General features: G+C 45.2%; 2 protein-coding genes across 3 annotated transcripts; one reads left to right on the top strand and one right to left on the bottom strand.

Moving 5' to 3' along the window:
* The first annotated feature begins 53,868 nt into the window (after positions 1–53,868).
* Positions 53,869–81,475, top strand: ARL11 (ADP ribosylation factor like GTPase 11). 2 transcript variants are annotated; one of them, XM_068265065.1, is made up of 3 exons: positions 53,869–53,892; positions 71,127–71,496; positions 79,459–81,475. In XM_068265065.1, exon 3 carries the CDS (start codon positions 79,468–79,470, stop codon positions 80,008–80,010), a length of 543 nt encoding a protein of 180 aa, XP_068121166.1. In that variant the 5' UTR covers positions 53,869–53,892; positions 71,127–71,496; positions 79,459–79,467; the 3' UTR covers positions 80,011–81,475. The 2 variants fall into 2 exon arrangements, with proteins under 2 accessions (XP_068121166.1, XP_068121167.1); XM_068265066.1 differs by lacking the exon at positions 53,869–53,892 and having other exon boundaries at positions 71,107–71,496.
* Positions 81,476–114,415: 32,940 nt separating this feature from the next.
* On the bottom strand, positions 114,416–129,734 carry EBPL (EBP like). The gene is made up of 4 exons (XM_068265064.1): positions 129,477–129,734; positions 121,882–121,951; positions 115,899–116,037; positions 114,416–114,772 (listed from the first exon to the last, which is right to left on the bottom strand). Exons 1-4 carry the CDS (start codon positions 129,657–129,659, stop codon positions 114,532–114,534), a joined length of 633 nt encoding a protein of 210 aa, XP_068121165.1. The 5' UTR covers positions 129,660–129,734; the 3' UTR covers positions 114,416–114,531.
* Between the last annotated feature and the right edge of the window lie 2,095 nt (positions 129,735–131,829).

Here is a 131,829-nt window from a genome sequence, read left to right as displayed (position 1 = left end):
TTAAGATTGCAATTCATTATAACATATAAAGTTAGTGTCCCTGACTCCAACTTTAACTTACTCTGGAGGTCCGCTTTAAACACCCTCTGACCCAGTGGGGTGCCCAGTAATAAGTGGCAAGGGGTTTGCTGCAATGTGATCGCTATAAAGTCGAAGCAAGCACCATCAGGTATTGCCGCTAATGTTTTAGAATGCCCCCTGAAGACCCCCTCCGGTCAAATTTTAATAAACATTTTGGCCCGCAGCAAAGACTGTTTGAGCATTTGGCCCTTTATGTGATTGAGTTTGGTATTGCACTGCACGTTTTGCACTTCAGAAACTCTTCAGCTTTCGTAAATCATCCCCTGTATTGCTGAGTTGCTGCATCCATGTATTTAGAGTCACAAATGTACTTGTTACTAGAAGGTATCGAGAGAAAGCTTTTAAACATAATTTTATGATTTACCATGGTACAGGCATACTTTACTGTACTGGGTGTCAATAACTAGCCATTACTTTCATATATAGATAATGGAATAGATTTAGCATTGAGTAATATGTATTCTAAGTTTATTTGCATCGTATGAGAAGAGAATGATTTAAAGAATACTAAAGGGAGTCATTTCTATGTCTAGGAAACTTTTAAAAAACCTATCAAAATGAAAGCATGTTGACTTCAGTAGTTTCATTCATCATTATGTACTAAATGTAAGGTAATACAGTAGATATGCAAGCAAGCAACGTATGTTCCTGACACCTACAGGATACTCCCAGAACTCAGGGTATAAACATTCTACTGAATGCAATGCATGTATCTCCACAGCCAAAAAGTGATCTACAGTGTATAGTGCTACTACTACACAAAACATTTTGTAATTCAAAGTTATCAAAAATTACCATTTCATTTCCATGTATAGCCAGTTATAATTTTACTACATTGGTATGGAATTCAATTTTCATTTTATTTATATATTGTTTATTTACATTTTTTGCCACCATGCTCAATGTATCACGTTTGGTGCATATAATACCCTGTTATACTCATCTTTCAGAATCTTTTAGGGCTTTTTCCCACGAGCAGTTGATAGGCAGTGAATAGACTCTTGAACTCTCACAATTGCTTGCTGCTGCCTGGCAACTGCTTGCTGCTGCCTGGTAACTACTCACTGTTGTTTGGTAACTGCTCACTGAGCACGCAGTTCATCTGCCCGTGAGAAAGGGCCCTTATGGTCTGTGCAGAGCAGAAAATAAACGTTTAGCTTTACCGTAATGAGAACATGTTATCAGTTTATGTATGTTTTCTTTCTCTATAAAGGTAGGTTTTATATACAATACTTACTAACATTCCGACTGGTTTATCTGGTGGGTTGCTGCACACAGAGGCTGTGGATTCTGCACACAGAGGCTGTGGATTCTGCACACAGAGGCGGTGGATTCTGCACACAGAGGCTGTGGATTCTGCACACAGAGGCGGTGGATTCTGCACACAGAGGCTGTGGATCCTGCGCACAGAGGCAGTGGATTCTGCACACAGAGGCGGTGGATTCTGCACACAGAGGCTGTGTATTCTGCACAGAGGCGGTGGATTCTGCACGCAGAGGCTGTGGATTCTGCACACAGAGGCTGTGGATTCTGCACACAGAGGCGGTGGATTCTGCACTCAGAGGCTGTAGATTCTGCACACAAAGGCTGTGGATTCTGCACACAGAGGCTGTGGATTCTGTACACAGAGGTGGTGGATTCTGCACACAGAGGCTGTGGATTCTGCACACAGAGGCGGTGGATTCTGCACACAGAGGCGGTGGATTCTGCACAGAGGCTGTGGATTCTGCACACAGAGGCGGTGGATTCTGCACACAGAGGCTGTGGATTCTACACACAGAAGCTGTGGATTCTGCACAGAGGCTGTGGATTCTGCACACAGAGGCTGTGGATTCTGCACAGAGGCTGTGGATTCTGCATGCAGAGGCTGTGGATTCTGCACAGAGGCGGTGGATTCTGCACACAGAGGCAGTGGATTCTGCACACAGAGGTTGTGGATTCTTCACACAGAGGAGGTGGATTCTGCACACAGAGGCGGTGGATTCTGTGATTGTCAGTGAGAGCTATCCAGCTACTTGCAGCAAGCAAGGACTCTTCTACCTGAACAGGCACTGAGGTGTACTCACACACATATTGCTCTATCTTTCTGGGCACCAGCCAATCAAAAAACAAGCATGCACTTTAAAAAGGCATGCAGGAAAAGCAATTATCTATAATGGAAATCAGCACTTGTATGTGTGGCATTCTCAGCACTCTATGTGGATACAATGAAGTTACAGATAGTGTTGGGCGAACATCTAGATGTTCGGGTTCGGGCCGAACAGGCCGAACATGGCCGCGATGTTCGGGTGTTCGACCCGAACTCCGAACATAATGGAAGTCAATGGGGACCCGAACTTTTGTGGTTTGTAAAGCCTCCTTGCATGCTACATACCCCAAATTTACAGGGTATGTGCACCTTGGGAGTGGGTACAAGAGGAAAAAAAAATTAGCAAAAAGAGCTTATAGTTTTTGAGAAAATCGATTTTAAAGTTTCAAAGGGAAAACTGTCTTTTAAATGCGGGAAATGTCTGTTTTCTTTGCACAGGTAACATGTTTTTTGTCGGCATGCAGTCATAAATGTAATAAAGATAAGTGGTTCAATAAACAGGGACCACGCGGCAACGCTAACCCAGCAGCAGCAGACGTGATGGAACAGGAGCAGGCGCAGGAGGAGAAGGCCACGCTTTGTGAGACACAACAACCCAGGCCTTGCATGAGGGCAAGAAGCGTGCGGATAGCATGCTTTGTACCGCCATGCAGTCATAAATGTAATAAAGATAAGTGGTTCAATAAACAGGGACCACGCGGCAACGCTAACCCAGCAGCAGCAGACGTGATGGAACAGGAGGAGGCGCAGGAGGAGAAGGCCACGCTTTGTGAGACACAACAACCCAGGCCTTGCATGAGGGCAAGAAGCGTGCGGATAGCATGCTTTGTACCGCCATGCAGTCATAAATGTAATAAAGATAAGTGGTTCAATAAACAGGGACCACGCGGCAACGCTAACCCAGCAGCAGCAGACGTGATGGAACAGGAGGAGGCGCAGGAGGAGAAGGCCACGCTTTGTGAGACACAACAACCCAGGCCTTGCATGAGGGCAAGAAGCGTGCGGATAGCATGCTTTGTACCGCCATGCAGTCATAAATGTAATAAAGATAAGTGGTTCAATAAACAGGGACCACGCGGCAACGCTAACCCAGCAGCAGCAGACGTGATGGAACAGGAGCAGGCGCAGGAGGAGAAGGCCACGCTTTGTGAGACACAACAACCCAGGCCTTGCATGAGGGCAAGAAACATGCGGATAGCATGCTTTGTACCGCCATGCAGTCATAAATGTAATAAAGATAAGTGGTTCAATAAACAGGGACCACGCGGCAACGCTAACCCAGCAGCAGCAGACGTGATGGAACAGGAGGAGGCGCAGGAGGAGAAGGCCACGCTTTGTGAGACACAACAACCCAGGCCTTGCATGAGGGCAAGAAGCGTGCGGATAGCATGCTTTGTACCGCCATGCAGTCATAAATGTAATAAAGATAAGTGGTTCAATAAACAGGGACCACGCGGCAACGCTAACCCAGCAGCAGCAGACGTGATGGAACAGGAGGAGGCGCAGGAGGAGAAGGCCACGCTTTGTGAGACACAACAACCCAGGCCTTGCATGAGGGCAAGAAGCGTGCGGATAGCATGCTTTGTACCGCCATGCAGTCATAAATGTAATAAAGATAAGTGGTTCAATAAACAGGGACCACGCGGCAACGCTAACCCAGCAGCAGCAGACGTGATGGAACAGGAGCAGGCGCAGGAGGAGAAGGCCACGCTTTGTGAGACACAACAACCCAGGCCTTGCATGAGGGCAAGAAGCGTGCGGATAGCATGCTTTGTACCGCCATGCAGTCATAAATGTAATAAAGATAAGTGGTTCAATAAACAGGGACCACGCGGCAACGCTAACCCAGCAGCAGCAGACGTGATGGAACAGGAGCAGGCGCAGGAGGAGAAGGCCACGCTTTGTGAGACACAACAACCCAGGCCTTGCATGTGGACAAAAAGCGTGCGGATATAGCAGCAATGCTTTTTGCCGCCATGCAGTCATAAATGTAATACAGATGAGAGGTTCAATAAACAGGGCCCGGAAACGCAACACCATCCCAGATGTTCATTGGTCATGTTACTTGGTTGGGGTCCTGGAGTGTTGCGTAGTCATTTCCAATCCAGGATTGATTCATTTTAATTTGAGTCAGACGGTCTGCATTTTCTGTAGAGAGGCGGATACGCCGATCTGTGACGATGCCTCCGGCAGCACTGAAACAGCGTTCCGACATAACGCTGGCTGCCGGGCAAGCCAGCACCTCTATTGCGTACATTGCCAGTTCGTGCCAGGTGTCTAGCTTCGATACCCAATAGTTGAAGGGTGCAGATGGATGGTTCGACACAGCTACGCCATCTGACATGTAGTCCTTGACCATCTTCTCCAGGCGATCGGTGTTGGAGGTGGATCTGCACGCTTGCTGTTCAGTGGGCTGCGGCTGCATGGGTGTCAGAAAATTTTCCCACTCCAAGGACACTGCCGATACCATTCCCTTTTGGGTACTAGCTGCGGCTTGCGTTGTTTGCTGCCCTCCTGGTCGTCCTGGGTTTGCGGAAGTCAGTCTGTCTGCGTACAACTGGCTAGAGGAGGGGGAGGATGTCAATCTCCTCTCTAAAGTCTCCACAAGGGCCTGCTGGTATTCTTCCATTTTGACCTGTCTGACTCTTTCTTCAAGCAGTTTTGGAACATTGTGTTTGTACCGTGGATCCAGAAGGGTATAAACCCAGTAATTGGTGTTGTCCAGAATGCGCACAATGCGTGGGTCACGTTCAATGCAGTCTAGCATGAATTGAGCCATGTGTGCCAGAGTCCTACCAGAATCCTCATCATCCTCTTGTGAGCGTTGTGATAGTTGTTGTGATGCATCATAGTCGTCACCTTCCTCCTGGTCTGCTTCTGCTGACCATTCGCGTTGAATTGTGGAAGTCCAACGTGCACCGCTCTGGCCCTCGTCAGTGGTGGCATGAAATTCCTGCTCCAACTCCAGCTGTTCCTCCTCCTCTTCTTCGTCATAGCTGCTGGGGCCAGCGTTCCCTGAGGCGGATGGCCTGATGTTGGTACCATCACGCTGATCGTTTTCTCCTTCAGATTCCCCCAGTTGCATCATGACAGCTGTTTCCTTGATTTTTAACATCGACCTCTTCAGTAAACACAGCAGTGGTATGGTAATGCTGACTGAAGAGTTGTCACTGCTCACAAGCAACGTGGATTGCTCAAAATTTTGGAGGACTTGGCAGAGGTCCAACATGTTGGCCCAATCGGATCCACAGAAGCTTGGCAGCTGGCCGGATGCGCCTCGGTACTGCGCCGTCATGTACTGGACCACTGCACTCTTCTGCTCGCAAAAGCGGGCTAGCATGTGCAGCGTAGAATTCCAGCGCGTAGGGACATCACACAGCAAGCGATGGTGGGGGAGATTGAAGCGCTCCTGCATCTTGGCGAGTGCCCCCGAAGCAGTACTGGAATTTCTACAATGTTTGGACACTCGACGCACCTTCAACAGCAGATCGGGCACGCCTGGGTATGTCCTCAGGAACCGCTGAACTACTAGGTTCATCACGTGCGCCAGGCAAGGGATGTGTGTCAGCTTAGCCAACCTTAAAGCGCGAATGAGATTACTCCCATTATCACACACAACCATGCCCGGTTTCAGGTCCAGCGGTGCCAGCCACAAATCCGTCTGTTCCTTTATTCCCCTCCAAATTTCCTCCCCTGTGTGCTGCTTATCCCCAAGGCAGATTAGCTTCAGCAACGCTTGCTGACGCATGCCAACAGCTGTGCTGCACTGCTTCCACGATCCTACTGCTGCTGGGTTAGCGTTTCCGGATGAGGTACAGCTTTGAGATGCGTTGGAGGAGAAGGAGTCAGAGAGGTAGGTGCTGCTGTTATCCAGTGGGAGGGACGGCGGTGCAGCTGTTTGTGGCGTGGGCAACACCCGTGCCGTAGCAGGTGAGGAATCGCTGCCAGGCTCCACAAGGTTCACCCAGTGCGCGGTAAGGGAGATGTATCGACCCTGGCCGAACGCACTCGTCCAGGTGTCAGTGGTGAGGTGAACCTTGCAGGCAACGGCATTCTTCAAGCTTCGGGTTATTTTGCTGACCACGTGCTCATGCAACTCAGGCACTGCAGAGCGTGCAAAGTGGTAGCGGCTGGGAACCACGTAACGTGGGATGGCCACTGACATCATGCCCTTGAAGCTGTTTGTCTCCACCAATCGATATGGCAGCATTTCGCAGGCCAGAAGCTTGGCTATGCTGGCTGTTACTGCCACGGCCCGGGGGTCATTTGCTGGCAATTTCCTCTTGCGCTCAAACATCTCCGACACAGACAACTGAACCGTAGCGCTGCACACGGAAGGGCTGTTGGTTGTTGTGTTTGATGAACACTGGGAGACCTCAAGAGCACTACTCCGGAAAGTGACAGTGTCAGCGTCGTCTGATGTTTGTGAATGTTGTGAACCACGCAATGGCTGGGCTACTGCTGCTGCTGAGGCGGGTCTGGTGGTGAGTCTGGTGAACCCAAGGGAGGCAGTGTTGTTTCTGGTACCCTGTCCTGACGCGTTTGCCCAAAGAGTGGGATGTTTGGATAGCATGTGACGGCTCATGCTGGTGGTGGAGAGGTTGTTAATATTTTTCCCCCTGCTCAGGCGGGTCTTGCACACCTTGCAAATCGCCATGGTAACATCCTCAGTGCAGTCTTCAAAGAAAGCCCAGACTTTGGAGCACCTGCCTCCTTGCTGGCGATTTCTGTTTGCTCCTCTTTTGCCTCTCACTTGAACTTCCACGCTTGTGGTGCCTGAAATTGCGCGCCGCCTACCTTGTGGCACAAGGCGAACTCGTGCAGCAGTGTGTTCTTCAACAGACTCATCTGTGCTGCTGCTACGACGGCGATGTTCTCGTTCACAAACAAAATCTGGGTCTCTGTCCACATTGTCCATACCCTCCTCTTCCATCTCCTCAAACTCGTCATATGTCATTGTGGGCCACCGCCGTGGAGTAGAGCTCCCCACAACAACCTCTGCGCAGCACACTCCAACGTCGTCTTCCAGATCTTGTCGGCCGACCTCCTGCAATTGCAACCCCTCCTGCCCAAATTGCTCTGGGATTTGGGTTTCCGAGTCCTCTTCGGACTCGCCTTGTATTTCAGTGCGCGGTGCATTTCCCACAGTTAACGGTTGTGAATCCAGGCACAACATTTCTGGCTGTTCCTCCATTGACCTTTGAAAGGTGGAAGTTTGTTGGGCTGGGAATAGCTCCTGCGAATACCCCATTGTGTCCTGAGGTAATTCATCGGACTGGTTATCTGGCAGTTGTGTGCGTGGTGTCGCTGCCGGTTGTGTCAGCTTTGTGCCCACTGGCTCCTTGTAACTGGCTGAGGACTCGGACCTCGTGCGTGATGTGCTGGTGCTGCTTAACCCACTGCTGGACGCTTGAGAGGTCATCCAAGTAATTATCTGGTCCTGTTCTTTTGGATTTGTGAGGGTTGTTGTCCTGGACAACATGGGCGGTATTGAGTGGGTTTTCTTGGGTGCTCCCCTGTGGCCTGTACGTGAACCGTCAGGGGAAACACCTCTTCCCTTGCCCCTCCCTCTTTCACCGGATTTCTTCCTCATTTCACTTATCCTTACAGTACACGCTGACTGGCAGCAGTACAGTGGCAGTACAGAAATGCTATACAGTACCACTATTCCCAGCAGCGACACAGAGCACAATGCTATACAGTGACGGGTGAGCGGTGTACCACTATTCCCAGCAGCGACACAGAGCACAATGCTATACAGTGACGGGTGAGCGGTGTACCACTATTCCCAGCAGCGACACAGAGCACAATGCTATACAGTGGCGAACGAGCGGTGTACCACTATTCCCAGCAGACACAGAACAGTACACAGAATGCTATATAGTGTGGCTGAACGAGCGGTGTACCACTATTCCCAGCAGACACAGAACAGTACACAGAATGCTATATAGTGTGGCTGAACGAGCGGTGTACTACTGTTCCCAGCAGACACAGAACAGTACACAGAATGCTATATAGTGTGGCTGAACGAGCGGTGTACTACTGTTCCCAGCAGACACAGAACAGTACACAGAATGCTATATAGTGTGGCTGAACGAGCGGTGTACTACTGTTCCCAGCAGACACAGAACAGTACACAGAATGCTATATAGTGTGGCTGAACGAGCGGTGTACCACTGTTCCCAGCAGACACAGAACAGTACACAGAATGCTATATAGTGTGGCTGAACGAGCGGTGTACCACTGTTCCCAGCAGACACAGAACAGTACACAGAATGCTATATAGTGTGGCTGAACGAGCGGTGTACCACTATTCCCAGCAGACACAGAACAGTACACAGAATGCTATATAGTGTGGCTGAACGAGCGGTGTACTACTGTTCCCAGCAGACACAGAACAGTACACAGAATGCTATATAGTGTGGCTGAACGAGCGGTGTACTACTGTTCCCAGCAGACACAGAACAGTACACAGAATGCTATATAGTGTGGCTGAACGAGCGGTGTACCACTATTCCCAGCAGACACAGAACAGTACACAGAATGCTATATAGTGTGGCTGAACGAGCGGTGTACTACTGTTCCCAGCAGACACAGAACAGTACACAGAATGCTATATAGTGTGGCTGAACGAGCGGTGTACTACTGTTCCCAGCAGACACAGAACAGTACACAGAATGCTATATAGTGTGGCTGAACGAGCGGTGTACTACTGTTCCCAGCAGACACAGAACAGTACACAGAATGCTATATAGTGTGGCTGAACGAGCGGTGTACTACTGTTCCCAGCAGACACAGAACAGTACACAGAATGCTATATAGTGTGGCTGAACGAGCGGTGTACCACTATTCCCAGCAGACACAGAACAGTACACAGAATGCTATATAGTGTGGCTGAACGAGCGGTGTACTACTGTTCCCAGCAGACACAGAACAGTACACAGAATGCTATATAGTGTGGCTGAACGAGCGGTGTACTACTGTTCCCAGCAGACACAGAACAGTACACAGAATGCTATATAGTGTGGCTGAACGAGCGGTGTACTACTGTTCCCAGCAGACACAGAACAGTACACAGAATGCTATATAGTGTGGCTGAACGAGCGGTGTACCACTGTTCCCAGCAGACACAGAACAGTACACAGAATGCTATATAGTGTGGCTGAACGAGCGGTGTACCACTGTTCCCAGCAGACACAGAACAGTACACAGAATGCTATATAGTGTGGCTGAACGAGCGGTGTACTACTGTTCCCAGCAGTGACACACAATGACTGGGGGGGACCCTGGCTAGCGTGGCTGGAGCGCGAACTACCCTGCCTGCCTACCCAAAGCTAAACCCACAGACAAATGGCGGAGATATGACGTGGTTCGGGTATTTATTTACCCGAACCACGTGACAGTTCGGCCAATCAGAGCGCGTTCGGGTCCGAACCACGTGACCCGTTCGGCCAATCACAGCGCTAGCCGAACGTTCGGGGAACGTTCGGCCATGCGCTCTTAGTTCGGCCATATGGCCGAACGGTTTGGCCGAGCACCGTCAGGTGTTCGGCCGAACTCGAACATCACCCGAACAGGGTGATGTTCTGCAGAACCCGAACAGTGGCGAACACTGTTCGCCCAACACTAGTTACAGATACTCTGTTGTTTTTCACTGTATTGCAGTGCAACCAGTTTTTCTCTGCTTTCATTTTAGGCTAAAGGTACTTATAGAGTGACTTTTTCATCTTTAGGTAGTGAAAAAAAAACACATTGTGAATTATGCCAATGGTGGGCTAGATTACTTACTGCTGACTTTGTTCAGGCTGCTTGTGGTGTTCAATGTCCCTCCCATTTTTTGTCCTTTTATATTCGGCTGGCTTGTCAGTTGAATAATCCAGGAGAAGTGCGCAAATCTGAACTAGGCATGCGCAAGTTCTGAACCAGTAAAAGGAAGCATTCATGCACGAAAGTAAATGTACATGAGCCCTTTTTCTTCACTGGGCATGCCCAGAATTGCTTGTTTACTGATATGTGACCATCTGGGAGGCTGTGGAGGGAAGCAGGGCTGAATGATCCACAAGGCAACCTTAGGCAGCTGCCTAGGACCTGGAGAAAGTCTAGGGGCTTAGTGGATGCTACCCTCACCTAATCTTACTAAAAAAAAAGCTAGCTGACCATCAACGGTGGACAAAAACTGCTATCTTGCCTGGGGTCCCTTTTTATCTTAATCCTTTTCAGGAGGAAAGAGGTCCTGAAATGGGGAATGGGAGGGACCCTGAAAATAACAAGCAGCATGAGGGGTGTACAGGGTAAGTGCGCACCACTATTCTTAATTTAAACTTTCAGCTCACGTCAGGCGTACATTACAGAGGACTTGTGGAGACCACGCCTGGATGGTCCCGAGTTGTTTTGTTAGTCTCAGGGGGCACACATAGTTTTAGGCAAGTAGTTTTAATGTTTTGGCTGAAGCTTTCAATAGTGATTCCCTTCATCAGATTCTAAACAAGTAGTCATAAAAAATATTGGATAGTGATTTAAAAAGATAAGATCACAAATGTGTACAGGTGTCCCATGACGTCATTTAGGGATCAAGCACACTCTCTAAACAACAAACGAGGACACTGAATATCAGTGGAATAGCTAAGGAGCTGTAGGCCCCGATGCAAGGTTTACAATGGGGCCCCCCAAGCACTCTATACATAATAATTGATATGGCGGTGCACCAAAACCTGCCAATGGCAGCTACAGTGTCACAGGTGCAAGAAGGGATGAGGAACAGTTTGTTAATGATTACCACTATTCAAAGCATCTATAGAAGTGATTATTATTAGCACAGGACCAATAGAGAGCTAATACTGTAGTTGAGAGAGAGCCCTTCAGGGCCCCCGTGGCCCAAGGCCCCTGATGCAGCCGCAACCTCTGCAACTCCTATTGCAATGCCCCTGATGAATATCCTGTCCACTGCAAGATGCTTGCTCATGCTCCGCCCCTTTGTCCCTCCTCTCTTGCATTGAACAATACATGCTTGTGGGCTGTAGCTAAGAAGTGTGTCTGTACAACATCCTTGCACAGCAGTGTCATCCTAACAATCGGGCGCTGATTGTTTAGGGCAACACACAATGAACGTGTGTTTGAACCTGTACTTCTTGAAGGATTGCTTCTTTGGAGTATTTGAAGTATACCCTCGTGAAAATCGATTTACCACTATTGATATTACAGTACTATTGATCTTATATCCTTTCACTGTACCGATTACTGTTTCAATTTTTTTGATTTATGAATTCCCATAAGTACTTTTATTTCCATTAGCTTTTGGCTATGAACTACCCCCCCCCCCCCCCCCCCCCCATGTTTTATTCCTAGACATTAATACTGTCCCAAGGAAGTGGGTTGTAACCCGAGAAATGCGTTGTCCAATATGTTTTTTCCAATAAAGTAATTTTCCTGTTATTTTGTGTCTTTAGTGAGGTAAGTGCTGCTTACCTTTTTAAAATGGTTTTAAATTGTTTTATTATTTTGGGGTGCCTCCTCCCATCCTTACAGCCGCTGCTGCATTTTCCGTAGGATGTTTATCATGTTATCCAATGCAGCAACACAACCAGAGGGTGTATGGAGGGGAGGACAGCGCCCAGTGCTGTAAGTTGCTCTGCTGCCTGGGGAGGGGGCTTTCTAAAAGCAATTGCCAAGTACAGTTATCAGACAGTCCACACCTGCGCCAGTCCGGATGACGGGGTTGATGTGGCTCTGTTAAATTTAAAACAATAGGCTTGCTATATACCAGCAGTTCTGGATGCTAGCCTGGCTTTCAGGGGCATAAAGAGACAATTTGCATATTCAGTAGCAGTGCATTGTGGGTATCCACAGATGGTCACTTAAATCTATATTATTGTAAATTCCTTCTGTTTTAAAGGACAACTGAGGTGACATGTGACATGATGAGATAGACATGTGTATGTACTGTGCCAAGCACACAAATAAGTATGTTGTGATCTTTTCTTTTCTTTCTCTGACTGAAAGAGTTAAACATCAGGTATGCAAGTGACAGTTTCTGTCCGGGTCGGGACCGGGTCGGACTGGGTCAGACTATAGCATAACCCTCACTTATAAGTAATTACAGCCATAAAACACTTTTCTGTCAGTAAATGGCTTCTGAGAGCAGAAAAGAGATAAAAAGGGTCAATAATTCATAGATTTGAGCTCTGGCATACTTCAGTGAAGGTGTCATTGGGCAAAGACAATGAAACAGTAAAAACTTAAAAACTAGATTTAAATATAAAATAAAACTGTGGGATATAAAAAAAAGTCATTTTTTAGGAGAAGGAGGATAGATACAATTTTTTATCTCATCAGCTTATTTTCACCTCGGATGTCCTTTAAAGCGGTATTGTCACCATAAAAATCAAATTTCAACAGCAACTGGTCTGAGTCTTTTGTGCAATATAGATCCTTATGCTGTATTCAAAATTTAAAAAAAATATGTCTGTAGGTATTGTTTGGGGTATTGCAGCACTGGACATTTAATTCGCCATCGCCGGACTTTTGCTTGCCGGCGCTCTCCTATCTATAATATATTCACCCATTTCCCCTCCTTCTGACCCACCTACCCCTTCTTTGCTTCCCCACCCACATCTGTCCTCTTCCCTGGTTGGCTGACACCGCATGTGACGTCTATACTAGCCGCCACAGGTGTCAGTCACAGCCACCATGGGAAGAGGAGCTGCAGGAAGCCTGCCGCTGCCCAGAGCCCACATCACCGCCGCTGCCCGGAGCCCACATCACCGCCGCTGCCCACATCACCGCCGCTGCCCGGAGCCCACATCACCGCCGCTGCCCACATCACCGCCGCTGCCCACATCACCGCCGCTGCCCGGAGCCCACATCACCGCCGCTGCCCACATCACCGCCGATGCCCACATCACCGCCGATGCCCACATCACCGCCGCTGCCCGGAGCCCACATCACCGCCGATGCCCGGAGCCCACATCACCGCCGCTGCCCACATCACCGCCGCTGCCCACATCACCGCCGATGCCCACATCACCGCCGTTGCCCGGAGCCCACATCACCGCCGCTGCCCGGAGCCCACATCACCGCCGCTGCCCACATCACCGCCGCTGCCCACATCACCGCCGCTGCCCACATCACCGCCGCTGCCCACATCACCGCCGCTGCCCGGAGCCCACATCACCGCCGCTGCCCAGGGCCCAAATCACCGCCGCTGCACACATCACCGCCGCTGCCCGGAGCCCACATCACCGCCGCTGCCCGGAGCCCACATCACCGCCGCTGCCCGGAGCCTGTGCAGCCACCAGGGGAGAAGAAGTGGAGCCCCATCGCCGCTGGAGGAAGAGGACAGGACACGTACCTGCCGCCACCGCCTGCAGGCCGAGGAGCAGAGGAGCCGGTGTTCCAACATGCTCAGTAGCATTTGTCGGGTATGCTAAAGTGTTGGAACAGCGGTATAGCCGCCACCAGCCGCAGGGAGAAGTGGAGCTCTGGAGGGGGAAGATCCCTTGGACACCGCTCTCACACTCTGACTCTCACTCTCACACACACTCTCTCTCACACTTACACTCACTCTCACACTCTGACTCTCACTCACTCTCACTATCTCATGCGCACTCACACTCACTCTCTCTCACACTCACTCTCACACTCTGACTCACTTCCTCACACACTCTCACATCCTTGCACTCTCTCACACTTACACTCACTCTCACACTGACTCACTCCCTCACTCTCTCACTCACTCTCACTATCTCATGCACACTCACTCACACTCTCACACTTACACTCACTCTCACATTCTGACTCTCACTCCCTCACACTCTCTCACATTCTCTCACTCACTCTCACTATCTCACACACACTCACTCCCTCACACTCTCTCTCTCACGCACACTCTGACTCTCACTCCCTCACTCTCTCTCTCAAATTCTCTTACTCTCACCATCTCACGCACACTCACTTACACTCACTCTCACATTCTGACTCTCACTCCCTCACTCTCACATCCTCACACTCTCTCTCTCTCACACTTACACTCACACTCTGACTCACTTCCTCACACTCTCTCTCACACTATCTCACAACTCTCACTCACTGCAGAGAGAAGAGTAGCCGTCGGAGGGAAGCCTGCGGGGAGCAGAGGAGCCGTCGGAGGGAAGCCTGCGGGGAGCAGAGGAGCCGTCGGAGGGAAGCCTGCGGGGAGCAGAGGAGCCGTCGGAGGGAAGCCTGCGGGGAGCAGAGGAGCCGCCGGAGGGAAGCCTGCGGGGATAGAAGAGGAGCCGCTGGAGGGAAGCCTGCGGGGATAGAAGAGGAGCCGCCGGAGGGAAGCCTGCGGGGATAGAAGAGGAGCTGCTGGAGGGAAGCCTGCGGGGATAGAAGAGGAGCCGCCGGAGGGAAGCCTGCGGGGAGCATAGGAGCCGCTGGAGGGAAGCCTGCGGGGAGAAGAGGAGCCGCCGGAGGGAAGCCTGAAGCCTGCGGGGAGAAGAGGAGCCGCCGGAGCTGTAAGATAAAGCTCACACACACTCACACTCAATCTCTTACTCTCTCACACTGACTCTCCCTCCCTCATACTCTCTCCCTCACACTCTCTCACTCGCACTGTCGCACACTCACTCACACTGAAACTCACTCTCACATTTACTTTCACTCTCACTGCAGGGAGCAGAGGAGCCTGCGGGGAGCAGAGGAGCCGCCGGTGGGAAGCCTGAGGGGAGAAGAGGAGCCGCCAGAGGGAAGCCTGCAGGGAGAAGAGGAGCTGTAAGGTAAGGGTCACACACGCACGCTCGCTCGCTCTCACTCCCTCACACTCTCTCTTTCACACACACACACACACACTCTCATACACTCACACTCACTCACACTCTCACTCCCTCTCTCACACTCACTCACTCCCTCTCTCACACACACTCACTCACTCCCTCTCTCTCACACACTCACTCACTCCCTCTCTCTCACACACTCACTCACTCCCTCTCTCTCACACACTCACTCACTCCCTCTCTCACACTCACTCACTCCCTCTCACACACACACTCTCACACACACACTCTCACTTCCTCACACTCTCTCTTTCACACACTCTCAAACTCACACACTCACTCACACTCACTTACACACCCTCTCACACACACACACACTCTGACTCACACACAATCAAACTCACACTTACTTTCACTCACTCACACTCTCACACTCTCTCTCACATCCTCACACTCTCTCTCACATCCTCACACTCTCTCACATCCTCACACTCTCTCTCACATCCTCACACTCTCTCTCTCTCACTCTCACACTCTCTCTCACTCACTCTCACACTCACTCTCACTCACTCTCACACTCACTCTCACTCACTCTCACACTCTCTCACACTCACACTCTCTCTCACACTCACGGTCACTCTTTCTCTCACACTCACTCTCTCTCACTCTCTTACGCGCGCACACTCTCTTACGCGTGCACACTCTCTTACGCGCGCACACTTACACTCACTCTCACATTCTGACTCTCACTCCCTCACACTCTCTCACATTCTCTCACTCCCTCTCACTATCTCACACACACTCACTCCCTCACACTCTCTCTCTCACGCACACTCTGACTCTCACTCCCTCTCTCTCTCTCTCTCAAATTCTCTCACTCTCACCATCTCCAGCTAACTATACTGAAGGTCCCTGCACCTAACTACACTATACCTGGCTAACTATACTGAAGGTTCCTGCACCTAACTACACTATACCTGGCTAACTATACTGAAGGTTCCTGCACCTAACTACACTATACCTGGCTAACTATACTGAAGGTCCCTGCACCTAACTACACTATACCTGGCTAACTATACTGAAGGTTCCTGCACCTAACTACACTATACCTGGCTAACTATACTGCAGGTCCCTGCACCTAACTACACTATACCTGGCTAACTATACTGAAGGCACCCACACTTAACTACACTATACCTGGCTAACTATACTGAAGGTTCCTGCACCTAACTACACTATACCTGGCTAACTATACTGAAGGTCCCTGCACCTAACTACACTATACCTGGCAAACTATACTGAAGGTCCCTGCACCTAACTACACTATACCTGGCTAACTATACTGAAGGTTCCTGCACCTAACTACACTATACCTGGCTAACTATACTGCAGGTCCCTGCACCTAACTACACTATACCTGGCTAACTATACTGAAGGCCCCTATACCTATTTACCTATACTGAAGACACGTATACCTGCTACCTAAATGTTGGTAGATCTCCTGGACTCTGCAAATTTTAAAGTAGCTCGCGAGCCGAAAAAGTGTGGGCACCACTGGGCTACACCTTTCCCTGTCTACCTATGCTGCGACCACCTATTACTAGCTACACCTATCCCTGTCTACCTATGCTGCGACCACCTATTACTAGCTACACCTATCCCTGTCTACCTATGCTGCAGCCACCTACTACTGGCTACACCTATCCCTGGCTACCTATGCTGCGGCCTCCTACTGGCTACACCAGGGGTGCCCAATAGGTTGATTTGGTAGATCGCGTCATGTAACATTTTGCGGCTGTCAGAATCTACCTACACTATACCTCGCTAACTATACTGAAGGCACCCCACCTAACTACACTATACCTGGCTAACTATACTGAATGTCCCTGCACCTAACTACACTATACCTGGCTAACTATACTGAAGGTTCCTGCACCTAACTACACTATACCTGGCTAACTATACTGAAGGTCCCTGCACCTAACTACACTATACCTAGCTAACTATACTGAAGGCACCACACCTAACTACACTATACCTGGCTAACTATACTGAAGGCACCCACACCTAACTACACTATACCTGGCTAACTATACTGAAGGCACCCATACCTAACTACACTATACCTGGCTAACTATACTGAAGGTCCCTGCACCTAACTACACTATACCTGACTAACTATACTGAAGGCACCACACCTAACTACACTATACCTGGCAAACTATACTGAAGGTCCCTGCACTTAACTACACTATACCTGGCTAACTATACTGAAGGTTCCTGCACCTAACTACACTATACCTGGCTAACTATACTGCAGGTCCCTGCACCTAACTACACTATACCTGGCTAACTATACTGAAGGCCCCTATACCTATTTACCTATACTGAAGACACGTATACCTGCTACCTAAATGTTGGTAGATCTCCTGGACTCTGCAAATTTTAAAGTAGCTCGCGAGCCGAAAAAGTGTGGGCACCACTGGGCTACACCTTTCCCTGTCTACCTATGCTGCGACCACCTATTACTAGCTACACCTATCCCTGTCTACCTATGCTGTGGCCACCTATTACTGGCTACACCTATCCCTAGCTACCTATGCTGTGGCCACCTACTACTGGCTACACCTATCCCTGACTACCTATGCTGTGGCCACCTAATACTGGCTACACCTATCCCTGGCTATACCTAGCGCATGCTGTGCTATGGAAAGGGGAGGGAGAAGCATAAGTGCATGCTGTGCTATGCAGAGGGGAGGGAGAAGCAGCAGTGGGAGCTGTGCTGTGGAGAGGGGAGGGAGAAGCAGGTGTGCGTGCTGTGCTATGCAGAGGGGAGGGAGAAGCAGGAGCGCGTGCTGTGCTATGCAGAGGGGAGGGAGAAGCAGCAGTGGGAGCTGTGCTGTGGAGAGGGGAGGGAGAAGCAGCAGTGGGTGCTATGCTATGCAGAGGGGAGGGAGAAGCAGCAGCGCATGCTGTGCAATGGAGAGGGGAGGGAGAAGCAGCAGCGCGTGCTGTGCTATGGAGAGGGGAGAGAGAAGCAGCAGTGGGTGCTGTGCTATGGAGAGGGGAGGGAGAAGCAGGAGCGCGTTCTGTGCTATGGAGAGGGGAGGGAGAAGCAGGAGCCTGTGCTGTGCTATGGAGAGGGGAGGGAGACGTAGCAGCCTGTGCTGTGCTATGGAGAGGGTAGGGAGAAGCAGGAGCGCGTGCTGTGCTATGGAGAGGGGAGGGAGAAGCAGCAGGGCGTGCTGTGCTATGGAGAGGGGAGGGAGAAGCAGCAGCGCGTGCTGTGCTATGGAGAGGGGAGGGAGAAGCAGCAGTGGGTGCTGTGCTATGGAGAGGGGAGGGAGAAGCAGGAGCGCGTGCTGTGCTATGGAGAGGGGAGGGAGAATCAGGAGCGCGAGCTGTGCTATGGAGAGGGGAGGGAGAAGCAGGAGTGCGTGCTGTGCTATGGAGAGGGGAGGGAGAAGCAGGAGTGCGTGCTGTGCTATGGAGAGGGGAGGGAGAAGCAGGAGTGCGTGCTGTGCTATGGAGAGGGGAGGGAGAAGCAGGAGCGCGTGCTGTGCTATGGAGAGGGGAGGGAGAATCAGGAGTGCGTGCTGTGCTATGGAGAGGGGAGGGAGAAGCAGCAGTGGGTGCTGTGCTATGGAGAGGGGAGGGAGAAGCAGGAGTGCGTGCTGTGCTATGGAGAGGGGAGGGAGAATCAGGAGCGCGTGCTGTGCTATGGAGAGGGGAGGGAGAATCAGGAGCGCGAGCTGTGCTATAGAGAGGGGAGGGAGAAGCAGCAGTGGGTGCTGTGCTATGGAGAGGGGAGGGAGAAGCAGCAGCCTGTGCTGTGTTATCGAGAGGGTAGGGAGACGCAGCAGCCTGTGCTGTGCTATGGAGAGGGGAGGGAGAAGCAGGAGCGCGTGCTGTGCTATGGAGAGGGGAGGGAGAAGCAGCAGGGCGTGCTGTGCTATGGAGAGGGGAGGGAGAAGCAGCAGCGCGTGCTGTGCTATGGAGAGGGGAGGGAGAAACAGCAGGGCGTGCTGTGCTATGGAGAGGGGAGGGAGAAGCAGGAGTGTGCTGTGCTATGGAGAGGGGAGGGAGAAGCACTGACACACTCTCACTCACTCGCTCTCACTCACACACACTCTCACTCTCTCTCACACGCCCACTTTCTCTTACACACTAAGCCGAGTTAGACTGTTTGCACATGCGCAGTAATGTTGGAAGAGGAGGTCTCCCCTTTGATGGGTTAATCACGAAAACAATGTACAATACCACTGAGCTTGTATTATGTGTGGCGTGAACAAAGATTCAATAAGATTTCTTAGTTCTGTTCTCAAAACGCCATCAAGATTACCATTCTTTCATTAGCATTGTTTCCAGGAGTACAGAGCACACACACTTCCTGAAGGGGCAGCTGAAATCCGATCTCTGAAGTGTGCTCTGAAATCACCCTGCTTTTGTGATGTAAACACAGCTGTACTGAGTCGCACAATGATGACATAAGACAGTGCACTTCCTAGTATACACCTCAGTGGGAGTGTCTGAAGACTCTGGGAGGAGGGCAGGTAATGAATATACAATGAGCAAGAGAAGGGAGGGGGGAAAACAAGAGTCAGGGAGGATATGATGTCATCTTCAGCTTGTCAAAATGGCCACTACCTGGAATAGGATTTTCTGCTTCTCATTTATAAAATTCTCAGGAATCATAACGTGGACAGTGCAATACATCTGATATATACGTTAAACTAGTATTTATCTACTTAAATATGTGTTTTTTATTTTTAGGTTAGCATGGGTGTCGCTTCCTCTTTAAGAAGGCAAACCAACCTAAGCATTGCTTTTTAGTAGGAGGGCTTGTTGGTCTCTTTTAGTCCCCTACACTCTCCTTGTGTTTTTGGGTACCCCGAGCTGCTTAGTTACAGTGTAGGGTGTTTACTGTGCATACAGAAGGGGAATTAGCAATGAAGGACATGAACACCGGAGAAGTGTTCTTTCACATTTCCTTGTTTTTGCTATTACCTTTTCACAGGTTCATTTTACTATGTTGAAAGCACACATGTTTATTAGCCTGTAAGACACATTTCTCACTTGTGAGCAATAAAAATGCCTGTTAAATGTATAGTAACATTTATATATGTATAAATCATTTTCTGAAGTTATAAAATGAAATCAGTGAAACTTTGAAATCAAGCTTATCGCATGCAAAAATTGGGGGTTGCTTTGTACTATATCCCCACAAATTGTGTGTAAATAAAACCTATTATTATTATTATTATTATTGATATATAAAGTGCCAACATATTCCATGGCACTCTACAAAGTAAGAAACAAACATCGGGTACATAATAATAATACAGAAAATGGTGTACACCAAATATACAAAATAAAGAGTTGGTACAAAATACAAAATCGGTACAAAATACAGAATTGATAATGACAGTGACAAAAAAATATATAAGTAATTTGAGGTGCATGATAGCAGCATGTAGTACGTGACACATGGTTTATACCATGGGATATGGGATGTGCTCTATAGTGTCTTTGATCTTTTTTTTTTTGGGGGGGGGGGGGGACGGTGACACAGGATTTCTTGCATGGGGTGACAAAAAGGCTAGAAATGGCCCTGAGAACCCTCACACTTTTACCACACTTTTCCTCTGAAGAATAGGAAAATGTCAGCAGTACTAAAGAAGAAGGGTGCTTTTTAATATTTTTACTCACAAAGCTTTTTTGTTCCATATTAGTCAAGAGAAATATACAAGTAGAAAAAGCAATCGCCAGTGATGTGTTATCTAACCTCATGTGACCCTGGTTCACAACCACACATGAAAGTGCTGCTGTCCAAGAGTAATTTCCGAATGGAATGTTTAAAGCCTGTGTTCTAATTAAACTAGCTTCTCCGTTGGCCACATAAATGGATTGTAAATGATTAAAAAATAATGCTGAATTCCTTTATTTTGAAGGAAGGGTGTCGAATGGGTGTCACATGGCCACTGATGCTTCTTGTCCCTCAGTTATGGACAGGCTCTTGTTTGCAGGATATGAGAGCCTACTATTATTTATTATGGTGTATGTACAGTATAGCACTGACATCTCTCGCAATGCTATACAGAGTATATAGTCACTAAGTGCCCCTCAGAGGAGCTCACATTGTAATCCTTACCATAGACATAGGGCCTGATTCACAAAGCGGTGATAACTCAGTTATCACGCCTAAAAGAGTTTAGGCGTGATAACCTTTGCACTAGCAGAGTTATCACCGCTTTGTGCTGCTGATCGCGCAAAGCTCCCGCGCGCAAACTCTTGCGCGCGCAAACGCGCAGGCGCGCACGCAAAGTCTCATAGGGCTTAATGGGCGCTGTGCAAAGTTTTGCGCGCGGGAGCTTCGCGCGAGTTGCTTCAGATCACGCCTAAACTAAGTTTAGGCGTGATAAAGGGCTTTTCACAGGCGTGCAAAGTGTTTGCACCGCTTTGTGAATCAGGAGCATAGTCTTGTGTCCCTTTAGTAGGGAGCCAATAAAGTTATGTACTGTAAATGTTTTTGTAATGTGGGGGAAAACTAAAGTAGAGATGGCCCGAACGGTTCGCCGGCGAACGGTTTTAGGCGAACTTTGGGTGGTTCGCATTCGCATGCGATCGCAAACTTTCCCGGAAGTTCGGTTCGCCCACATTGTGCTCCATTAGGGTCAACTTTGATCCTCAACATCACAGTCAGCAGGCACATTGTAGCCAATCAGGCTACACCCACTCCTGGAGCCACTCCCCCATTATATAAGGCAGGCAGCGCTGGCCAGTACAATCACTCGTGTGCCTGCTATAGTGAGAGAAGGGCAAGCTGCTGCAGACTGTTTCTCCTAGGGAAAGATTAGTTAGGCTCTTGGCTAGTTAGCTTGCTCCTGGCTGATTCTTATTGCTATAATCGCACCCCACAACAGCTCTTTTGAGAGCTAATCTTGTTCTTGTGATCTATTTTTTTTTCTGTGTGTCCCACTGACACTTGTGTTGCATAGACAGCTTTTGTAATTCATACTGTGTGTGTGCCACTGCCAGGCCCAGCACATTCAGTGACTACCTGTGTGTGTGATAGGCAGCTGCACATTGTAATACCCATTACTGCATATACCAAGCTGTTGTGTTGAGTGAACCCACCTCATCACTGCATATACCTAGCTTTTGTGTTAAGTGAACCCACCTCATCACAGCATATACCTAGCTGTTGTGTTCAGTGAACCCACCTCATCACTGCATATACCTAACTGTTGTGCTGAGTGAACCCACCTCATCACTGCATATACCTACTTTTTGTGTTGAGTGAACCCACCTCATCACTGCATATACCTAGCTGTTGTGTTCAGTGAACCCACCTCATCACTGCATATACTTACCTAGCTGTTTTGTTCAGTGAACCCACCTCATCACTGCATATACTTACCTACCTTTTGTGTTCAGTAAACCCACCTCATCACTGCATATACCTAGCTGTTGTGGCAAGTGGTGTCATCATTGTCCGCCATAACAGAATCTCGTTAAAGGATTTAAAGTTAATTTATTTCAAATACAGCAGGGCCTCGAAAGTCCTCCTCCTGTATTGTTATTTTTGGTCACTACCTTTTGTGTTGAGTGAACCCACCTCATCACTTCATATACCTAGCTGTTTTGTTCAGTGAACCCACCTCATCACTGCATATACTTACCTAGCTGTTGTGTTCAGTGAACCCACTTCATCACTGCATATACTTACCTACCTTTTGTGTTGAGTGAACCCACCTCATCACTGCATATACCTAGCTGCTGTGGCAAGTGATGTCATCATTGTCCGCCATAACAGATTCTTGTTAAAGAATGTAAAGTTCATTTATTTCAAATACAGCCAGCCCTCGAAAGTCCTCCTGTATTGTTATTTTTGGTCACTACCTCGGGACGTGCATGCCATGCCTGCTGCCTTCCTTGGATGTGTGGTGGTAGCCGTTCCTGCTCCTTTGCCCACAGCGTGCCTGCTGCCTTCCTTGGATGTGTGGTGGTGGTAGCCGTTTCTTAGGCTCACACTCCAGACCGGAATCGAACCAGGATTACCCGGCCATTACCCCTGGTCAGTCACCATGGTACTGAGAAAGTACCATCAAAAGTTTCACACAGTTGAATGAATGGCACACTTGCCCTCCATAACACATTCTTGGCAAATGCGTTTAAATTGGTTTGTCTTCCGCTGGGTCAAGGGTCCTGTCACAGACGGTTGCGGGGCCGCAGACGCGTCCTGGAACCGCCCGTGAAGAAAAAGCGATCGCACTCGATTCTCTGCATCGATTGCGCTTCAGATCGATAGGATCTGGATGGATTGTGTAGGAGCAGCTGAGTCTTTTCTCAGCAGGGAGATAGCATCAGCTTAACTGCAGAGAGTCCCTGGCTTCAAGCTGTGCTGATGGCCCATCCATCAGGTATAGGTGACAAGCACCATGACAGAAGCAATCTAGAGTGGGAAAACTCAGACACTCTGGCTCCTTCCCCCAGCAGGGGAGCCGACATGTGGCTTGCTGCTGCCAGCTTCAAAAAGAACCTCACCTAGGGATGACCTGCTGTCAATCCCAGATGTAGATCATATTCCATAAACTGCTATATGTGTCATATTTTCTGTGTTGCCAGGCTGGCAGACCCTCCAAACTAACAGAGCATGTAGGGCCCTGTCTGGTGCTGGTTCTGAGAACATTTCAGAACATTCTGAGGTAAAGACTGTCAGTTAGGCAGTTCGAAAGTGCCCTGATGATACCACAGGGGTCCCACCCCTCATGTTTGGTATCAGGCTGCTGGGTAAATCGAGGCAGACCTGAAAATATTAGTAAATCTGCCCTGACCTGTACGGTTCTGTGAGATAGAGCCCATATGTGGTTAAGACATGATTTCTGGTCCCCAGGACAAGGGGAGGACTCATCTCATGTTCTAAGTGGGTGTGTGGCCCTGCCCTCACTCCCTCCTACTGGATCAGGGGCATAAGAATGGCAGAGGAGACAAACTCAGTGTCCTCCACCCTGAAACATCTTGAACTCATCTGTGCCAGCTTGAGGATATGCTGGCATCCACCTGGTCTGAACTCTGAACTTTTATTGAAACCAAGAACTTTACAAGTTTTCCCACTAAAGGACATCTTTCCAGGAACTAAGTATTTTTTCTCCATTCTTTTATTTTTGCATACTGGCTATTACTGTTTTAATAATTGTTGATATTAATAATTGTCTGTATATATTAATTATTTATATTGCTTTCAATAAACCGACGCTATCGTCAGTTGTTGTTCTAGCTACCCTACTATTCAGCACGCACAGAACTGATCCCGGGTCTCTGAAGAGACACTACTATTGGTTGTTGTTGGCTAGACAGAATAGAGTGTGTTTAACCATTTTTATTCGCAGGACTAGTCAGTCAGCGGGCTCCTCGGGCCCATGGTAACCGAGGTGGTGGCAGTTACACCCTGAATTAGTGTGTATTTTGTAATTACCGTATCTCACAGGCTCCCTTCTGGTTTGTCTGCGGCTAATTCCCAACGGTTCCTGCGCATTGACTGCGACCAGAGTTCGCACGATCCGTGCGCTGGCACCGTTTGGAAGGCCATTTGAGGTCTGACCACTAGGGCCTCCTGTGACAGGTCCATCTGACCACAGATGCCTGGTCTGCAAAGCACAGTCAGGGCAGGTAAATTACTTATACAGCATGGGTCTCAGGCTCCCACTTTGGACCGGAATCGAACCCTGATTCCCCGGCCATTACCCACTGGTCACAATGGCAGACTTGCCCTCCAGAACAGATTCTCGTGAAAGGCAAGTGGTGTCATCATTGTCCGCCATAACATATTCTCGTTAAAGGATTTTTAATTAATTTCAAATACAGTAGGGCCTCGAAAGTCCTCCTCCAAGTCCTGTATTGTTATTTTTGGTCACTACCTCGGGACGTGCATGCCATGCCTGCTGCCTTCCTTGGATGTGTGTGGTGGTAGCCGTTTCTTAGGCTCCAACTCCGGACCGGAATAGAACCAGGATTCCCCGGCCATTACCTGTGGTCACTCACAATGGCAGACTTGCCCTCCATAAAATATTCTCACCTCCTTGAGGAGGAGACCAACCTGGTGAATTGCAGTGAAGGCACCATCAGACTTGCCCTCCATAACAGATTCTCATTAAAGGATTTAAAGTTAATTCATGTCAAATACAGCAGGGCTTCGAAAGTCCTCCTCCGAGTCCTGTATTGTTATTTTTGGTCACTACCTCGGGACGTGCATGCCATGCCTGGTGCCTTCCTTGGATGTGTGTGGTGGTAGCCGTTTCTTAGGCTCCAACTCCGGACCGGAATAGAACCAGGATTCCCCGGCCATTACCCGTGGTCACAATGGCAGACTTGCCCTCCATAATAGATTCTCGTTGCAGGTACTGAACCGTAAGCAGAAAATGTAATGTAAAAAAATATAGATGTAAGCTTTAACAATGGTAGAGAAAGAACCATGGAAAGTTGATAAGGCAGTCAGACATTACCTAACCTGACATCACTGAGGCTAGATTCACAGTGGGACGTTACGTTTTGATTCGACGTTAAAGTCGCACCGCAAACTTGCAACTGGCTGGCATCTGTAATGGAGTTGACACCGGCTGGGAGTGAAGCTGCGGCAAGCGACAGGTAGGCCGCCAGGGGCTGGAGGCAGCCCCAGGTAAGTAGATATTGTTGTTTTTTTAAATTGCTTAGATGTTTCCTGCTATTCTGTCATAACAACAGCAGATGGCACTGTTTTGCCAGTATTGACTTGCACAACACACAAACAATACTTATTTCCTTTCTGAAGTATAATATTTTTTTAATGGCTGTGGAAGCAGTTTTGGAATGGTTCATGAAATGATTCTCCCTTGACTCACTATACATTTCCTTGTGCCGCATTCTATTCCTGTAATTTAGAGTCTGACAATGTTTCTTGTTCATACAACAATGTACAATATTTTATATCTTCATCCTAGAGCATGAGTAGGGAACCTATGGCTCAGGAGCCATATGTGGCTCTTTTGATGGCTACATCTGGCTCACAGTTAGGTGTTTATTTACTAAGCTACACTGCTCAAGCAGCGCCACTTAGTATGACAGCACAAGTAACATTATCAAAGTAGGCACCCAACTGCTGTAACATGCACTACTAACTTAATCGCGCTCCCCCAAAACTAACAGCTGCTCCAATTGTCCCACTCTGGATCCTGTCAGGTCCAGTGACTTTGTAGGACAAGATCCCTACACTTTGATTGCAACAGTGACGTGAGCCCTCTGCTGCACATGTGCATTGTTCCAGTTTGAAACATATTGTATGGCTCTCACAGAATTACATTTTAAAATATGTGGCATTTATGGCTCTCAGCCAAAAAGGTTCCTGACCCCTGTCCTAGAGGATTGTTTATAAAAATTGGTAAAAGGGATTTTTTCCCATGATTTTTTTTATCCAAAACCTATTATTTTAATCAGATTGCAATAGACAGAACTGAAAAGTGTGGGGGAAAGCCCCATACATGCTCACCTTAAGTGACAGGAAGGAGCTATACTGAACTGCATTCAAGTTTAAAAAGAAAAAAAAGTACCGTAGTTAAAACATTGGGCCCTATTCTGTAGCTACCATTGCCTTATCCAATTACTCTTTGCACTCAGCAGGGTGGTAAAAAACTTCCTTAGGTAATTTTATCACCCAGTAAGTTCTTTTCCCTCTATCTTATAACCCCCAGATATCTGTTAAATTCCAAGTTAATAAATATTTTATAGTACTTTCTATATTATTAAGTATTTTATAGTATTTATATTTTAATTAGTATTGGCAAAAAGTCTCACTTTTGACCCTCTACCCATGGGCATGGCAATAGGTGGTGCAGAAGTTGTGACCGCATCGGGGTTCCTGGGCCAGGGGGGCCCAGAGGGGCCCTCCCTCAATTGCAGTATTAGCTCTCTATTGGTCTTGTGCTGGTAATAATCACTTCTATAGATACTTTGAATAGTGATAATCATTAACAAACTGTTCCCACTTCTTGCACCCATCCACTTCTTGCATGTAAATCTTACATTGGGGCCCACAGCTCCTTAGCTACGCCACTGCCTCTACCTCTACATGGTAAAGTGAAAAAAAGTACTTTATTAATTAAATTTTTTCTGTCATATGAATTATTTTTTTCTTGTGTTGTTATCTTCTTCTGTACACTCCTTTCTTCTGTGCACGTCTGTCTTCCTCCTTCTTTGTTCATCTTTCTTGAAGATCCTTCCCCTGGCACCCCGACACTCTCCTGATGTCCACCACTTGCCACACCTACAGCAGCAGGCTTCCTAGCATTCACTTGATGTCGGCTGCTACATTCTAGGCTCCACTGGCACAGTCATTTCCTACCAGATCTTCACAGACCAACCAAGACTAGCGCTGTGCTACACTGCTCCCTATTAGTCCACTCCTGGTGGAAGCTTTGAAGATTTTTTTTTCAGGGGCTCCATTTTTCAGTATAACAGTAAAAAGCAGTAGAGGTTGGTTGACGCAGTTGTGATGGGAATCGATTTTGCCGGGTTAGTGACGGAAAGCCTGGAGGTGGTGAGCGGTGGATGTTGGGAGAATGCTGGTTGTCCAATGTCCAGTAACTGCAGGCAGAGAGCTACTTATCACCTAGAATAGGATATGGTCCATAGTGTGCAACTGTGACATCTTATTTCACACTCTATAATTGTTTACCATCCTCCATTATTCACACACAACCAGGGTTGGGTGTGTTTGCAAATTGTCCTCTCTCTTCACTCTTATGCAAGGCTCAATTTAGACTAACTTTGTATTGTGCTCTACCCCCATGTTTATGATTTCTTCTACACTTCACAATTTTTTTCACTGTCAAAGGAGTAAAGTTGGGTCCAAATTGGTCCTGTACCCTATAGCAGCTGCTATGGCTTATATGGCTCTTGTTCCGCTCTTAGATATTCATATCCTGGAAACATAAGATACTAAGTGAAGTCATGGCTGGTGCAGGTTCCCTAAAATATAGGAGGACATATAAGCTCAGCCAAGGACTTTTGTATTTCCCAGGCAAAGGAAGCAGTAAATCATGTTTTTTTTCAAATAAGTGCCAGTTGGACTTTTATGCTTATCATCTGTGTAACAATCAATGCCACTAATGAATACCTTGGAATAGTACATGTATGTTTTAAGTACAACAGTCCACCCTCCCTTGGCTGCAGACAGAATGGTGATGATTGGGTCTCCACTGAGCGAAGAGTTTGATAGAACTTTCCTTTCCAATTGTGAGGAAACGCGGAAAAGCCGCCGCTAGTACTCAAAGTAAGGCGGCTGATTCCGCGTTCAACATGGCAGCTAGCGCACAGTCGGAGCGCAGAGAAACCGCCGCATGCCCAGACAACAGGGCGGCGGATTCCGCGTCCGACGCGGCAGGTAGCACGCATAGGCCTACTCTTGTCAGTGATGCTGTATGCGGAGAAAACGCCGCACGCACGGACAGCGGTGCGGCGGATTCCGCATTCAACACAGCAGGAACATTACAACACATGTCTGGTGTGGCTGGGACTGATAGTCCACACTGGTTTAGGAGGACGCGCGCGCGCGCAGAGAGGCAGGACCTTTATGACAGTCAGAGGGGAGTCAGCTGACCAAGCCGGTCAGCTGACAATTTCAGTAACTTCCATTGGTCCAGCACTTAGGGGAGGCGCTAGAGAGCACTGGTGTATATATACTGGGTGCTGGTCATTTCTCTGGTGTCTGGCGTTGCGATCACTACGTGGTAGCACTCAGACCTTGTCAGTATCTGTGTTTATTAGACAGTTTCGTAGATGTTGATGATCACGGAGCTCACACCTTAGCCCAGGAATTGTATTATTATCTGTGTTATTATCTAGACCAGTTTCCAAGGTGTTGATGGCCAAGGAACTCACACCTTAGTCTAGGAATTCTGTACCATCTGTATCATTATTATTATCTAGTCTAGTTCCAGGAGTGTTGAGAATCTAGGAGCTCACACTCAAGCCTAGGCATTGTTGATTATCTGTTATGACCTTCTGCTTTCCTGACCATTCTTCTGATCTCTGATTCTGTACCTTTGTTATATCTGATACTCTGTTACTGAACTCTGCTTGTCTAAGGATTCCGCATCTGTCACCTGTCTCTGTCCCTGATCTGTCTGTCTGTTGCCGACCCGGCTTGTCCGACCTCGAGAGCTATCTCCTCAGTCTAGAGATAGCTCACAGACCTGGGAGTGACATCCTTCCTTGGTGTCACTCACACTCTGTCCTTCCTCCTCTTAGTCTGACCCCTCCCTCGGGAGAGGCTCAAGCTTGCGGAAGGAACGTGTTTCTGTACAGTACTCCTTACTGTTGGGCACCTGCTCCTCAGGTGCATTACTCAAAGTATTCCTGTTACACCAAACACTCTCATTACTCAGGTGTCCAGAGGTTAGAGATATATCTGATTATCGGTGATACTGCAGATCATCAATAATCGGGTATATATCTGTATTCTCGGTGATACTGCAGATCACTGGTAATCAGATCCTCTCTGTGTTACACCGATCGTTACAGAACGCCAGACCAAAAATGCAAATGGACGCACACACTGACCGTCTGGGCGCACTTACCACTTCGGTGGACTCCATCAATCAAGTGCTGGGTAACTACAAAGCTATGATTGACGCTTTGTCCGGTTCTTTACGTACCCTCCAGACGGAAGTGGACGAGGTGCGATCCCCTCCTAGCACAGACATACGTATGCCTGTACCTGAAAAATTTTCTGGTCACAGATCTGACTTTCGAAATTTTAGGAGTAGAGTGTTGTCATATTTTGAGTTGAGATCTGGATCTTCAGGAACCATGACCCAAAGGGTCACGTTTATTAAGACTTTGTTATCGGGCGACTCCCAGACCTGGGCATACAGTTTACCCGCTGGAGATTTAGCCTTAACCTCCGTAGACAAATTTTTTAAGGCTATGGCAGTAATTTACGACGATCCAGACATTGCCTCGACTTCTGAGCGGAAGCTCAAGTTGTTGCGTCAAGGCAAGAGTCCAGTCGAGGAGTATGCTGCCGAATTTAGGAGGTGGTCAGTTTCAGCCAGGTGGGACACCTATGCCCTTTTAGACTGTTTCTTATCAGGATTATCAGATGAGGTCTCTGATCTTATGTTAAGTCAGCCTGAACCTAAAACCGTCGATGAGGCCATTTCATCGGCAATTAGGATTGATCGCAGATTACGTTTTCAAAAGCAGACCCGGGGTAGAAACAATGTTAAAATGGTGTCCTACGCTGCGCCTCCGGTGACTCCACCTCCTCCAGTTTCACCTCCTCCAGAGCCAATGCAGATTGGTCGGTCAAAACTGTCCCAAGTGGAGCGGAGATGCAGGATTTCTGAGCAGTTGTGTCTTTATTGTGCAGAGGAGGGTCATAGAGTACGAAATTGCCCTAAGAAGTCGGGAAACGCCACTGCCTAGGAGTAGTTGGGGGTAATACCCTAAGCGTAGAGCTCTTACTCCTAGAGGATAAGCGATTACTTCTCCCTTGTATGATTACATGGGAAGATAAATCTGAAGTCTCTGAGGCCTTCATTGATTCAGGCTCAGCGGCTAATTTTATGGACTATGAATTTGCTTTGAAATTAGGTGTTCCGCTCACTCCGGTTAAACCACCCCTACAGGTCACGGCAGTGGATGATTCCCCCCTACAGCGTAACCATCCGCTGTCCCAGACACCAGAGGTGGAAGTCACTATAGGGGTGCTGCATAGAGAGAAGTTGCAGTTTTTTGTATTGCGCATGACAACCTCCACAATCATCCTTGGTATGCCGTGGTTACACCTTCACTCCCCTCAGATAAATTGGGCTACCAGTCAGCTAACGGGCTGGTCAGCCCACTGTTTTCGTCATTGCTTAGTGAAGGTGACCTTAGGCCAGACCAGGATTCATGTGGAGGGTGTCCCGGAACAATATGTTGAGTTTTCGGATGTATTTTGTCCCAAGGCTGCCGATAAACTACCTCCACATCGCCCGTTCGATTGCCCGATTGATCTCTGATCAGGTTGTATGCCCCCTAGAGGCCATCTCTACAATTTGTCTGGGCCAGAAAAGGTGGCCATGCAAGAATACATCCGTGAGAACTTGGCTAAGGGATTTATTCGTCCGTCCCGGTCACCTGCCGGAGCAGGTTTCTTTTTTGTAAAAAAAAAGGACGGAGGCCTTCGGCCATGCATTGATTACCAGGGACTGAATAAAATCACAGTTAAAAATCGCTATCCATTACCCTTGATAGACGATTTATTCACTCAGGTCACCAATGCCAAGATCTTTTCGAAATTGGATTTGCGGGGTGCATACAATCTGGTGCGGATCAGAGAGGGCAATGAATGGAAGACGGCCTTTAACACACCAGACGGGCATTACGAGTACCTGGTGATGCCCTTCGGGTTGTGTAACGCCCCGGCCTTCTTCCAGGAACTCATTAATGAAGTTTTCAGAGAGGTGTTGGGTAAATTTGTCCTAATATACCTGGACGATATACTGATCTTCTCAGACAACCTCTCTGAGCACAGGGCTCATGTCAAATTCGTGCTGCACAAGCTTAGACAAAACAGGCTTTATGCTAAATTGGAGAAATGCATTTTTGAGGTGACATCTGTCGCTTTTCTGGGATACATAATTTCCACATCGGGCCTTTCTATGGATCCCGCCAAAGTCTCTGCTGTCCTGGAATGGCCCCAACCAGTAGGACTCAAATCTCTTCAGAGATTTTTAGTGTTTGCGAATTACTATAGAAGGTTCATAAAGGGGTACTCCACAGTCATAGCACCCCTCACCAGTCTCACAAAGAAAGGGGCAGATACCAACCACTGGTCCTCCGAAGCTCTGGTTGCTTTCTCCACTTTGAAAGAATTGTTTTGCTCTGCACCCATATTGAGACACGTAGACACCTCTTATCCATTCATTGTAGAGGTTGACGCCTCAGAAGTTGGGGTAGGGGCTGTGCTGTCTCAACGCTCTGGGCTGCAGGGAAGATTACACTCGTGTGCCTATTTCTCTCTGAGGTTTTCCCCAGCAGAGAAAAACTACGATATAGGTAACATGGAGCTTCTAGCCATTAAGTTGGCCTTTGAAGAATGGCGTCATTGGCTAGAAGGAGCAGAACATACTATTACAGTTTACACTGATCACAAAAAATTGGGATACATTGAGGGGGCTAAAAGATTGAGTCCCCGTCAGGCTCGGTGGTCACTGTTTTTCTCGAGATTTAGATTTGTAATTATGTACACTCCGGGTAGTAAAAACATTAAGGCGGATGCCTTGTCCAGGTGTTTTATGCCGGAGACAGCACAGCCCTCAGACCCAGAGACCATTGTTCCACAGAGAGTAGTGCTGGGAGCCACAGAGACTTGGAAAGACTGGACGGAGACTTTAAGTCCCTTCCAGCAGGATATCCCTGAGGGAAAGCCTGAAGGGGTTATGTTTGTGCCACTACCATTTCGTCTTCAGATTTTGCAGATGTTCCACTCACACAAATATGCCGGGCACCCAGGGGCCTCCAGAACGCAAGACTTGGTTGCTGAGTGTGCAGTGTGTGCAAAAAGCAAGCCCTCCTGTCTGGCACCCGTGGGAACGTTGCAGCCTTTGCCCACCCCAAGTGAACCATGGACCCATTTGTCCATGGATTTTGTGGGCGAGCTTCCTAGGTCTGAAGGCATGTCGGTCATTTGGGTGGTAGTCGACCGTTTCCGTAAAATGGCCCATTTTGTGCCTTTGAAAGGACTCCCCTCGGCCCAGGAGCTGGCCGATCTTTTCATCATCCACGTTTCCCGACTTCATGGCATTCCGGAAAACATAGTGTCAGATCGGGGAGTCCAATTTGTTTCTAGATTTTGGAGGGCACTTTGCCATCAAATGGGCATGGAACTGTCATTTTCGTCGGGCTACCACCCACAGACCAATGGTCAGACGGTAAGGGTTAATCAATCATTGGAACAGTTCTTGAGGTGTTATGTTGCAGAAGCACAAAGTGATTGGGTCAAGTTCTTGCCGTATGCAGAATTTGCACACAATAATTTGAAAAGCTCTTCCTCTGGGTTCTCTCCGTTTCAGGTGGTAACTGGAAAGTTGCCCAAGTTTTCCCCATTGCCAGTAGCCTCCACTCCGTTTCCGGCTCTGGAGGCTTGGCAAAAGTTGTTCAAAGCCATTTGGGGAATCGTGAAAAGTAATTTGGAAAAGGCTTTTCAAAGTCAGAAAGTTCAAGCTGACAAGAAACGATCCTTAGAGTGGAAGTTCCGACCAGGAGACCTGGTCTGGGTGTCCACACGCCATTTAACCCTGAAACAACCCTCGCCCAAGCTAGGTCCCAGGTTTGTGGGCCCTTTTTCTGTGACCAGGAAGATCAACAATGTTACTTATGCCATTGATCTTCCTGCCAGTATGCGTGGTGTAAGATCTTTTCATGTGTACCTGCTTAAGCCAGCAGTCCATGTGGGTGCCACTCCTCCTCCTCCTGTGATGGTAGACGACCAACCTGAGTATGAAGTAGAAAAGATTTTAGACTCACGGGTAGTGCAGAACTCACTACAGTATCTAGTGCACTGGAAGGGGTATGGTTTGGAGGAGAGAACATGGGTACCTGAGTGTCGCATGCAAGCGGACAAATTAAGAAGGGAATGCCACACTCGATATCCTGAGAAACCGGGTAGGAGTTGTCCGGAGTCCACTCCTCAGGTGGGGGGTACTGTGAGGAAACGCGGAAAAGCCGCCGCTAGTACTCAAAGTAAGGCGGCTGATTCCGCGTTCAACATGGAAGCTAGCGCGCAGTCGGAGCGCGGAGAAACCGCCGCATGCCCAGACAACAGGGCGGCGGATTCCGCGGCCGATGCGGCAGGTAGCACGCATAGGCCTACTCCTGTCAGTGATGCTGTATGCGGAGAAAACGCCGCACGCACGGACAGCGGTGCGGCGGATTCCGCATTCAACACAGCAGGAACATTACAACACATGTCTGGTGTGGCTGGGACTGATAGTCCACACTGGTTCAGGAGGACGCGCGCGCGTCCATAGTGTGCAACTGTGACATCTTATTTCACACTCTATAATTGTTTTCCATCCTCCATTATTCACACACAACCAGGGTTGGGTGTGTTTGCAAATTGTCCTCTCTCTTCACTCTTATGCAAGGCTCAATTTAGACTAACTTTGTATTGTGCTCTACCCCCATGTTTATGATTTCTTCTACACTTCACAATTTTTTTCACTGTCAAAGGAGTAAAGTTGGGTCCAAATTGGTCCTGTACCCTATAGCAGCTGCTATGGCTTATATGGCTCTTGCTCCGCTCTTAGATATTCATATCCTGGAAACATAAGATACTAAGTGAAGTCATGGCTGGTGCAGGTTCCCTAAAATATAGGAGGAGATATAAGCTCAGCCAAGGACTTTTGTATTTCCCAGGCAAAGGAAGCAGTAAATCATGTTTTTTTCAAATAAGTGCCAGTTGGACTTTTATGCTTATCATCTGTGTAACAATCAATGCCACTAATGAATACCTTGGAATGGTACATGTATGTTTTAAGTACAACAGTCCACCTTCCCTTGGCTGCAGACAGAATGGTGATGATTGGGTCTCCACTGAGCGAAGAGTTTGATAGAACTTTCCTTTCCAATTGTGAGGAAACGCGGAAAAGCCACCGCTAGTACTCAAAGTAAGGCGGCTGATTCCGCGTTCAACATGGCAGCTAGCGCGCAGTCGGAGTGCAGAGAAACCGCCGCATGCCCAGACAACAGGGCGGCGGATTCCGCGTCCGACGCGGCAGGTAGCACGCATAGGCCTACTCTTGTCAGTGATGCTGTATGCGGAGAAAACGCCGCACGCACGGACAGCGGTGCGGCGGATTCCGCATTCAACACAGCAGGAACATTACAACACATGTCTGGTGTGGCTGGTTCAGGAGGACGCGCGCTCGCGCAGAGAGGCAGGACCTTTATGACAGTCAGAGGGGAGTCAGTTGGCCAAGCCGGTCAGCTGACAATTTCAGTAACTTCCATTGGTCCAGCACTTAGGGGAGGCGCTAGAGAGCGCTGGTGTATATATACTGGGTGCTGGTAATTTCTCTGGTGTCTGGCGTTGCGATCACTACGTGGTAGCACTCAGACCTTGTCAGTATCTGTGTTTATTAGACAGTTTCGTAGGTGTTGATGATCACGGAGCTCACACCTTAGCCCAGGAATTGTATTATTATCTGTGTTATTATCTAGACCAGTTTCCAAGGTGTTGATGGCCAAGGAACTCACACCTTAGTCTAGGAATTCTGTACCATCTGTATTATTATTATTATCTAGTCTAGTTCCAGGAGTGTTGAGAATCTAGGAGCTCACACTCAAGCCTAGGCATTGTTGATTATCTGTTATGACCTGCTTTCCGGACCATTCTTCTGATCTCTGATTCTGTACCTTTGTTATATCTGATACTCTGTTACTGAACTCTGCTTGTCTTAGGATTCCGCATCTGTCTCCTGTCTCTGTCCCTGATATGTCTGTCTGTTGCCGACCCGGCTTGTCCGACCTCGAGAGCTATCTCCTCAGTCTAGAGATAGCTCACAGACCTGGGAGTGACAACCTTCCTTGGTGTCACTCACACTCTGTCCTTCCTCCTCTTAGTCTGACCCCTCCCTCGGGAGAGGCTCAAGCTTGCGGAAGGAACGTGTTTCTGTACAGTACTCCTTACTGTTGGGCACCTGCTCCTCAGGTGCATTACTCAAAGTATTCCTGTTACACAAAACACTCTCATTACTCAGGTGTCCAGAGGTTAGAGATATATCTGATTATCAGTGATACTGCAGATCATCAATAATCGGGTATATATCTGTATTCTCGGTGATACTGCAGATCACCGGTAATCAGATCCTCTCTGTGTTACACCGATCGTTACACCAATATGTTTAGGAAGTACTTTAGATTTAGCCAGGAAAAATTATCCTTTTAGAAAGACTTGTTTGACCTTATCCCCTGGTACTGCACAGTTGCAGAACGATCTTGGGCCACTCATGTGCAGAAGAGCATGACTGGCCACAATTGGCCAAATTACCTGTTCAATAACGAGAGAACCTGGCGGCCACGCTCCGAAGTCCACGCACCTCATGGGGCAGGAGGACACCCCAGGTAAGTATAAATACACCTCTATTCAACATCTCGGGTACACTTTAAAGCAAACTTGTAGAAAAAACATTAGATACTTACCTCGGTAGAGGGAAGCTCTGGTCTGGATCCTCTAGAGGTTTCACACATTTCCCTCCCCCTCGCTGCTCTAGCACTGGGACCTATTAGATTCACTACCGCGCTCCTATAAGAGAATGAGAATGGCCACACTGTGCAGGCATGGGACGACTTGCACCTGTGCAGTAGCAACTAGCAAGGAGCAGCTCAAGCCGACTCCGTTTGGCTCCAAGCTAGTGCACAGGCGCAAACTGTCTGCGCCTGCGGTGCGGCTGTGCTCCATCGACAAGCGCTTGTTGATGGGCTCCAGAGGGTCTCAGTGCTGAAACGTAAGTATCCATTTGGGGCACATTTCCTTCTACAGGTACACTTTAAAGAGAACCCGAGGTGAGAGGGATATGGAGGCCGACATGTTTATTTCCTTTTAAATAATGCACATTGCCTGGTTGTCCTGCTGATCCTCTCTAATAGTTTAAGCCATAGACCCTGAACAAACATGCAGATGAGAGGTCTATGACAAATCTGCCAAGATTGATGATGATGTCATCGATATAGTCGTGTCCGACTCTTGGCGATTCTATGGGTTAGCTCTCTCTGCCCAGATTAGCTGCATGCTTGTTTCAGGTGTGTGATAGAGACCCCACTGACCAGAAAGATCAGCAAGATAGCCAGGAAACTGGTATTGTTTAAAAGCAAATAAATATGGCAGCTTTCATAGGTCTCACACATTGGCTTCCTTTTAAATTAATGTGGGAGAGGCCAGTATGAAGAATATAACCAATCCACCCTGAAGGGGTGTTCACAAATCCTTCCATCACGGCCTGGCAGTGAATCTTTCTCAGTCAGCAGGATGTGAAGAAAGGAAAATCATATCATGTGACTTGTTTATTATGTCATAACAAAAGAGTAAAGTCATTCTATCAAAAAAAATGGAAAACAAACACCAGATTAGATAAAAAGGTCAGAAACGAGTATCTCCTTACAGTCAAAACAATATTCATTACAACGAAAGCAAGGAAAATTGCGATAACATAGATGGTTAGAAAGTTAAAGAATTGCCCATAAAATCCATAGGGGCTACATGTCCTCAAAATATATACATATTGTTGGAATTAAAATGTATAATAAATGAGAGTCACCCAGTTAGGCAGCTGTGTTTACCTGCAGAGTTAGCGAGATTGGGACATGTGATTATGGCCTGTTTATTGACAGACTAAGTGACTCAAGCCTACTGTATGCTGAGTTCTCTGCATGTACTCACACTGCAGGCCTCCTATGACTCTTGATGTAACTTGGGAGTGGACTCTACAGTTATCAAGCAGGCCAATCACAGGAAGATACAGTTGTGCTGCAAGCCTGTTAGGATAAAGGTCAACACTCATGAGACACGACTGTTATTAAAAAAATGTAGCTGCCACCCTTTTTACAAATATAACTGCAGTGTGCATATATGATAAGCCTGTTGTATCAGTTCTTATGGAGCCCAGGCCAAGAGGAAAAAAATAATACTAGTTCTGAATAGCAAGAAAGGGAGCAGCAAGGCTCTCTAATGCGGTTTTCCTCCCTTCTGTATTCCCACTGAGGAGATGTGTCTGTCTTTGTTTCTACTAAACAGACATGGGGTATTTACCATGCGCATGTGAAGATTAGCGGATCAGCCAATAATGCATGTTGCACTTTGTGTAACGCCTGCTAATTTTTACGTTCGCTGTAAGTGCACAGTCAGGGACGGATTTCTAAAAATGGCTGCCAAGGTCCAGGCCTTGGCCGGCTGCAGCCCAATGGGGCACCTGGACATGAAATAGGGGTTGCTGCATATGAAAGAAAAGGCTGAAAATGGGGAGCAGCACATGGAAAGGGAAGCCGATGTCCAAGAGAGCTGTGCATGAAAGAGAGGGTCTGCAGTACAGGGATGATACACATGGAAGAGGGGGCTGCACATAGAATGGGAACAGCGCTGCTGCACTTGCATGGGGAGCCCCAATATACTTGGACTAAGGGTGAAAAAAAGTAGGTTAACTGGCATTGCTATTTTGTTAGTCACACCCCTTTTAGCACCTCCTTAATAACTTATTTAAATGTCCCAATGTAAAGCGCTGTGAGTGGATCTATGTGTGTTTTCTTTTTTATAAGGCTGGACAAAGTATAAGTGAGTGTGTGTACCTCTTCTCTCCCTTATACTAAGTGCAAGTACCTCTTCCCTCCATTATACTGAGTGTGTGTACCTCTTCTCTCCCTTATACTGAGTGTGAGTACCTCTTCCCTCCCTTATACTGAGTGTGTGTACCTCTTCTCTCCCCTATACTGAGTGTGAGTACCTCTTCTCTCCCTTATACTGAGTGTGAGTACCTCTTCCCTCCCTTATACTGAGTGTGAGTACCTCTTCCCGTCCTTATACGCAGTGTGAGTACCTCCTCCATCCCTTATACTGAGTGTGAGCACCTCTTCCCTCCTTTATACTGAGTGTGAGCACCTCTTCCCTCCCTTATACTGAGTGTGAGTACCTCTTTCCTCCCTTCTATTGAGTGTGAGTACCTCTTCCCTCCCTTATACTGAGTGTAAGTACCTCTTCCCTCACTTATACTGAGTGTGTGTACCTCTTCTCTCCCTTATACTGAGTGTAAGTACCTCTTCGCTCCCTTATACTGAGTGTGTGTACCTCTTTCCTCCCTTATACTGGGTGTAAGTACCTCTTCCCTCCCTTATACTGAGTGTGAGTACCTCTTTCCTCCCTTCTACTAAGTGTGAGCACCTCTTCCCTCCCTTATACTGAGTGTGAGTACCTCTTCCCTCCCTTATACTGAGTGTGAGCACCTCTTCCCTCCCTTATACTGAGTGTGAGCATCTGTTCCCTCCCTTATACTGAGTGTGAGTACTTCTTCCCTCCCTTATACTGAGTGTGAGCACCTCTTCCCTCCCTTATACTGAGTGTAAGCACCTCTTCCCTCCCTTATACTGAGTGTGAGTATCTCTTCTCTCCCTTATACTGAGTGTGAGCACCTCTTTCCTCCCTTATACTGAGTGTGAGTACCTCTTACCTCCATTATACTGAGTGTGAGTACCTCTTCCCTCCCTTATACTGAGTGTGGGTGCCTCTTTCCTCCCTTATACTGAGTGTGAGTACCTCTTCCCTCCCTTATACTGAGTGTGAGTACCTCTTCTCTCCCTTATACTGAGTGTGAGTACCTCTTCTCTCCCTTATACTGAGTGTGAGTACCTCTTCCCTCCCTTATACTGAGTGTAAGCACCTCTTCTCTCCCTTATACTGAGTGTGAGTACCTCTTCCCTCGTATTGAGTGTGAGCACCTCTTCTCTCCCTTATACTGAGTGTGAGCACCTCTTCCCTCCCTTATACTGAGTTTAAGCACCTCTTCTCTCCCTCATACTGAGTGTGAGTACCTCTTCTCTCCCTTATACTGAGTGTGAGTACCTCTTCTCTCCCTTATACTGAGTGTGAGTACCTCTTCCCTCATACTGAGTGTGAGCACCTCTTCTCTCCCTTATACTGAGTGTAAGTACCTCTTCTCTCCCTTATACTGAGCGTGAGTACCTCTTTCCTCCCTTATACTCAGTGTAAGTACCTCTTCCCTCCCTTATACTGAGTGTGAGTACCTCTTCCCTCCCTTATACTCAGTGTAATTACCTCCTTCCTCCCTTATACTGAGTGTGAGCACCTCTTCCCTCCTTTATACTGAGTGTGAGCACCTCTTCCCTTCCTTATACTGAGTGTGAGCACCTCTTCCCTCCCTTCTACTGAGTGTGAGTACCTCTTCTCTCCCTTATACTGAGTGTGAGTACCTCTTTCCTCCCTTCTACTGAGTGTGAGTACCTCTTCCCTCCCTTATACTGAGTGTAAGTACCTCTTCCTTCACTTATACTGAGTGTGTGTACCTCTTCTCTCCCTTATAATGAGTGTAAGTACCTCTTCTCTCCCTTATACTGAGTGTGTGTACCTCTTTCCTCCCTTATACTGGGTGTAAGTACCTCTTCCCTCCCTTATACTGAGTGTGAGTACCTCTTTCCTCCCTTATACTGAGTGTTAGCACCTCTTCCCTCCCTTATACTGAGTGTGAGTACCTCTTCCCTCCCTTATACTGAGTGTGAGCACCTCTTCCCTCCCTTATACTGAGTGTGAGCACCTCTTCCCTCCCTTATACTGAGTGTGAGTACTTCTTCCCTCCCTTATACTGAGTGTGAGCATCTCTTCCCTCCCTTATACTGAGTGTAAGCACCTCTTCCCTCCCTTATACTGAGTGTGAGTACCTCTTCCCTTCCTTATACTGAGTGTGAGTATCTCTTCTCTCCCTTATACTGAGTGTGAGCACCTCTTTCCTCCCTTATACTGAGTGTGAGTACCTCTTCCCTCCATTATACTGAGTGTGAGTACCTCTTCCCTCCCTTATACTGAGTGTGGGTGCTTCTTTCCTCCCTTATACTGAGTGTGAGTACCTCTTCCTTCCCTTATACTGAGTGTGAGTACCTCTTCTCTCCCTTATACTGAGTGTGAGCACCTCTTTCCTCCCTTATACTGAGTGTGAGTACCTCTTCCCTCCCTTATACTGAGTGTAAGCACCTCTTCTCTCCCTTATACCGAGTGTGAGTACCTCTTCTCTCCCTTATACCAAGTGTGAGTACCTCTTCTCTCCCTTATACTGAGTGTGAGTACCTCTTCCCTCCCTTATACTGAGTGTAAGCACCTCCTTTCTCCCTTATACTGAGTGTGAGTCCCTCTTCCCTCATACTGAGTGTGAGCACCTCTTCTCTCCCTTATACTGAGTGTGAGTACCTCTTCCCTCCCTTGACTGCTCTAACTACAGAGCTATTCAAATCTATCCTCACCAGGCCCGTTTCTAGGGCCGTGCAGCCTGTGCCGTCGCCCGGGGCGCTGTTGGGAGCTGGTGGGCGCTGTAATGGAGGGGGGAGCCGGAGCCGCGGGAAGGGCAGCCTGACCTCTCTCTCCCTCTCCTGAGCCGCCCTCCGTGCTCCCCCCTCAGATGCAGAGCGAGCAGCCAGGGAGGAAGCGCTGTATACAACATACCTCTCTGCGTTCCAAGCGCTGCTCTCTCGCCGCCGGTCTCTTCCTCTCTGCCTATACGATGATACACACGCTGCTTCCCTTGCCAATCGGAATCAGAGAGGGATTGATTCCTACGACACCCAGCACATCAATATTCAGTAGATTTCAGAAGAAAATTTATTGAAAATTGATGAAACATCAGCATCGCACTGTTTGGTGTAATGCAACGCCCACTGGCAATTAGGTGACCATTACATAGTCGATGCGGGTCAGGTGACACAGAGGACACAGGTAAGCTGCTGGGAGCTGCAGGATGCGTAGCGTCCAGAGGATGAACTGGGTGAACATGGGCTTTGAATAACCTATCAGTACAGATTTGACAACCTTCTTATCAGGCCCGGATTTACATTACAGGAGCCTATAAGCACAGATGTCCTGGCACCCTAGACAACACCCTACATGAACCGATAAACACCCACCGAACCGCACCTCTAGTGTGCTGGCTGGCCCAGTTGTCACGTCTCTCTTAGTTCCCTTCGATCATAAGTCGCTACAGGAGCCCCTTAGTATTAGGTAGCCAGAGCTATCCTTGGCATTAAGTAGCTAGAGGTGCCCAAAGTATTGGGTATCTCGAGGTACTCCTGACTGAAAGGAGACCTGGTCAGTGGAATGCTGAGACCCGGGTGAATAACCTCTCATTTACACTCTGCTTGGGACTCTGCATAGGGAAGGAGAGAGGGAGGCACTCGGGAGGGGAATATGCCGCCTTTTGCGTCATCAGGTGCCTGTAGGCATGTGCCTACAATGTCTTATGGTAAATCCAGACATGCTTCTAATTATGATTTCACCTGCTTAAAACAAATGGTAAATGCTGCTGCATTCTTACACTGTGAATACCTGTAACAGAAACACATTCCAAGAATGTTATGTTCCTGTGGGTTACTGACTGCACCTCCAACACAGGATGTAATCTTATGCTTTTCTACAAACAAGCCATTTCACTGGTGAAGGTAAATATGATTTCAGTTATAACAATCCTGAAGCTGTATCCATAGCAACTTTTCATAGACCGGCTGTAGTCAATAAACTGACGTGAATAGCATTGTGATGTGGCTATGGTAAAGTAGGAAGGCTAATATACACAACATTACATACATACTTTAGGCCGGTTTCAGACTGGCAACTGGTGTTGGGGGAGCGATGCAGTGCGACGATCGCATCGTACCGCAAAGCTAAAAATAGCCTTAGGGGATTACCGGGGCAATGCGCGGTAATCTCCCTTCTGGCTGCAAGCTAAGCATTAAGTGAGGCTCTCTAGCTCCCACTTCCTGTGGCTGAAAATTGAATTGCACAGAAGTGTATTGAAAAAAATATGCATACGCAAACGCGGAAACATTTTTAAAAGCTGCATTGCCAGATGCATAGATTTTTGCGGTAACTTGTAATAATTATTTAGCAATGCATTGGTGTCTGTCTTGCTTCATGACCCACTGGGCCGATCCAATTCACTTTTTCTCCTAAGTTTTCTCCTAGGAACAGGGCCAGATTTACCGTAAAGCACTGTAGGCACGTGCCTACCGGTGCCTGTTGATGGAAAGGCTGCTCAATCCCTTCTCCAGTGCCTCCCATCTTCCCTATGCAGAGCCCTGATAAGAGTGGAAATGAGAGATTACTGAGATTACTCACCCAGCTCTCTGCATTCCACTGACGAGATCTCCCTTCAGTCAGGGGCACCTTTAGCTACTTAATACTGAGGTTCCCCTAGCTACCTAATACTTGGGGGCACCTCTAGCTACTTAATATTGAGGGTAATTCTGGCTACCTAATACTAAGGGGCACCTGTAGCTAGCCATGAAAGCAAGGGAGAAGTGACAGCTGAGACAGCCAGCACACTTGCGGTGCGGTCCGGTGGGTTTGTAGATTCATGGAGGGAAAAGTCTAAGGTCCCAGGACATCTGTGCCAATAGGCTCCTGCTATGTACATTTTGGGCCTGCCTAGGAATTAATTTTTCATCTACTGTTTAAAATAACTTTTGTACTCTTCAATTGGAAAATTACCACAAAGTAGGTAAAAAGTAGTGGCAAAAAATATTGTCCTTTGGTTACTTAATACCTCACTACAAAGCAGCAGATTACCGTATGTTTTCATGTCAGAGATTACGCTCCTAGGTTCTCCTGCCCTTCACGTTGTTGGGAATTCCTCTTCACTTACTGAAGCTGTTGATCAAATCTATTTTTTATCCAGATGGGGCAGTGCTTATTTCATGATGCCTCGCAACTGGTATTGTTTAAAGTGAACCTTAACTGAAAAGAAGAACAAGAGTTTCCTCTTGTACGCTTTCACTTTGGCAAGTGCGTTCTGCGCAGGCGCAGTAAGAGAGAACTACGTGAATTTACCTACGTGAACGCATATGAGGATGCTTGCAGCTAGGGCCGCGCAGGTGCACTGGTCAACCAATTGATCAGTCGGCCGAAACGAAACTAAGCCACGGCGGGGGAACGGAGGATCATTACGGCACGCTGCGGGCACACAATGGTGCAGGGGACTGGTTGAAGCCCCAGGTTGGTATTCTTTTTTTCAGTTAAGGTTCACTTTACATTAAATAAATATAGCAGCCTCCATTTCCCTTTCAGTTCAGAAGTGCTTTCACAACAGCAAGACTTTTTCATTGGCTTCGACACTGACAAAACTGAGAAACCCTCAGAAAGAAATTTACACAGTATGATTTACGTGTGAAAAAATTGGTCTGACCCCAGCTTTGCTCTGTAAAGGTGGTCACTAACGATCCAATTTCTAGCTACAAATCGTTCAAACGATCAGATTATTCTGATCGGAAGAAAAATCATTCACTACACCATCAATGAACTAATCTTTTCTTCCTATGTATCACAACCAACAAAAAAATCCAAATTTTGGTTTGACGAAAATCCAATCGGTCGATATTTTTATACTTGTTCATAATCGATTGTCTCCATCAATGGAGATTATTTACAACCAATCAGATTATTTACAATCAGAATTTCAGATCGCTCGAATGATTTTTTGCTAGAAATTAGACTATTAGTGGCCACCTTAACTGTCCAATTTCTAGCGAAAAATCATTAGAGCGATTAGAAATTCTGATCGGATTGGTTGTAAATAATCTCAGTTGATGGGCCCAATCTATTAAAGAGAGTCTGAAGCGAGAATAAATCCCGCTTCAGACCTCATAGATAGCAGGGGCATGTGTGCCCCTGCTAAAACGCCGATATCCCACGGCTTAACGGGGGTCCCTTCACCCCCAAATTCCCTCCGTACAGCGGGGGAGCGCTTCCGCATTGGGGCAGGGCTAACCGCCGCAGCCCTGCCCCACGCGCGTCTGTCAGACGCGTATCTCCGCCTCTCCCCCGCCCCTCTCAGCCTTCCTTCACTGAGAGGGGCGGGGGAGAGGCGGCGATGCACGTCTGATAGACGCGACTAGAGGCAGGGCTGCAGCCGTTAGCCCTGCCTCCAGGAAATGAAAATTTCACGACCAAGTTTGCGACCAAGGTTTGCGGGGGTGGGTTCGGGGGTGAAGGGACCCCCGTTTAGCCGCGGGACAGCGGCGTTTTAGCAGGGGCACACATGCCCCTGCTAACTATGAGCTCTGAAGCGAGATTTATTCTCGCTTCAGAGTCTCTTTAAGAACGATTATTAAAATAGTCGTCCGATTGGATTTTCGTGAAACCAAAATTTTAATTTTCTTGTTGGTTGTGATAGATAGGAAGCAAAGATTGGTTTGTTGATGGTGTAGTGAACGATTTTTCTTCCGATCAGAATTATCTGAGCGCTCGACTGATTTTTCACTAGAAATTGGACCGTTAGTGGCCACCTTTAGGCTTTGCTTGCTGGCAAACTAGTTTCAGTACTCAACTTGAGCTTGTGTATTACTAAGCGCGAGGGTCATTCATTTTTATGGAGTATTCACCTTTTACATGGTTAATGTGCTGTATTTTTATGATGCATTTTATAGGCAGATTACAAAGTGCTCCTTAGGTAAATACGTTATGTAAGAAATCCCTTTAAAGTCCAAGTCCAGAAATAAACACCTAGTTTTGGATATGGAAAATGGGTTAAGACCTATTTTGAATCCCCAAATTTTTGTGATGAGTCAGAATTTGAAGATCCGAATACTACCCCTTCATTTCTGCAATTTGGGTGGAGACACTATATAGACAAGACATTTATATTGCGCTTTTCTCCTGGTCGAGGCAGTAGCAGTGTTAGGAAGTCTTGCCCAAGGACTCCTTGCTGAATAGGTGTTGGCTTACTGAAAGTGTACCCGAGGAGATACAGTGGGTTGCAAAAGTATTCGGCCCCCTTGAAGTTTTCCACATTTTGTCATAATACTGCCACAAACATGAATCAATTTTATTGGAATTCCACATGAAAGACCAATACAAAGTGGTGTACACATGAGAAGTGGAACGAAAATCATACATGATTCCAAACATTTTTTTTACAAATAAATAACTGCAAAGTGGTGTGTGCATAATTATTCGGCCCCCTTTGATCTGAGTGCAGTCAGTTGCCTATAGACATTGCCTGATGAGTGCTAATGCCTAAATGGAGTGCACCTGTGTGTAATCTAATGTCAGTACAACACAGCTGCTCTGTAAGGGCCTCAGAGGTTGTCTAAGAGAATATTGGGAGAAACAACGCCGTGAAGTCCAAAGAACACACAAGACAGGTCAGGGATCAAGTTATTGAGAAATTTAGAAGCAGGCTTAGGCTACAAAAAGATTTCCAAAGCCTTGAACATCCCACGGAGCACTGTTCAAGCGATCATTCAGAAATGGAAGGAGTATGGCACAACTGTACACCTACCAAGACAAGGCCATCCACCTAAACTCACAGGCCGAACAAGGAGAGCGCTGATCAGAAATGCAGTCAAGAGGCCCATGGTGACACTGGACAAGCTGCAGAGATCTACAGCTCAGGTTGGAGACTCTGTCCATAGGACAACTATTAGTCATGCACTGTACAACGTTGGCCTTTATGGAAGAGTGGCAAGAAGAAAGGCATTGTTAACAGAAAGCATAAGAAGTCCCGTTTGCAGTTTGCCACAAGCCATGTGAGGGACACAGCAACCATGTGGAAGAAGGTGCTCTGGTCAGATGAGACCAAAATGGAACTTTTTGGCCAAAATGCAAAACGCTTTGTGTGGCAGAAAACTAACACTGCACATCACTCTGAACACACCATCCCCACTGTCAAATATGGTGGTGGCAGCAACATGCTCGGGGGGTGCATCTCTTCAGCAGAGACAGGGAAGCTGGTCAGAGTTGATGGGAAGACGGATGGAGCCAAATACAGGGCAAACTTGGAAGAAAACCTCTTGGAGACTGCAAAAGACTTGAGACTGGGGCGGAGCCAGGTTCACCTTCCAGCAGGCCAATGACCCTAAACATAAACATAAAGCCAGGGCAACAATGGAATGGTTTAAAACAAAACATATCTATGTGTTAGAATCGCCCAGTCAAAGTCCAGATCTAAATCCAATCGAGAATCTGTGGCAAGATCTGAAAACTCCTGTTCACAAACGCTGTCCATCTAATCTGACTGAGCTGGAGCTGTTTTGCAAAGAAGAATGGGCAAGGATTTTCAGTCTCTAGATGTGCAAAGCTGGTAGAGACATACCCTAAAAGACTGGCAGCTGTAATTGCAGCAAAAGGTGGTTCTACAAAGTATTGACGCAGGGGGCCGAATAATTACGCACACCCCACTTTGCAGTTATTTATGAGTAAAAACTGTTTGGAATGATGTATGATTTTTGATCCACTTCTCACATGTACACCACTTTGTATTGGTCTTTCACGTGGAATTCCAATAAAATTGATGCATATTTGTGGCAGTAAAGTGACAAAATGTGGAAAACTTCAAGGGGGCCGAATACTTTTGCAACCCACTGTATGTGACATGATGAGATAAACATGTGTATGTAGAGTACAAAACATATTAATAGCCACAATGAGGGTAAAAAAGCGCCCAGGGGTTTATAAAGTTAAAGTATACCAGAGATGGAGAAAACAAAAGTTTTATACATACCTGGGGTTTCCTCCAGCCCCATGAGCACAGATCGCTCCCACGCCACCATCCTCCGCTGCCTGCAGCTCCGGTACCGTGTCCCGTAACTTCCTCCAGTCGAGTCCAGTCTGTGCAAGAGGAAGTGAGCTCTTTACGTATTTGTCCGGCGGGTGCACTTCTCTGGTTTCCTTTAAAAACAACAGTAAAAATTATAAATGAGGTGGCTTATCTCAATAAGGCCATTCTCATGGGAAAAAGGAAAATTTTATTTTTGCACAGGCAGTGCGTTTCACAGGTCTAAGCCCACTTCCTCAGGCCAATGAGAGTGCAAGAATATGTAGAAGTGCTCCATGCATACTAGCTCTACATATTCTTGCACTCTTATTGGCCTGAGGAAGCAGGCTTAGACCCATGAAATGCGTTGCCTGTGCAAAAATTATCTTTTTTCCTATGAGAATGTCCTTATTGAGGTAAGCCACCTCACTTATCGTTTATACTGTTGCTTTTACACAATAAGAGTAACCTTGGCGCTTCTTTACTCTTATTGTGCTTAGTCACACCCCCCCCCCCCCCCCTCCAACACACACACATTTGCTGTAGGCGGGATTCGATCAGAACGGCCAACGATTGAAGCAGTTATTGTCCATTCAAGAAGAAACGTCCGCCACCAGTCCCAGTTTGGTATACTCTGAATGGAGACGGGTTGATTGTCTCCACCTGCTTCCTGTGGACGGCCCCTAGCAACCCCCCTTTGTGAGTAGCCCTTTTATTATCATATTGTTTTCAGTGTTACAGACATACTACACCATTTGGGCTCCTGATTTTTGTTTTGTCTCTTCTTTCAAGGGTGTCCTGACACCCCATCCACTGCATATTAATAACCAGGCTGTTTCACTTGTTTTATTTTGCTGTCTGAAAGAGTTAATTTCTAGGCGTGGAAGTGACAGCTTCTGTCTTGTCGGTACCTTGTCTGGAATATAGTAAACATCCCTGATAAGCAAATTACAGCCATAAAAGTTGACCTGGCAGAATACAACTTCTGAGGGCAGGGAGAGATAAAATACATGAACTATTGACCTTTTTCTAATTTAGGGACACTTAATAGGCTGCCAATGATTAGAAAGGTTTCTACCACAGTTTGAGAGGTTCAGATTTAGAATTTGAATCCGAATTCGGATTCAAGAAAATGTGGTATTCAGCCAATATTCCTATGATTGTCAGATCTGACCAAGGAGGCATCATCTCTTATTATTATCCATGTATAATTAGTGTGTACGCTCAGATTTCATGGCCGGTTCCAGTAACGCATGTGTAATAGCCTTTCAGTGCAAGCATATAATAATAACAACCGTGTGGGTTTGCCCCTAGCATGACCATGAGTCACATGGATGGAAGGAGTCATTAACAGCACTTTTTAGCCTCACCTTTTCTAACGAGGAGAAGGGAGACCATAATTCAACTTTAATCTCTCTTTTAGGAGTCACAGAAACATGGAAAAACAGGAATTGCAGGTTTAGAAGAACTACAGTATATACATGAATAATTTATCATCGAGATAACGATCAGAGCCTAAAGTACATGACCAAGAAAAAGAAAAACATTCCTGAAAAATACCTTGCCAGAAATACAATACAATAACATTTGTAAAGCGCTTTTCTCGCTTTTCTCCCATAGGACTCAAAGCGCATAGTTATGTCTCAGAATGAAGACAAGGTTGCAGGCTGGGCTGTGTTACAGAGGGAATAGGCAGGTGTTCATAAATACCAGACTAAACAGGTGGCTTTTCCGTTTGTACTTAATTGCTTCCTGATTGGGTGTTTTCAGGGGGTTCCAAAGTGTAGGGGCAGCATGACAGAAGGCTCTGTCTCCAAAGGTTTTGAGGTGGACTCTGGGGGTGACCAAGGTATTACATTCTTTTGATCTAAGATTGTGGGGGTGTGATGCAGTTGCAACAAGTCATTCCGGTATCCAGGGCCCAGATTGTGCAAGGATTTGAATGTCAATAAACCAGTCTTAAACAGAATTCTCCATTGTATCGGTAGCTGGTGGAGGTAATGGTGGGGTTGGTTTGTTAATAACCTTGCAGCGGTATTCTGTACTAGTTGCAGGCAGTGCAGATCTTTGTTTGGAAGGCCTGTATAGAGAACATTGCTGTAGTCCAGCCGCAATGTGATGAAGGCATGAACTAAGGTTGGAAGAACTGTTGGAGTTATGAAGTGTTTAATCCTTGCAATATTCCTTTTGTGAAAGAAGTGCCAGACTTTCATTGCTTTTTGATTTTTTTGCATAGACTTTGCCTTTCATAGTCTTGAGCACATAGTTTTGATTGGGTGACTGCATTGATTGTTGCATCTGTTCTGCGTCTCTGACTTTATGCAGCACATCAACCCAAGTGCCTGCCTATCCTTTGTTGCTCTATCTATAGCTGCGTGTCATCAGCATATATAGCTGTATCCAAACAGTTTCCATAGCATTGTATATTTCACTACTTGCCCTCCCCGAGGACGAGTATCTACATCCCTGCAAAATCCCTCTTCGCCTCACAGGGACATAGTTACTGCGTCCCTTGCCGCCATGCACTCCCGCTCGCTCCAGTGCTCGTTCTTGCTGTCGATCGTTAGATAGGAGATCAATATATGGGAACACAGTTCCCATTCATTGATCTAAGTCCCCATGTGAATGATCGCTGGCATCACCTGGCATCAATGAGATGCCGAGTCATTTACAAAAGCCAATACTTACACATCCACGCATTACTTCCTGTTTGCGTACTAAAAGTTATGCGCGGACATCTTGTGGCCAAATAGTAAAATTACACCTACACACACTGTTTTTTAAAAAATAAACAGACCTATATTTACATTTAAAATTAACCCCTTAACCCCCACACTCCCCAATAGCTAGCTAAATAAAATTTGGGTAAAAAGAAAAAAATATATCTTAGGGACTGAATTTTTTAATGTATGTCAAGATGGTATATTACTGTTACTTTTTAAATTATGGGCTTGTAATTAGTTATGGATACAAAATGGAAAAAAATACACCTTTATTTCCAAATAAAATATTGGCGCCATACATTGTACTAGGGAAATATTTTAAATGTTGCAGTAACCGGGACAAATGGGCAAATAAAATGTGTGGCTTTTATCCGCAGTAGACTTTTTCATATTAAAACTATAATGGCTGAAAACGTAGAAATAATGAATTTTTCAATTTTTTTCTTATTATTCCCATTAAAATGCATTTAGAATAAAATAATTCTTACCAAAAAGTACCACCCAAAGAAAGCCTAATTGGTGTAGAAAACACAATGTATAGATCATTTCAGTGTGATAAGTACTGATAAAGTTATTGGCAGATGAATGGACGGAGTGCTGAAAGGTGAAAATTGCTTTGGTTTTTAAGGGGAGGTGAAGTGATTAAAGGAAACCTCAAGTGAGAGAGAGATGGAGGCTGCCATATTTAATTCCTCTTAAACTGATTCTCTGCCTCTAATCAGTTAATCCACAGACCAGCATGCAGAGATCAGATAATTCTGACTGAAGTCCAACTGGATTCGCTGCATGCTTGTTTCAGGTGCGTGATACAGACACTATTTCAGCCAAAACGATTAGCAGGACTGTCAGGCAACTGGTATTGTTTAAAAGGAAATAATATTTATTTCCTTTTTAACAATACCGTGAGCTACACCGCTGACATGCGTTTGTGCATGCCAGTCCAGCGACGTCATCCAAGGGGATCAGGTCCTGATCCCTGACAAGGGACATCCTTCAAAGGTGTGTGCACACCTTTAGAGACAGAGGATTAGCAGTACTGCCATGTAACTGGTATTGTTAAAAAGGAAATAAATATTATTTCCTTTTTAACAATACCAGTTACATGGCAGTACTGCTAATCCTCTGTCTCTAAAGGTGTGCAAACACCTTTGAAGGATGTCCCTTGTCAGGGATCAGGACCTGATCCCCTTGGATGACGTCGCTGGACTGAGATGCACAAACGCATGTCAGCGGTGTAGCTCACGGCGCGCTGTGTTGCTATGTGGGGGGGGGTTGACCATGAGATGCTGAGCAGTGCGTGGGTGATGTCACCTGGCGGGCAGGGTAGTGGCGTGAACAATGGGATCGGCGTTGTTGGGGGTGAGTAGATCTGCCCGGCGGATCACTCGCAGGTTGGGGGTCGCCGGCTTCCGTCCACGCGCCTGATTTTCAGTTGAGGCAGTCATTATCTTAAGTCTGGCGTGTGTACAAACCTTAATACTTTTAGCCATAGACCCTGAAGAAGCATGCAGTTCAGATGTTTCTGTCAAAAATCGGACAAGATTAGCTGCATGCTTATTTCAGGTGTGTAATTCAGACAATACTGATGCAGGACTGCCTGGCAACCAGAGGCGTCTGAGTCACTAGGCAACTATAAATTTTTGCCTATGGCGCCCTGGGTGGAAGTGGGCGCCCTCTCGCCGCTCTCTCTGTGCGTGTTTGTTTATTTTATTTTTTTTTCTTTCAGCCAGCCAGGTCGGCGCTGGCTGTGACAGGCAGCTCAGCCTGTGCCCGGCGCCGCCTACTGGTACGCCCCCTTCCTCTCCTCCGAGCGAGCAGCACGCACATTAGTTTTTGTGCGAGTGCGGTGCCGCGCCTACTGGTCCGCCCCCTCTTCCCGCTCCCTCTCCCTCTCTGTGTAAAGCGTGCGGCCGCCGCACGCTGGTTTGTTTACTCGTCGGTGCCGCCCCTAACTCCGCCCCCACCTGTCACACGTGCTTGAAGGCACCGTGTGTGACGCAGGGACAAACGCTGTGGTACCGCCGGCTGGCTACACCTGACTGCGTGCCCCCCCCCTGCTTGCCCATATCGCTGCAGGCAGTGGCTCCTGGGATGGATATTAAATAATACAGGCATATAGCATGCCTGCTGCTGTGTGGGTCTGGGCAGGACTCGGAGGAGGGAGTCGCGTGTATAGTGTGTGTGTATAGTGTAGTGTGTGTGTATTATTATTATTTTTTATTATTATTTAGTATTTATATAGCGCCGACATATTACGCAGCACTGTACAGTATATATATATATATTGTCTTGTCGCTAACTATCCCTCAAAGGAGCTCACAATCTATTCCCTACCGTTGCCATATGTCTATATTATGTAGTGTAAGTACTGTAGTCTAGGGTCAGTTTTTAGGGGGAGCCAATTAACTTATCCGTATGTTTTTGGAATGTGGGAGGAAACCGGAGTGCCCGGAGGAAACCCACGCAGACACGGAGAGAACATACAAACTCTTTGCAGATAGTGCCCTGGCTGGGATTCGAACCAGGGACCCAGCGCTGCAAGGCGAGAGAGCTAACCACTACACCACTGTGCTGCCCATATAGTGTATAGTGTATGTCTACTGTGTGCTGTGTATAGTGTGCTCTGTGTGTGCGTGTGTATAGTGTGTGTGTGTATAGGTGTATAGTGTAGTGTAGTGTGTGTGTGTGTGTATTGTGTGTATAGTGTGTGTGCATGTGTACTGTGCGTGTGTAAAGTGTGTGTGTGTACTGTGTATAGTGTGTATGTTGTGTGCGGTGTGTGTGTGCGTGTATAGTGTGTGTGTACTGTGTGTGTGTGTGTGTGTGTGTGTGTATAGTGTGTGTGTGTGTGTGTGAGTGCATGCCGCAATAAGTATATTTATTTACAACTATTTTCTGGTGAACCCATGCCACAATAAGTGTATCTTCTGGTGAAATGCTGCTGCATTATTATTTTTGGGGGTGGGGTTCACCACAGAAGTGGGGGGGGGGGGGGGGGTATGTGGCTGGGGCCAATCACGGGGGGGGGGGGGGTTGTGCCACAGGATTTCAGGATTTCTCGCCTGGAGTGACAAAATGGCTAGAGACACCGCTTCTGGCAACTGATATTGTTTAAAAGAAAACAAATCTGGCAGCCTCCATATACCTCTTACTTTAGGTTTCCTTTAAGGGGGTACCAGTTGCTCTGGATGCATGGGCTTCCCAAAGAGATTTAAATAGACACTGAAGGGAAAACAAATATGATATAATGATTTGTATGTGTAGTACAGGTAAGAAATAAAGCATTAGGAGCAGAAACATAAGTCTAATGTTGTTTCCAGTACAGGAAGAGTTAAGAAACTTCAGTTGTTACCTATGCAAAAAAGCCACTGAGCTCCACGACTTTTATAGTCGCAGAGAGCTCTGTCTTCTGAAGCTTGTTATCTCAACTGTCAGTCATTGTATCTTCTATTTCTCTCCAGAGGACAGGTCAATCGCTCACAAGACTGCTCTGTAAAATCATTTAGAATGCTAAGTAGAGTGTAAACTGCAAATATTAGAGAATGATGCAATGTTATTAAAAAAACACTATATAACTGAAAATAAAAATATGAGAATATTTTGTTTGCTGCTAATGTTCTAGTAATTATCCGTACTACACAATTCATTATATCATAATTTTTTTTCAGTGTCTCTTTAAAGGAATGGTTTGCATGTCTCCACCTACTGTCCTGGTTGAAGATGCGAACACACCTGTGAGAGGTCGCCATTCGGGGATTGGGGTCCGATTTCCTTGAGCGACATCGCTGGACGGGCCAGTACAGATGCATCAGCTGTGTAGTTAACAACGCATTCTGTTGGTATGCAGGGGGACAAATGTCCTACGGAGCGGCACGTGATGTCATGCGGCGGGAGGGAGAGTGGGGTCTTCAAAGAAGTTGGCCACCCGTCAGGTGAGTTCATCGCTCATGGGTCAGGGGCTGCCGTACACATGCTTGATAATTGTCTGTGTCCGGTAATTATTGCCCGCCTCGGCCTATAGTCAAGTTTATGTAAGAGCCTGTAAATGCCTTGTTATTTTAGTTTGGATGGAGGAGTATACACTGTAGGACCTATACAGCATCCAGTGTTGCCAGGCTCAAATGAAATCGCCTGTTATGAAATCTATTTACTTCCATTACACCTGCAATTATAATCTGAAAACTGCTGTTCCCAAATCCTTTGTTGTGGTCTCTGACCATAATTATTGCTTTCTTAGCATCTGAATGAGCAAGTCAGCAAAACATATTGTAGCCCTATTGTATCTGTTTGTGTGTGATGATTGTGTACATTACTTTATCTGTAATTATCCTGTGAAGACTGCTGAGCTTGCTTTCACCTCCACTGAGCCACTCAGCAATTTCCATGCAAGTGGACTGACACAGCAGCTGGAGAGAGGTAATTATAACACAAAACAGCAGGTTGAAGAAGGGAACAAGTGCATCCTGCAGTCTGACAGACACTCCTATTGCAGTTGTACAGATGGGCGTAACAAAAGTCGCTGCAACTCTGTTTATTCTCAATATGCAGAGTAACACAGGGACCTGCTTCCAGCATTGAGTCATCTGCTGTTCTGCCCGGTGTACAGCTACACAGCTCCACAGAGCTCCTGGGTATTCTGTCACGTGACATGCAGGAACACCCAGGAAGGTAGCTATACGTAGCTAAGCGGCTGCATACCTGGCTGTGCTGTGGAGCGAGGAGAACAGATGTGACTTACGGCTCTTTCACATCTACAACGCGTGCAGGAGCCATTCTCCTACACGCGTTATATGCCCTGCGGCGTGTCGTTGGGATGCTGCGGTGCGACGCAATCAGCGGCGGTAGCAATTAATTAACCTGACAGGAAAACGCTGGCTCCCAACAATTAAAAGCTCCCGGGTGCGTCGTACCCATGGCTACTGCGTCGCCATGGCTACTGCAATTTGATGAAGGGCTAGGCCCGAAACAGCGACTGTCATTGTATTGCCATTCTTTTTCATGCAATAAAAGAGCTTAAATATTATCCTGCTTAAGTGGTGCCGGTCTCTTTGGAGAACTTTGATGCTTGAACGTCCCAAGGGACACTGGGACAAAGACCGTGGCAAACAAACTTTTTATTTTTTGTGGTGCTCCTCCTGACTTGCTTTGTCCACCTTGGTTAATGCAAACATAACCTAATTCTAATGGGTACACTTAGGTGACCTAATACTAGTAACTTTGGCTGGGGGGGATGTCTAGTTTCATCCCTGGTTGTATACGCTGGTTTAGAACAGATGGTCACATGATCATCATTTTTGTTTTAGAAAAGGTATTCAATCAGAATGTAGAAGGTGAAATATGTCAATAACCTTTGAAAGTTAAACTCTCTAATATAAAAAAAAAACTGTTTTGTTCTTTCTCAGGTGAATGTTTTTCTATTTTAACTATTTAAATATACTGTATGCTATATATAGTTCTAATAAATAAAGTCTCCCACGCAATAAGGTGTCCCTGCCCCTTCTGCACAGAACCTGTGATAGCTGTGCTATAATATATTCTATCAAACAAGAAGCAACTAGGGATGGCTCAGGCTTATGATGGTGATACATGTGTATATAAAACAAATGAAAATGGTTATTTTTCTATTTAATAAATCAATTCCCAAAATGAATAACGCTATACTGGGGCACCATGACAATGAATAACATTATTATTATTATAGATTTATATTGTAATAGCATATTGGTGGCATTCCAGGGATGTGGTGGCATAGATAGACTATGGGCCTGATCCAATTCACTTTTCTGCTAAGCATTCTCCTAGGAGATCATTTTCATCTTCTGTTTAAATTACTGTATTCTTCGGAATGCAAAACACACCTAGGTTTAGAGGGCAAAAACCGGGGAAATAAAATATACTAAACCTGGTGCGTCCATCCATGGTTCAGGAACGTATTGTAGATGTGCTCCCCCAATTATTGTGTCCTCCTGTGTTCCCTGCTGTGTCCCCCATGTGTTCCCTTGTGTCCCTTTCTGTCCACCATGTGTCCTCTTCTGTGTCTCCTTCTGTCCTCATGTGTCCTCCCTCCTGTGTCCCATTCTGTCCCTATGTGTCCTTCTGTGTCCCCCACGAGTCCCCTTCTGTCCCCCATGTGTCCCCTTCTGCCCCCTATGTGTCCTCATATGTCCCATTCTATCCCTCATGTATCCCCTTCTGTCCACCATATGTCCTCTTATGTGTCCCTCATGTGTTCCCTTCTGTCCTCGTGTATCTCATTCTGTCCTTCTGTGTCCCCCATGAGTTCCCTTCTGTCCACTATGTTTCCCCTTCTGTCCCCCATATGTCTTCCTGTATCCCCTTCTATCCCTCATGTTCCCTCTTCTGTGTCCCCATGTGTCCTCCTGTGTCCCCTTATGTCCCTAATGTGCCCACTTCTGTTCACCATGTGTCACCTTCTGTCCCCCCATGTGTCATCCTGTGTCCCCTTCTGTCCCCCATGTGTCCTCTTCTATGTCCCCATGTGTTCCCTTCTGCCCCCATGTGTCCTTCTGTGTCCCCCACAAGTCCCCTTCTGTCCCCCATGTGTCCCCTTCTGTCCTGAATGTGTACCCTTCTGTCCCCATGTTTCCTCATGTGTGCCCTTCTGTCTACCATGTGTCCTCTTCTGTGTTCCCCACGAGTCCCCTTCTGTCCTGCGTGTGTTCCCCGCTCCCCCTGTGTCCTCCTCTGCTCCCCCTGAATACATAAAAGCATCGGCAGCACAGCTCAACTAATCCATCGGATTAGCGCACAGTGATCAGAGACCTCTCCTCCCTCTCACTGCTCCCGTAGTGTCAGCTTCTGCTTATCGCGTCATCAGCAAAAATGTGGTAACTTTTCAGCACTCTGCAAATAAAAAAGTATGGTAGGTGAAAAAGTACTGTCTAATTATTCAGAGTATTTTCTTGCTTGCTGGAGGCTTAAAAGGCATTTTTTTTATAAGATGTGAAACATCATCTATTCTAGGATAAAACTTGGGAGAAAAGGTGAATTGGGTCGGGCCTTACATGCAAGATACAAAGCAAGAGTAATATAATGAATGCATGATCAAGCAACTAAATACATTCATGATAATCCCATTCCTTGAACTGTAAACATAAAGTATATAAAGATCACATGTGCCAATACACAAACATACAGACAATGCATAAAATGTTTATAAATATTTGTGCACATCCATAAAAGTTGGAATATGCCCTTTAAATTAAATTTCTCTGTGCACTCAGTACACCTGTCATAAGGACTCTCTTTATAAAGAATGAAACATGCTGGGTACTTTAATAGATGATTAGGCAGTGGAAAGAGTCACCCTGTCCACATTGTGAATGAACTGAATGCTGATCGTGCTGTAAAAGCTCCAGTAAAATTGCATGTTCCCCAGCCTGATAGTAATAAGCAGCTCTGGGAGGCACATTGATCTGATTTTCTCTTCATGTTATACATGTATGTAATACACCACTTTGAATGTATTGTATTTAAAGCAGTAACTTACCGTAATGAGAACTTGAAGTGAGAGGGATATGGAGGCTGCCATATTTATTTCCTGTTAAAAAAAATAACAGTTTACTGGCTGTCCTGCTGATCCTCTGCCTCTAATACTTGAAGGACTTTGTGTCAAATCGATAATTTCCCACAGGTCCAATCTGATTTCCGATCTTTTTTGTAATCGATTTTGTACCAAAGTGATTGTAAAATTGTTCAGAAAAACAATTGAAAATCACATTGGACATGTCAGATATTATTGATTCGACCCAAAATCTAATGGGAAATTACATGGTGTGTACCATGGCAGACCCTGAACAAGCATGCAGTTGAGATGTTTCTGACAAAAACTTGTTTCAGGTGTGTGATTCAGACACTACGACAGCCAAAGAGATCAGCAGGGCAGTCAGGCAACTGGTATTGTTTAAAAGGAAATAAATAATTGCAGCCTCCATATCCCTCTCAATTCAGGTTCCCTTTAAAATTAATCCAAAATATGTCTTCTACATGCCCTGTGTGTAAAACATCCAAATCTTTTAACCACTTGCCGACCGCACGCTTATACCGTGCGTCGGCAAAGTGGCAGCTGCAGGACCAGCGACGCAGTACTGCGTCGCCAGCTGCAGGCTGATTAATCAGGAAGCAGCCGCTCGTGCGAGCGGCTGCTTCCTGTCAAATCACGGCGGGGGGCTCCGTGAATAGCCTGCGGGCCGCCGATGGCGGCTCGCAAGCTAAATGTAAACACAAGCGGAAATAATCCGCTTTGTTTACATTTGTACGGCGCTGCTGCGCAGCAGCGCCGTAAAGCAGATCGGCGATCCCCGGCCAATCAGCGGCCGGGGATCGCCGCCATGTGACAGAAGACAGCCTGTCACTGGCTGCACAGGACGGATAGCGTCCTGTGCAGCCCAGATCTCCCGGGGGAGCAGGTAGGAGAGGGAGGGGGGAGAATGTCGCCGCGGGGGGGGGCTTTGAGGTGCCCCCCCCGCAAAATGCCTGCAAGTAGGAGCGATCAGACCCCCCCTGCACATCATCCCCATAGGGGGGAAAAAAGGGGGGCGATCTGATCGCTCTGTGTGGCCACGGATCTGTGCTGGGGGCTGCAGAGCCCACCCAGCACAGATCCAAACAAACAGCGCTGGTCCTTAAGGGGGGGTAAAGGGTGGGTCCTCAAGTGGTTAAAGAGACATCCACTAAAACAGTTTATGCATTTCAGACCTCACAGGACCCTCAAACATATATGCATTCAATGGGCTTGATTCACTAAGACAAATAGAATGCCTTATCAGAGTTAACACGCCTTATCAGAGTTAATATGTCACATCAGAGTTAACACACCTTATCAGAGTAGCATAGCGAGCCCAAGAACTTATGCCTGCTAATTGGCAATGAGGAGAGCTCCACTCGTTCTGCCCTGAGCCCCTGCGGGTCCAATCATTTAATCACATTATCCCCGCACTTTGATTGGCCCAATAGGCTGCCTGTCACTTGACAGGAAACTTGAGGCAGCCTATTGGGCCAATTAAAGTGCAGGGGTAATGTCCTTTAAAGTGATTGGACCCGCAGGGGCTCAGGGCAGGATGAGTGGAGCTCTCGTCATTGCCAATTAGCAGGCATAAGTTCATAGCACTCGCTATGCTACTCTGATAAGGCGTGTTAACTCTGATAAGGCATGTTAACTCTGATAAGGCATGCTATTTGTCTTAGTGAATCAAGCCCATAAACTCTTAACAGGTTAGGGACCTTTTCCATTGAAAATCATGATCAGCATTGCAAATGTGCTGTGATGCAAATGCGATAGTAAAAGGGCACCACAATGACCAAGGTAATGGTTAGTGTTGGAGAAGACAAAACTCTTCTCCCTTTCCACTCATGTACACCATGGCTAAGAAAGTCTAGAATTTAGGACTAGTAGAAGCCCTCTGCTTTTTATAATAATAAAAATTATCTCCTGCGCCTCAGTGAATGAAAAGGTGTAGATCAGAGCCGTTTTAAGCCAGACAACAAGGCGTGTGCCTAGAATGCCCCAGTACAAAATCTGTTGTCCCTCATGCTGTATGGAGGTGGCAAAATTGGTCAGTCTTTGGCCAATCAAAACTAGATGTTTGTATTAGGCTTTAGTATAATATTGTGTGTGTGTGCTAAGCCTGGTACACACATCCAATTTTGATTGGCCAATAACTGCTCAATTTTACCCCCTGCATGTAGTATGAGGACCAACATTTTTTTAGAAGTATGAGCAGATTGTGCAGGAAGGCTTTCATATTGCATAAAAGTGGTAAAATTAATTTTAGCTTTTAAGCCTGGCACATACTTTCAATTTTGATTGGCCAATCACTGACCGATTTTACCACCTAGTAGTATGAGAGTTTACCTATACAATCTGCTCATTGTGTTCAATATCTGTTAACCCTCATACTACATGGAGGTGGTAAAATTTGTCCGTGATTGGCCAATCATAATTGAAAGTGTGTGCCAGGCTTTATTCTCAGTATTTTGGAACGGATGGGTCTGAAACAGCAGGCTACCACTACTAAACAGCAATATAGCAATATGGAGTCTATTTTGGAGCTATATGTAATTTGTAGATGCTTCAAAAATGAGCACTTGTAGGCATCTGAAGCCACAGAGTATTTTTACAGATATCATGCTCTTAGATATGATGTGATTTGGATTTTAAAGAAAATGAACAAATCGTTTGTTATACTTTTTGGAGCACTGGTCCAAAATACTGTGTGGGAACAATCTGGCTAATTATCCCCTGAGACGTAAAAGGGCCATGGACATAAGCGAACCATATCAAAGAGTGGGAATCAGAACCAACTTTATTCGCCAAGTACAATGGTTGTCGTACCCAGAATTTTTTGCGGTACATGTGGCACACATGACAAAGAAACATTGACAAACAAAAACAGAACAGTAGGCAATAGTGCATACCGACAAAAATCATTTACAGCATAAGAGGAATACAATTGGGCAAGCAATATTGCACTTCAGAATTGCTTAGAGCAGAGTTCCCCAACCCTGTCTTTCCTGATACCTCCATGTCGTCATACTTCCTGGGTCAGCTCCGCCCCCTTGACCACCTATAGGACCCTAATTAAACTACAAATACAGCCACAGCTACCTCCCCCCTCCATTCTCTTTTTTGTCCTCAGACACTATAGGATTCCGTATATTTCAGGTCACAGCAGATATCTATTTCTTTCTTATCATTCGTTCAGGTTTCACATATTTCACCATAAGCTCTTTGAGCACCTTACCCTTTGACAGGTTTTTTCTACTAATACCTTTTTCCTGCCATATGAGATCACTCAAATAGCTACTAAATGCGCTAAATGGAGCTCTCATTGGTGGATCAGTAGGCTGTATTCGGACTAAATGTCTGATGGGATCCCTGTGTGCCCTTTGGGCGTTCTTATACACATATGGAGTGACTTCTGTCTGCCCTTACTTACAGATTGATGCCGGCGCTGATCTGGATTGTCTCTTCGCTCGCTGCGGCGAGCTCTGGCCACACTGTCCGCACTGGAAGGAGGTAAGGAGAGGGGCGGCATGGCGGCGCATCACTTCCGGTTTCGTGAGGGCGTTCGGAAGTACGTAATGCGCATGCGCGAGCCGCCTTCTAAGGCAATCGTATTGCGGCGGCCATATTACATGTGGGAAGCGTGCCCAAAACACGTCGGCACGCTTCAGATGCGCGCTGCAGCGCTGTATTTAAGGGAGAGAGGCATTTCAGTCTTCTCTCGCTGGGGGGAGGAGAGGCTCTATCAGAGATCCTGTCCCTGATTGTTCGAAGGATTGACACAGGACTGAAGACACTGCAGCTGCAGAATTTTGGCAAGGAGAACTGTTTTTTTGCTTGACAGAAGTAAGAATTGAAGCGAATAGTTGCTGGAACAATGTGGTGTTAGTTGATCAGACATTCTTCAGTCTCTACAAATTAGTTACTTACTTTCTTTCTTTCTTTCTTTCTTTTCTGATTCTCCACAGTGGATCCCGGTGCCTCTACTTCTGATGCCACACGTCCCTCTGGGTAAGGTTAAGGGGATAAAAAAAAAAAAAAAAAAGATTCTTTAGGGAAAGATACAGCAATATAAATTATTGCTTATGTCTTACAGTGCAGGTGAGCAAGAAAAAAGAAACTCCAGGCGACGCTCGGAGTCAAGGCACAAAAAGCACAAGTCCAAGAAGCGTCATCATAAATCACGCTCACGCTCCAGATCACGTTCAAGGAGGCGTTCATCTAGGTCAAGAAACCGGCACTCTTCCAGAAGGAGATCAAGATCGCCAGTGGCTAAAAGGATGCCTAGTAGCGGTCAATGCTGGGCATGCCCCAATCAGGCAATGCCTGAAAAGACTGTATGCCAATCTTGTTTCTCACAACTGGCTAGTGGTCAGGAGGATAAATCAGAGGAGATGATAGACATTATTAGGAAGGTAGTTAAAGATGAAGTGCTTGCACATTCCTCTACGACAGTGCAACCAGCACCGGAAGAAGTAGAACCGGAGCCAGCTGAGGAGGGGGATGAAATCCCAGGTCTATTTGATTTCAAGTTGACGGCACCTTTCATTGCAGCCATTAAAGAGGCACTAGACTGGCCGGAACCAGTAGAAGAGCAGGAGAAAACTAAAGAATATTATGCTCATCTCACAAAAAGGCTGGTGGCTTTTCCTTTAATGAAGGAAATCAAGAATATAATACTAGAAGAATGGAAGAAAGTGGAAAACAAACCGAATATGCAAAACCGCTTTTCAAAGCTGTATCCCTTGAAGGAAGAAGAGATTCCATTCCTACAGAATCCACCTGCAGTGGACGCCTCCTTATCCAGATTAGTGACGCATGTCACCTTGCCAACGGACGATGCGGTATTATTTAAAGACGTATTGGACAGGAAATTGGATAACGATCTCAGGAAGACTTATCTAAATGCTGGAGCAACTTGTAAATCCGCAATAGCTTTGACTTCAGTAGCAAAGGCTTTGAAGGTCTGGACTGATAACATTGAGCAAGCTATCCTTAACGAGACGGACAAGTCAGAGATTATTGCGGCATTAGATGTTTTCAAGATATCAGCAGACTTTATAGGGGAAGCATCCATGGACATTATAAGGAATCTAGCCAGAATTATGCTAAATTCTGTGATGGGGAAAATAACTATGTGGCTGAAACCTTGGGCAGCTGATATCGGATCCAAACAAAATTGGATAAAAATCCCTTACAACGGAAATTCCTTATTCGGTTCAGAAATGGATAAAGCAATTATCCGAGTCACTGGAGGGAGATCAGGTCTGATACCACAAGACAGACAGCAAAAAAGAAATCCCACAACCTTCAGGAAACAACATTACAACAGAACTAGAGAAGCAAGATCATACAAGCCGGGGAAACAGTTTAATTGCAATTGGAAGAGCTCTCAGGCTACTCTTGCAAGATCATTGAGGTCAACTAATCAGACCGCCAACCAAAGTAAGCAGTCTTTTTGAAGGTACGCCCACTCAGGCACCACCGGTAGGTTCCAGACTAAGGAACTTCAGGAATGTCTGGGTGGAAAGAGTACAGGAACCGTGGGTAATAAGGACGATTTCGAAGGGTCACAAATGGAAATTCCGCTACAAACCAAGGAACAGATTCATTCAGACGCGCCTACCCAACAACGCTCAGAAGAAAAAAGCCTTGAGGGACTACATAGCTTCATTAAAGGCGGAGGCGCTATTGTCCCAGAGAAGGAACAATTCGAAGGAGTATATTCCCATCTATTTCTGGTACAGAAAAAGACAGGGGGCTTCAGACCAGTTATAGATTTAAAATATGTGAACAAAGCAATAAAGCTTCCAAGATTCAAGATGGAATCATTGCAATCAATTATTTTGGCAATCATGCCAAACGACTGGTTACTTTCCATAGACCTTCAGGATGCATATCTCCACATACCAATCCATCACAAGTATCAAAGATACCTCAGGCTCTGGACAAAGGAAGAGCATCTCCAATTCTGTTCGCTGCCATTCGGGCTTTCAACTGCCCCACAAACTTTTACCAATGTCCTGGTAGCGGTAATAGCAGAGCTCAGGAAGACAGGTATCCGTATACACCATTACTTGGACGATATACTGATTCTGGTCGACTCAAAAGAAAAGCTAAAGACACACATAGACCGGACGTTGAACTTCCTAAGAGAATTAGGATGTATAATAAATATGGAAAAGAGTCAACTGATACTAACCAGACACCTAGTTTATCTGGGAGCTTACTTCAATACGGAGAACAATACTGTGTCACTTCCATTGGAGAAATTGAAGAGGCTCAGGGAAATGATCCTATCGATACTATCTCTCCAGAAGATTTCAGCCAGGTACTGTCTTCAGATACTAGGAATGATGGCAGCAACAATACCAATGATAAAGTGGTGCAGATGGCACATGCAAGGTTTTCAGATGAACTTTCTAAGACAATGGAATCAGAGGTCCATGAGGCAGAACATCAATTTATCCCTTCAGACAAGATTATCTCTGATCTGGTGGACCAAACAGAAGAATCTAATGCTGGGACACCCACTAGTTCCTTATTCCTGGATCACGATTACTTCCGATGCCAGCCAGTTGCGATGGGGAGCACATTGCCTAAAGTCCTGGAGCCAGGGTCTTTGGCCAACGCCTCAGAAGGGAATCGTATCGAATGTACTGGAATTGAGAGCGGTGTTTCGAGCAATTCAGTCGTTCTCAGCCATGATAAAGGGAACCGCAGTATGTGTACAGATGGACAACAGAGCTGCGGTGGCATACATACAGAAGCAGGGAGGAACCAGAAGTTCATCATTGAGGGCAGAGCTGACACCTCTGATGATAGGGGCGGAAAAGAACTTGTTAGCGATTCGGGCAGTGTATCAACAATACAAAACAACGAGTGGATGTTGAACAGACAGGTATTCAGACAATTGGTGCAGCGTTGGGGTCTACCGGAAATAGATCTCTTCGCGTCGAACATGAACAATCAGTTACCAATATTCATCTCCAGGTTCCCGATGAAGGGGTCATCAAGAGTGGACGCTATAACAGCACCTTGGGAAGCATCAAGAGTATATGCGTTTCCTCCAATCCCTCTCCTGTTGAGATTCTTGAAGAGGTTACAGAAAGAGAGAGTGCAGGCAATAGTTATAGCCCCATACTGGCCGAAGAGGCCATGGTTTCCTCTTCTGATGAACATGTCAATTTGCCCACCGATACCTCTTCCATCAATATTAGCCATCCTGACACAGAAGGGTATACTACATCAGAATCCCGGAATACTTGCGCTAACGGCCTGGAGGTTGAGAGGCGGATTCTAGTAGAGTCTGGATATTCAGATTCAGTAATAGAAACTCTTCTGAAAGCGAGAAAATTATCAACAAACAAGACATACCACAGAGTATGGAAGAGGTTCATAGAGTTTTCATCCAGCAAGGGAGTGGATTTTATGGATCCTTCCATTCCACACGTTCTGGAGTTCATACAGTCGGGAGTTGATCTTGGATTGAGTGTCAGCACATTGAGAGGTCAAGTATCTGCCATTTCAGCTTTAATTGGTCAACCGCTATCTGCATGCAGAGTCATCCAACAGTTTTTCCAGGCTTTAATGAAGATCCGTCCTCCAATTAAGTAAATTACCCCTTCTTGGGACTTACCCTTGGTTCTAGAGTACATATCATCTCAACCTTTTTGAACCAATAGATTCATGTTCCATATGGAATCTAACCTTAAAAGCAACATTTCTGGTCGCAATCACTTCTGGAAGAAGGGTTTCAGAAATACAAGCCTTGGAGAGCTCTGAACCTTATATTGTATTTTTTCCGGACAGGGTAGTCATGAGAACGGTTTTGAGTTTCTTGCCCAAAGTAGTCTCTACAAGACATCTGAATCAAGAATGGGTGTTACCATCATTCACAGACCAATCAGGTGGTTCCACTAACCATCCTCTAGACATAGGAAGGGTCCTAAGACATTAACTTGAAAAAACAGAGCCCTTCCGTGACTCGGATCATTTGTTCATATGTCCTTCCGGACCAAGGAAGGGTAAGGAAGTATCAAAAAGGACTAAAGCAGCATGGATAGTCAGACTAATTAAGGCTGCATACAGAGCTGGAGGTGGGGAAACTGTACCCACAACGTCTGCTCACTTAACTAGAAGTCTGTCTGCGTCCTGGGCAGCCTCTGCTGGGGTTTCCCTCATGACTATCTGCAAAGCAGCCAATTGGGCTACTCCAAATACCTTTATATTAACATTATAATGTTGATCCTGCATTATTGACTATTGTAGATTTTGGAAGAAAGATTCTCTCTGTTGTGGATAAATAAAATTTGTTATATTTTGCATCAAAAACCCTCCCTTCTGGTGTTTGTACTAGTTAAATCCCAGGAAGTATGACGACATGGAGGTTTTAGGAAAGCCGGAAAATTTGTACTTACCTCTGTAATTTTCCGTTCCTGATACAACTCCATATCGACATACGACCCACCCTTCATTTTTGTCGTGTCTGAGTACTATTGACGAGAATGGAGGGGGAGGTAGCTGTGGCTGTATTTATAGTTTAATTAGGGTCCTATAGGGGTCAAGGGGGCGGAGCTGACCCAGGAAGTATGCCGACATGGAGTTGTATCAGGAAAGGAAAATTACAGAGGTAAGTACAAATTTTCCGGCTTTAAGGCCCACCAACAGTACGTTTTGCAGAAAACAACAAACATTCACAAGTTAGGTAATTAGTGTCTCAGCAGAGCTGATTAACTACCTCTGTGGATTTCCACGAAACATGCACTGTTGGTGGGCCTTGAGGATAGGGTTGGGGAACACTGGTTGGGGAAGAATGTGCTACTACACTTGGTGGTACTAGAGGGGATAATCCTATAATGGCTGCCCGATGGGAGGAGCTCAGAGTAGTGGTTGCCTAGGTGGGTGGGTGAGTTCGAGACGTGGCAGGGATGTACCAATGATCTTTTCTGCAGCTAATCACTCTTTGGAATTTGTACCAGTTGCTGGCGGTTGCACCTGCATACCAAATGATGATGGGTGAGCAGAGGATGGAATTGATAATAGTGGTGTAAAAGTTCTGTCTCATCGATGAGAGCAGAAAGGAGAGTGGAAGGGTGTTTCCGAAAGTCTATGATCGGCTCAACAGTTTTAGTCACGTTGAGAACAAGCTTATTGTCCTTGCACCAGCTGCAGATTCTGCCAATCTCGCTGCGATAGATGCTCTCTGTCCGTTGCTGTTGATGAGGCCGGTGATAGTTGTCATACGCAAACTTGATGACCTTAACAGGGAGAACAGGAGCGGGGGACAAAACACACCCTTGTGGAGCACCGATGTCAGTGGTTCTCACGTCGGAAGAGCAACTTCCAAGCATGACTCTCTGCGGCCTGTTTGTTAGGACTGCGTATGTATGCGTATATGGTATGTGACAGAGGTGACACCAATTAACTGCCTGGAGCACCAACTAGGTCAGAAATGAGTCTGGTATATAAAACTTTCTGTACCATAAATAGCATAGAATGTAGATTGTTGAAAGTAGAGAAAGAGCTGTGACAGCTTAAATAAACAGCACAGACAGGAAGAGAAGTACAGAAGAAGCGAGCTAAGCAATTTTCCTCTCGTAGGCCTGGTGCACACCAAGCGGTTTTGGTAGTGTTTTCAAAAACGCTGCCGCTTGTGAAAATGCTTGGCTAATGTATCTCAATGGGATGCTGCACACCAGCGGTTTGAGGTTTTTAGCAAACCGCAAACGTTGCTTCTGCAGCATTTTTGCGGTTTGCAGATGCGTTTCTGCCTCAATGTAAGTAAAAAAAATAAAGTATAAGAAAAGCTCAAACCGCTCTGAAAAACGCTAGATCAGAGCGTTTCCAGGCGTTTTTGTTACAGAAGCTGTTCAGTAACAGCCTTACTGTAACAATATTTGAAATCTGCTACACAAAAACGCTCCAAAAAAAAACACTAGGCATGTTTAGAAAACCTCGCTAAACATGCCTAGAATCGCTCTGAAAATCTGGTTCAAAAACCTCTAGCGTTTGTCAGATCTCCTAGAGGTTTTTGGTGTGCTCTGGGCCTTATACTGCTTTATGCACAATGCATGCAAACTGTGCATGCAAATCTCTTCTAAAATCCTTTCATGAAGGGTAATAGAGAGCAGAGATGGTCCATAAGATGCAAATTATTATGGCTTGCATGCAAATTTTACACAGCCTGGAAATGTACAAATTAAATTGGCTTCTTGACAATCTTGATTAGCTTAAAACTGCACAAAATTTTCATGAAATTTCCATGCAAGCTGGAATTCTTTGCATCCACTACAATGCACACCACGGAAAAGTGCTGGATAAATAGAGGCTTCTTCTTTAATCCTATAAGATAACCATTAATGTTCGGTATACTAGATGTCAATCCTTTTACCATTAAGCCTGGTACACACTTTCAACTACAATCGGCCAATCACTGACCAATTTTACCACCTCCACGTAGTATTGGATCCAAATTATGAAGTTATGAAGTTATGAAGTTATGAACTTGTTTTATGGGTTTTGGTATACCATATACACTAGACTATAAACAAAATCACACACATTTTTCGCCCGTGGGGGACTGATGCTATACAGACACATCGCTAGCCTTCCAGCTAACATTGCATTCTACTGCTATGGGGGGAGTGCCCCAGTGAATGAACGGGGAGGGGGGGGGGAGATACCATTGAGATTGGTCCTGCTCAGTGGTCATGGTCATTAAGGATGCAGTTTTATCATGTGTCGGTTATAGCATGTGTTTATGTAGCTGTAGACATTGTCCCCAGAGTGCCAGTATATATGGTATTCCAGTCTGTATTTAGATTGACATGAAGAGTGTGCAGCACAGCATGCCGAACCCACTGCCATGTCAAGCCCCAGTTGCACTTTATCTTTCCAGTAAAAATAATGTGCATTTCAAAGAAAGAGGACAGATCTGTAGTCATCATGATAGACACTGGGGCCCTTATCCAGTTCACTTTTTCCCCTAGGCGATTTTTTCACATTATAAATAAAATGTATTTTAAGCCACTAGCAAGCAAGAAAATACTTTGAAAAAATTTGACAGTACTTTTTTACCTAATTGTTTTTTGTGCTTCTTCAATTGCAAAAGTTATTTTAAACAGAAGGTGAAAAATTATCTACTAGGCTAAAGACAGAAATGGAATTGGATCGGGCAGTGTGGCCCTTAGTCAATTCACTATTTCTCTTAACTTTTCTCCTAGGAGTAGAGATGGGCCGAACTGTTCTGCTGGCAAACAGTTCACAGCAAAAAAGGGGTGTTCGAAATTTGCATCTAACCTGATTTTCAGGGTATGGGTGGGGGACAGTGGGCAGAAGAGGAAAAAAAATTCAAAAAGACCTTATAGTTTTTGAGAAAATCGATTTTAAAATTTCATAGGAAAAAAAGAATACATTTAAATGCGGTAAATGACAGATAATGTAGCAAACCTAACAGTAGTGTGAATTTACATATATCAAAAGAAAGAGCAGTGAATTTCATGATGGGGTTTCCAGGGGGTCCAAACGCAGTGCGTACGGACCCCCTGGAATCCCCTCCGAAGTCGCAATGCTTTGGCCAGGGATCGCTATACAGCTGCAATATGGCTGTATAAAGATCCCTGGCAACTTTGACTATTTTTTGTAACTTTTCTTTTAATGTTTAGAGTGTGGGAAATAAAAAAAAATGACGTGGGGTCCCCCCTCCTGAGCCTCTTTAACCCCTTGTCCCCCATGCAGGCTGAGATAGCAAAAGTGCGGAGCCCCGGCCGAGTGGGGCTTCACACCCTGAGCTATACCAGCCCGCCTGGTCCATTGTATGGGGATCTCTGATGGGGAGGGGTGGCCAAGCCCTTGTCCAATCCATGCTATTAACTGCTAAAGTTGGTGGCCACTCTCCTGCCCATTGATGGAGATTCGCAGATTTGCCAGATTGGCAAATTTTTGTGGAGATTTCGATTTGAAATTCGTGAACCCAAAATTTGATATTTGGCCCATCACTACCTAGGAGATAATTTTTCATCTTCTCTTTAAAATACATTTTCAACACCCTGCAATTAAAAGGGTACCAATAAGTAGGTGAAAAACTACTGTCAAAATTATTGGGAGAGACGTATCTACAGGGATGCAGGTATAGCATGTGTCATGGGCGCCTCTTACTGCTCCATAGCATCCTTGGTGTTCTCCATACAAATCCTAGTTTTTATCTGGGGGACATTCTGCTGCCTGGTTACATCTTTTGGGGAAACAAGCTAACTGGTAATTGGGGGATATTTATAGGCTGACCTATTGCCATTCTCCATCCTTCATCCTTGGGCCATGCTTTCACTTTGACTCAACCAATTCAGTCGAGGCCACATGTTAAAATATTTGTATAGTGTAAACACCCTTCCCAGAGGGCTGTTTTCATTTTTTTGCCATAGGCGCAGTTTTCCCTAGATACACCTTTAGAGTATTTTCTTGCTTGCTGGTGGCTTAAGGGGTGGCTTAAAGTGGCCTGAAACTCCGACATAACATTCAATAAAAATTTGTTTTTCTACTTTTTATTACTCATACAGTTATCATATTTGCATTTGTGCATAAGTAATATTGTCTGTTTACAAATGACAAGTTTCCAAAGTGTAGTTTACCTTGCCCTGAAACCTGCCATTGCATTTTATTCAAACTGCTTTTTATTATATATTAACATCTTCTAATTAGCTGTTCTGAGCTTTTTGTGTGCTTGAAGCACAGAAAGCTTCACAGAGAGCTTAATTTCACTTGTTACACTTTGTTTACACACATGTATCAGCATTGGAATGCAAACAAAGATACTGTTATCTCCAGTTTGGATGCGGTTTTGAAGCTGAATAGCAGGACAAAGTGCTTTGTTTAACCATTTCAGTGGTGTTGTGCTAAAAAAAATATTCTGGGATAGTAGCTTTCAAGCTGTGAGGAGGAATCTTTTAGAGCAAAGTAGAAATGCTGACTTTCAGACCACTTTGAGGGGTGTCTGAATCCTACAAATAAAAAAGCCCAAAACAGATACTTACCTAAAGAGAGGGAAGGCTCTGGGCCCTATAGACTTTATCCTAAGGGGCCCAGGTTATCTACTCTGAGTTTCTGCCTAAATCCCAAAGCCTATTAAAAAGGACAGGTTAACTGATGCTTTGCCTAGGGCTCTATTTCACCTTAATCCATATCTGCGACTGTCTTAGAGAGGTGTAAGCAGAGGAAAACAAAAAACATGGCTTGTTAATGAGTTCCACTATCCAGAGCACACACAGAGATGATGTTTCCATACAAATAAATAGCCTGGAAAAGGGCCTCATGTGGGCCCTGAAGGTCCAGGGGGCCCTGGTGCAGTCCCAACCCTTGCAGCCCCTGCTACGCCAGTGCTCTGGCCAGCCAGGATTATAACAGCTGAATAGCTTACCCAGCACACCATGACGGAACACTGATCGGATTTGATCCACGGTCCTTTAGTAATGTCTGTAATTGGCCATATCTGCTGGTGGATAAAAATAGCCACAAGCAAACAACGCCCTTTAATACTATGAAATTACTAGTCTTAACCAAACCATGAGAAATGCTGATTATTTGCCTGTTAGAAATGTGTCAAGAAAGCATTCTTTACCTAAAAGAAGAATCTCTGAACAACAGGTGCTTAGCTACACTGGCTGGCAAGCCAAACAGCAACTCGAATCTCACCTGTCACCTCGATTGTTTAACTTTCCTTGTCATTGTAACATCATGTGAAAAAACCTGTTTGGAGAAGTCTGACACAGAAGTCTAGGAAATCCAATGCGGTGACACAATATGCAAATGTTGGCCCAATGAGGAAAGAGGATTGGTCGAGGAGGGGACAGCAGTTCCGGAGTTATTCTACACTGCTGTGTCCCGCAGTCACTGTACTTCTGCTTTGTGGTGAAGCACATATTCACAGCTCTAAGTTTTTGGTGAAGTGAGTATGACTAGAATACCGAGAAGAGAAATAAAGTTTCACCACTTCCAGTAGGAAATCGGAATAAAGGTAAGACTCTTCACAGCTACTTTATGTGTTTGTAGACTCATGTTGTATTCAACTAAACCTTTTTTTTATGTATTAATGAGAGATTGTTTCACATAAAAAGAAGAGTTAGACAAAGTAAAAACCATCGAGGAAGATGATAACCACTGATATCCGATGCCTGAGGTCAGCCCCTTACTATGCCTTGTATCTTGAGGCTACTTGCACACCAAGACAATGCGTTAGGTGCTACGTTAAGGTCGCATAACGTGCCCCTAACGCAAGGCCTGGTGCTCTTCGATGTGGACGTCAGAGTGAGCCGCGTTGTGCAGCTCACTCTGGCGTCCGTGATGCCGTGATGCGTACTCTTGGACGCATGCGGTCCCGCCGGCCAATCGCCGCACAGAGCGGCCGCACCAGGAAGTAAACACTGCACGTCACAACGTGCAGTGAATATTAATTAGCCATGTGCCTGGCCGCTCTCCGCTTCTCCCCAACACGACTGAGCATGTGCAAACAGTCTTACGCGGCTTAAGCCGCTCTAACGCCTTAGCATGCTGCACTTTTGAAAGAACGTGCAGCGTTACATGTAACACAACGTGGGCAGTGTGAACAGCCCACTTGTGTTACATTGCTGTACGCTGGGGGAGCGTTACAGGCTGCACTAACGTGCGCCTGTAACGTCCCTGTGTGGAAGCAGCCTCAAGGTACAATTCATTTAGGCTCTGTTCTCACCTGTTGCAGAATCACATGGGGCCAGCGGGAGTGGACAGTGTAGTATCTGTTTCGATGGTCTGCTGTGGTCCCCTGTAGCCCCAAGCAGATGCCCTCCCCCTTAGGTTATATGGTGGAACGCAGTGTGCCCGGGATTATCGCGGACTGCACAGAAGTGCGGTCTGCTTACTACAACGGATCCCGCGGACCTGTTACAGCGTGACAATTGTGAACGGCCACTATTTATAAAATAGGAGCCGTTCGTTGTCCGTTTATTGAGGAGTCCATTCTCCGCTCCAGTGGGAACATAGCCTCAGTTCTCTTTTCCACTTGCAATTGCCTAGTGCAAGCACAACGCAAGCGATTGGGAATTTTTAGCAGTTCTGTATATGCAATTGCGATTTTGCATATATCTTTTAACATTGAAGCACAGTCGCAGGTAAAATTGGTCCAAAAAGGAATTTACAGAAAATAGAATTGCGATAGTGGAAAATACTTTTCACGATTCCTAGGGTAAAATAGCAACCCTAGCGATTTTAAAAATCGCTAGCGTTTTGCGATTTGAAGCAAAACGTTCTTAGTGGAAAAGGGCCCTTAGGCTAGTTTCACATTGGGGAGTTGTGTATGCCCTAAAAACAGGATCACAACACAACAGAGGGGAAAGCTCGCATGGTGCGTGTTGTGACTCATAACAGTGCATGAAAAGTATGCTTCACTGCAACTATAGACACGCACATTGTCCAAAAATGCACAGTATGCCTCACGTTATTCTGACAAGTTCCACTGCACCACACTGCTAACATGCTGATGTGTACGTCCCGTCACAACACAGCGCACTGCAACAAGTCAGTGTGAAAGTAGCCTTACTGAAAAAGGAACCCATGGATATAAAATAAAACATTTTTCCGGTATTCCTACACCTCTGCTTCTTTTCCAGTGCGTAAGGTGTAAATGGCATATCCAAGAGAAAAAAAAGTTGTCCAATTTTTCTCTCCAGTTCTCCAGACTCATCCATTTGCAGTGACTGAGTAGCTAGCATTCTCACCATAAAGTATTAGAAACACAGGTTTCATTTCCAGCCAGAACACTATCTACAGGGAGTGTGTATGTTCTGCCCTTGTCTTTGTATGTTACCGCACACACCCCAAAAACATACTGGTAGGTTTGTTAGCTTTACCCAGATAGGCCCTAGATTGTGACCATGGTAGGGACAATAAACTGTCTGTGAGCTCATTTGAGGGACAGTAAGGGACATTAGTGCAACCTGTCAAGTGCTGCAGAAAATGTTAATGCTATGCAAATGCATAATAATATAGTAGTAATAATAATACTGTATATTCTGGCGTATAAGACTACTTTTTAACCCTTGAAAATCTTCTGAAAAGTTAGGGGTCGTCTTATACGCCGGGTGTCATTGATGCCGGGTGATATGCCTAATCTTGTTACCGCCTCTCAGATCTTGCTACTGAGGACTGTAGTGAAACAGCGCAGGCGCACATGTGCGAGATCTGAGAGGCAGAAAAGGAGGTAAATAGGATACACGGGTGGGCCAGAAGTGTGAAAGACGTGTGTTTTATGGGCACAGTGTGATCTATTCTTCCATACCACTCTGATAAACAGGGAGAGCTGACCAATCTGCTTAGGGAGAGGGAGAGTTAACCAATCCAACCAGTCAATCGCCTATATACTGTTATATACTGGGTACCACATACAGTACAGCACCAGTATCTGTTCATACATCAGTATATGATGTTTTTTTTTTTTAATTTGGTGTGCGTTGGAAGAGGGGTAGTCTTATACGGCGAGTATATCCCACACTCTATATTTTAACTCGAAAAGTTGGGGGGTCGTCTTATACGCCGGAATATACGGTAATTAGTAAAATGATGTGCTGTTGATTTTACTCAGCCCTGTTCAGGAGGTATTGCCCTTATTTTGTCCATGTTACTTGCCTGTAAATATGTATTGTATGACATCATGGTGACAGTATATAAATACATAATAATAATAATAATAACACTGTCACATTCTTTGCAAGATATTAACTCATCCAGAAGTGATTTTAGAGGAAAAATCTTCTGATTTTGTTCCATTTGGAGAATATTTATAGAATAATAGCAATCATAATATTAATAATAATACTTTTATAGTGCTTTTTATTGCATTGTATGCAAAATGCTGTAAGCAATAAATCAGGATTAGACAGCATCAGACACAACGTAAGTTCAGCGGTTTGTGAACTGCAGCTGTAGTCTCTAATGGAAACAATGCCTAATAATAACACCAGGCTATTGTATTGAAGGTAGTAATGTTCTAGTTCTATGATTGCACTTATACTTTAATGCTGATGAATGTAAGGTCACATATCTAGGACATGCGGATCAGGTAGCACCACATACTCTAAATGTTATGCAATTAGGGAAAACACATACAATATAAATCCAGCATCAGACAGTCACTCCCACACAAGTTATATCGGTACAGCAATCTAGCCAGGTACACCAGTAGAGCAGGTAAAAAGTCTATATTGCCTATGTCCTGTCAGCTTCTTTAGGCTTCGTTACTATGGAAACCCCAAATGTCCGTCTTTTAAAAAGATAAAAGGAGTAATTTTTGACTCCCTAACTGTTTAGTGTAAAAAAATTAGAAACGTTTTTCACTGCCGCCCGCTGTAAACCTCCCGCCGCGTCTCCCCATTGGTCCAGGGATTTGACCAAGGAAAACCCTCTCTGAGGAAACTTTGTTTTGGTCAGTTCAAAAGCCATGGAAAAAAAAAGAAAGAAAGAAAACAGAGACTGGACAAATTCGAATCATTCCTCCCTATAGTTCTACAAACAATTATTTTATTAAAGGGAGTCTGTAAAAAACAACAACAACAACAAAAAAAACAGTACCTGGGGGGTACTTAGGCTCGGTTCACATTAGCTTTTGCCAACAGAACCAGCCGTATGGTTTCGTGGTCAGTTCCGCTGTACAAACAAAAAAAAACAACGTTTCACTCAGCGGAACAGAAGGATTTGCAGTGCAATAGGAACCTATAGAAAATGGACGTTTTACAGCACACTGGCTGTAAAAATGGACCGTTTTCCTGGATAGCTGGATCCGTACAGCCGGTTCCGCAAAAAAAAACGCAGGTGTGAACCGGGCCTTACCTCAGGAGGGGAAGCCTCTGGGTACTAATGAGGCTTCCCCCATCTTCTTCACCCTTAGCGATCCAGCGCTGACAGCCCCCAAACAGCAGCAATGTAAATATTTACCCTACCGGCTCCAGCACAGGCACAGTAGAAGCTTTCCTACTGGCCCCGGTGGAAATAACCGAGCCTGATGAGGCAAGCTCTACTGCCCAGGCATATTGCGCCTGCGCAGTAGAGCGGACCTCATGGGGCTGCTCTATTTTCGCCGTAGCCCATCGGAAAACTGCTACTGCGCCTGCGCTGGAGCCGAGAAGGTAAATATTGCAGGAGCTACTGGGCTTGTCGGCTGTATTTTCGGGGGCTGCCAGCGCTGGACCCCGGAGGGTGAAGAGTATGGGGGAAACCTCAATGGGATCCAGAGCTTTCCCCCTCACAAGGTGAGCACCCCAATGGGCTGGGTTTTTTTTCCGTTACAGATCATCTTTAAAGTGCACCAGAGCTCAGTATAAGTGAAAAAATGATACATACCTGGGGATTCCTCCAGCCCCATCAGATTGCTCCCACGCCGCTGTTCTCCGCTTTCTGCAGCTCCGATACCGGGTCCCGTCACTTCTGTCAGTCGGAGCCAGTCTGACATAAGGGAAGTGCGCCCTCTGCGTATCTCTCCAGCAGCTGCTGGAGAGATATGCAAAGAGCGCACTTCGGAGCATGGCGACGTGGGAGCGATGCGAGCGGATGGGGCTGGAGGAAGCCCCAGGTAAGTATCATTTTTAAAAAAAAATTCAAGCACCTTTGTGACATAGGCTTGCTTTTTTTAATAACAACAAACAATAGTTTAGACATTTTTGTCACGATTATACATAATGATTAAGCACAATATTTTATTAATTTAATAATTTTGAGAAAAGTTGTTTTAGTTATAGTGGCCCTTAAAATGACACAATTTTTTTCATCTTTACACAGTCACACAGTGTATAGTTATTAGTTGTAATTATATGTTACTCATGGATTAAAATCACAGGTGAGATATTCACATTTGAGGACAGTGGACCATTGCTCAGGCGCATTATTACTTCCATAGATCAGTAAAGTCATGTCATCTTGAAAAAATTTTTACTGAGCAGTGAAATATTTATTGTTTATGCATTTCCTGTTTGCTGTCTTATAGCTTGCAAGATTGTATCGGCTTGGTATTCAAAACATAAAAGAAGTAAACATAATAAGATAATAGCAGAAGACAAACATAATAAAGTAATTACAGCAAGTTATACATCTTTTAGGATTCGGTAGGTAGATGGAAATGCAGTATTTGAAAAAGAATAGTCTATTCCCATAGGTGTTTGTACGACATAAAAAAGAGCCTGTTCAATATACGGTAGAACTATATAAATTTACCTACCTTGCTCACACCGACTTTTGAGGACAGTTATATGCAGGTGTATAACCACGCTCAAAACACTATAAGGCCTGGGACACACTAAAAATTGCAAAGCACAAGCGTAATTGCTTTGTGCCAGCGTTTTGGTAGCGATTAGACCTGCATTTTCCAGCGATTAAGCTGAACTCATATACTGCATGTCCTGCGTTTGCGATTTCAAAAATCGCAAGCGCTCTCATGTGTTCAACACCATAGACTTACACTAGCAAAGCATTTTTGAAAGCATCAGCGATTGTCTGAGCTTCAAAAACTTGCCCAAAAACGCTCTGGTGTGTTTTAGGCCTAATAGTAAAGTCAATATACTGTATACCACCTCAACCATCCACATGTATGCAGAAATAACCTTGTGCGGGGTGCGCACTATAGCATTAGCGCTATAGTGGCACCCAGCTTTGACACTCGCGCCTGCTGCTAAAAGCTGAAACAACCTGCTTCAAAAAAAATCACAGTACCATGTGCTATAGATTTATATCAGGCTAAGGCCAAAGTCACATGGGTGACTGGCAATTCCCACACTAGTGACTCAAAGCTGACAAGGACTCACCAGAATGCAGTTACATTATAACTCATGTTAGTAGTAATAGCATTTGCTTTAGAATAACTCACAAGTGATTTACGGTAATTCCTGACTGTGGAATGTATTTTAAGGAGAGTGGCATCACATGGCCTAATACTGCATCCCCCCTCATGTATCATAGACACATTCTGAGCAGGACTGCCATGCACTAGACTGACATGCAGCAATGTAAACGTTCTGCCCTTCTCCTTGTCATGGACTTTCTTACATTTATTATTTATTTATTGTATTTATAAAGCGCCAACATATTACGCAGCGTGGGACATTAGTTTAGGTTACAGACAATATTATTATACTTTGAGAAGCAACACGTCGCTGCTGGCTATCTGTTACTCTATTCTACCGAATGGAATTGCAGATCACAAATGTAAGTTAATTATGGTTTCGGCAGTTCTGGAAATCAAAAAATTATCCTGAATTACCAAAATATGATCATATATATATATATATATATATATATATATATATATATATATATATATATATATATATATATCTCAACAATGAGGCATTGTCTTAGCTGTGACCAGAACTCCGCCTTGTAGACTCAAGCCACAGGTTGAAGCTGAATATTATTGGGAATGCAAACTAACTGCCTTATGGCATTGATTAATGCCTTTCCAGCCTCCAGCCTCTACATACCTTTATGAACATTTAGAAAATTACTTACTATTATATATTTTTTGCTTTGAAAATTCTGCAAAGAAACCAATAGGAAGATGGCTAACAACATTCTAAATGAATAAAATATAGTCATCCATTTTTCCTATTTTGACTACAGAGATATGGTAAGCTGATTGCTGAGCCCTTGTTACAACTTTTTATAACTTTCAGAGAAAAGCAAGGTGTTCAGTGCAGTAACCACAGCAACCAATGAGGAAGTGCCTTTCATTAAAGTTACTGTTTTAAGGATAGTGTTTGTGTTTTTCTTTTTGCTGCCATGGTTTCAAGAAACATTTCTGAAGGGCACTGACTGGAGTGTTTACATTATGAAAGTGTTACTTCTTAGCTGTGTTTAGTTATGCTTTTGCAGTACTTTGCATTATGTTGTGTTTTTGAATGGGTGAGTCTCATCCTGTTGCTTTTGAACTATTTATTTTGTTCTGCATTTAAGTAGAGTACATGATAAACACATAGCAAAAGTATCGCAATTACAATTTCCCCAAAATCATGCTTTCTCTAGCAGAGCAGGGGATTTAAACAAAATATCAGAGTCTCCAACTAGTCTACTCACATAAATACATAAATAGATGTTACTCAAATATAATGTGTTTCTGAGCCCATGCAATGATACCTACTACAAAACCATGTCTGCAGTGCTGCCTGATGGCCCAAGTATCATGGTCATGCCATACTGGCTTTTGATCCTGACCCTTGTGTGCAATGATTTGGATATCTGAATCTGTAAATTATATTATGTATTAGACTGTGGCTGCTGGGATAGCATCTTATTGGAAGATGTATCCCCAATTCCTGAGCTGATGAAACATAACAATTTGGAGACAAAAAGTGAAAAATTTTCTAACCCCTCCTCATTCTGCTAAGATTTAAAAAAAAAAAAAGTTTTGGCTTTCCTTGGCTTCTTAAAAGTATTAATTTGGACAAAAAATTGCTTATACAACAAAATGGATAATGTAGAGACCGACACATGTAGCAACAGTTTTGGGCCAGAGCTGTGACATAAGTAGAAATTGTGGAGCCCCATGGCATATTTTTGATTGGGCTCCCAGCCCTACATATACTTTAGCAATGACAACATCCCCAACCCATGAGTATGAGTGGACATGGCAACACTGATGTGTAAGGTACAGTGCATGCAGCACATTGACACAAAGATATAAAATTGCATGCTGGAGGTCTGGAGGATACCTAAAATTGGAGTAAATACATTAAGGACCCCCCAGGGTAGGCCCCCTTCTGTGTTCTAAATTATGCTCCTGATCAAGAGAAATTTAAAATGAATCTTTGTGTAAATATAACCAATATTGTACTCTATGTGCCATTTCATGAGATTGAACTATGATGGTCTGTATGTAAAACTATATTAATACATATTTATGGTATGGACTTGTGTACGTGAAGTTATATTGATACATATTTATGGAGTATATGTTTTCTTTCAGAGCTTCATCATGGGAGCACAGAATTCCAAACCTGTACACAAGAAGCACTCTCGTGTGGTTATGATGGGCCTGGACTTTTCTGGGAAATCCACAATTCTGTATAAACTTAAAATAAATCAGACGGTAGAAACTTTCCCAACTGTCGGGTTCAACGTGGAATCCCTGGAAGTGGCCAAAAATATTTTCATTACCGTGTGGGATGTGGGAGGCCAAGACAAGCTGCGACCAAACTGGAAAGAGTACCTAGAGGATACGGATGTTCTCATCTACGTGGTGGACAGCTCGGATAGGCCAAGGATTGTGGATGCCACGGCAGAACTGCTCACTGTATTGAACAATGTTAACATGGCCGGTGTTCCCTTCTTGGTTTTGGCAAACAAACAGGATTTACCTAATGCTCTGACCACAAAAGAGCTTGTGGAATTTCTTAAGCTGGAAAATTACGATGATCGACCCTGGGAGATACTAGGCTGCAGCGCATATACTGGGGAAGGCCTGGCAGAGGCGGTGCACGCAGTTTTACGTTTACTAAGGAGGACACGGGACCCATAATTTATTGTGACACCTGGTCTCTAATCATTGGGGAAAGAACTTCACAAATGAGACAAAAAAAACTATTTCAGCATTGTTTACATGTCATCCTAGTTCATTTATTCTAATTTAATTTATACAAACATTTCATCATACAATGATAGATGGTGGTCATTTTTGTAACTACATACGAATCTAAAGATAACTGGATCATTTATGGGATTCAAAAGATTGCTCTACAAACTCTGCATATGGTTTATGTAGAGACGCATTGTCATCTGACTGGATCTGGGCGTATTTATGTAGCTGTTTCAATGGTCCCCCTTACACAGTGGCCCTTATTAAATTCCCTTTTCTCCTAGGTGATATTTTCAATAAAACACCTTTCAAGCCACCAACAACAAGCATGAAAATACTTGTTACTTATTATTAATAATAATTATGATAGTACTTTTTCACCTACCTTTTGGTACTATTTCAATTGTAGAGGTCTAAGAAGTAATTTTAAACATAAGATGAAAAATGATCTCCTAGGTGAAAACTTAAGAGAAAAAGTAAATTGAATAAGGGCCAATGGACCAGTGGAGTGGAGTTTTCTCCTAGGAGATAATTTTTTATTTCCTCTTAAAAATAACTTTCAGCATATTGCAATTGAAAAGGAACAAAAAAGTAGTTGAAAAGTACCATAACAATTATTTTGAGTAATGTCTTGCTTGCTGGTAGTTTAACACACATTTTTTTTTTTACAAGATATGAAAATAGCACTTAGGAGAAAACTCAGGAGAAATAGGCGATATGTTCAAATAAAATGTCAATAAAATGCCATTCAAACCACCAGCCAGCAAACACAAATACCCAAAATAATTTTGATAGTACCTTTCTCCTACTTCTGGCTTAAAACTTATTCTAAGTCAAAGAAGAACCATTTTCTCCTGTATTCAGCTATAATAAGCATTTATCATTTTCTGGCATCAGTAAATGACGCAGGGATTGTTTGTCGCACCACAATTCGCACTCAGCCATCCAATGGTAAAGCAGGTTTTTATTGTGGGTGCAGCAATGGTGAGAGCAGCAACAGCAGAAAGCTTTCCAGTTTCCCGTTGATGAGGTAAGCTGTATGGTGTGAAGACAGCTCCTTTGCTTTCCTTTCGTAACAGTCAGATTATTATTTACTATTGGAAACGAGAGTGCCAAATTCTCTGTAGGTTTCAGCATGATCCCAGCTTATTTATTCAGTGACAGAATGATGCCGGATTATGAAGCACACAAACACGTGTACAGCCTGTGTGCACTCTGACTTCTATGGACAGTTTCCTCCCTTAGGCTCAGTCCACACCTGTCCAGTTGCAGATCAGATCCGTTCCAAACGGCTCTTTTTTTCTAAAAAAAAAAAAAAAAATTCTCTCCCCGCACTGCAAAAAATGCATACGCTTCCAGTCCATGAAAACGTATCCCCAGCCCTGCCCAGGGGAGAAGCTGTCGAACTGCAGGGGTTATCAGCCAGGAAGGGGGGCAGCGGGCACAGCGTTGGGGGGCCCTCATCTGGGTCCCCACTCCCCCTCCAGCTATTTGCGCAAATGTAATGGTTAAGCAGTGAGCGGGAAAGCTTAACTTCCTTCCTTGTGTTCCACTGCTCACCGCGTGACTTCCTGCGATGTCGCCCTCTATACTTCAGTGGGCAGCATTGCAGGAAGTCACGCCGTGAGCGGAGGAACGAAGGTAAGCTTCCCCGCTTGTTGCATACTCGCCTCCCCGCTGCTGTGCTCGCTGCCCCCCTTCCTGGCTGCTACCCCCTCAGGCTACTGGAGGACACCTATGGGGGTGCCGTTGAGGGGAGGAGCAGGCATTAGGCAATCCGGATCTCCCTCTGTTTATGTATACAAAATAGCCTATGTAGAGAGAGATCCGTTTCCGTATTGCCTTGCCCTACCCCTCCGTGTATTCCGGGGCCATAAAGTCCTGACAAATCCGGACCCTCCATTCAGTTTTGCAAAGCGGATCCCCCGGATCGCCCACGGATCCGTTTTTGAAGAGGGTGAAGACTGCCGCAATTTTTAACATTGGTATTTGGTATTTGGTCTGGGCCTCAAAACGAAGAGACAGATACATTTTTAAATAAATGTGAACCAAGCCTAACTCCCCTGACCATTGATAAGGCAAATAGTCCATAAACTAGGAAAAAAACCACATTCCAAGTATTGTTGTGTGACCCATAAACCCACGGTTATGTGAGCAAACCCACAGGTTATGTGAGCAAACCCACAGGTTATGTGAGCTTTCCAAAGCCCAGTAACACTTCTCTATGGGATAGACTTCAGCTCTCTCCAGTGCTCCAGATTCCTCTGTGCCCTCCCCATTGATTGTTCATTTCCCAAATCATCATCACAAATTCACCAGCCATAATACAGACACTTCACAGTCTTAAAGAGAACCTGAGGTGTGAGGCATATGTAGACTGCCATATTTATTTCCTTAACAATACCAGCATCATTATTGTCTGAATCACACACATGAAACAAGCATCAAGCTCAGGGGTGACCAAACGTTTTAGGCCAAGGTTGTCATTCTTGAGTTCTAGGGGGCCAAACTAGCGAAATTAAAGGAATACTATCAAACCAAGTATTCTAAAATGACAATGTATAAATAATGTCTAAGTAACTGTGTAAAAATTTTCCTACTTTACATGTTAAATAACTGAGGCAAAAGTGGTAATTCATTGGGCTCGATTCACAAAGCTGTGATAAATGTTATCACAGCCTTGATAAGCTTATCACGTGGGTTAGCGTGTGTACAGGTTTGTGCGCATAATAGTAAAGGTTTGCACACATTAACTTTCCCGCACGCTAACCCACATGATAAGCTTTTCACGGCTGTCATAGTATTTATCACAGCTTTGTGAATCAAGCCCTTTGTGTGTAGGATTTAGCTCTATTGAGACAAATCATTCTCAAAAGGGTTGTCTGCTTCAATGCACAGCCAGTGTTGTTTTTTGCATATCAGACTACAGAGTATTTTTCTCTGAAAGTAAAAAAAAAAAAAAAGTATTAAAAGCTGTGGTGTCACAGACAATTACAAATGTAATTAAGCTACATTTCCTCTGCTCTCTTCAGACACATCAGTCAGAGACACAGGACACGGGACTTTCTCTCTCACACGGGCTTAACAGATGCACTGTGAGGTAATTCCCCCTCCCCTCATGGCTCACTCTCCCTTAGGATTAGAGCAGACTGATGTCAGTTAAGAGTGAAAGGAATTTGATACAGTAAACAAACAAGATAGGCAAGTCAAATGCATACATCATTATTTACCAGCACTTCAGGAACTTTTTCAATCCCAGGTTAAAAAAACATCTTAATTGATAGTATTCCTTTAAGCACAATTTTTGTTGATTGCCATTAGGTACACTATGCCTTGGACATTTAGTCAAATTAAACATTTCCACAGGAAATAACGCACATATCATGTGCAGTTACCACAGTGGCAGCTGCTAATCAGTGGCTGTTGCTGCTGCTTGCCCTTGCATGTGGAACCACAGCTACGGCCTGTGGGTTGCATGAAATTAACAACTGTAGAAACTTTTGGGGGCCAACAGAAATGGCTGCGTCAGCCGCATTGGGCCCCGGGGCCATACTTTGTACATACTTGAGCTTGCTAAACTATTCAGACTGCAGTCAAGGCACCTGATCTCCATACGTGTTCAGGTTCTAAGGCTAAAAGTCTTAGAAGCAGTAGATCCACAGGACAGTCAGGCCATTTGCATTGTTTAAAAGGAAATTAAAAATATGTCAGCCTCCAGGTCCCTCTTACCTCAGGATCCCTTCAGGGTAGGAACACACTAGGCAGAATTGCATATGTGTTTTCCATAGCACATAGTGGAAAACGCATATGTGATTCTGCCTAGAGTGTTCCTACATTGAAGAAGGTCAATTCACAGAGATGTTTTCCTTTGTGGATTAAATAGCCAAATCCAAAAACACTCCTGAAAAAATAATTCTAAAAAAAAGTAATGGTAAACCTGTAGTTAGTTCCCATTGGTCATCTGCACAAAGTACTGCATTATTACCATCAATTTTATAGACAACTTTTTCCAGATATTTTCTGGCTGATTAAACCAGACATGGAAAAGGTCTGGAAATTCCTGTGTGATCTAAATTAACTCATGGGAGATAAAACGAAACTCAGCAAAAAAAAAGTTAAGCTAGGGTCACTCGCAGTTGCATAATGCAAGCGTTAAAATGAATGTGAACTACAATGAAGACTGGACATAGATTTTAATACAAAGCATGCATAGAGTGAGTTAAAATAATGCAATCCGTTACTGTGTACAGTCCCATTGGATTGGGCAGTGAGTTGACATGCAGAATTATTCTGCAATGCAACGGACCACAGTGAACAGGGCCTGAGGGGTGAATCTATGTAGCACTGCTCTGACTTGTCTCATAGGGATATATTCACTAAACTGCGGTATACAGAATAGCATGCATAAAGTCCTAATGCACAATGAGTAGAACGTAATGCAATGGGAACCATTTAAAAATAGTGAAAGTTAAAAAGGGCATTGCAAATTCTTCAATCTAGTTTAGACGCTATAACAATTTTTATGGTGCGGCTGCAGTAATTTGGGTGCAGCATTAAATCAAAATATATATATTGTAATGTCGGCAAATTTTGCGGCGGGGCAGTTGGCTAGGGTTAAAGGACAACTGAAGCGAGAGGGATATGGAGGCTGCCATATTTATTGCCTTTTAAGCAATACCAGTTGCCTGGCTGTCCTGCTTATACTCTGCCTCTAATACATTTTAGCCATAGACCCTGAATAAGCATATGCAAATCAGGTGTTTCTGACATTATTGGCAGATCGGACAATATTAGCTAGAATATCGAGAAAATGTACCGATATTCTACTAACTGCACCCATTTTATCTTGTGACTTTTTGAAAATGTACACCATACAATATGTTACATGCATTGCATTACGCTCTACTCCAGCCTTTCTCAACCTTTTTACCCCGGAGGAACCCTGCCAATAACTTTTGGATCTCAAGGAACACCTGCAAATAACTTTTGATCTCGAGGAACCCCCGCATTTACATGGTCTTTAAAAGTTGGTGAGGCTGTTTATTTTACTACCCCCATTACAGTGCCCATCATTATACTGTCTCCTTATCCTAGAGCTTTTTATTAATGTGCTCATTATTATTTTGTCTCCCAATGTAGTGCTAATTTTTACAGTACCCCCTTTTATAATGTGCTCTATTATACTTCTCCCACGATGGGGTAATGCCAAGGAACCCTTGCAGAGTACTCAAGGAACCCTGGTTGAGAAAGCCTGCTCTACTCATTGGCTATCATTCATAAAGCATTTCCGCATGCGGAAATGCTTAAAACAGCTGACTTTACCGAACACTCGGCAAAGTCAGCATTCATAAAGGCCCTTTCCGCATGAAAAAATGACACTACCGAGCAGAGTGATAAATCACCGCCTTGTGCGGTGATTATCGGAACAAATGTAGCAAAATGTTAATTCATGAAGATCACCGCAAGCGGTGTGAGGTCAGGAAGTACCGCTCACTCTGATGTGGCGATAACAATGTAAGTGAATGGAGACACACAGACCTCCCAGGCAGCTGCAGCAGAGCGGAACACGGAGAAATGTATCAACTCGGCAGCTTCCGTGTCTCCGCAACCCTTCCGCCTGCCTACCGCCAGCCTAGTTCGGGGAATCTCCGCACTGCTACCGCACATGGATACATTTTTATGAATGTCTACCCAGAAGTCTAAAATACCGGCATCTGTGTTTTCCCGCATTGATTCCCCTTACCGACAGCTCCTTTATGAATGATAGCCATTGTGCATAAAGGCTTTATGCACGTTAAATTGTTTATCCCAGTTTAGCGAATATACTAAGGGCTTGATTCACAAAAGGGTGATAACTGAGTTATCACACCTAAAATCTTTGCACATGCAAACTAGGGTGCTAAGTAGTTTGCACATGTAAACTACGGTGCAAACTAGGGTGCAAACTAATTAGCACCCTGGTTTGCACGTGCAAAGCTTTTAGGCGTGATAACTGAGTTTTTAGGCGTGATAACTGAGTTATCACGCTTTTGTGAATCAAGCCCAAAGACTCCATTGAGAGAGTAGTCATACAGGAATCATTTTTAGGCAGCACTGGACTGTATATTCTGAGCTACTACTGCAGGTTGTGATGCAAGAGATTCCTAATAATAAGGTATTACATTTCAGTAATACTGATCCATTTTTGTGCCTGGAAAAGCACTGTAGAAAGAAATCTTTGGAATAAAGGACACCCGAGGTGAAGATAAACTAATGAAATAAATAATTTTACCTATCCTCCTTCTCATAAAAATGACTTTTAAAGATATTCCACAGTTTTATTTTAATTTCACAGACCCTGAACAAGCATGCAGATAAGGTGATCTGACTGATGTCTGACTGGATTACCTGCATGCTTGTTTCTGGTGTGGTTCTCCTCCACTCCTGTAGCCAAAGAGATCAGCAGGACTGCCAGGCAACTGGTATTGTTTAAAAGGAAATAAATATGGCAGCCTCCATTTACCTCTCATTTCAGGTTTCCTTTACATTTTCAGTGATGTCATATGAAGCCTGTGTATACATAATCATAGAGTTGCAGTGATGTCATATGGAGCCTATGGATACACGACCACACAATTATTGAGCTAGGGTTATTTCATATGGAAACTAAAACAGTGGGCATGAGCATTATTTATTACCGTACAAGTTGGAGGAAAAAGAAAGATCAGGAATTGTATTGCATACTTTGTTGTAAATGTTATGCTTTATTTATATTGATGCATTCATTGTATTTGTAAACATTTCTATTGGAACATGGTCTAGAGTCTAGACAATGGATAGATTAATTATTTTAATTATTACAAAAACTACCTGCTTGGAAATACCAAAGTAAATAAAGATAATACTGGTGTTGTGTATCTGTCCTTACCTGTCTGCTTTTTTATGTTGATGGTGAGCTGGCAGCACCAAAGCTTCAAATGCATAATTATATTCTGATGTCCAACTGTAACGATCGGTGTAACACAGAGAGAATCTGATTATCGGTGATCTGCAGTATCACCAAAAATGCAGATATATACCTGATTATTGATGATCTGCAGTATCACCGATAATCAGATATATCACTAACCTCTGGATACCTGAGTAATATGAGTGTTTGGTGCAACAGTAATACTTTGAGGAGAATACCTGGGGAACGGGTATCAGGGCAGCAGGCAATACTGTCCTGGAGAACAAGTACCTTCCAGTAACCTGGGACTCTCCCGCAGGGAGGAGCCAGGCTAGGGGTAGGAAGGGCCAGAGCGTGCGTGACATCAAAGGCAGGATGTCACTGACTGATCTGTGAACTATCTCTTAAGTGAGAAGATAGTTCTCGAGGTCGGGCAAGCCAGGTCGGCAACACACGGACAGACAAAGTACAAAGACAGGAGACTGATTCGGTAATCCTAAGGCACGCAAGGTTTGGCAACAGAGTATCAGATATAGCGAGGTACTGAATCAGTGATCAGAAGAGTGGTCAGGAAAGCAGAAAGTCATAACAGATAATAAACAATGCCTAGTCTTGGGTGTAAGCTCCGTGATAATCAACACCCTGGAACTAGTCTGATATATATATATAACAGAATGGTAACACAAGTCCCTAGACTTAGGTGTGAGGTCCTTGATCATCAACACCCTGGAACTAGTCTGAATAATAACAGAATGGTAACACAAGTCCCTAGACTTAGGTGTGAGGTCCTTGATCATCAACACCCTGGAACTAGTCTGAATAATAACAGAATGGTAAAACAAGTCCCTAGACTTAGGTGTGAGGTCCTTGATCATCAACACCCTGGAACTAGTCTGAATAATAACAGAATGGTAATACAGATTCCTAGGCTTGGGTGTGAGGTCCTTGATCATCAACACCCTGGAACTAGTCTGAAGTATAACAGAATGGTAATACAGATTCTGACAAAAGCTCTGAGTGCTACCACGTAGTGATCGCAACGGCAGACAACCAGTGAATGACCAGCACCCAGTATATATAGTACAGCGCTATCCAGCGCCTCCCCTAAGTGCTGGACCAATGGGAACTGGTTGCAACGTCAGCTGACCGGCTTGGTCAGCTGACTCGCTTCTGGGTGTCATAAAAGTTCTGCCTCTCAGCGCGCGCGCGCATCCTTCTGAACCTGTGTGGACTATCAGTCCCAGCCACACCAGACATGTGTTGTGAAAAAGCCGCCGCGCTGGACACGGAACCAGCCGCACCGCTATCAAAGCATGCGGCGGTTTCTCTGCGTCTAGCCATACTATCAGATGTAGGCCCACGCTTGCAAACCGCCGCGTTGGATGCGGAATCAGCCGCCTTGTTCTGAGCACACGCGGCGGCTTTTACGCGTTTTCTCACAGTACCCCCCCCCCTGAGGAGTGGACTCCGGACAGCTCCTACTCGGTTTCTCAGGATGTAGGGCGTGGAACTCCCACTTTAATTCATCCGCATGCATGCGGCAATCAGGTACCCATGTTCTTTCCTCAATGCCATAACCCTTCCAGTGAGCTAAATACTGCACTGAGTTCTGAGTCTAAAATCTTTTCCACTTCATACTCAGGTTGGTCATCCACCATCACAGGGGGAGGAGGAGTGGAATCGATATGCACTGCTGGCTTAAGCAGGGATACATGAAACGATCTCACACCACGCATGCTGGCAGGCAGGTCAATGGCATAAGTAACATTGTTGATTTTCCTGGTTACTGGGAAAGGACCCACAAATCTGGGTCCCAGCTTGGGTGAAGGCTGTTTCAAAGCCAAATGACGAGTGGACACCCAGACCAAGTCTCCTGGCCGGAACTTCCACTCTATGGAACGTTTCTTGTCAGCTTGTTCTTTCTGACTCTGAAAAGCCTTCTCTAGATTCTTTTTCACAATTCCCCAAATGTTCTTAAATGCCTTTTGCCAAGCCTCCAAAGCTGGAAACGGAGTAGAAGCTACTGGCAATGGGGAGAACCTAGGCAACCTTCCTGTTACCACCTGGAATGGAGAGAATCCAGAAGAAGAGCTTTTCAAATTATTGTGTGCAAATTCTGCAAACGGCAAGAACTTGACCCAATCATTTTGTGCATCCGCAACATAACACCTTAGAAACTGTTCCAGAGATTGATTTATTCTCTCGGTCTGACCATTGGTCTGTGGGTGGTAGCCTGACGAAAATGACAGTTCCATGCCCAACTGATGACAGAATGCCCTCCAAAATTTAGAAACAAAATTGGACTCCCCGATCTGACACTATATTTTCCGGAATGCCATGTAGCCGGAAAATATGCAGGATGAAGAGATCAGCCAATTCCTGGGCCGAGGGGAGTCCTTTCAGGGGCACGAAATGGGCCATTTTACTGAATCTGTCGACTACTACCCAAATGACCGACATGCCCTCAGACTTCGGGAGTTCACCCACAAAATCCATGGACAAATGGGTCCATGGTTCACTCGGGGTGGGTAAAGGCTGCAATGTTCCCACAGGTGCCTGACGGGAGGGTTTACTTCTTGCACACACTGCACATTCTCTCACATACTCCTTGCAGTCAGTTGCCAATGAAGGCCACCATGCACACCTAGCAACAAGGTCCTGTGTTCTGGTGGCACCAGGATGTCCAGCATTTTTGTGGGAATGGAACATCTGCAATATCTGGAGGCGAAATGGCAATGGTACAAACATGACCCCTTCAGGCTTTCCTTCAGCGACATCCTGCTGGAAGGGACTTAAAGTTTCAGTCCAGTTCCTCCAGGTCTCTGTGGCTGCCAACACCACTTTCTGTGGGAGAATAGTCTCTGGGTCTGAGGGCTGTGCTGTCTCTGGTTCAAAACATCTGGATAAAGCATCTGCTTTAATGTTTTTACTACCCGGGGTATATGTAATTATAAATCTGAATCTCAAGAAAACAAGTGACCACCGAGCCTGTCGGGGACTCAATCTCTTAGCCCCCTCGATGTATTCCAAATTTTTGTGATCAGTGTAAACTGTAATCGTATGTTCTGCTCCTTCTAGCCAATGACGCCATTCTTCAAAGGCCAATTTAATGGCTAGGAGCTCCCTGTTGCCTATATCGTAGTTTCTCTCTGCGGGTGAAAATCTACGGGAAAAATAGGCACATAGGGGTAACCTTCCCTGCAACCCAGAACGCTGAGACAGCACAGCCCCTACCCCAACCTCTGAGGCATCTACCTCCACAATAAAGGGATAGGTGATGTCTACGTGTCTCAAAATGGGTGCAGAGCAAAACAATTCCTTCAGGGTGGAGAAAGCAGCATGAGCTTCGGGGGACCAGTGGTTAGTATCTGCCCCTTTCTTAGTGAGGCTGGTGAGGGGTGCAATGACTGTGGAGTACCCCTTTATGAACCTTCTATAGTAATTAGCGAACCCTAAAAATCTCTGGAGAGCCTTCAGTCCCACTGGCTGAGGCCACTCCAAAACAGCAGAGACTTTGGCAGGGTCCATAGAAAGGCCCGAGGTAGAAATTATGTACCCCAGAAAGGCGACAGATGTTACCTCAAAAATGCATTTCTCCAATTTGGCATATAACATGTTTTGTCTTAGCTTGTGCAGCACAAACCTGACATGATCCCTATGTTCTGAGAGATTATCTGAGAAGATTAGTATATCGTCCAGATATACAAGGACAAATTTGCCCAAAACCTCTCTGAACACCTCATTAATGAGTTCCTGAAAGACGGCCGGGGGCGTTACACAACCCGAAGGGCATCACCAGGTACTCGTAATGCCCACCGGGTGTGTTAAAGGCCGTCTTCCACTCATCGCCCTTTCTGATCCGCACCAGCTTGTATGCACCCCGCAAATCCAATTTTGAAAAAACGTGTTACTGGAGGCACTTAGCATTGGTGACCTGAGTAAATAAATCGTCTATCAAAGGTAATGGATAGCGATTTTTTACTGTGATTTTATTCAGGCCCCGATAATCAATGCATGGCCGAAGGCCTCCATCTTTTTTCTTTACAAAAAAGAAACCTGCTCCAGCAGGCGACCGGGAAGGGCGAATGAACCCTTTAGCTAAGTTTTCACGGATATATTCCTGCATGGCCAACTTCTCAGGCCCAGATAAATTGTAGAGATGACCTCTAGGGGGCATACAACCAGACCAGAGATCGATAGGACAATCGAAAGGGCGGTGTGGAGGAAGTTTATCGGCTGACTTAGGACAAAACACGTCCGCAAATTCAGAATACTGATCTGGCAATCCCTCCACGTGAATCTTGGTCTCACCCAAGGTTACCTTCGCTAAACAATGATGAAAGCAATGGGAATACCAGCTTGTTAGCTGACCAGTCTCTCAATTAATCTGAGGTGAGTGAAGTTGTAACCATGGCATGCCAAGGATGATCGTGGAGGTTGTCATACGTAACACAAAAAAAATGCAAATCTTCTCTATGCAACACCCCAATAGAGATTCCCACCTCTGGAGTCTGTGACAGAGGACTGTTACCCTGCAGAGGGGAATCATCCCCTGCTGTAACTTGAATCGGTGGTTTAACCGGGGTGAGCGGAATTCCCAATCTCTTCGCAAATTCATAATCCATAAAATTAGCCGCTGAACCTGAGTCAATGAAGGCTTCAGTGACTTCTGACCTATCTTCCCACGAAATTGTACAAGGAAGAAGCAAACGTTTTTCATCTAGGGGTAAAAATTGTACGCCTAGGGTATTACCCCCAACTACACCTAGGCAGTAGCGTTTCCCGATTTCTTAGGGCAATTCTGCACTCTATGACCCCACTCTGCACAATACAAACAAAGCTGCTCTGATATTCTGCGTTTCCGCTCCAACTGAGACAACTTAGACCGACCAATCTGCATTGGCTCAGGGGGAGGTGACGCGGGGAGAGGTGGAGTTACTGGAGGCACAGCATGGGACACCATTCTCACGTGGTTTTTACCCCGGGTCTGCCTCTGATAGCGCAGCCGGCGATCTATCCTGATGGCCGATGAAATGGCCTCATCGATGGATTTGGGTTCAGGCTGACTTAACATAAGATCAGAGACCTCGTCAGACAACCCTGATAAAAAACAATCTAACAGGGCAAATGTATCCCACCTGGCCGATACCGACCATCTCCTAAATTCAGCAGCATAATCTTCAACCGGACCCTTGCCTTGACGCAAAAGTTTGAGCTTCTGCTCAGAAGTCGAGGCAATGTCTGGGTCGTCGTAAATTACAGCCATAGCTTTAAAAAATTATTCTACAGAGGCCAGGGCTGGGTGACCAATGGGAAGACTGTACGCCCAGGTCTGGGAATCGCCAACAAAGTTTTGATAAATGTAACCCTTTGGGCCATAGTGCCTGAGGACTTAGGTCTTAACTCAAAGTATGATAACACTCTACTTCTAAAATTTCGGAAGTCAGATCTGTGACCAGAAAATCTTTCGGGTACAGGCATACGTATGTCTGTGCTAGGAGGGGATCGCACTTCATCCACAGCCGTCTGGAGGGTTTGCACGGATCCAGACAGGGCGTCTATTAACGTCTGGTGGCTACCCAGCACTTGGTTGATGTTATCCACCAAGGTGGTAAGTGTGCCCAGACGGCTGAGTGCGTCCATTTGTGTTTGGTCTGCCGTTCTGTAACGATCGGTGTAACACAGAGAGAATCTGATTATCGGTGATCTGCAGTATCACCAAAAATGCAGATATATACCTGATTATTGATGATCTGCAGTATCACCGATAATCAGATATATCACTAACCTCTGGATACCTGAGTAATATGAGTGTTTGGTGCAACAGTAATACTTTGAGGAGAATACCTGGGGAACGGGTATCAGGGCAGCAGGCAATACTGTCCTGGAGAACAAGTACCTTCCAGTAACCTGGGACTCTCCCGCATGGAGGAGCCAGGCTAGGGGTAGGAAGGGCCAGAGCGTGCGTGACATCAAAGGCAGGATGTCACTGACTGATCTGTGAACTATCTCTTAAGTGAGAAGATAGTTCTCGAGGTCGGGCAAGCCAGGTCGGCAACACACGGACAGACAAAGTACAAAGACAGGAGACTGATTCGGTAATCCTAAGGCACGCAAGGTTTGGCAACAGAGTATCAGATATAGCGAGGTACTGAATCAGTGATCAGAAGAGTGGTCAGGAAAGCAGAAAGTCATAACAGATAATAAACAATGCCTAGTCTTGGGTGTAAGCTTCATGATAATCAACACCCTGGAACTAGTCTGATATATATATATATATAACAGAATGGTAACACAAGTCCCTAGACTTAGGTGTGAGGTCCTTGATCATCAACACCCTGGAACTAGTCTGAATAATAACAGAATGGTAACACAAGTCCCTAGACTTAGGCGTGAGGTCCTTGATCATCAACACCCTGGAACTAGTCTGAATAATAACAGAATGGTAACACAAGTCCCTAGACTTAGGTGTGAGGTCCTTGATCATCAACACCCTGAAACTAGTCTGAAGTATAACAGAATGGTAATACAGATTCTGGCAAAAGCTCTGAGTGCTACCACGTAGTGATCGCAACGGCAGACAACCAGTGAATGACCAGCACCCAGTATATATAGTACAGCGCTATCCAGCGCCTCCCCTAAGTGCTGGACCAATAGGAACTGGTTGCAACGTCAGCTGACCGGCTTGGTCAGCTGACTCGCTTCTGGCTGTCATAAAAGTTCTGCCTCTCAGCGCGCGCGCGCGTCCTTCTGAACCTGTGTGGACTATCAGTCCCAGCCACACCAGACATGTGTTGTGAACCACCCGCCGCGCTGGACGCGGAACCAGCCGCACCGCTATCAAAGCATACGGCGGTTTCTCCGCGTCCAGCCATACTATCAGATGTAGGCCCACGCTTGCAAACCGCCGCATTGGACGCGGAATCAGCCGCCTTGTTCTGAGCACACGCGGCGGCTTTTCCGCGTTTTCTCACACCAACCCTTGGGAGTAAAGGGCAGGAAGCCCAAATCAATTCAACAGGATCTGCACCCTCCCAAAAGTCCAATCCTCATTATATTATTTTTAACATGGCTCATAGTTATAGCAGCCAAATAGTAGAAATGCGACAAGTAGTGCACAGATGGAGCTATGAGTGTTTATGTAATTTATGAGTGCTGCAGTAATTATTACAATGGCTGGATCCTGTGGAAGCTGGAAATTTAGGCACCCACTAGCGGCAGAAGTTTGAGTGCCACCATAGGCGCCCATTGAAATAACAATATTGAGGGGAAATTAGGGCACCCGTGGTGCCCAATAACTAGTGAGTGCCGGTTCCAGACCACGGTGCCCAAATTTCCCCTTAAAGGGAATCTAAAGGGAAAATAGACTTATTATATAATGATTTGTATGTGTAGAACAGCTAAGAAATAGAACATTAGTAACATTAGTAGCACAGTTATAAGTCTCATATTGTTTCCAGTACAGGAAGAGTTAAAGAGAACCCGAGGTGGGTTCTAAGAATGCTATCAGCACACAGAGGCTGGGTCTACATATACTGCCCAGCCTCTGTTGCTATACTGATCCCCCCTAAGCCCCCCCGCCAAGCTGTCGACACACAGCATATAGCAGCCGGCTGTTTACCTCTGCATCTGTCAGTCTCTGCCGCTCCCCCGCCTCCTCCATAGCTCCAGTCCCGGCCCGCGTCCCTTCCCTCCAATCAGCGGGGAGGGGAGGGATGCGGACGGGGACCGGAGCTATGGAGGAGGCGGGGGAGTGGCGAGACTGACAGATGCAGAGGTAAACAGCCGGCTGTGACACGCTGTGTGTCCATAGCTCGGCGTTTGATTTATGGGGGGCAAGCAGAGCGCATCGCATGGGGGCTTATGGGGGATCAGTATAGCAACAGAGGCTGGGCAGTATATGCAGACCCAGCCTCTGTGTGCTGATAGCATTCTTAGAACCCACCTCGGGTTCTCTTTAAGAAACTTTACTTTTTATTTATGCAAAAGAGCTTCTCTGAGCTCTCCGACCCAGCTTGGATCGCTGTTTTCTGGAGCACTTAAGGTAGCCATACATCTAGCAGTGTATAGGCAGATTTGACCAAGAGACAAATCTCTCTCTATTCGAATCTGATAAGAGACAGATCTGTCAGCTGCCCATACACCGCAGGCTGACTCCCGATCAATTTCAGCATGAAATCAATCTGGAATCGGCCTTGTGATGCCGCATCTGTCCACCTCGACGCCCTAAAGCTGTACCCTAATGATAAATGTCCCCAACCCCCCACCGATACCCACTGCAAGGTGTCAGGAACCAGCCCCGCGGCACACCTGCAGATACGGTTCCCGACTGCGGGTTTGACCAAATCAAGCGGGGAGCAGCCTTATTCAAGCTACAACAAGGCTGTTGCCCCTCAAAGCACTTCTCACTGCCACCACTAGCTGCTGCTAGACACTTCAATGATTCCCACTCTGCAGTTGAGTGATCTGCACGCAGTCCGCGTTTTCGTATTTGGGTCAGCTTTGTGCTTAGGCCAAACACAGGAACGCCACACACACAATACAATCGTACAGTAGCAAGGCACAATCAGGCACTGAACTTGTAATGTAAATTACACTGCAGTCTCTTTCTAAGCTATGAGCTAGTTTAGTACATCAGAAGTAAAACTTATTAAATAAAGATTTAATATTCCAGGAAAAAAAAGTGGAACAATGCAGAAAATAATATATACAAAAGATTTACAAAAGACAGAGTAAAAATTACAAAGATAAAAGTTACAAAGATACACAACAAGACAGTTTGCAGAAATAAAAACGGGAATCAACGTTACCAGCATATAGATCTGAGCGTTGTTGCGAGGAGAACGCGGTTGCTGGTCAGACCAGGATAGTCCTAGCGTCTTGCTATCTCCAAAGAACTACAACTCTAAATCTTCCTAGCTGAGGTTTTATAGCCAGATTTGTGGCCTGGGGCATTTAATGTTCAGTCCCAAAACTAATGCAATTTTCCAGATTGTTCGCACAGAACTTTTGTCATATCCTTTCTTGCTGTGATAGGCAACTTCAAAGCTTTCCTGTCCCACTTTTGATCTTTGCAGACTTCAAACACTCAAACACTTCCAGCCCAATATTCAGACCACAGGTAAAATTGTATCTTAACACACACATCAAAAGACTTCGATTAAGGGTTTCCTGTTAGCCTTTGAAGTACCCAGGCTCAGTTGGTCCTGATTTGTATATTGGGACAATGGGGTTGTCTACATATACACAGAGTTCAAAAGCCATGCAGACACAGACTATCCTTCGCCAAATGGCTGCTATTTAGCAGCTCCCTGCTTTCAGAGGACCTGAATGCTAATGTACTTCACACTGCCATACAGACAATCACATTAGCATTCAGTTTCCTCCGGCCAAGTGACCAATTACACCCTGAAGCCAGTTGCCAGCCTGGCCTCTTAACAAACATACACATCTGAAAGATACACAGCAGATAGAAAAATGAAAAATATGGCTTCCACGCGATACAATATGGCTGCTATGTTATACACATCCTTACACAAGGTATACATTACCTGTCCACAGCCTCCCCCACTGGCCTCCGGGTTTTCTCCTCTGCAGACATGCGCGCCCCAAGTGTGACGTCAGATGTCACACACGTGCCCTTACTAGGAAACCACGTGGGGTGCATGTGTATGGAGCAAACAGTGCGCCCAGAGCCAGCGTAGGGACAAGCAGAGGCCACTGACAGGTAATGTATACCTTTCATGGGGTACAGGAGGGACATTTATCATTGGGGGGAACAGCGTTTGGGGTTTTGCCGCGTTCGTCGATTGTTGCAAAATTTCACGCCGTTCCCACCACACACCCAATCAAGCAAGTCGGCCCAACATCTTGTAGCATGCGCATCCAGGCCCTTGGGCCAGAGGGGTCCCGAAGGGCCCTCCCTCAACTACAGTTTTAGCTCTATTGGTCCTGTGCTGGTAGTAATCACTTCTATAGATACTTTAAATAGTGATAATCAATAAAACTGTTCCCCACCCCCTTCTTGCACCTCTGACACTGTAGTTGCCATTGGCAGGTTTTGGTGCGACGGATCAATTGTTATGTATAGAGTGCTTGGGGGGCCCCATTGTAAAACTTGCATCGGGCCCACAGCTCCTTAGCTACGCCACTGATGTTTTTACGGTACATAAGCACCCACATTAGTAAGTATGGTAATATTCCCCTCTGCACTGGGAACAGTCATCAGCATCGATTTACAATACCTGAGCCAGCTTGCAGTAAGTGTTAATCATTAATGACCGGCCACATAACTGGAGTTTCTTGTTTGGAGGCATCAGAGGCCTAAGTTGGAAATGTAACCTGACAACAGGGACGGATCAAGACCAAGTTGCGCCTGGGGCAAGGTCAGGTTTTGGCGCCTAAAGGTCAGGTTTTGGCGCCTAAACTGCCATTCATTTTGCCGCCTTTTTAAGAATTCAACAAACTGCGCCTGGGGCAAGATACCCGCTTGCCCCCCCCCCCCCCCCCCCAGATCCGTCCCTGCCTGACAAAGTTACATTAGTGAGTTGTGGGTTGGTAGATAAAGAAATCTAAAGACTTTCAGGGATTGCCATCCAATCAGACCATTTATTGTTGCCGGTGGCTTAAGCTGGTGACTTAAAAGGCATTTTATTGATGCGAAAATATCACATAGGAGAAAAGTGAATTGGTTCAGGCCAATAGTGGTCTGTTTTTATTTTAAAACACCTTTCCTGAGATTACAGTGGGGTCCCCAGTTTGAATCCCAGCCAGGGCACTATCTACAAGGAGTTTGTAGTGTTCTTCCCGTGTCTGCTTGGGTTTCATCCGGGCACTCCGGTTTCCTCCCACGTCCCAAAAACATACTGAAAAGTTAATTGGCTTCCCACTAAATTGGCCCTAGACTACGGTACATACACTACACAATACATACATAGACATATGGCTAAGGTAGGGATTAGATTGAGCCCCTCTGAGGGACAGTTAAGTGACAAGACAATTTACTCTGTACAGCGCTGCAGAAGATGTTGGCGATATATAAAATACTACAAAATAATAATAAAGATGACTGTGTTTCCTTGTTCACCCCAGTCTAGTGTCTTTGCTCCTAATACAGGACTGGAAGTGCCCGCGCTGTGAACAAGCTGATCTGAAGTGGGCATGCGTGAGTTCCTGCACCGTGTATATGCGCTTGTTCATGGCGGTGGGCCCTTTCGCTCAACTGGATAAAGTTGGAAAATTATAGACCGCTGGACCAGGGAACTAGTGACCCTGGAGCCCACAGACACCTCTGGAAAAATGTTTAAAACAAAGTACATACTGCTATGTATACTTTAAGTTTCTTTTTCTGCAAGCAAACCAGAAAAAACCTTATGATGTAAGGAATTGTATGTGTAGGACAGATAAGGAATAGAACATTAGTAGCTAAGAAACGAGTCTCATATTTTTTTGTTTTGGAACATACAACAAATAAACATTCCGCAGAGATCCACCTTGCCAGCAGAAAAGATGTCATTACCTGTGATAAATTTAACTACTTAATGCCAGCCCATTGGTGGGGTTAAGCAGGTGCGCGCACGTGTGCACGTGTACATGTGTACGCACCCTAGACTTTACCCTCCGCAAACCCCCGCCGCCCCACCACTGTGCTGACTGGCCCCATCAGTGGAATGCTGAGAGCCGGGTGACTAACCTCCTATTTCTGCTCTGCTTGGGAAGGAGGGAGGGTGGCACTAGGGGAGAGGAGTGAGCCGCCACGAGCCTACAGAGCCTTGTGGAAAATCCGGTCCTGTGTGGGCCCCTTATTTGCATTCTATGCCTGTGCAGTAGAACTGGGCAGAACGCTTCTGGCCACGGGAGCAGGAGGGGGGCGCACGCATGTAGGCATAAGGCCAAATGGAGATTTTACCAGGCCAGCCAGCAGAGGATCAAAGTGGAGAGGGAGGGCGGCAAGGGAGCCAACGGCCTAAAGGGGGCTGGAGGAAGCCCCAGGTGCATATAAAGTCTGTTATTTACAAGTTATCATCACCTAAAGACCATGGTGGCTGCAGACCCCCCACGTGAGACATGTGTCCATGGGTGTCAATACATGGGGTAGAGAGAGGAACTATATGTTGGGGGGCCTCCTCAGAATTTTGCTAGTGGGGGGGGGGCATAATTTGTTGTTACACCCCTGCTCACGGGAAATGAAAATAAATGACAGCTATTTGGGGTTTATGTTATCCCCAATATACAGCTCTGTGACAATGTATTGGATCAGTATGGCTCTGTGACTCAGGGCTTTCCCACAAAATAGCTGAATAGCTGCTTATTGCATAAGGCCGTGCTTTGGAGTGCTTTCCTGTGAGGTCAGCGCTGTGCATGCAGTCAGGGTGTTTGTACAGCACTGACAGCAGCTGCCATGGAATGCTGACGGTTCCAGTGGCTAAATATATATCCAAACTTGGCTGCTGTTTGACATTAGTCATCCAGGGCTCAGCAATTCCCAAGTGTTTAAACAGAGTGGGTGAAAACAGCACAACACTGGTTTCATCTGGGAACAACGTGGGCGTGATTAACAAACTTGGATGCTTTTTCATTACAGTTCCACCTTGCCATAGTTTTTTTTACACATTTAACAAAACACTATTTAATGTGGTTAGGCAGCATGCAAACGGTTTTATAAAAAGGTTGGCTTTGAAAATAAAAATGAAATGTTCCGGTTGCGTTAATTCACAGATCTTTAGCTACCCGATGCCTGCTCACTCCTCCCACACCCTACCCGATGCCTGCTCACTCCTCCCACACCCTACCCGATGCCTGCCCGCTCCTCCCACACCCAGTCAGTTTGAAGCTATGACTTCTGATAGGCCTTTGGGTCAGCAGGGAGGCAGCAGAGCCAGAGTATGACCAAACAGTGCCCTAGGCAGGGTAACTAGTGTAGGCCCACTAACTGTATACGCCCACTGTTTTTTCCCCCCTTAGGCCCTATTTACACTTCAATGTAATCAGTTAGTACGCTTTTTTTTTGTGCATCGTGAAAAAGATTTCAGTTAAAACATGTTAAAGAGACTCTGTAACAAAAAAAAAGTTCCCCTGGGGGTTACTCACCTCGGTAGGGGGAAGCCTCAGGGTCCCAATGAGGCTTCCCCCACTCCTGTAGCTGCAGGCAGTCCAGTGCTGGCTCCCCCGAAGAGTCCCGGAATCCTCCCTCGACAAGGCTGTCAAGCGCTGATTTATTTACCTCTCCTGGCTCCAGCAGGGGCGCTGTTGTGGCTTTCCGCATGGAGATAGGCGAAAATAGCCGATCTCCGCCGGGTCCACTCTACTGTGCAGGTGCAGCAGACTTGCGCCTGCGCAGTAGAGCAGCCCGACGGAGATTGGCTATTTTCGCCTATCTCCGTTCGGAGAGCCATTACTGCACCTGCGCTGGAGCCGGGGAGGTAGATATTTACATTGCCGCCGTTCCGAGAGGATTTCCGCTCCGCCGTGGGACCGAGGAGGATGGGGGAAGCCTCAATAGGATGTGGAGGCTTCCCCCACCCAAGGTGAGTACCCCCCAGGGGAGGTTTTTAAAGTTACAGGTTTTCTTTAAGTGTTAACTGTGCCGTAGGAAAACATGGGCATTACTTAGAAAATCAGTTTTCCTTTCAGTTTTAACTGAGAACAACTGATTAACCGATTTAGGGGATAGCTGTACAGTAGAATCTTGTTATAGTAAACTCTGATATAGTAAATCGATGGATACAGTCATCTCAGTCCTCAGGTCCCAGCAAATGCGTATGAATAAATATACATTGTATGACCAATTCTGATATAGTAAACTTCTGATATAGTAAACTACTTTTCCTGGTACCTTGGAGTTTACTATAAAGGAATTCTTTTGTACTTGGGAAAGAGAGAGAAGAGAACAAAGGAGAAGAACATAAAGGGGAGGAAAGCAGAAAGTGAAGAGGGAAATTTAAGTGGGAGAGAAAGTAAAATAAATCCTGACTCACTGAGGTTCACTTGGGCTGAAGAGCAGCTGAGAACACTTTCTGGTGTGTTTGCTGCCTGGACATACATTTTGCACAGTCATGCAGCTGGGTAAAATCTGCAAAGGTAAGAAATGTATACTTTGGGGGGGCAACGTGAATGGTACCCCTGGGTTTTGGCCATGTCCAGGAGGTGTGCTGTCTGCATCTCTCTGCTTTCCCCATAACCCTTGAGGGGCAGTGGCAGCACTCCCAGGCAGAGAGAGTGCTTTGTTGGGATGCCTGCACTGTTCCCCATTTTTTGGGGGAATGAGGGAGCCCACATGTGTGACCCCCCCTCACGGGATACAAAGTATTTTGCGTGAGCCAACTCCTTCAGCATACAGCAGTGAGGTTGTTTTTGATCTTGCGTACTCTGGCAAGCAGATGCAGCGCAGTGGCATAGTGGTTAGCGCTCTTGCCTTGCAGTGCTGGGTCTCCTGTTTGAATCCCAGCTAGGGCAACATCTGCAAGGAGTTTGTATGTTCTCTCTGTATCGGTATGGGCTTCCTCCGGGCACTCTGGTTTCCTACCACATCCCAAAAACATACAGATAAGTTAATTGGCTTCCCCCTAAATTGGCCATAGACTCTGATACATACTATAGTGTACACTACACGATATAGACATAGAACAATGATAGGGATTAGATTGTTAGCCCCTCTGAGGGACAGTTGGTGACAAGACAATATATTCTGTACATCACTAGGGAAGATGTCGGCGCTATATAAATACTAAATAATAATAATTTGGAAACACTATGCCATTTTAATTAGTCAATAATTAGTCAATAGACATGAGGCAGCCAGTATATAAGTCAGGTGACACCTTGTCTGAGCACACACCCATTTTTTCTTCTCAGTTTGCAGTACATATTAGGATATGCAGATTATTTTATATGCTAGAGCAAGGACATTGTCATCATAGCAGTTGTATTCTCTGGTTTACTTGCATATATAGTTCATTCATTAGTCTTTTATGGATGTACTATAAACATTAGTCATGTGTTTATGAGTTGAGTCATCCCAACGTGATGTTACATTTACTGCATAAATTATGTGTGAGCTCACGCCAAGTGCTGAGTACAAGGCAGGATTAACACCTGTATATAGATATAATTATTGGAATTACTGAATATTCTAAAAATACATACCCTGCCCACACCATTTCTGATCCCTCCTCCTCAAAACGGCAGTGTAAGGAACTTACCTTCCATTTGAGCCCACGGCGAGTCCACATCCTCCAGAAGCCAGCCCGAGCAGAAAGCTTTCAGCTCGGGCCGATGCAACATTCCCAGGAGCTGTGCACGGCTCAGAGTGGCTAATGACGCGGGCGTTTGGCTCTTACCTCTTCTTATGGTCTCAGACAGCGCTACTAGAGGCCAAACATGAGTACTACTGGCACAATGATTAACGCAATTCAGCAACCAATTAGATGCTAGATTTGTGGTTCCATGGTGTTCTCTGCCTATTTTAGCATGCCCTGCTCATTGTGTCATTGCCCATGATAGGAATAGCTGCCTTGGCCTCAGGGCCGCCATCAATATTTTTGGGGCCCCTCACACATTATCAGGCCTGCCCCCCCCCCTCCCCGGGGCCACCCATCGGCTGCTGTGCCCGTCCACTAGCCACCCCACCCCTGTGCCTGCCACCATTTACAAGTTAGTGTTTTACAATTAAGTAGGCTAGCTAGGTACAGATGTCCTCCAGTATAGGCTAGCTAGGTACAGGTGTCGCCCACTCCCAGTATAGGCTACTAGGCTAGCTAGGTACAGGAGTCCCCCAGTATAGGTTAGAAAGATACACGTGTCCCCCCAGTATAAGTTAGCTATGTTTAGGGGCTTCAGTAAAAGTTAGCCATCAATAGGGGAGCTAGTATAGGTAAACCCCCACCCCCCGATCCCAGCGCTGTTACTCAACATGCTTCTGTCCAGCGATTGCTGCATCCTCTCTACACAGCTCGAGTATTCTCCGTGGAGAGGATCGGGACTGAGCAGCCTCATGACTCGGTCCCGATCCTCCCCATAAAGAATACCACTGGACAGAGGCTCGGTGAGTAATTGTGCCTGGATCAGGGGGAGGGGGGAATCAGGTGTTGGGGGGCACCTATACTAGCTCCCCAATTGCTGGCTAACTTTTACTGAAGCCCCTACACATAGCTAACTTTTACTGGGGACACCTGTACCTTTTAAAACCTCCTGAGCGACATTCCCGACACTGTGTCAGGCATACCGCTTTCAGCAAAAATGTGGTGCCTGACACAGTGTCCAGCATACCACTAAGGAGGTTAATGCCAGCATGTTGGTGAGGACCCATGCCCCTCACTCTAGTGTTAGTTGTCCCCCATGATGGTGGCCCTCCTTGTGCTACTGTGCTGGGTGCAATATTGCTCATGAAACCACTGTGCACGACCTTGCTTTGCCTCTTGACCTTGTTATTGGATTGTTGCCTGGGCCAACCTTGGAACTGGATTTGACCTATTGCCTGATCCTCTGGTGCCAATTTATTCTGATCTACCATGTATGACCCCTAGATTGTTACTGGATTGGCTTACGTTTTTAGATTCTTTAATGTACTATTCTGATCATCTGTTGTTGACTTGGACTGTCTGATTTCTCCCGCCTGTTCCTATCTAGCGTGGTTCTGGTGGTACTGCTGTCTTCTCGGCCTCAGTCCCTATACTTTGCACGCTGAAGTCCTCGGGATAACCATAGTCGGGTAGACGCAACTCCCTCTCCCGTTCACGCGGGCACTTGGCTATATAGTTACATAGTTATTTTGGTTGAAAAAAGACATACGTCCATCGAGTTCAACCAGTACAAAGTACAACTCCAGCCTGCTCCCTCACATATCCCTGTTGATCTAGAGGAAGGCGAAAAAACCCTTACAAGGCATGGTCCAATTAGCCCCAAAAGGGAAAAATTCCTTCCCGACTCCAGATGGCAATCAGATAAAATCCCTGGATCAACATCATTAGGCATTACCTAGTAATTGTAGCCATGGATGTCTTTCAACGCAAGGAAAACATCTAAGCCCCCTTTAAATGCAGGTATAGAGTTAGCCATAACGACTTCCTGTGGCAATGCATTCCACATCTTAATCACTCTTACTGTAAAGAATCCTTTCCTAAATAAATGGCTAAAACGTTTTTCCTCCATGCGCAGATCATGTCCTCTAGTCCTTTGAGAAGGCCTAGGGACAAAAAGCTCTTTCGCCAAGCTATTATATTGCCCTCTGATGTATTTATACATGTTAATTAGATCTCCTCTAAGGCGTCTTTTCTCTAGACTAAATAAACCCAGTTTATCTAACCTTTCTTGGTAAGCAAGACTTTCCATCCCACGTATCAATTTTGTTGCTGGTCTCTGCACCTGCTCTAAAACTGCAATATCTTTTTTGTAATGTGGTGCCCAGAACTGAATTCCATATTCCAGATGTGGCCTTACTAGAGAGTTAAACAGGGGCAATATTATGCTAGCATCTCGCGTTTTTTTTCCCCTTTTAATGCATCCCAAAATTTTGTTAGCTTTAGCTGCAGCTGCTTGGCATTGAGTACGATTATTTAACTTGTTGTCGATGAGTACTCCTAAGTCCTTCTGCAAGTTAGATGTCCCCAACTGTATACCATTTATTTTGTATGGTGCTAGACCATTGGTACGACCAAAATGCATGACTTTACATTTTTCAACATTGAATTTCATCTGTCATTTATGTGCCCATATAGCCATCCTATCTAGATCCTGTTGCAATATGACACTATCTTCCTGAGAGTTGATGATTCTGCACACTTTTGTATCATCTGCAAAAATAGCAACATTGCTCACTACTGCATCTACTAGGTCATTAATAAATAAATTGAAGAGCACTGGACCCAGTACAGACCCCTGTGGGACCCCACTGCTAACAGTCTCCCATTTTGAGTACGATCCATTGACCACAACTCTTTGTTTTCTGTTCATTAGCCAGTTCCCTATCCATGCACACAGACTCTTCTCCAGTCCTTGCATCCTCAACTTTTGCACCAGACTTTTGTGGGGAACAGTGTCGAAGGCCTTTGCAAAGTCCAAGTATATCACATCTACAGCATTCCCAATATCCATATTAGCATTCACTACCTCATAAAAGCTGAGCATGTTAGTCAAACAGGACCTGTCTTTAGTAAACCCATGTTGATGCTGAGAAATACGATTATTTTCTACTATGAAGTCATGTATAGTATCTCTTAGTAAACCCTCAAATAGTTTGCATACAACTGATGTTAAGCTTACAGGTCTATAATTTCCTGGATCTGATTTTTTGCCCTTCTTAAATAATGGGAAAATGTGGGCTGTACGCCAATCCACTGGGACTCTGCCAGTTGAAAGAGAGTCACAAAAGATAAGATAAAGGGGTTTATCTATAACTGAACTTAATTCCCTTAGGACCCGAGGATGCATGCCATCCGGGCCAGGTGCCTTGTCTATTTTTAATTTATTTAGTCTTGCCTTTACTTCTTCCTGCATTAAGTATTTAATATTACAGTTAGAAGATTGAGACTCTTCTGCCTCTGTAATTTGCAACAGTGCTGTTTCCTTTGTGAAGACAGAAGCAAAGAAAGCATTTAATAACTTTGCCTTACCTTGGTCATCCACCATTGAGTTCCCACCCTCATCCTTTAGGAGTCCTATACAGTCAACCTTTCTTTTTTTAGAGTTGATGTACTTGTAAAACTTTTTTGGGTTATATTTGATATCCCTAGCGATTTGATTTTCAGCTTCGATCTTTGCCAGCCTAATCTCTTTTTTACAATTTTTATTGCACTCCTTATAATTGCTTAGTGCAGCCTCGGTCCCCTCCTGTTTTAGGACCTTATAGGCATTCTTTTTCCTCTTCATTTTATCTCTAACCTTTCTATTCATCCATAGAGGCCTTTTTTTATTCCTAGACATTTTGTTTCCATATGGGATATACATACTACAATATTGATTGAGAATAAGTTTAAAAGATTGCCATTTCCCTTCAGTGTCCTTCCCTTGTAGTACATTATCCCAGTTCACCAAACTTAGTGCCTGCCTAATTTGATTGAACTTTGCTTTTCTAAAATTCATAGTTTTAGTGGCCCCGATGCCCTGTGGCCTATCAGTCACCAGATCAAACGTTATGTTGTGATCACTATTTCCCAAATGTTCTTGAACCTGCACATTTGATACATTATCTGGTCTATTAGAAATGATCAGATCCAGTAACGCATTCCCCCTAGTTGGTTCCGTTACCATTTGAGTCAAGTAATTGTCCTGTAGTGCTGCCAGAAATCTGCTGCTTTTACCAAAATGGGTAGCCTCAATACTCCAGTCAATGTCTGGAAAGTTGAAGTCGCCCATAACTATGACCTAATTTTTACTTGCAGCTTTTTCAATCTGCTGTAGTAATCGCAGTTCTGCAGCTTCATTAATATGAGGTGGTCTGTAGCATACCCCAATAGGTGAAGATCATGGTGTCAGATTGGAGCATAGGGACTGAAGGAAGACGGGAGATCTGCAAGGTCTCACACACAGTCCCTAGCTGCCATGTGTGATCTAATGGTTTCAATTCACGGAGTCAATTATTTGATTTTGTGATGTTATTGTACATTGTGTGACATTATCCAAACACATATACTAGATCAGGGCTAGGCAAACTACGGCCCACAGGCTGTATCTGGCCCACTAGTCTTATGAATCCAGCCTGCCGATAGAGCGCCGGATTCCTCTCCTCCCTCCCACCTTGTAAAATTGTATGCAGTGCATAGGATAGTGTTAACCAGGCCCGGCCCTAGACCATTTGCCGCCTGAGGCAAACTTTAAAGAAATCGCCGCCGCGCCCCCCCCCAAGCCGTGGGTGTGGGGGGGCCGCCCGAGCTGGAGGGGATAGCGGGCAGGAAGGGGGTATTGGGCCTAGCGGCGGGGCGGAGGGTTGGACCCCCCCTCCCTCGCCTGGGTCCCCCGTCCTCCGCTCCCCTCCAGCTTGTTATGCGCGCTGGCTGCCTGCAGCTATAAGAGGCAACGGGCGGGGATCACTCACCTCTTCCTCGTTCAGCCTGCGCTCCACTGAGTCCGCAGGAAGTGACATCAGTGGAGCACACGCTGGAACGAGGAAGAGGTGAGTGATCCCCGCCCTTTGCCTCCTATAGCTGCAGGCAGCCAGCGCGCATAACAAGCTGGAGGGGAGCGGAGGACGGGGGACCCAGGCAAGGGAGGGGGGGTCCGACCCCCCTCCACGCCGCTAGGCCCAATACCCCCTTCCTGCCCGCTATCCCCTCCAGCTCGGAGGGCCCTCCACAACCACGGACGGGCGGGTGCCGCCCCCCCAGAAGTGCCGCCTGAGGCAAACGTTTCACCCCGCCTCATGGGCGGGCCGGCCCTGGTGTTAACCCACCCAATAGCACTTTCTAGCAGTGATCTCCACGGCCAAAGCTGTGTCATGTGACTCGCAGTCTGTATGTACTAGGATGTCACATGGCACCACTGTTGCCATTAAAATTGAGCCTGGAAAGTGCAATTGGGTGAGTTGCATGCTCACAACTCTGCAGGTAAGGTGGAGAGCACAGGAGAGGAATGTGAGAGGCATGCAAGCTGCTAGAGGAATGCGGCCAGCAGCCGCAAAAGTCTGCCCGCCCCTGTATTAGATGGATATGTTTTTGGTTTCCCAAAATACGTTTCTTCACTAATACAGTACTTCAAATTAAAGCGGATCCGAGATGAAAAACTAACTATAACAAGTAACTTGTCTATATATCTTATCTAAAGTTTAGATTTACACAGCAAATCTAGCTGCAAACAGCTTCAATAGAATATGATTATTTCTTCCTGTGATAATATGACAGCAGCCATGTTGTTTGTAAACATTACACACAGGCAAGCTTATCTGCATCTTCAACACTCAGCCTGTGGAAAAAACCTAATACCCCCTCCTCCCCTCTGCCTCTGAAATCTCTGGCTAGTAATACCTCCCCCTCATCCTGCCCAGACTAAGCTCCCATGAGCCCTTGCTACTGTCTGAAAATGTCAAGACTCTCTGAAAAGCTGTGGGCGAGGCTTGTTTAGTTTATAGGGAATTAGAGTATTAAAACAAAAACAAAAAAGTATTTGGCTTGAGGAATGCCCTGTAAACAATAGGAGAGAAACACAATTATGCAATGAGTAAAAGTTCATCTCGGATCCACTTTAAGTAAAGGAAGAAATATCCAGACACTCACATGCGTAGATAGTCCACTGTAGCTACACATATTACATGGTCATTGCAGTGCTCTTTGTCCACTGGTGCCCTTTACTTTTTGGCCAGCCACGAACCTGCTTCCTTTTTGGAAATCCCGTGAAAATCACGCTAGTGATCGGCTCTGTGGACATAGATAGCATTGCAATTTCAGGGCATTAAGAGTATGTTTTGGTTCAATGTGAGTTTGTACAGTGTGAGTATTTTGTTGATTCTTTTCCATCCGCACTGTACAGCCCTGTTTTTAGAGGTGGGTGAAGAGGGGGGGGGGGGGGGGGGGGGGCAGGGCCGGGCCGAGGCATAGGCTGGAGAGGCTCCAGCCTCAGGGCGCAGTGTAGGAGGGGGCGCACAATTCATTCAGTTGTCATTCCTAATTGTGTATGAAGCAGAAAGAAATAAGAAAAAGGGGATACATAGCAGTGACTGCAAGCCAGATAACTAGATATTAAGGTGTTATGGAGGTTGTGGGCCCTGTGGCCCTCTTAGTCTAATAGCAATCAGTGTGTGACGGCTGGGGTGGGAGGGATGGAGGGGCGCACTTTGGTGTCTCAGCTTTGGGTGCTGGAGGACCTTGTCCCTGCTCTGGGAGGGGTGTCCACCTGTGGCACAGTGCAGGAGGGAAGCGCAGCGGGCACACAGGGAGGGGAGCCCAACTCCTCCCTCCCTCTCCTCGAGCCCCCCTTCTGTGCTCCCACCTCTATTGCAGAGCTTCAGAGCAGCGGTTACAATGAACACTCACCTCTTCCGGGCTCTGTGGGATAGAGGTCCACAATGTGCTGCCGGTCTTCTGTATCCAATGCCGCTGACTCTACTTCTTGATTTGCGGAAGCAGAGTGAGGGTGCCACTTTTCCCTCCGGAAAATTTCACACAGCTGTGGTCGTGGTCTTCTGCGCATGCACGTCGGCGCACCTCTCTCGATACCACAACACCCCTCCTCCCCCCCCCCACCAGCTCGGTTGGCCTTTAATGCTTGCTACTTGTTCCCCGATTCTCAGTTTTAGAAGAGAATATATATTTAATTCATACAGTATGACTTAGTCCAGTGATGGCTAACCTTGGCACTCCAGCTATGACAAAACTACAAATCCCATCATGCCTCTGCCTTCCCGAAGGTATGCTTAGAGCTGTCAGAGTATTGCAATTCCTCGTGGGACTTGTAGTTCCACCACAGCTGGAGTGCCAAGGTTAGCCATCACTGACTTAGTCTCATCTCTTTAGATTGTAAGCTCGCAAGGGCAGGGCTCCCCCCCTTTTGTGTCTTGGAAATCATATATACATTTTATTCATCATGTTACTTTTATCACTGTCATTACCACTTCTGTATTTTGTATTCTGTATGCTGTATCATTTTTTTTGTATTTTGTCACTAATTATGTATCTTGTATATTAGGGCTCTTTTCCACTAGCGCGTTTGCGCTAGCGGAATCGCAAAATCGCAAACCGCTAGCGATTTTACAATCGCTAGGGTTTGCTAAATAACATAGGAATCGCGGTAGGATATTTCCACTACCGCGATTCATTTTTGCCTGAAACGCGATCGCGGCGCGGAGCGATATTTGCCGCGATTTTGCTATGCAGTGCATAGCATAGCAAAATCGCAGCCGCAAACGTCGGGAAATCGCCGGTAATTTATTACCTTTTGCGATTCAGCAGTCGCTAGCGTTCAGCGTGAACGCTAGCGACTGCTAGTGGAAAAGGGCCCTTAGTGTACACCATTGTCTACCCCATGTTTGTTTCATGTATATACCCCATGTTTGTTTCTTACTTTGTACAGCGCCACGGAATATGTTGTCGCTTTATAAATCAATAATAATAATAATCTCAGCAGACAATAGCTGGGATTATCGTTACATAGAAAAAAAATGTACAAGGCTCATATATGATATATGACTTTTATGATAAATAAAGTTAGACATTTTTTAATTATCATGGCAAACTGATTGGCTGAAAATCGAAGACAGCCTCTTGAATTGAAATATCAAGAATATCAGGATGATACTTGCTTTTACTGATGGCTGACCAGTACAATACTGCTACTACTGAGTTGAAAAATACTGTAACTCTGTGCTTTTGCTATATAATCCTATTGCCTATACTGCCATCTTGTGGACATTAATGAGGAGACAATGAAAATGTCACCAAACACTTCTTTTAGACTAGTTTACGCTGTGCTGCTTTTTTTGCGGATCATTTGAAATCCTTGAAATAGCAGTGCATTGATTTCACAGGTGCATTTCTCTTTCATCCCAATTCACAAAGTAGTGTCTACTGCATTTTTCCTGCATTCATATTAAAGGAAATCTCTCTCTCTCTCTCTCTAAATATATATATATATATATATATATATATATACACATATACATATACATATATATATATATATATATACATATACATATACATATACAGTGGTGTGAAAAACTATTTGCCCCCTTCCTGATTTCTTATTCTTTTGCATGTTTGTCACACTTAAATGTTTCTGCTCATCAAAAACCGTTAACTATTAGTCAAAGATAACATAATTGAACACAAAATGCAGTTTTAAATGATGTTTTTTATTATTTAGTGAGAAAAAAACCTCAAAACCTACATGGCCCTGTGTGAAAAAGAAATTGCCCCCTGAACCTAATAACTGGTTGGGCCACTCTTAGCAGCAATAACTGCAATCAAGCATTTGCGATAACTTGCAACGAGTTTTTTACAGCGCTCTGGAGGAATTTTGGCCCACTCATCTTTGCAGAATTGTTGTAATTCAGCTTTATTTGAGGGTTTTCTAGCATGAACCGCCTTTTTAAGGTCATGCCACAACATCTCAATAGGATTCAGGTCAGGACTTTGACTAGGCCTCTCCAAAGTCTTCATTTTGTTTTTCTTCAGCCATTCAGAGGTGAATTTGCTGGTGTGTTTTGGGTCATTGTCCTGCTGCAGCACCCAAGATCACTTCAGCTTGAGTTGACGAACAGATGGCCGGACATTCTCCTTCAGGATTTTTTGGCAGACAGTAGAATTCATGGTTCCATCTATCACAGCATGCCTTCCAGGTCCTGAAGCAGCAAAACAACTCCAGACCATCACACTACCTCCACATTTTACTGTTGGTATGATGTTCTTCTGCTGAAATGCTGTGTTACTTCTACGCCAGATGTAACGGGACACGCATCTCCCAAAAAGTTTAACTTTTGTCTCGTCGGTCCACAAGGTATTTTCCCAAAAGTCTTGGCAATCATTGAGATTTTTTTTTAGCAAAATTGAGACGAGCCTTAATGTTCTTTTTGCTTAAAAGTGGTTTGCGCCTTGGATATCTTCCATGCAGGCCGTTTTTGCCCAGTCTCTTTTTAATGGTGGAGTCGTGAACACTGACCTTAATTGAGGCAAGTGAGGCCTGCAGTTCTTTAGATGTTGTCCTGGAATCTTTTGTGGCCTCTCGGATGAGTTTTCTCTGCGCTCTTGGGGTAATTTTGGTCGGCCGGCCACTCCTGGGAAGGTTCATCACTGTTCCATGTGTTTGCCATTTGTGGATAATGGCTCTCACTGTGGTTTGCTGGAGTCCCAAAGCTTTAGAAATGGCTTTATAACCTTTACCAGACTGATAGATTTAAATTACAGTACTTTTGTTCTCATTTGTTCCTGAATTTCTTTGGATCTTATAATCCGATATCCGATCCGATCTTGGCATGATGTCTAGCTTTTGAGGTGCTTTTGGTCTACTTCTCTGTGTCAGATAGCTCCTATTTAAGTGATTTCTTGATTGAAACAGGTGTGGCAGTAATCAGGCCTGGGGGTGACTACAGAAATTGAGCTCAGGTGTAATAAACCACCTTTAAGTTATTTTTTAGTTATTTTTTAACAAGGGGGGCAATCACTTTTTCACACAGGGTCATGTAGATTTGGAGTTTTTTTTCTCACTAAATAATAAAAACCATGGTGGCTGGATAGTGTACTGGTTAAGGGCTCTGCCTTTGACATGGGAGACCAGGGTTTGAATCCTGGCTAGGTCAAGTACCTATTCAGTAAGGAGTTCAAGGCAAGACTCCCTAACACTGCAGGGTGGCCCCTTGAGCGCGTCCCAGTGGCTGCAGCTCTTGAGCGCTTTGAGTCCGACAGGAGAAAAGCGCTATACAAATGTTCCGATTATTATTATTATTATTTAAAATGGCATTTTGTGTTCAATTAGGTTATCTTTGACTAATAGTTAACGGTTTTTGATGAGCAGAAACATTTAAGTGTGACAAACATGCAAAATAATAAGAAATCAGGAAGGGGGCAAATAGTTTTTCACACCACTGTACATACATTATATATATATATATATATATATATATTGCTTGAAAATTGTGCTGAATGCTTTGGTGTAAATAGAAAAAATACCAGGATTTGCATTGGAAAACGAGTCTTTATATGAAATCTCCTCTGACAAAGCTGAGGAGAAACCTTTATTGGTTGGGGCCACGGGCCACTGAACCATGCACATTTGTTCCTGCTACCTAAGGAGGTCCAAATTTAACCTCTTTTCATACATAGTTGGGTTAGTTTGAAGTACAACCTCCCAGTAAACCAACAGAAGCACAGGGAGGATATACAAACTCTCTTCAGATAGTATCTTAGGTGAGATTAAAACCCAGGACTCTTTGGAGCAGCAATGCCAAAGTGCTAACCATTTGGCCACCATACTGTCAGTTTTCCCGTACTGCAGAAACAGAAAAGTGACAGATTGAATAAATGGCGCAGGCAGTGCATGACAGTATTACCATTACTGATGCCAGCAGGGTACTGTGCATTGCGCAGATAGCGTGACCCACGGTACATTGGTAACACAAGCATTGTTTTGGTAACACACATTAGGCTAGGATCAGTGATCACAGTGGTCAGTTGCATCACGCACGCATTATAATGAGTGTGAACTGCAATGGAGACTGGACAGACTTTAATACAAAGCCTGCATGCAGCGAGTTAGAATAACGCCAAGAGTTATAAAGCAGTACTGGGAACAGCCCCATAGAATTGTATGGGCAGTGAGTTGACATGCAAAATTATTCTGCAACGCAACTGACTGCTGTGAACTAGCCCTCAAGCAAGTAGCGTAATAACCCGTTGCTATAGCAATGCTTGCTATACTCATGTATCATGGTATTTGCCCATACCCATGTGTCAAAGCATTTGCATAATGCCCAGTTCTCTGTTGGCCTTAGTAACGGTAACATTGTCATGTATCCCCTTCCCTGTGCACAGCAATATTATCAATGGTTCATGCATCAATGTAAACTGACTCCAGTATAAACCGATCCCCCATTTTTATCTGAGAAAACAGGTAAAAATGGTTGATGACTTGGCGATATATTGAAGGGAAGGATATGGCTCTACAATAATACAGTTCAACATTTGGGGAAATGTACAGTATATATTATTGGGGCTGATTTACAAAACTTATCATGAATACCTCATCCATAAAGTAACAGTATTTACCAGGTAAAATTATCACTTAAAATAAGTTAATTCTAATTAACTTTGATATAACTGTTCTTGCCTTATTATTAGAACGTTTTTTGGTTCTTGAGTGTTTTATAGATTTTAAATGGGCGAGAAACAGATTTGATAAGTTTTGTGACTCAGGTTGGGAGCACACTAGGCAGTGCAGAAAACCTGTGTGTTTTCATTTATTGCTGAGTTTTTGGTGTGTTTTTGTTTTTTGTGTTTTTGTTTGGGTTTTGCGGTTGTGTTTTTTCATGCAATTTTTTGGCGTTTCATGTTTGCCTTTATATAATCACTTACCCTAATCAATGGAATAAAATAGAGTATCATATTTAAACAAACAACAAAAAAAAGCATAATGCATGTACAAACGTATTCCTCTGTGTCTCCATTGAGAGACTGTATGTGCGTTTTATATGGGTTTTTGAAAATTATGCAGCAAGTTGTGCATTTTCAAGAACACACAATGTAAAATGCACATATATGTGTTTTTACATGCAACCCAAAAACTTTCATTAGCGGCAATAAAGCTAGAGTTTCCTGCAAAGCTAGAGTTTCTGCCTAGTGTGTTCCTAGCTTCAATCTCTCAGTTACCGCTTTAGAATGATCAGTGAAATACTAAATACCATTATTAAACTGGTGTTTCTGAAGGTGCAGAATCTTTTTTGTGTGCGTTAGTTGAGTCTCTTTTTTCAGCCTGTACAAAGTAAATGTCACTGAACACTGAATGTAAATTTGTGAACTGTTTATAAAAATATAAAATTACATCAATTAATAAAAAATAACATTCTACAACAAAGCCATTAGTGAACCATTTAACTGATAACAAGGTTTTACACTGCAGCTTTATCTTGATTTCTTTGCAGGGGTCTTTTTGCCGACATGCAGTTTTTTCAGCGCCAGCCAGGACTGCCACAGTAACAAGCCGGGGATGAGCACCCATATGCCATTGAAGAACACTAAGTAGATCCACAGGCAGAACCAGTTGGAGGTATTCAGACTGGGGCTGCCAAGTAACCAATCTGGGCAGAAGGTCATCCACCCTCCATATATCTCGCATACACACAGCGTGATTTGTACAAAGTGCCTGAAACACAAGATTACAGGAAGTGAAAATGTACCAACATGACATCAAAATACAGCAATGTATACAGCAATAAACATTGATATTTAATTTTGTAATCAGTTTCCCAAATCACTGCTCGATCACAAACATCAATACCTGGTAAATCTATACAATGATCATAGTAAAAGAGGAAATTCATAACTACATATCTGATGGCACTTATTAAAGTATACCTGACCCGAGGGAGGCATAGCAACCTATTACTATTATTATTATTGCTTTAAAGGGACCCCGAACAGAGGATAAAAATAGAATTTGAACTTCCTCCAGTCCCCTGTAGCCCACGAGGTCCCTCGGCGTCCTCTGGGTCCCAGGGCCGGACGTGCACAACTGTGCATGCACTGCCCATTCGCGCCCTGCTTGACCACTTGCCCAATGCCATGAGTATTCTGCGCATGCACGGTTCTCAAAAGAATGAACTGCTTATATCGGCGGGCATGTAATCGAGATGCCGTGTAAACGGGCTGCACATGCGCAGGACTCCCAGCAAATTTGCGCTCTACCAGTGCCACCAGCACAGTTTTGCATCGAGCAGTGGTGACCTGCGGCTTACCGGAAGTCATGTAAGTCGGGCGCTAAAGCATATTTTGTACAATATGCTTCCGTATTGCCAAAACAGGAAGTGACTGCAAGCAAGCGTCACTTCCTGTTTGGATCTCGGCTAGAAAGGGATTACCGCATACTAACGTGGTAATCCCTGAAGGCCTGTTTTTGGCAGTGTGGTGCAGTGTGGCTTCCGGGCCACACCGGCGCTGCCAGCCGGTAGTCTGAAGCCGGCCTAAGGATAACATTGTCAAGAGAGAAAAATGAAAGATTCTATTTCCGGAAATTCTAGTTTATTGGTTATAATGCTGGTGTTGATGTCTCTAAACAAGCATGTCACTCAACAATCCCTGTTTGCATATTCAGCCAATGTACCAAAAATCATAGTCAGGAGACCAACATGATGGTCACATTGAAGCATCTTTAAGCAATGCCACCACCACATTTATTCCATGGCAGGTTCTCTTCAAAGAAGCAACACCAATAGCATCATAAAGAGACATTTTTTTTTACAAAGTTTGTTAGTGTATGTGGCAGCACTTACCTGTAATACTTATCTTTCACAATGGCATAAATCAACACTACAGCCAGCAGGCCATCCACCACCACAGTGAGGATTTCTAGAGATACAATGGTTGGATCAGAGTGCAACCAGCGGTTATCTGCCCTTCCGTATTCCTTCCCTGGAGAATACAAAAACAGTCACAGGCTGTCAAGAGACAAACACAGCTGAGAAGCACTTCCTCTTTTCTCAACTTAAGTTATGTGCAGGAGACAGCACTTCCTGTCTAAAAGAAATGAAGACCGGCACCATCCAGTAGATATAGCTCGATAAGTTTATTGTGCAGACATCATGACACAATGAACGACGTTTCGGAGGTCAATCCTCCTTTATCAAGTTCCTGTCAGTATCTAAATAACGTTACATCATATCCTCTTTATATACTTAGTACCACGGAAGATCAACCAATCACACTGGAGGAGTCGCCTCTGGCGACCAATCCCCTTCTGTCTCGCTCTAGCGGACCTGATGGGGAACTAATGTATGCGCATACAGCGTGCGCACAGACTTTCAAAACTCGCCAGGCCGTGGGGCGGAACGGCGGAGCCTACGCCCACTCAGCGCACCGCCGACCTATAGGGAGACTCACAGCGATGACAACACCATCAGGACACGCCCCTAACCGAGGCGGACCTGATGGGGAACTGTGAGATTCCACAGCGGCCAAAAGGACCGCCCATAGGCCGGTGACGCTGTCATGCTGGGCGTGGATCGCCCCCATGCGTTTCAGGGTACGCGTTGTGGACGGAGGTACGCCTTCCGCCCCACGGCCTGGTACAAGAGCCAATGATATACAGGAATCAGCGGCACATAACCCTATAAAGGAAAGTAGGACATCTAGTGTTAGAAAAAGATACCACATATGTAACTACATCAAGAAACCTATCATACATCACATTAGTGGTATACAAAGATACAAAACTACACTATATAACCTAAATAGAAGAGACAACACAGTTGAACATTGTTGATACCATAAACATAGCCAAAACACAAAAGTTGTAATAAAAACAGATATTATTTCATAACAAATCATAAAAGGGGAGTCATATCATATTCTCTATTCATACCCCTTGGTTCAATTGTATCCAATCTGCGTATCCAATACGCCTTTATCATGAGGCGTATTGGATACGCAGATTGGATACAATTGAACCAAGGGGTATGAATAGAGAATATGATATGACTCCCCTTTTATGATTTGTTATGATATAATATTATCTGTTTTTATTACAACTTTTGTGTTTTGGCTATGTTTATGGTATCAACAATGTTCAACTATGTTGTCTCTTCTATGCCCACCACTGACCACCACAAAAAAATGTTTTCCCCCCCACCTTCCCCTGGCGCCCCCCTCCTCCACCCCCATCAATGCCATTAATACAATTAGATGTACCTACAACTCAGACATTCCACAACAGTCGCTCTCTTTTAATTTTAAATCTAATCTTCATTTTCATTTTTAATTCTTATTCAATATTGTGCGTATATGTGTATGGTTTTGTGTACACATGTACATGTGTATATGTATGTGTGTATATATATATATATATGTATATATGTGTATATATATATATATATATATATATATATATATATGGTTTTATATGTGTTTTTATATGCATTTTTATATGCTTTTTTTATATGCTCACATATTTTTGTATGTTCATATATTTTTCAATTCCTAATTTGTACCTTCTTATATATTGTATATACTTCTCTTGCGTCCTAACTTGTCATCTGTGAGACAAAACCATAAACAGGCTGGTGCAACACACTACTGCCATCTAGCATTATCAGCTACTAGAGGTAGTATAGAGCTCCCTAGTACGAATATCAGCATATGCATGTATGGGGAGGTGTATGGCCATTTGCTCGCATGCACATTGGCATTTATATGATAATGGAGCATGTATGTGTGACATGTAATGGATGTAAAAAGATATATGCATTATGGACAGTCACTCATGAGGTGACTACACAATTTTACGTTCATAAGAACTCTTCCCTCCCCCCCCCCCACTGGTCACTACGTTTTTCTAATAATAACTTCTTTTAAAAATTTAATAATAATTATTATCTCCTACCCTCCCTCCTTCCCCTATATCTATACTGAGCTACTTTTTGACCAATAGCTCATTAGCCCCAATGGAGTAAAAGCAGAGACTCCGACCCCCGCACAAAAATTACTACATGTCCGCGATATATTCCCCTACCATGTAAACCTCGTCAGTAGCGCCCTCTACATAGATGGCCATAGACCATTTCCTCCCCTATGTGCTACAACTCCACACTATATCCATGGGAAGCGCAGCCTGCCCACAATACAAATGGAGTCATAGGCTCCTTGCCCACACATGACGCTTTTCCGCTAGGACGTACGTCCTACCAGCGGAATACATAGCGTGCTTCACAGCCCGCTATACCCCGCCCCTTGGGAGTACGTCATCTGTCACCCAACCAATGGAGAATATAAATCCATAGGTGAGAGTGGCGCCAAATTACAGCGGAGGCGCCACTCGTGTCTGCACAGAGATACTGGTAAGTCCAATCACATCCTCCCTCCTTCTTATATCTCCCTTACGGGCCACCATCGCCATGGATCACCCCAGTCATCCACAACCCCAGATCCTGGTGAAGGAGCGTATATTCACCTCTTCTAGGGGCTCATTGTGCGCCCTAACGCCCTGGGCTCCTTATTAGAATCCCATCATATTCCTGTCACCGCATGCAGGTGCGCATGCAGATGAGGGGTCATGTTGACACGCACCCATGAACACAGGGGGGACCACTGCCCATATGATAAGGGGATCATCATGGCTTATACATGGGGTACACATATGTATGGGACTCATGCTGTTATGCTAATTAATATGGGGGCCCCGCGCATGGGTGCTGATATGCATAGTACTCCATGTTCTCACATGCAATATATGTATATGTTTCTCTCATAGGTTTTTTCATATGTCATTCTGTTTTTGCATGTTTTTTTTGTGCTCGTACATATGGGGACCCTGCACGGATATATATGTGTATAGATGTATTTATTTACAATTATGGATTTGCAGTCACCATTGCCCTATGGTGTGTAGATGTATTTATTTATATTTATGGATATGTAGCCATCATTGCCCTATGGGATCTAAAGGTTTTACTTAGATAATATGGTTACAGAAAGGAATATGCTATTTTTGGATCAAAGATTTACATTGATGATTTTCTCCTTCCCTTTGCTTGCGGACTATGACCTAGATTTTTTGTTTTTATCTTTTTGTGTTTGCATTTTAGTTGCTCCTGCCTGTGTATATTTTTCTTTGCCTGAGGAAGCGGACTTGGGATCCGTGAAACGCGTTGCAAAAATTGTTTGTTTTTTATGAGGAGTAATAATTAAATTATATTTTACACTACACTGAATCAGTGTTTGTGCTTTCTGTTGGGTAGGCAAGTCCACCATTGCCTCCCACCATTTTATCATTTTAAAATTTGACTTTTTTATCCTTCTGGCGCCTCCACATATTGAATACACATTGATCCACCTGGTGGATGGGTGTTGACACCCCTCTTTTTTTCTTCTACGGAGAGCGACTTCTTAACCTGAGCGAGGACAGGTCTAATCTCCTCGTCCGCGATTGAAGTGGTTGCCCTTATTCGGCAACCCAGACTTGTGAGTATAATCACATTGCCTTACATTTTATGCCAGTCACAAAAACAATAACACACTATTGGGGGCTCTCGATCTCTCCTTTTCTTCTCTTGTTACATAGCCCTCACTACATGGTCACTTTAAAGTGAATCCCCACCCCAAATTTCACCTTTCAAAAGAAAGGACCTGCAAATGACCATTGCAAATACAATTTCATTCCTGTCTGCACTACTTCTGCAGTGGTCACAATTCCACTGTAGTGAATAATAACGCAATGAATAAAATTGCTGAAGTAAATACTCGAATATAAGTCGACCTCATGTATATGTCGATTCCAATATTCGACCCTCTTAAGTGGGAATTTTTTAATAACTCAAGTATAAGTCTATCCAGAAAAGTTAATGGCTGCACTTGGACACCAGCAAGAATTAACAGCTGCATTTGGTGCCCAGGATGGTCAGCCATTAACCTCTCCTGTCCAGGGGCGTAGCAATAGGGGTTGTAGAGGTTGCGACCGCATCGGGGCCCCGAAGGGCCTTCCCTCAACTACAGTATTAGCTCTCTATTGGTCTTGTGCTCATAATAATCACTTCTATAGATACTTTGAATAGTGGTAATCATTAACAAACTATTCCCCAGCAGGGCCGGGCCGAGGCATAGGCTGGAGAGGCTCCAGCCTCAGGGCGCAGTGTAGGAGGGGGCGCAGAATTCATTCAGCTGTCATTCCTAATTGTGTTTGAAGCAGAAAGAAATAAGAAAAGGGGATACATGGCAGTGACTGCAAGCCAGATAACTAGATATTAGGTGTTGGGGAGGTTGTGGGCAATGTGGCGCCTCTTAGTCTAATAGCAATCAGTGTGTGACAGCTGGGGTGGGAGGGATGGAGGGGCGCACTTTGGTGTCTCAGCCTTGGGTGCTGGAGGACCTTGTCCTGGCTCTGTTCCCCAGTTCCCCATCCCCTTCTTGCACCTTTGACACTGTAGTTGCCATTGGCAGGTTTTGGTGCACCGTATCGATTGTTATGTGTAGAGTGGTTAGGGGGCCCCATTGTAAAACTTGCATCGGGACCCAGAGCTCCTTAGGTACGCCACTGCTCCTGTCCCTTAAGTTCAGCTGATAACTCCTCCAGGCCCCCAAATGCAGCAATTATTCACCCCCCCCCCCCCCCCCCTACCCTTGTTAATTGTTGTGGCCAGGACTTTCATACCTGTGTTTTCTTTATCAAGAAAGTGTCACTTACCACTGAGTAAATTGCTGCAAATGGGAAATGGGAATGTCACTAATAGTACACACATTACTCAGTGTGCTCAGTGTTGCCCGTGACTCATGTATACGTCGACCCCTGTAGTGTTGTATAGTGATTCAGACCTACATTTCTAGACTTATACTCAAGTATATACAGTATATTTTATAATATTCCCTTATGAATTATTTATTCAGTTTCTGGCCATTGTAAAATCTTACCTCTCCCTTATTTACATTCTGATTTTTTTTATTTTTTTTTTAACAGGCAACACCTCTTGCCAGGTGATATCTGCAGAATGTTTATTTCTGAGAGTTCTATGCACAGTAGGAGATACTGTATGCTTGGCAGTTGGGTACAGCTGTTATTTCTCACAATGCATCAAGGTTTATAGACAGCAAACTGACATCACACTGAGGGAGGAGTTTTACCACAATATCAGCCATACAGACGTCTCTGATGCACTATTTGAGAAAAGGTAAAGATTTCTCATGGGAAAAGGGAGTATCGGTTACTGATTGGGATGAAGTTAGAAGATGAAGTCCTGGGTTAAAGTTCCTCTTTAACCTCCCTGGCGTTATGATTATTTCCAGATTTAGGGTCTGAAAGCCATGCAATTTTTTCACAAGCTTTTAGACCCAAAAAACAAGGGAAAAAAAGATACAACAGAGAGATCTGCAGCAGCTCCAGCATATAACTCACTTGGACAACACAGGATTACCGGTCTGAGCTGTGGTTTTCCATCCCAAGCCTAACTCGGGATTACCGCTAAGGAGGTTAAAGTGTACCTGAATTCAGATACTTACCTAAAGAGAGGGATACCTCAGGATCCTATTGAGGCTTCCCTCCCTGCTCTGATGTCCCCCGTCGCTGAGCGTAGCCCACACCTCCCCAAAATTAACGACAAGGCATTGTCGCTTTTCATATTGGGGCAGCGCAGCTTCTCTTACTGCATCGTGGCTGAGCAGGAGCCGCGCGAGCACACACGCCCGCACATGCGCAGTAAGCCGGAGCCATGGGCTCATGTGCCCACAATACAGGATAGACGAGCTGCAAAGTAAAATAATAGTCATACTTACACAGTGAAGCCAGAGCTCCATCAGATGTGGCCACTGTTCCCACTAGAGACATGTAAACAAAGGGCCCCTCCTACAAAACACATAAGATAGACAGGTTAGATGTAATATTCTATATTTAGTACTAGTAGCCTTTTGTCTGTCTAGTGGATGAAACCTACACTAATGCAAACACCGGAGCAGGAGCCTGACTGCAACAACTGTAAGGTGTTATGCCTGCAATACACGGGTGGACCGGTGGCTCTATTAGCCGCCGGATCGACCCCAGCCGCATCCCCGCTCATCCGCCCGTGCGCGGATGATCGAGCGGGCGAGGGTCGAGCGGCATGATCGGGCCAGCTGAATATTATCAGCTGGCCAGATCAGCTGGTCGATGCACGGTACAGAAACGTACCGTGTATCCCCAGCATTTTACACATCATACAATTTTCTGTTAGATTTACTTGCCACATAGATAATTTCCAACATGTTGGAAATTATCTATCTAACCATCTATCTGCTTAGCAATTAGGCATTGTTCTACTCAGCAGAAGATAACCATAAGACAATGCACCAGAGATAATGACCAGTCTCTACAGAAAATAATCTAACAGAAACCTCTAACAGAAAATTGTATGGTGAAATTTAACACAAAATTGTATGGTGTGTACTAGATATAAAAGCTAACATCCACCAAGCAAGGACAAAGCATATGGGGGGTTGCCTGTAAAGCCGCATCTACACACGTAGATGTTACATCTACACGGCGATGTTCCTTATCAATCGAGCCGCTGATGCGGCTCGATTGATAAGATCCGACAGGACGGATCTCCCCACCGCCGATTCCCTGCTCACTCCCCGCGAGGGGACAATGGCAGGGAATCGAGCGGAAGATAAGCGGCGCGGCGCGGAGACGAACGGGAATCGAGCGGGTATTGATTCCGGCGCACGCACGGCGAGCGGGGATGCGGAAGAGGTCATCTACACGTGTAGATGAGGCTTAAGATGTCAGTTTTACAGCACAATCACAACAAATGATCGTTTTGGACTACACAACCTCCCCCCCCCCCCCCTTCTTTCCATGAAATGTGCTGCTTCTGGCTGCCATGCCAGGATCTGACTATCCTAGTAAGCTATAATGGATTCTGAAATGTATTTACACTGAGCAGATTGGTTTGTCTGGGGTCTGGTTTGTCTAAAATCTGCCAGCCTCAAACCCCATGCATACAGTGAGCTTGCTGTAATCAGTGTATAATCCATTTCATAAGCATGCTCTGCCCTTCCTATGGGTGACCTGATCTCTTCATCTCCTTATCAGTTTATGATACTTTGACTTCCATGCAGCAGTGGGATCCGCCTCTGTCACATACATGTGACTTGTGACTGCGTACTGCAATCATCACATGACTCAGCTTATGCCATTACAACAGAGCAAGTGTCAGTAGTGGCTGCATTGTGTGTACTTTAGTGTAAACCACAGTGGGGGACATTTCCTCACGCACATTCCCTTTTTATAGACACATACCAATTCTCATTGTCTAATGGTATCATGGGTGGTAGGACAACTGAAGTGAGAAGAATATGGAAGCTGCCATATTAATTTCCTTTTAAACAATGCCAGTTGCCTGGCATCCTGTTGATCTTTCATGCATCAGTAGTGTCTGAATCACACACCTGAAACAAGCATGCAGCTAATCCAGCCAGACTTCAGTCAGAGCAACTGATCTGCATGCTTGTTCAGAGTCTATAGGCTAGGTTCACAGGGAGCCATTGTGGTGCGGTGTAACGGCTGCATTGTAACACAGAACATCGCACTGCAATGCAAAAGCAATGCGACGTTCACAGTGCGGCCGTTGAAGGGTGTTCAGTCGGGAGTGCAGTACCCCAACGCACTGAAGGCAGTGCATTTTCCGCACGCCCACGTCAGTGAAGCACACTTTTCCTTGATTGTATGCTTCACTCTATGCCACACAACACGCAGATAATGTGTGGTGCTACTTTCCAGTTGCATTTCTGCTGCAACAAGGGACGCAATGCAACTCGCACTGTGAACCTAGCCTAAGTGTATTAGAGGCAGAGGATCAGCAGGACAACCAGGCAATTTGCATTGTTTAAAATGAAAACAAAAAAAGTCAACTTTCATATACCTCACACTCCAGATGTCCTAGGTATTCTAGCTTCAATATCTATAGGTTCTGTGGTTTTACGAAAGATGTGATTTGCAGTGTTTTGTGTATTGGATAATCTAAAACAAAACTTGGTGAAACAGGTTAAAGGGAACCAGAGATGAATCAAAACCTAAAATAGGAAAAGGTTTCATGCATAACTGGGGCTTCTTCCAGCCCCAGAAGCCTGGATCGCTCCCACCCCGCCATCCTCCGCTTCCTGTATCGGCGGTACCGGGTCCCGTCACTTCCGACGGACGCGGCCAATTGTCCGCATGCACAGGGGTTCCCGGCATACCCTTACGCATGCGGCTGCGCAGTATGGAGCCGCACGCGTAAGGGTATGGAGGGAGCCCCTGTGATGCGGACAATTGGCCGCGTGATGACGCCGACTGGCCGAAACTATGGGACCCGGAACTGGCTGATACAGGAAGCAGAGGACGGCGGCGTGGGAGCGATCCGTGCGTATGGGGCTGGAGGAAGCCCCAGGTATGTATAAAACCTTTCCTTCATTTCTTCTCTGGTTCTCTTTAAGCACATCAGATATGTGGAATGCAGTAAGCAAGTTGCCCCCAGCAAGGGATTGTCATGACGCACAGAATCGCCGCTACCACCAATCACACTGCTCACCCGGCGCCTCAGCCCACCCACTCTGCCGTCTCTATGATGAGGCGATCTCATTGGCTCCTGACCCTGCGATCACTGTGAGCCAATGAGATCGGCTTACAGTAATGACAGGGTCAGCAGCCAATTAAATCGGCTCCTGACCGGACCACAGAACTCTGCCTTCATAGAGACGGTAAGGCAAGTCAGCTGCAGCAGATGCAGAGCGGCGGTAGCAGCCGGAACGCGTGGCAGCAATGTTGAAATCTATGTCCTGTCACAAATAAATAGCCACAAACAGGTTGTAGATTTTAACTAGCGCTATCCGGAAAATGTTAAACAATGTCAGTTGTCTAGTTGTTCTGTTGATCCTCTTGCCTCAAATACTTTAAGCGATAGACCCTGAACATTAAACAAGCAAATCAGATGCTTCTGACTGAAGTCTGACTTAATCTAGTCAGACTTTAGTTGCAAGCTGCATGCTTTTTTTCCATGTACTGCGGCCAAAGAGATCGGCAGAACTGCCTGGCAACTGGAATAGTTTATAAGGAAATAAGTATAACAGCCTTCATATCCTCTTAGTTCAGATGTTCTTTCATACTGATCAATTGTAATATTGATGGAAAATGTTAAAATCTACTTCATGTTCCATTTGACTAGTGTAGGGCTGTGTGAGCTGAAAACGTAAACCTTCAGCTCATTTGCTACATACATGGCTCCAAAAACAGTCCAAAATTTTGGATACTAGCCATGAGTCCCATCAGCTTGTCCACTCAGACATGGCGTCTCGGCGACGCTGAGTTCGGCTCTGGGTGAGCCGAACGACGGCTCTCCCTGCTGCCGCTAAACTCTGGGGTGGAGTTAAATACTATTCCCCCTCCGGGTTGTCGCAACTCAGAGGGAGGTGTAATTTGGGGTCTGGTGATTGCCGGAGCCCCGAATTGCGGCTTATCAGGGTGCACATCACAGCATTGTTGCTGACAGTGCTCAGCGCCGCACGCCAAAATAACCTGATTCTACTCTATCTTGGATTTTAGCAGAAATCTAAAGGTAGGCATACTTATTAGATATATGATGGATCAGGTAAACAATTACTATCTCTGATTTGAATCATTCACCTTGATTACCACCATGCACCATTTGGTATATTGAACAGAATTGTTGGCCTATATGCAGTTAACTTTTCCTCCTGAGTTTTCTCCTAGGAGATAATTTTCATATTCTCTTTAAAATTACTTTGAGGGTGGGAACACACTAGGCAGTGCGTGAAAGTTAGCGTTTTGCTGCATATGCGTTTTGCTTGCGTTTTCAATGTGCTTGCAATTCGTGCTTTTGTTCTACACAAGCGGTTTTCTTGCGTTTTAATGCATTTGCAGGTCGCATATATAAATCGCATATGCGTTTTGTATGCGTTTTTGATATGTGTTTTATGCTAATCACTAGGAAGTCAACAGGAAGCGGAAATATATCAAACTTTTTTTAAGCATAAAAACGCTCTAAAACGCAATACCTCTGCATCACCATTGACATTCATTATGTGCATTTTATATGCGTTTTGGAAAATTATGCAGAATGTCCTGCGTTTAAAAAATGCACATTGCAGAATGCAAACATATGCGTTTTTACATGCGGCCTATTGACTTGCATTTTGTACGTTTTCCGCAACGCTAGCGTTTCTGCCTAGGTGTGTTCCTACTCTCAAGTATTTTACAATTGAAAAGTTCCCAAAAATGGGGAAAAAAGTACTATCAACATTATTTTGAGTATTTTCTTGCTGATGGCTGCCGCTTAAAAGGAATTTTTTTTTACAAGAGCCCATATGCAAATACGTTTTTCTCTTCAGTTATCGCCTAAGAGATAATTTTCATCTTTTCTATAAAATAACTTTTCAGCATTTTACAATTGAAAAAGTACCATCAACATTTTTTGAATATTTTATTGCTTGCCGGTGGTTTAAAAAGCATTCATGACAAGGAATGAAAATATCACCAAGGAGAAAACTCAGGAGAAAAAGTGTGCATATAGTCCTACGTCTCCACCACTGACTTTGTCCAGCTATGCGCCGGTCATAGATCACACACTATTTACTAATACTGCTTAGTAGCAGAAAAGCATTTGACAAAGCCTTTGTGAATCTGCCCTAAGGGGAGGAGGGCAGCTACCTAAAGGCCCATACCCATGACACGATTTTCCCAATGATGGGCAATACTTTACGAGTGAACGTTTCCACAATCTTGTGACGTGGAGAGGTTAGATCAGTGGTCCTCAAACTAAGGCCCGCGGGCCGAATGTGGCCCACTGAGACTTTTTTTTACCGGCCACCCACACACAAATTGTATCACTTATAGATGCGGTCAGCTACATCTTTAAATATTGGTGGTCCCTATATAGAATAGCAGTGCTGGCACCACCCATCCACATGGAAGCCTGAAAGCAGTAATTCGCTGGTTTCCAATCAAATTCCACATTAGGCGACACTGCTGTCCACTGCAGGTTGTCACCTGGGTATGCTTCACTGTCTGGCCTGCAAAGACTTCTACATCATTTTATGTATACTCCGCCCCCCCAAGTACGTTGACCCGGCCCTCGACCCAAAACGTTTGGGGACCCCTGGGTTAGATTATAGTTAGGTTGTACATTATCTATTTATTGTTATTTACCATTTTTGTTAGTAATATTGTTATTTAATGCCGCGCCTAAATTGGCTCACGACTTTTTCAAATGTATGCCCACTCTTGGCTACCTCATACTACAATCTGAGGGGCACACATGGTTGCCTAATAATGCTGTTTGGGGGCCTGAAATGGCTCGCTAATACTGCTGAGGGGCACACATGGCTACCTAGTACTACCATCTGGGGGGGGGGGGGGGGGAACCTATGGCTATATAATATTATTGTCTCGAGATCCTCATATGGCTACAACAATATCGGGCGGGGGAGTTGGGGGCACACATATAGCTCGCTATGGGGGGGGGGGGGGGGGGTGACAAGGCTACATCATTTTTATCTGAGAGCACATTGTTAATTAAAGGACAACTGTAACATGGTATATGGAGGCTGCCATACTTATTTCCTCTTAATGGGGCACTATGGCGAAAAATTGTAAAATTTAAAATATGTGAAAAACATAGATAAATATGAAGTACGTTTTTTATCCAGAGTAAAACGAGCCACAAATTACTTTTCTCCTATGTTGCTGTCACTTAGGCCTGGTGCACACCAAAAACCGCAAGCAGATCCGCAAAACGCTAGCAGATTTGGAAACGCTTTTTCTTCTTTTTCTGCAGCGTTTCAGCTAGCGTTTTGCGGTTTTGTGTAGCGGTTTTGGTGTAGTAGATTTCATATATTGTTACAGTAAAGCTGTTACTGAACAGCTTCTGTAACAAAAACGCCAGCAAAACCGCTCTGAAGTGCCGTTTTTCAGAGCGGTTTGCGGTTTTCCTATACTTAACATTGAGGCAGAAACGCATCCGCAATCCAAAATCTGCAGCAGCCCGGGAGTATGCGTTTCTGCAAAACGCCTCCCGCTCTGGTGTGCACCAGCCCATTGAAATACATTACCCAAGCGGATCCGCACCCGCAAGCGGATCGCAAAACGCTGCCGAACCGCTTTGGTGTGCACTAGGCCTTACAGTAGGTAGTAGAAATCTGACAGAAGTGAAAGGTTTTGGACTAGTCCATCACTTTATGGGGGATTCTCAGGGATTTATTTATTTTCAAAAGCACTTAGTGAATGGCAATAGGGGATTCTCAGCATGGCTTTTATGCTTTATAAAGATATTCCCTAAAAATTATTTAAACAATGATGCTGGCCAGCTTCCCTGCTCCCTACACAGTTTTTTTGGCAGTTGGACAGAGTCACTGCCATTCACTAAGTGCTTTTGAAAATAAATAAATCCTTGAGAATCCCCCATAAAGTGATGGACTAGTCCAAAACCTGTCGCTTCTGTCAGATTTCTACTACCTACTGTAAGTGACAGCAACACAGGAGAAAAGCAATTCACGGCTCATTTTACTCTGGAAAAATTGTACTTCTTATTTGTCTATGTTTGCACATATTTTCAATTTTAAATTTTTTTCGCCATAGTGCTCCTTTAAGCAATACCAGTTGCCTGGCAGCCCTGCTGATCCTCTGCCTCTAATGCAGTCCTGCTGATCCTCTGCCTCTAATGCAGCCCTGCTGACCCTCTGCCTCTTTCAGTCATAGACCCTGAACAAGCATGCAGCAGATCAGGTGTTTCTGACATTATTGTCAGATCTGACAAGATTAGCTGCATACTTGTTTCTGGTGTTATTCAGTCACTGCTAAAGCCAAATAGATCAGCAGGGCTGCCAGGCAACTGGTATTGTTTAAACGGAACGAAATATGGCAGCCTCCATATTCTTCTCACTACAGTGGTCCTTTAATTCCTATACAGTGTTTGGTGGGTACCTGGCCACTTCTTAATGTTGGTTTAAAAGAAAACAGTTCCTGCCAACCACAAAGGTTAGATAATTCACTAAAAGGGAAAATATAATTTACAGGTTTGTATGACTTTTGCAGTTTTATAAATGTGATCTAATCACCTCCTGTATCCTTTTATTTGGGAATTGGGTCTGATTGTAGAGGTCACGCAGTAGTGCGCTGCGCTATGTCATGGAGAAAGGGGACGTAGGTCCAAATTCTGCATGGGGTCCCAGAGGTCTGTAGCTACGCCACAACCTCAATAATCAAAATCCGGTCAAAATCCAGCATGCATTTCAATAATCGTCGCACTGAAGAAAAAAAAGAAAGAAGGGGAATTATGTAGAGATTAGCTGCTAGTGCCCTAGCATACAGTGAATAAGCAATGCAGGCATAACACACTCACCAGTGTGAAGTGCACAATAGCGTCATAGAAAAGCCAAACCAGCACCCATTGGTCAGTGGCTGAGCTCTTCTTTCCCAGGCGCAGTGCCAGCACATAGCCCAATGCTAGCTGTACAGTGCAGAAAGCCAGAGAATACACAGTCACTGAGCTATTAAAAGCGGGGACTTCTGCTTCATTTGCCATAGCTGTTGCTGAATCCAGAAACTGCCCTTGCAACCAGCAAAGGCATGAATGCAGGAAGAGGATGAATGGTGTATAGCAATAAGCACAACCCTCTGTATTGCTATTAACCAGTGCTGAATGGCTGTACTTCAGATCTCCCCATTTCTAACCCGCCCACTCTCTGTCTCACAAAGCATCCCCTGGCCACACCCACCTGCTAGACTGCTGGAGCTACAGTCAGGAATGTGACAGGCACGCTGCAACTGCAAGTCATTTGTACAAAACCCAATACAACTGAAAGAAAAATAAGGCAGAAAGCACAATAACAGTTTCTGAACCTAACATCCTAGTTTAACCAGTCTTTTATGCATATAATAAACATGAATTAACCACTTCACCTCGAAGGGTTTTCCCCCTTAAAAAAACAGAGCAATTTTCACCTGTCAGCACTCCTTCCATTCATTCTTCTATAACTTTATTACTACTTATCATAACTAAACAATCTATATCTTGTTTTTTTCGCAGCAAATTAGGCTTTCTTTGGAGAGTACTTTTTGCTAAGAATTACTTTATTCTAACTGCGTTTTAACGGGTATAATAAGAAAAAAATTGAAACAATTTATAATTTCTCAGTTTTCGGCCATTATAGTTTTAAAATAATACATGCTACCATTATTAAGACACACACATTTTATTTGCCCATTTGTCCCGGTTATTGCAACGTTTAAAATGTTTCCCTAGTACAATGCATGGCACCAATATTTTATTTGGAAATAAAGGTGCATTTTTCAGATTTTTTCAGTTTTCCATCCATCCCTAATTACAAGCCCATAATTTATAAAGTAACAGTAATATACCCTCTTTACCTACATATTAAAAAAGTTCAGCCGCTAAGGTAACTATTTCAGTTTTTTTTTTATTTGTAATAATTTGTTTTAATTTTTTAAAAAATAAATAAATAAACAAAAAAATTTTGGTAGCTAATGGGGAGTGTGGGAGGTCAGGGGTTAATTTTAAATGTAAAAATGAGCTAAAAATAGGTCCTTTATTGAAAGAAAAAATGTAGATGTAATTTTACTATTTGGCCAGCTGACTTCCGTAAGTGTAGTATTAGTACGCAAACAGAAAGCACTGCATGGTTGGGTTTTGTGAATGACAGCGCCATCTAATAGATGGTGGTCATTCACACAGGGACTTAAATCAATGAAATGGGAACTGTGTTTCCATTCATTGATCTAGTAGCTAACGATCGGCGGCCGTAACGAACGCGCTGTGGCGGGGGGATTGGCAACGCGCAGCCCGGGAGGGACGTGATAGCTACGTCCCTGCAAATTGCCATAACTTCTTGCAGGGACGTAGCTATCACGTCCCTCCCTGGCTACTTACTCCTCCCCAGTGAGAGGAGGTGGTTAATTATCAATGCAGTTTATTAGATTGCACAACTATACATGTTGCGTCAATTATATCCTGCATCTTATACGGCGAATGCAGGGAATCATCGACTGCCGGTACAGACCGCCGACCCGACGCCACGTGGAGGACTCCCTGTTTGGCTTGTAGTAAACTATCAGTATTTATCACCAATATTTTACCATTGTTTTTTTCCACAGTAGCAGTAGAATATTAGTACATTTACCGATATTCTACTATCGCTTTTCTGGATACCTTTTTTTTTTAATATACGCCCTGATATCAACCTCCTCCTCCTTCTGTCAAGCGAGAAATAAACTCTTTGTAGCCAGCTATGCAGCTATACTTGCTACCTGTATGTAATGAAGGATATAACCCTTCCAACACCTTCACTAGTGTGTTTATAAATGTGCATCTCTCATCAATCTGCCCTTTTTGCAACAAGAAATCTTTTCTTTCTTTCTTTTTTTTTCTTTTTTTTTTTTTATACTTTAAAGGGAACCTTAACTGAGAGGGATATGAATGTTTCCTTTTAAACAATACCAGTTACTTGGCAGTCCTGCTGATCTCCTTGGCTGCAGTAGTGGCTGAATCACACACCTGAAACAAGCATGCAGCTAATCCAGTCAGACTTCAGGGCTGGTGGATACCGGAGCCGTTCTGGAGCGTTTTTTAAAACGCTTGCAGGGGGAAAACCGCTTGGCTAATGAAAGTGAATGGGATGGTGCAAACTCGGAGGCTGCAGCATTTTTTAGATTTCTGAGGGCTTTCTGCCTCAATG

Source organism: Hyperolius riggenbachi, chromosome 2 (assembly GCF_040937935.1).
Source record: "Hyperolius riggenbachi isolate aHypRig1 chromosome 2, aHypRig1.pri, whole genome shotgun sequence".
NCBI classification, from domain to species: Eukaryota; Metazoa; Chordata; class Amphibia; order Anura; family Hyperoliidae; genus Hyperolius; species Hyperolius riggenbachi.
The sequence above is the reverse complement of the archived record's forward strand: the minus strand, read 5'-3'. Positions and strand labels throughout refer to the sequence as shown.

Coding starts and splice junctions, on each gene's coding strand:
- EBPL (XM_068265064.1), bottom strand. CDS start 129,659: ATGGCAAATGAAGCAGAAGTCCCCGCTTTTAATAGCTCAGTGACTGTG. Junction 121,952..129,476: donor CTATTGTGCACTTCACACTG/GTGAGTGTGTTA, acceptor TGTGTTTTGTAG/GAGGGGCCCTTTGTTTACAT. Junction 116,038..121,881: donor TGGAGCTCTGGCTTCACTGT/GTAAGTATGACT, acceptor TGTATTCTCCAG/GGAAGGAATACGGAAGGGCA.
- ARL11 (XM_068265065.1), top strand. CDS start 79,468: ATGGGAGCACAGAATTCCAAACCTGTACACAAGAAGCACTCTCGTGTG.